The 144,179-nt window shown below is 46.3% G+C and overlaps 1 protein-coding gene across 1 annotated transcript; it reads right to left on the bottom strand.

The window, feature by feature from the left end:
• Nucleotides 1–79,096: 79,096 nt before the first annotated feature.
• On the bottom strand, nt 79,097–79,880 carry LOC123106414 (zinc finger protein 2). Its single transcript, XM_044528589.1, has one exon. The coding sequence runs from the start codon at nt 79,742–79,744 to the stop codon at nt 79,256–79,258; it is 489 nt and encodes a 162-aa protein (XP_044384524.1). The 5' UTR covers nt 79,745–79,880; the 3' UTR covers nt 79,097–79,255.
• Between the last annotated feature and the right edge of the window lie 64,299 nt (nt 79,881–144,179).

Genomic DNA, 144,179 nt, shown 5'->3' with positions numbered 1-144,179 from the left:
AGGAATCCTCCGGCGCACCTCCTCGTAGGGCCGGCCGCACCCCCCTTGCTCCTTTATATACGGGGGTAGGGGGGCACCTCTAGAAACACAAGTTGATCCTCGTGATCGTTTTCTTAGCCGTGTGCGGTGCCCCCTTCCACCATACTCCTTGATAATATTGTCGCGGTGCTTAGGCGAAGCCCTGTGATGGTAGAACATCAAGATCGTCACCACGCCGTTGTGCTGACGAAACTCTTCCCCGACACTTTGCTGGATCGGAGTCCGGGGATCATCATCGAGCTGAACTTGTGCTAGAACTCGGAGGTGCCGTAGTTTCGGTGCTTGATCGGTCGGGCCATGAAGACGTACGACTACATCAACCGCGTTGTCATAACGCTTCCGCTGTCGGTCTACGAGGGTACATAGGCTACACTCTCCCCTCTCGTTGCTATGCATCACCATGATCTTGCGTGTGCGTAGGATTTTTTTTGAAATTACTACGTTCCCCAACAGTGGCATCCGAGCCTAGGTTTTATGTGTTGATGTTATATGCACGAGTAGAACACAAGTGAGTTGTGGGCGATATAAGTCATACTGCTTACCAGCATGTCATACTTTGGTTCGGCGGTATTGTTGGATGAAACGGCCCGGAACGACATTACGCGTACGCTTACGCGAGATTGGTTCTACCGACGTGCTTTGCACACAGGTGGCTGGTGGGTGTCAGTTTCTCCAACTTTAGTTGAACCGAGTGTTGCTACGCCCGGTCCTTGCGAAGGTTAAAATAGCACCAACTTGACAAACTATCGTTGTTGTTTTGATGCGTAGGTAAGATTGGTTCTTGCTTAAGCCCGTAGCAGCCACGTAAAACTTGCAACAACCAAGTAGAGGATGTCTAACTTGTTTTTGCAGGGCATGTTGTGATGTGATATGGTCAAGACATGATGCTAAATTTTATTGTGTGAGATGATCATGTTTTGTAACCGAGTTATCGGCAACTGGCAGGAGCCATATGGTTGTCGCTTTATTGTATGCAATGCAATTGCGCTGTAATGCTTTGCTTTATCACTAAGCGATAGCGATAGTCGTAGAAGCATAAGATTGGCGAGACGACAACGATGCTATGATGGTGATCAAGGTGTCGCGCCGGTGACGACGGTGATCATGACGGTGCTTCGAAGATGAAGATCACAAGCACAAGATGATGATGGCCATATCATATCACTTATATCTCTCACTAATTATCAAGAAGTGTTCTCCCTGAGTATGCACCGTTGCGAAAGTTCTTCGTGCTGAGACACCACGTGATGATCGGGTGTGATAGGCTCTACGTTCAAATACAATGGGTGCAAAACAGTTGCACACGCAGAATACTCAGGTTATACTTGACGTGCCAAGCATATACAGATATGGCCTCGGAACACGGAGACCGAAAGGTCGAGCGTGAATCATATAGTAGATATGATCAACATAGTGATGTTCACCAATGAAACTAATCCATCTCATGTGATGATCGGACATGGTTTAGTTGATATGGATCACGTGATCACTTAGAGGATTAGAGGGATGTCTATCTAAGTGGGAGTTCTTTAGTAATATGATTAATTGAACTTAAATTTATCATGAACTTAGTACCTAATAGTATCTTGCTTGTTTATGTTTGATTGTAGATAGATGGCCCGTGCTGTTGTTCCGTTGAATTTTAATGCGTTCCTTGAGAAAGCAAAGTTGAAAGATGATGGTAGCAACTACACGGACTGGGTCCGTAACTTGAGGATTATCCTCATTGCTGCACAGAAGAATTACGTCCTAGAAGCACCGCTGGGTGCCAGGCCTGCTGCTGGAGCAACACCAGATGTTATGAACGTCTGGCAGAGCAAAGCTGATGACTACTCGATAGTTCAGTGTGCCATGCTTTACGGCTTAGAATCGGGACTTCAACGACATTTTGAACGTCATGGAGCATATGAGATGTTCCAGGAGTTGAAGTTAATATTTCAAGCAAATGCCCGGATTGAGAGATATGAAGTCTCCAATAAGTTCTATAGCTGCAAGATGGAGGAGAACAGTTCTGTCAGTGAGCATATACTCAAAATGTCTGGGTATAGTAATCACTTGATTCAATTGGGAGTTAATCTTCCGGATGATTCCGTCATTGACAGAATTCTCCAATCACTTCCACCTAGCTACAAAAGCTTCGGGATGAACTATAATATGCAAGGGATGGTTAAGACAATTCTCAAGCTCTTCGCAATGCTGAAAGCTGCGGAGGTAGAAATCAAGAAGGAGCATCAAGTGTTGATGGTCAACAAGACCACTAGTTTCAAGAAAAAGGGCAAAGGGAAGAAGTAGGGGAACTTCAAAAAAACAAGCAAGCAAGTTGCCGCTCAGGAGAAGAAACCCAAATCCGGACCCAAGCCTGAAACTGAGTGCTTCTACTGCAGGCAGACTGGTCATTGGAAGCGGAACTGCCCCAAGTATTTGGCAGATAAGAAGGATTGCAAGGCGAACAAAGGTATATATGATATACATGTTATTGATGTGTACCTTACTAATGCTCGCAGTAGCACCTGGGTATTTGATACTGGTTCTGTTGCTAATATTTGCAACTCGAAACAGGGACTACGGATTAAGCGAAGATTGGCTAAGGACGAGGTGACGATGCGCGTGGGAAATGGTTCCAAAGTCGATGTGATCGCGGTGGTCACGCTACCTCTACATCTACCTTCATGATTAGTATTAGACCTAAATAATTGTTATTTGGTGCCAGCATTGAGCATGAACATTATATCTGGATCTTGTTTGATGCGAGACGGTTATTCATTTAAATCAGAGAATAATGGTTGTTCTATTTATATGAGTAATATCTTTTATGGTCATGCACCCTTGAAGAGTGGTCTATTCTTATTAAATCTCGATAGTAGTGACACACATATTCATAATGTTGAAACCATAAGATGCAGAGTTGATAATGATAGTGCAACTTATTTGTGGCACTGCCGTTTAGGTCATATCGGTGTAAAGCGCATGAAGAAACTCCATACTGATGGACTTTTGGAACCACTTGATTATGAATCACTTGGTACTTGCGAACCGTGCCTTATGGGAAAGATGACCAAAACACCGTTCTCCGGTACTATGGAGAGAGCAACAGATTTGTTGGAAATCATACATACAGATGTATGTGGTCCGATAAATGTTGAGGCTCGTGGCGGATATCATTATTTTCTCACCTTCATAGATGACTTAAGCAGATATGGGTATATTTACTTAATGAAACATAAGGCTGAAACATTTGAAAAGTTCAAAGAATTTCAGAGTGAAGTTGAAAATCATCGTAACAAGAAAATGAAATTCCTACGATCTGATCGTGGAGGAGAATATTTGAGTTACGAGTTTGGTGTACATTTGAAACAATGCGGAATACTTTCGCAACTCATGCCTCCCGGAACACCACAACGTAATGGTGTGTCCGAACATCGTAATCGTACTTTACTAGATATGGTGCGATCTATGATGTCTCTTACTATTTACCGCTATCATTTTGGGGTTATGCTTTAGAGACGGCCGCATTCACATTAAATAGGGCACCATCAAAATCTGTTGAGACGACGCCTTATGAACTGTGGTTTGGCAAGAAACCAAAGTTGTCATTTCTGAAAGTTTGGGTTTGCGATGCTTATGTGAAAAAGCTTCAACCTGATAAGCTCGAACCCAAATCGGAGAAATGTGTCTTCATAGGATATCCAAAGGAAACTATTGGATACACCTTCTATTACAGATCCGAAGGCAAGACTTTTGTTGCTAAATTCAGAAACTTACTAGAGAAGGAGTTTCTCTCGAAAGAAGTGAGTGGGAGGAAAGTAGAACTTGATGAGGTAATTTTACCTGCTCCCTTATTGGAAAGTAGTACATCACAGAAACTAGTTTCTGTGACACCTACACCAGTTAGTGAGGAAGCTAATGATGATGATCATGAAACTTCAGAACAAGATACTACTAAACCTCATAGATCAACCAGAGTAAGATCCGCAGCAGAGTGGTATGGTAATCCTATTCTGGAAGTCATGCTACTAGATCATGATGAACCTACGAACTATGGAGAAGCGATGGTGAGCCCAGATTCCGCAAAATGGCTTGAAGCCATGAAATCTGAGATGGGATCCATGTATGAGAACAAAGTGTGGACTTTGGTTGACTTGCCCAAAGATCGGCAAGTAATTGAGAATAAATGGATCTTCAAGAAGAAGACTGACGCTGACGGTAATGTTACTGTCTACAAAGCTCGACTCAAAAGGTTTTCGACAAGTTCAAGGGATTGACTACGATGAGACCTTCTCACCTGTAGCGATGCTTAAGTCTGTCCGAATCATGTTAGCAATTGCCGCATTTTATGATTATGAAATTTGGCAGATGGATGTCAAAACTGCATTCCTGAATGGATTTCTGGAAGAAGAGTTGTATATGATGCAACCAGAAGGTTTTGTTGATCCAAAGGAAGCTAACAAAGTGTGCAAGCTCCAGCGATCCATCTATGGACTGGTGCAAGCCTCTCGGAGTTGGAATAAACATTTTGATAATGTGATCAAAGCATTTGGTTTTGTACAGACTTTTGGAGAAGCCTGTATTTACAAGAAAGTGAGTGGGAGCTCTATAGCATTTCTGATATTATATGTAGATGACATATTACTAATCGGAAATGATATAGAATTTCTGGATAGCATAAAGGGATACTTGAATAAGAGTTTTTCAATGAAAGACCTCGGTGAAGCTGCTTACATATTGGGCATTAAGATCTATAGAGATATATCAAGACGCTTAATTGGACTTTCACAAAGCACATACCTTGACAAAAATTTGAAGAAGTTCAAAATGGATCAAGCAAAGAAAGGATTCTTGCATGTGTTACAAGGTGTGAAATTGAGTAAGACTCAATGCCCGACCACTGCAGAAGATAGAGAGAAAATGAAAGATGTTCCCTATGCTTTAGCCATAGGCTCTATCATGTATGCAATGCTGTGTACCAGACCTAATGTGTGTCTTGCTATAAGTCTAGCAGGGAGGTACCAAAGTAATCCAGGAGTGGATCACTGGACAGCGGTCAAGAACATCCCGAAATACCTAAAAAGGACTAAAGATATGTTTCTCGTATATGGAGGTGACAAAGAGCTCATCGTAAATGGTTACGTTGATGCAAGCTTTGACACTGATCCGGACAATTCTAAATCGCAAACCGGATACGTGTTTACATTAAACGGTGGAGCTGTCAGTTGGTGCAGTTCTAAACAAAGCGTTGTGGCGGGATCTACATGTGAAGCGGAGTACATAGCTGCTGCGGAAGCAGCAAACGAAGGAGTCTGGATGAAGGAGTTCATATCCGATCTAGGTGTCATACCTAGTGCATCGGGTCCAATGAAAATATTTTGTGACAATACTGGTGCAATTGCCTTGGCAAAGGAATCCAGATTTCACAAGAGAACCAAGCACATCAAGAGATGCTTCAATTCCATCCGGGATCTAGTCCAGGTGGGAGACATAGAGATTTGCAAGATACATACAGATCTGAATGTAGCAAACCCATTAACTAAGCCTCTTCCACGAGCAAAACATGATCAGCACCAAAGCTCCATGGGTATTAGAATCATTACTGTGTAATCTAGATTATTGACTCTAGTGCAAGTGGGAGACTGAAGGAAATATGCCCTAGAGGCAATAATAAAGTTATTATTTATTTCCTTATATCATGATAAATGTTTATTATTCATGCTAGAATTGTATTATCCGGAAACATAATACTTGTGTGAATACATAGACAAACTAAACGTCACTAGTATGCCTCTACTTGACTAACTCTTTAATCGAAGATGGTTACGTTTCCTTACCATAGACATGTGTTGTCATTTGATTAACAGGATCACATCATTAGGACAATGATGTGATTGACATGACCCAATCCATTAGCTTAGCACCTGATCGTTTAGTATGTTGCTATTGCTTTCTTCATGACTTATACATGTTCCTATGACTATGAGATTATGCAACTCCCGTTTGCTGGAGGAACACTTTGTGTGCTACCAAACGTCACAACGTAACTGGGTGATTATAAAGGAGCTCTACAGGTGTCTCCAAAGGTACATGTTGGGTTGGCGTATTTCGAGATTAGGATTTGTCACTCCGATTGTCGGAGAGGTATCTTTGGCCCCTCTCGGTAATGCACATCACATAAGCCTTGCAAGCATTGCAACTAATGAGTTAGTTTCTAGATGATGTATTACGAAACGAGTAAAGAGACTTGCCGGTAACGAGATTGAACTAGGTATTGAGATACCGATGATCGAATCTCGGGCAAGTAACATACCGATGATAAAGGGAACAAAGTATATTGTTATGCGGTCTGACCGATAAAGATCTTCGTAGAATATGTAGGAGCCAATATGAGCATCCAGGTTCCGCTATTGGTTATTGACCGGAGACGTGTCTCGGTCATGTCTACATTGTTCTCGAACCCGTAGGGTCCGCACGCTTAACGTTACGATGACATTTTCATTATGAGTTTATATATTTTGATGTACCGAAGTTTGTTCGGAGTCCCGGATGTGATCACGGACATGACGAGGAGTCTCGAAATGGTTGAGACATAAAGATTGATATATTGGAAGCCTATGTTTGGACATCGGAAGTGTTCGGGTGAAATCGGCATTTTACCGGAGTACCGGGAGGTTACCGGAACCCCCCGATAACCTAATGGGCCTTAATGGGCCTAGTGGAGGAAGAGGAGAGGAGGCCTAGGGGCTGCCGCGCCCCACCCCCCCAAGTCCGAATTGGACAAGGAGGGGGGGCGGCGCCCCCTTTCCTTTCTTCCCTCTCCTCCTTCCCCCAAGTCCTAATCCAACTAGGGAAAGGGGGGAGTCCTACTCCCGGTAGGAGTAGGACTCCTCCGGCGCGCCTCCTCCTAGGGCCGGCCGCACCCCCCTTGCTCCTTTATATACGGGGGCAGGGGGAACCTCTAGACACACAAGTTGATCCTCGTGATCGTTTTCTTAGCCGTGTGCGGTGCCCCCTTCCACCATACTCCTCGATAATATTGTAGCGGTGCTTAGGCGAAGCCCTGCGACGGTAGAATATCAAGATCGTCACCATGCCGTCGTGCTGATGGAACTATTCCCCGACACTTTGCTGGATCGGAGTCTGGGGATCGTCATCGAGCTAAATGTGTGCTAGAACTCGGAGGTGCCGTAGCTTCGGTGCTTGATCGGTCGGGCCGTGAAGACGTACGACTACATCAACCACGTTGTCATAACGCTTCCGCTGTCGGTCTACAAGGGTATGTAGACTACACTCTCCCCTCTCGTTGCTATGCATCACCATGATCTTGCGTGTGCGTAGGAATTTTTTTGAAATTACTACGTTCCCCAACACAGGGATCCCACGCAAGCTGGCCGAACATAGCCTCAATATATTAAAGGGGTTTAAACCAGTTAAGCAAGCACTACAGCGCTTTTCCGAACCCAAGCGACAAGTCATGGGGGAGGAACTAGCCAAACTCATCGAGGCCGGATTCAATAGAGAAATCAAACATCCGGATTGGTTGGCAAACCTGGTGATGGTACCAAAGAAGGACAAATCCTGGTGCCTGTGCGCCGATTTCAAAGACCTCAACAAAGCCTGCTCTAAGGATCCCTTCCCCCTTCCCCGCATTGATCAAATCATTGACGCCACCACAGGACACGATTCACTGTGTTTCCTCGATGCATACTCCAGATACCATCAAATCAAAATGAAGGAATACGATCAAGCTGCAATAGCATTTATCACCCCATATGGGCCATTCTGCTTCAATACCATGCCCTTCGGGCTCAAGAACGCCGGCGCCACATATCAACGCATGATTCAAACATGCCTGGAGCAACAGATCGGCAAAACAGTAGAAGCTTAAGTTGATGACGTCATCATCCAAACCAGGCACGCGGAAACACTAATAAACGACTTACGTCTTACATTCGACAACCTCAGGGTGTATGACATCAAGCTCAACCCAGAAAAGTGTGTCTTCAGCATCCCTGCCGGAAAACTGCTGGGCTTCATCATTTCCAATAGAGGAATCGAAGCAAACCCAGCCCAAATCCGAGCTTTCTCACAATTGGCTAAGCCAACAGACCTTAAACAAGTCCAAAAACTTGTAGGTTGCGTGGCAGCTCTAAGCCGCTTTATCTCCAGATTAGGAGAAAAGACACTGCCACTCTATCGCCTTTTACGGCGAACCGACCACTTCGAGTGGACGGACGCGGCAACAGCCGGACCGGAAGAAATAAAAACCCTTCTTGCGGGTAATCCAATCCTGGCCGCACCAAACGTCGGAGAACCGATGTTATTATACATATCGACAACACATCAGGTGGTGAGTGCCATACTCATCGTTGAACGAGAGCAGGACGGACATAAATTCCCGCTTCAGAAGCCAGCATACTACATCTCTACGGTCCTTACACCATGCAAATCCCGGTACCCTCATTATCAAAAAATAGCATATGCAGTTTTCATGGCATCCCAGAAGCTCTGTCACTACTTCCAGGAGTGTTCGGTCACGGTGGCCTCCGAAGTGCCACTCAACAACATCATAAATAACCGCGATGCTACGGGCCAGATTGCCAAACGGGCCATTGAGCTCCTGCCATTTGACATTACATACAAACCACACCGAGCTATCAAATCCCAAGTACTGGCAGACTTCATCGCCGAATGGACAGAGGCGGAACTCCCTAAAGAGTACGGCACATACTCCAATTGGGTCATGCACTTCGATGGCTCCAAAATGCTGGTAGGGTTAGGAGCGGGTGTCGCCTTAACGTCCCCTACCGGAGACATTGTCCAGTACATTCTCCAAATACTATACATAGACTCCAATAATGCAGCCAAATACGAGGCCTTATTGCATGGTCTCCGGATGGCTGTCTCCATGGGCATACAACGCCTAGAAATGTGCGGGGACTCGAACCTCGCAATATCTCAAATAAATGGAGATTTCGATGCCAAAGATCCGAAGATGGCAGCATATCGTAATGCAGTCATAAAAATGTCGGCCCGGTTCGAGGGGCTCGAGTTCCATCATGTGGCTCGAGAAAGTAATCAAGCAGCAGATGTTCTTGCTCGTATTGGCGCTAAGCGCAACCCCGTCCCACCTAATATCTTCCTGGAAAGGCTCTTTAAGCCATCCGTGGTATGGGAGGGGGAAAACGACAACGCTAGTCCGGACAAAAACATAACCCCGGATCCCAGAAACATGGACATAACACCATCGGCGCATCTCATCATGGCAGTCATTGCCCCGGCCTACCTTAATAGGAAGGAGCTTCCTGAGGATCAGAATGAGGCTCGCAGCATTGTCTGGCGCTCAAAGGGCTACAAGGTTCACGATGGAGAGCTCTACAAGAAAAGCGCCACCAGAGTCCTTTAACGATGTATATCTGAGGAAGAAGGGCAGCAGCTCTTGGCTGAAATTCATGCCGGAATCAGCGGGCACCACGCAGCAGCTCGGGCCCTTGTTAGCAAGGCTTTCCGTACAGGGTTTTATTGGCCGACGGCCCGAGCAGATGCATAGGACCTTGTCCAACATTGCGTTGGATGCCAACTCTTTGCCAATCAAAGCCATATGCCCCCCACTGCCCTACAAACAATCCCCATCACTTGGCCTTTCACGGTCTGGGGACTCGACATGGTCGGACCCCTTAAAGGGGGAAGCCATAAGAAAAAATATCTGCTAGTTATGGTGGACAAATTCACTAAGTGGATAGAGGCTAAACCGGTCAAATCGGCTGAGTCCGGCCCGGTGATAGACTTCATATCCGATGTTGTGCACCATTATGGTGTCCCACACAACATCATCACTGACAATGGCTCCAATTTCACAGCCGACGAGGTAAAAGCCTGGTGTACTAATCTGGGTATTAAACTAGATTACGCCTCCGTCTACCACCCACAAACCAACGGTCAAGTAGAACGGGCCAACGGTTTTATTATGAGTGGCGTCAAGACCAGACTAGTGCGGTCTTTAAAAGAATCAGACAAGAACTGGTTTGAGGAGCTCGACTCCATACTTTGGGGGTTGCAGACCACGCCCAATCGTACTACCGGGTACACACCCTTCTTCATGGTGTATGGTGCAGAGGCCGTATTGCCCTGCGATATTATTCACGACTCACCTAGAGTGCGTATGTACGAAGAGAGAGAAGTCGAGCTCGATCGGCAGGACAGCCTAGATGCCCTGGAGGAGGAACGCGATGTCGCAAAAGCCCGTTCAGCAGTTTACCAACAGTAGGCTCGAAGATATCAAAGCAGAGAAGTATGGGCCAATACTTACAACGTTGGAAAACTCCTTCTACGGCTCCCGAAGAATAAAAAGGACAAACTCAAGCCCAAATGGGAGGGTCCCTTCATAATTGATGGAGTTCTCACCGGAGGAGCGTACCGTCTTCGCAATGCATCAGACAATCACCTCGAGCCGAACCCGTGGAACGCGGCCAGACTCCGAAGATTCTACGCCTAGGGTACACCCCTTGTTCGTCTCCTCCTCCCCCGTAGTTCCCATTATTTTCCCTCTATTTTCCGATTACTTTCTACTTTTTTCTGCTTTAAAGCTTTGATGCGGCTAGACCGCACACCATTGGCACATACATCTTTCAACATGTACGCCACTTGTACCTGGGGGCTTCTCGGACAGAAGTTCTTTTCATTCCTTGAGCATCAAGCTCCTCACATATGAGTTTTTTTCCATATGTACCTTTTCTTTGCCATTATATGCATCGATATGACTTAAATTTTGGCCAAGCTGGGTTGCCTGGTTCCTGTGCTTATGCCCTACGTTCCCGTTAGTTCGGCTAGAGCATAAAGGGAGCACCTCTGCGATTGTTACCGTCGGGTCATCCCGATGTGTACCTCAGACTGGGTGAAGCCGAAAGCTAGCGTTCTTAAGGGAATATTCGGTCGGTGAATTAAAGATATTTTTTACACTCACTCCATTGTGCACCCCCAGAATTTATACAAACCGTGGTGCTCAGACCACATTTCGGACATGCGCATTAAACGCATACACACCCAGGGAAAGGAACCCTTAACAGAACTATTCTCTCTGGAAGATGTTTCTTATGATATCAATGTAATATAACATAGCTAGCCGGATACAACTTGTCTGTTCAAGCAACTATGACCCCTACGCCTAGTTTTCCAGGCATACCCCGGCCAATTCGGCTGCGATGGTTTTCGGAAACACTCCGCACCTTCGGGACCGGAGGTTGAAGCGAAAAGGTCTGCCATGACAAATGATATATAATTCGGCTAGATGAGGAAAGTACATAGTCACTTGGACTCGAACACCTCCTCTTCTATACCTTCCAACAGGCAATCTAACTTACAATCCAGTTGGGAGTATTTGGCGGCCACCCCTACTTGGTTATACACTAAACTTATGGGAATTTCTTCCCCATTTAACCCTACTGGTCCGACCCTAGCCACGTGATTAGGATCCAGCTTGGTATATCACGTCTTCACCATGGCCCAGGCCTCTCGCGCACCCTCGCGGCATGCTGATATCTTCCACAGCCGGATATGCCACCGTGCTCCCTTGAATAGCACTACCAGCTACTCCATGCTTCCTAGAGGGGAGTCGGAGGGCCATAAAGCCTTGGCTACACTCTGCATCACCTGTCGAGCTTGCTTGTGCAACTGCGACAGCCCTTGCAGAAGATCACTCGATGATCCGGACACCTCCTCTTCGGGGCGGTTCGTCAAAACACCTGCAATTACAGCTATATCAGCTACTGCTACCTCCAAAGTTGTTATAAAACAACAGTGGACACATATTGAATATGCCGCCTCGCAGCTTCTTGTTCTCCTTCATGGAGTCAGCTAGCCGAGCTCACACATCTTTCAGTTCCCCGCCCAGTTTGGCGTTTGAGTCCTGGAGTTTCTTTTTCTCTTGGACGACTGTTGTTAATACACGCTCGTCCGCCGCTAGTTGCCTTTTGGCTCCGTGTTCTTCGCTTCGACTGGCGTCCAGCTGCTCTTGTACTTGGTCTAACAGCCGAACACAAAGATTAACACCCGGATCCGCACTGTCAGCATATCATTCTGAATTTTCGATAGAAGGAAACATTACCGGGAGATGCCTTGATTTCTCCAGTTTGGCATTGGTAGCAAGCAGCCAGCGCTGACACTTTTCCAGCTCCTGAGCTAGCTGGGTGTTCTTCTCTGTAAGCACCTGGTAACACATTGATCCTTAAATCAGTTGGTTTAACTCCTTTAAGTCTCGGGGGCTACTGGTTATCATAGTCAGACAAAATAAATTTTGCTCTTTCAAATGTTGCTTTGTGGCCCTGTTAATCCCATCTCTAGCAGCTCGGATATACGCATCGGCCGAGTTGAAGGCATTAAACTTCTCCTCTAAAAAGCCAGGATCCTGTAAAATGGCCCGGTGGCGCCGATGATTCATTGCACTTTCCACTTCCGAGTTGGTAACGGATAATTATCCGAGTCCTCAGCTGGAGGACAGTCCGGCTTCGCCTCCGTACCAGCCCTCGTCTTCATGGTAGGATTTGAATCCTGGCTGCGGGAAGTACGGCTGCTCGAACCTCTAGATACAGTCTGACCCATCTTTCTCCTGACACATGGATAATAGGAAGGTCATGGTTGGGCATGACTGTTTAGGTGCAGGTTGGCGGATTCATACCTCTTTGATGAAGGCATGACCGTATTTTCATTTTCCTTCCTCTTGGAAGGCTCGCCCGGCATGGGGGGGCACACTCTTCGAAGGTACCCTGGGAGTAGTACGGCGCGCCGAACCCTTCCCCTTTGGAGCACGAGACGGTGCGGTGGGTAAGAAGGAAGGAGAAATCTCTTTTTGAATAAGGTGTGTTCAAATCCCTTACGTGTGAAGCTGGAAGAAGACCGGGGTAGTCGGCGATGATGGCCACCTCTGTGCCATCGTAGCTCGTGTGGTAAAACACCCCCTCCGGAAGCACCACAAATATCTCTGGATCCTCTTCGAACCCGGGATCAAGCTCTCGGTTGTGATCCTCCGGCTGTGGGGCGGGACTACAAAATCCCTCGGTGACTTTTTGCCAGTGCTGTCATAGGCAGACCAAGTTAAAAAGTTTATCAAAGGCAATCCGGAGATGGAAGGAGTAAAAACAGAGGGGTCGGGCCTTACCCAGCTGGGAGGGTTGTACATAGAATACCCATCTCTGAATTTGATGCGGAGAAATTCCTTTTCCTCCCCTTTGAACAATTCGGCTAATGTTTTAGCCTAAGCGGAAGGGGTATCCGGACCTTTCCGGCCGCAGCGAGAGGCGTCATCCTCCCCATTGAAGTGCCACATTGTGAGCCCTCTGTATTGGAGTGGCTGAATCCCTCGTGTTATGGAAATCGCCATAACCTCAATTATTGTGAGTCCGGACTGAGTGAGCTCTTTCATCCTCCTCATCAGCCGACGAACCTCCGCGCCATCTACCTCTTTGAGACTCCGGGGACGCCAACTGTGGTGTTTCTTCAGTGGGACGCGCGCAAATTCAGGAAGCCCCTTTCGAACCGGGTCGGGAAGCACAATGTCCTCTATATAAAGCCATTCAGAGGGCCAGTCATCATGTGTCTTCCTTGGTGTACCGGATGGGTATCCGATATCGGCGACGCGCCATACTTCAGCACTGCCCACTTCAAATATTGACCCTTCGTGATTACCCGGGACAAGACAAAACAACTTCCTCCACAACTCGAAATGAGCCTCGATGCCTAGTAAAAGTTCGCATAAAGCAACGTAACCCGCAATGTGCAGAATAGAGGCCGGAGTGAAGTTGTGCAGCTGGAGGCCGTAGTACTCCAGGAGCCCTCAGAGGAACGGATGGATAGGAAATCCAATGCCTCTTAACATGTAGTGGACTAAACAATGCCTCTTAACTCCAGGAGTCCTCTGCCTGAGTCCCCTAATTGAAGGAAGCTAGCCCCGCTCGAACAGGGACTAGATCTGCGTGGGGAAGGCATCCCTGCGTTTGCAACTTTGTCAAACGGCTATAAGACACGGAACACTTCTCCCACCCGCCTTTCTCTGGGCTGGGACGAGCGGAGGAGCTGGGGACACTAGCCATGTTGGAATGGTTTTTCCTATGTAGTATCTGGGGATTTCTTCTGCGCGGCGCTGAATGGATCTAGGATCCAATCTTGTTAAATAGGCGCTCTTCCTCGCATGCATGAGGTGTTATTCGCAAAAAACACCCTGACTTTCCACATTCCCTCGACACGTGGAAGATGAAGATTATTCAACGCACAAAAGCCAAGGAGGCGACATTAGGGTCAATGGCCGAATACATTACTTGGAGATCATTGAAGGGGGAACCCGCCTTGCAATGTCGAAGACAACATGTGTGCCGAGCACTTCGCTATTGAAGACTGGTTTGGGGGCTACTAAGGGAGTCCTGGACTAAGGGGTCCTCGGGCGTCCGGCCTGTTATCTATGTGCCGGACTGATGGGCTGTGAAGACATGAAGACCGAAGACTGCACCATGTCCGGATTGGACTCTACTTGGCGTGGAAGGCAAGTTTGGCGACCGAAGATTCCTTCTTATGTAACCGACTCCATGTAAACCCTAGATCCCCTCGGTGTCTATATAAACCATAGGGGATAGTCCGGAAGGGACAACACATATACTCATTACCATATTCATAGGCTAGACTTCTAGGATTTAGCCATTACGATTTCGTGGTAGATCAACTCTTGTAACACTCATATTCATCAAGATCAATCAAGCAGGAAGTAGGGTATTACCTCCATAGAGAGGGCCTGAACCTGGGTGAACATCGTGTCCCCTATCTCCTGTTACCATCGATCCTAGACACACAGTTCGGGACCCCCTACCCTAGATCTGCCGGCTTTGACACCGACACACATCACTATAAGCCTTCCAAGCAATGTGACTAATGAGTTAGTTACTTGATGTAGCATTACAAAACGAGTAAAGGGACTTGCCGGTAACGAGATTGAACTAGGTATGATGATACCAACGATCGAATCTCGGGCAAGTAACATACCGATGACAAAGGGAACAACGTATGTTTTTATGCGGTTTGACCTATAAAGATCTTCGTAGAATATGTAGGAACCAATATGAGCATCCAGGTTCTGCTATTGGTTATTGACCGGAGATGAGTCTCAGTCATGTCTACATAGTTCTCGAACCCGTAGGGTCCGTACTCTTAACGTTCGGTGATGATCGGTATTATGAGTTTAAGTGTTTTGATGTACCAAAGGTTGTTCGAAGTCTCGGATGTGATCACGGGCATGAAGAGGAGTCTCGAAATGGTCGAGACGTAAAGATGGATATATTGGATGACTATGTTTGGACATCGGAATGGTTCTGGGTGAGTTCGGGCATTTACCGAAGTACTGGGAGGTTACCGGAATCCCCGGGAGGTGTATGGGCCTTATTGGGCCATAGTGGGAGAGAGGAGAAGGAAGCCTAGGAGGGGGTGCGCCACCCCAAGCCCAATCCAAATTGGGTGGGGGGCCGGCCGCCCTTTCCTTCCTCCTTCCTTCCCCTTCCTTCCTCTCCTAGTCCAACTAGGGAAAGCGGGGAATCCTACTCCTGATGGGAGTAGGACTCCTCTAGAGCACGCCATAGAGGGCCGGCCCTCCCTCCTCCTCCACTCCTTTATATACGGGGAGGGGGAGCCCCACATACACACAAGTTGACAATTGTCTTAGCCATGTGAGGTGCCCCTCTCCACCATAATCCACCTCGGTCATATCGTAGTGGTGCTTAGGCGAAGCCCTATTTCAGTAGCTTCATCATCACTATCATCACGCCATCGTGCCGACGAAGCTCTCCCCCGACACTCAATTGGATCTAGAGTTCATGGGACGTCACCAAGCTGAACGTGTGCAGATCACGGAGGTGCCGTACCTTTGGTGCTGGGATTGGTCGGATCATGAAAACACATGACTACATCAACTATGTTGTCATAATGCTTCCGCTTACGGTCTACGAGGGTACGTGGACAAAACACTCCCCTCTCATTGCTATGCATCACCTAGATGGATCTTGCGTGTGCGTAGGATATTTTTTGAAATTACTGCGTTCCCCAACACATACATGATTGCCTCTAGGGCATATCTCCAACAGTCTCCCACTTGCACTAGAGTCAATCAAATAGACATCGAATGCCCATAGCTCTCTAACGTGCCCCTCATGCTTGGATTGTGGAAGCGGATTAGTCAATGGATCTGCAACATTTGCATCCATGTGAATTTTGCATAATTCAACATCACCATTATTTACGATATTTCGTACAAGGTGATATTTCCGATCTATGTGTCTTGTCTTGTGGTGATCCTTCGGCTCCTTGGCTTGTGCGATGGCACCAGAATTATCACAATAAAGGTCCAATGGTTTTACCGAGATCATCCAGAAAGTTCTGGATCCAAACACCTTCCTTTGCAGCTTCACAAGCCGCAATGTATTCGTCTTCTGTGGTAGAATCGGCCACCGTCTCTTGCTTCGAACTCATCCAGCTCATTGCTCCTCCGTTCATGACATGCACGAATCCGGACTGTGATCAACAATCATCTCTGTCGGTTTGGAAACTAGCATCGACGTAACCCCTTATGACGAGCTTTTCCTCACCTCCATAAACTAGTAACATCTCTTTAGTCCTTTTCAGGTACTTCAAAATAGTCTTTACCGCTGCCCAGTGACTCTCACCTGGGTTGGCCTGGTATCTACTTGTTAGGCTTATTGCAAAAGCAACATCAGGTCGTGTACATATCATGGCATACATGATGGATCCAATTGCCGAGGCATACAGAATCCGACTCATCCTGCTTCGCTCATCAGATGTCGAAGGACTCTGAGTCTCGCTTAGCCTTATACCATGTGAGATAGGAAAGAACCCTTTCTTGGCCTCACTCATGTTGAACCGCTTCAACACTTTATCTATGTACATGCTTTGGCTTAAGCCGAGCAGCCTCCTTGATCTATCTCTATAGATCTTGATGCCTATAATGTAAACTGCCTCACCAAGGTCCTTCAATGAAAACTAGGCATTCAATGATTCCTTGACCGAGTTCATCATCGAAACATCATTTTCAATCAGTAGTATGTCATCCACATACAAGATCAAAAACACAATCGAGCTCCCACTTAATTGCTTGTATAAAAAAGCGTCCTCATCGCTTTTGATGAAACCAAGACCAGTGACGACCTCATCAAAATGAATGTTCCAACTCCGAGATGCTTGCCTCAACCCATAAATGGATCTCTTGAGCTTGCATACTTTACTAGTGCTAGTCGGATTGACAAAACCCTGGGCTGTATCATATACACGTCCTCGGTTAAATTTCCATGAAGGAAAGCTGTTTTAACATCCATCTGCCATATCTCGTAATCGAAATATGCAGCTATAGCTAGTACGATCCTCACCGGCTTCAGCTTCACTACCGGTGAGTAAGTCTCGTCGTAGTCAATTCCTTAAACTTGTCCATAACCTTTAACAACAAGTCGAGCTTTGTGGATCTGAAAATTTCCATCAACATCGGTTTTCTTCTTAAAGACCCATTTGCAGCCAATGGCCTTTACGCCAGGCGGCGGATCAACCAAGTCCTAGACTTGATTTTCATTCATGGACTTTAACTCAGATCTCATGGCCTCTAGCCATGCCTCGGGATCCGGGCTCACCATCGCTTCCGCATACGTGGCCGACTCATCGCTTTCTAGCAACAATACATCACACACTCTACGCAATACTTCCGACCTCTGTGGACCCGGTGCCGCTTCCACTACGGGTTCCCCGACTGACTCCGGTATGATCTCATCACCCGCTGAGCCGTCCCCGAGTGGTAAACCCCGTTCTGTGCAACAAACACTTTGTTCTCTTCCCGATTGTAGAAGCTATATCCCAAGGTCTCCCTCGGATATCCCACGAATATGCATTTATCTGACTTGGGTGTAAGCTTCTCTGACATGAGTCGCTTGACAAATGCTTCACAACCCCAAATCTTTAGAAAAGACAAACTGGGACTCTTCCCGGTCCACATCTCATGTGGTGTCTTATCTACGAATTTTGATGGTACCCTGTTAAGTGTGAAAGCTGCAGTTTCTAGAGCGTATCCCCAGAATGACAAGGGTAAATCCGATTTGCTCATCATTTTTTTTGACACAAAGACGGTAAGGGAACCCCCTACAGTATAATTGGTGCAAGAAACCCAAATTACGAGTACCATGCCTTGAACCTGGGTGGGTGGGAAGGCATCAGCCCCTGACCATGTCCAACAAGGTCCTAGTACTCCGTTCTGACATGTCGTTTCTCTGTGGCGTACCCGGAGGTGTGAGCTGAGGTACTATACCTCGGCTTTTCAGATGATCATCGAACTCCTGGCTCATGCACTCACCTCCACGATCCGATCGTAGAAGTTTATAGTCTTGCCGAGCTGATTCTCAACCTCATTCTGAAACTCTTTGAACTTTTCAAAAGTTTTCTACTTTTGCCTCATCAAATAGATATATCCATATCTACTCAAGTCGTCGGTAAAAGTCACGAAGTACTGATAGCCGCCTCTAGCCGTTGTGCTCATTGGACCACATACATCACTGTGTATAAGCTCCAATAGCTCGGACACCCTCTCGCAACTCTTTGCAAAAGGAGACTTAGTCATCTTGCCGAGCAAGCATGATTCGCATGTCTCGAATGACCCAAAGTCGGTCCAAATTAGGAGTCCATCATCATGGAGCTTCTTCATGCGTTTCAGACTAATGTGTCCAAGCCGGCAATGCCAGAAGTATGTCGGATTTATCTCATTAGGCTTATGCCTCTTGACATTCACGTTATAGACCGGTTCCTGTTCTAGATTCAATATAAATAACCCATCAACAATGGGTGCATAGCCGTGGAACATACCATTCAAATAAACCGAACAACCATTGTCCTTTAAATTGAATCCATAACCCTGACTCATCAAGCATGAGGCAGAAATAATGTTCCGACTAAGTGCAGGAATGTAATAACAATTATTCAATTCCAAAATAAATCCAGAAGGAAGCTGGAGCTGCATCGTGCTGACTTCCAATGCAACAACTCTTGCTTTGTTGCCGACCCTGATTTCAATCTCCCCTTGTGCCACACGCCTAGTTCTTACCAGCCCCTACATCGAGTTGCAAATATGAACAATCGATCCGGTATCAAATACCCAAGAGCTACAAGGTATGTCAGCAAGGTAAATGTCTATAACATATGCAACAAGTGTACCTTTGCCTGAAGCAGCATTCCCGACCTTCTTGCCATGCTCTGCAAGCCACTTGCTATAGTTCCTCTTCCAGTGACCGGTTTCCTTGCAATGATATCAAATGGTCTTCGAGTTCGGTCCAGACTTTGGCACAGCGGCAGAGGTTACCGTCTCCGTGCCCTTTGCCTTAGCCTTTTTCTTGGACCAACTCTTCTTGAACTTAGCCGTTTTCTGCACCATCAACACTTGATGTGTGCCTTTCTTAATATCCTGCTCTGCCACTTTGAGCATCCCATGCAATTCAGTGAGCTTCTTATCCATGCCATGCATATGATAGTTCGAGATGAACGTCCCATAGCTGGGCGGAAGAGAACCCAAAACTGCATCAGTAGCCAGCTCATCCAAGAGCAGGAAGCCCAAACGATCCAAAGCTTACACATATCCGATCATCTTGATCACATGTGGGCTCAGTGGATCACCTTCCTTCAGCTTGCAATCCATCAAGGATCGCCAAACGTTGAACCTTTCGGTCCTAGTCTGTGTCTGAAACATTCTCTTAAGACTCTCGATCATATTACAAGCCTCAACATTTTTGAAATGCTGTTGCAAATCAGGCTCCATACAAGCTAGCATCAAACAACTGATCTCCGTTGATTCATCAATGAGTTTCTGGTAGGAATTCTTAGCTGTGGCACTAGCATTATCGGCAGGTTCCTCTGGAAATGGATCCTCTAGAACTTGTTCCTTTTTATCATGCTTGAGAACAATTCTCAGATTTCTATACCAGATGGTAAAGTTTATTCCATTCAGTTTATCCTTTTCTAGAATTGATTTCAATGCAAGGTTGGGTTGAGCAGGTGGTGCCATTGATCTACAACACAAAATATGCAATCACTAAGCAATGTGTTTATGTAGAGTAATTCAAGCCTTAAATATAAATACTCCCACTGAAGTCGGCATCCCTCCGCAAACTCTCAGTGATTCAGGATCCGACTAGCACATGTGACTAGTGAGCTTTAGCATCACTGCTAGACAACATGCCTATCCGGTAAGCAACTCCTTGATAATCGTATCTCTATATGACTCCTGCCGGTCGAGAAGGTATATCATACCCCGACCCCCAACCTTCTTTGCCACAAGGCCCAAAACCGTTTTGATAGCATTGTCAAGTTAACCTGATGTAGTGCATGTCTGTGTCCAACACGAACCCTTTAGTTCAAGGTTACCTAGCAGTACCCCAATTTTATGAGCCCACTACTAGAAGTACTTGACGTGCGAAGGTGCAACATCGGGAATGGGAATTTACTTGATATTCATGAGGGATCTTTCTACCATTCAATATGCATAGAAAGTAAGAAGCATAACAATCACAAATAAACATATATTGTGAAATAGTATGGATCCTTCATGGCAATTCTTCCAGGTCGGCTCCAACTCCGATGACCATCTAGGAACTCCATCTTGTTTGTCATGCCGGGACGCCAAGCTACCAACCTGATCTCTATAATCCAACTACTACAACTAGTAATGAATTTTACATGGAGTCACAAGTCGACACGCAGGTCGTTATACATTATAATGACAACACTTTGGCTCCTACCGGCTGACAAATAGGACACACAGGCCATGTATAATTTACACACATGCATCACATACACATGAGCCATACTATTCACATCAAACCTGCAAAACAAAGTTACACATAGAATCGCATTCTACTGGTTTGACTGATCGTTGATACGTCTCCAACGTATCTACTTTTCCAAACACTTTTGCCCTTGTTTTGGACTCTAACTTGCATGATTGAATGGAACTAACCCGGACTGACGTTGTTTTCAGCAGAATTACCATGGTGTTATTTATGTGCAGGAGCAAACGTTCTCGGAATGACCTGAAACTTCACGGAGACTCTTTTCAGAAAATAAGGAAAATACCTGCCAAAGATGAAGGCCAGGGGGGCCACCACCTTGCCACGAGGGTGGGGGGCGCGCCTGCCCCCCTAGGGTGCACCCCCTACCTCGTGGGACCCCTGTTGCCTCTCCGACTCCAACTCCACCTCCATATATTGAGTTTCAGGGAGAGAAAAATGAGAGAGAAGAAATCATCGTGTTTTACGATACGTAGCCATCGCCAAGCCCTAAAACCTCTCGGGAGGGTTGATCTGGAGTCCGTTCGGGGCTCCGGAAAGGGGAATCTGTCGCCATCATCATCATCAACCATCCTCCGTCACCAATTTCATGATGCTCACCGCCGTGCGTGAGTAATTCCATCGTAGGCTTGCTGGACGGTGATGGGTTGGATGAGATCTACCATGTAATCGAGTTAGTTTTGTTAGGGTTTGATCCCTAGTGTCCACTATGTTCTGAGATTGATGTTGCTATGACTTTTCTATGCTTAATGCTTGTCACTAGGGCCCGAGTGCCATGATTTCAGATCTGGACCTATTATGTTTTCATCAATATATGAGTGTTCTTGATCCTATCTTGCAAGTCTATAGTCACCTATTATGTGTTATGATCCGTTAACCCCGAAGTGACAATAATCGGGATACTTACCGGTGATGACCATAGTTTGAGGAGTTCATGTATTCACTATGTGTTAATGCTTTGTTCCGGTTCTCTATTAAAAGGAGGCCTTAATATCTCTTAGTTTCCGTAAGGACCCCGCTGCCACGGGAGGGTAGGACAAAAGATGTTATACAAGTTCTTTTCCATAAGCACGTATGACTATATTCGGAATACATGCCTACATTACATTGACGAACTGGAGCTAGTTCTGTGTCACCCTAGGTTATGACTGTTACATGATGAACCGCATCCGGCATAATTCTCCATCACCGATCCATTGCCTACAAGCTTTTCATATATTGTTCTTCGCTTATTTACTTTTCCGTTGCTATTGCTATCATCACTACAAAATACCAAAAACATTACTTTTACTATTGTTACCTTTTGCTACCATTATCACCACTATCATATTACTTTGCTAGTAAACACTTTGCTGCAGATATTAAGTTTCCAGGTGTGGTTGAATTGACAACTCAGCTGCTAATACTTGAGAATATTCTTTGGCTCCCCTTGTGTCCAATCAATAAATTTGGTTTGAATACTCTACCCTCGAAAACTGTTGCGATCCCCTATACTTGTGGGTTTTCAAGACTATTTTCTGGCGCCGTTGCCGGGGAGCATAGCTCTATTCTTTGAGTCACTTGGGATATATATCTGCTTATCATTATGAAGAACTTGAGAGATCCAAAAACCAAGATCTATCCCTCAACTACGAGGGGAGGTAAGGAACTACCATCTAGCTCTGCACTTGATTCACCTTCTGTTTTGAGTAAGCTTGCGACACCTACACCTGCTTCTACTATTCGTTCTGATATGTCACATGTTATTGATGATGCCACTTCTGCTATGCATGATACTTATGATAAAACTACCTCTATGCCTGATACTACTATGCCACTTAGTGCTTTTCTTGATGAACAACTTGCTAGGGCTAGAGTAATTGAATATATTGAATCTGATGATATTGATGAAAGGGATGATGAAGAACCACTTGCCATTCCTAAGGGTTATGTTTTTGATCAAGATGCTTCTTTAGCTATTTTAGTTTGCACAAATAGATCTGAACTTAAAAGATTATTAGCTAAATGGACTAAGCAATCTCTAAATGCTAGAATGAAACCTGACCCTGCTTTTGCTACTTCACCTATCTTTTTTACTGATAAGGATTATGAATTCTCTGTTGATCTTGATATAATTACTTTGGTTGAATCTGATCCTTTTCATGGTTATGAATCTAAAACTGTTGTGGCACATCTTACTAAATTGAATGATATAGCCACCCTGTTCACTAAAGATGAGAGAACTCATTACTTTTATATCCTTAAAATATTTCTGTTCTCATTAAAAGGTGATGCTAAAATATGGTTTAATTCTCTTGATCCTGGTTGTGTGCGTAGTCCCCAAGATGTGATTTATTACTTCTCTGCTAAATATTTCCCTGCTCATAAGAAACAAGCTGCTTTAAGGGATATATATAATTTTGTGCAAATTGAAGAAGAGAGTCTCCCACAAGCTTGGGGGAGGCTTCTCCAATTACTTAATGCTTTTCCTGATCATTCTCTTAAGATAAATGAAACACTTGATATCTTTTATAATGGACTAACCGATGCCTCCAGAGATTACCTGGATAGTTGTGCTGGTTCTGTTTTCAGGGAAAGAACACCGAATGAAGCTGAAATTCTATTGAATAATATGTTGACAAATGAAATTAATTGGACACATCCGGAGCCAATTCCTGAGCCTATTCCTAAACCAACTCCGAAGAAGAGGGGTATTCTATTTCTCAGTCCTGAAGATATGCAAGAGGCAAAGAAATCTATGAAAGAAAAGGGTATTAAAGCTGAAGATGTTAAGAATTTACCTCCTATTGAAGAAATACACGGTCTTAATTTACCGCCTATTGAAGAAGCATATGATCTTAATCCTTTACCTATTGAAGAAACTCATGGTCTTGATAACCCGACATAGGTAGTAAAGGTAAATTCTCTCTATAGATATGATAAAGCTGAAATCCCATTTACTAAATTTGCTAGCCCATGCTTAGATGAGTTTGATAAATTTATGGCTAAGCAAGAAGATTTTAATGCTTATTTTGGTAGACAATTGAAGTACAATTCAAATATGCTTGAACACTTGGGTGATTATATGGCTAATGTTAAAGGTGAACTTAAACTTATTAGTAAACATGCCTCTATGGTTACCACTCAAGTATAACAAGTACTTAAAGCTCAGAATGATTTGCTCAATGAATTGAATAGTAAAGATAATGATAATGCTGTTAGAGTGGCTACTAGAACTGGTAGAATGACTCAGGAACCTTTGTATCCTGAAGGCCACCCTAAGAGAATTGAGCAAGATTCCCAGAGAAATAATATAGATGCACCTAGTCCTTCTAAAAGGAAGAAAAAGAAAAATGATAGGACTTTGCATGCTTCTAGTGATCCTATTGTTGAAACACCTGAGAATCCAAATGATATTTCTATTTCTGATGCTGAAACACAACCTGGTAATGAAACTGAAACTAGTGATAATGTTAATAATAATGTTCATGATGATGCTCCACCTAGTAATGATAATTATATAGAAATTGAACCTGGTGTTGATCTTGATAACCCACAATCAAAGAATCAACGTTATGATAAGAAAGACTTCGTTGCTAGGAAACATGGTAAAGAAAGAGAGCCTTGGGTTCAGAAACCCATGCCCTTTCCTCCCAAACCATCCAAGAAAAAGGATGATGAGGATTTTGAGCGCTTTGCTGAAATGATTAGAACTATCTTTTTGCGTATGCGATTAACTGATATGCTCAAAACCAATCCTTACGTTAAGTACATGAAAGATATTATTACAAATAAAAGAAAGATACTAGAAGATGAAATTTCCACCATGCTTGCTAATTATACTTTTAAGGGTGGAATACCAAAGAAACTTGGAGATGCAGGAGTACCCACTATACCATGCTCCATTAAAAAACTATGTTAAAACTGCTTTATGTGATCTTGGAGCCGGTGTTAGTGTTATGCCTCTCTCTTTATATCGTAGACTTGATTTGAATAAGTTGACACCTACTGAAATATCTTTGCAAATGGCTGATAAATCAACTGCTATACCTATCGGTATTTGTGAGGATGTGCCTATTGTAGTTGCAAATGTTACTATTTTAACGGACTTTGTTATTCTTGATATTCCCGAGGACGATAGTATGTCTATTATTCTTGGAAGACCATTTTTGAATACTGCAGGGGCTGTTATTGATTGCACTAAAGGCAATGTCACTTTTCATGTTAATGGTAATGAGCACACGGTACACTTTCCGAGGAAACAACCTTAGGTTCATAGTATCAACTCTATTGGAAAAATTCCATCGATTATATTTGGAGGTTTTGAATTTCCTCTTCCTACTGTCAAGAAGAAATATGATATTCTTATTATTGGGGATGTGCATATCCCCGTTGAGGTAACATAGTGCTATTCAAAATTTCTCCGGTTCCATGTTATTCGGAATGAGTTCGTTAACAAGACTTGATCAACCTTGTTAGTGGATTCCTTTTGATGATCTTGAGATGGATGAAACTAGAAGGCACAACCTTCTGTACCCCACTTTTACTCTCTGTTATTTATATTAAATAAAATAAAAATAAATATTTGTCTGTCTGTTATCTGATTATCCGTGCAATATAAAAATACCTCGAAAATAAAAGTTCTCCAAATGCCCTGAAAATTAAATATGATTTTTTCTAGAATATTTGAGGATTTATGGAACTGAGAACACACCAAGGGGTCAACCACCTGCCCACGAGGTTGGAGGGCGTGCCTACCCCCCTAGGGCACGCCCCCTGCCTCGTGGACCCACGGTGGCCCTCCTCCACTTATCCTTTCACCCATACACCCCTTCTTCCTCCCCCAAACACGAATAACCAGCTCAAAGCTGAGTCCAAGCTCGTTTTGCTGCCATTTTCGATCTCCTTGCTCAAAGCACCTCTCACAAAACTGCTTGGGGAGATTGTTCCTTGGTATGTGACTCCTCGATTGGTCCAATTAGTTCTTGTTCTAGTGCTTTATTCATTGCAAATTTTTGCTTCTTAGGTGACCCTGTTCTTGAGCTTGCATGTCAAATTTATATGGTCAAAAGTAGTTTTGATGCATGATATAGGCCCTAGGCACTTGTAGGAGTAGTTGCTATCAATATTATTGAGTTTGGTTTACTTTTATTTTGAAGTTACTAAAAAATTTTGGAATTTTTCAGAGGAAGAAAAATGCTTAGGAAAATGTTCCAAGGTGGTTCTTCAAGGAAGCAAGGACCCAGACTTGCAATGCATGATGCTGATGAAGAGCCACCAAGAGACGCTCCAGTGCGTCCTTGTGAGTGGCCTTCTGAAAATTTTATGGATCGAGCGAGAATAAAAGAAGAATTCAACGCATATTTGCGTAACGCTGATCTCATGAGCTTCGAGGAAGAGAAGTGCAGCCAGTATCATAATCTCACTAGTTCCTTTGTGAGGAGGTTTGAATTTTCAACTTCAAGAAATTCTCCAACTGTCCTGTTTGATCTTTATGGTAAATCTTATACCATGGACTTAGAGGATTTTACCACTGCTTGCAAACTTCCACAATGGGGTAGTATAAGGGATCCTTGCAAATCTGAATTTAGAGATTTTCTTGCTAATATAACTGTGGGAGAATCTAGAGATATTACACAAGCTACCATAGGGAGCATTCACTTTCCTTCTATACATTATTTTGCTCTCTTCATAGGTAGATGCATAAATGGTAAAGATGAGGCATGTCACATGTGTGTCCCTGACCTCAGTATTCTTAGGAGTGATGTGATAGGAGACAAATCTTATAATTTGGGAGCCATTGTTGCACATAGGTTGCATCTTAATAGATTTGATGGAGATTTCTTTGGTGGAATTTATGCAACCCACGTAGCTAATTTTCTTGGTATAGATGTACGCGAAGATGATATTGAATTACCCCCTACCTATCTAGATTTTAATGCTATGGTTCACCACCAATTTGTCGAGAGAACGAATCACCTCTCCAGTATCGACTAATCTTTGACAGACGCCGTGCTGTCTGTATTACTCTCCCTGCTCCTGCTTTCTTTGATTATCAGGCAAGAGGAGAATATACTATTACCAGAGAGGAGGCAGATGAGTACGAGAGGAGAGACCAGGCCGCTCGTTGCCACGCTGCAGCTCAGCAGGCGATAGCTGCTGCATCACAGTATGACCCCAACTATTATTATGGATATCTGCCAGGCCAGCCATGGCCATAGACCAACTTAGGCCAAAAGCCTAAGCTTGGGGGAGTACGTATTTCTCACCGACATTACATTTATGCTCACACACTCATTCCTAGATGTCGGTGCTCATACTTTTTCATTGTATCATCCATGCTAGTTTATTTTTCCTTTTTATGCTTTCTTCTTGTGTGTTTAATAAACCTTAGGAAAAACAAAAAAAAATTAGTTATAGCTTTTAATTAGTTTACTTTCCATGCTTGTAGTAGTAATTAAAAAGAAAACCCAAAAAGATTTCCTGTTCTTCTTTTGCTTGTTCGGAGCTTTCCCGTGTAAATAGTTTTATTTCTTTTCTTTTCTTTGGGGGTCGATAGGAGAAGACCATAATTAAATTGTTGAAGTGGCTCTTATATGCATTATTGTTGATCTGACAAAGGAGCCCATATTGCCTTGTCTTCTCCTATTTATTGAATGCCTGCAGATTCCAGCTTAGTCCAATGCACATGCACTATTATTATTATTCACATCGTTCGGTCGTGCAAGTGAAGGGCAATTATGATGATATATGATGGACTGGCTGAGATGAGAAAAGCTAGTATGAACTCGACCTCTTTTGTTTTTGTAAATATGATTAGTTCATCGTTCCTGATTCAACCTATTATGAATAAACATGTTTGCAATGACAATTAGAGATCATAGTTTCTTGTGCCATGCTTGATTAGCTATGAGTTATAATGGTTTACCTTGCATGCCAACATGCTATTAAATGGTTATGATGTGGTATGATAGGGTGGTATCCTCCTCTGAATGATTTAAGTGACTTGACTTGGCACATGTTCACGCATGTAGTTGAAACAAAATCAACATAGCATTTACGATATTTATGTTCATGGTGGATTATATCCTACTCATGCTTGCATTCGATGTTGATTAATTTTAATGCATGTTCATGACTGTTGTCGCTCTCTAGCTGGTCGCTTCCTAGTCTTTTGCTAGCCTTCACCTGTACTAAGTGGGAATACTGCTTGTGCATCCAAATCCCTTAAACCCCAAAGTTATTCCACATGAGTCCACTATACCTACCTATATACGGTATCTGCCTGCCGTTCCAAGTAAATTTGTATGTGCCAAACTCTAAACCTTCAAATAAATATCATGTTTTGTATGCTCGAATAGCTCATGTATCAACTAGGGCTTTCTGTATCTTCCATGTTAGGCGGGTTATTCTCAAGAGGAGTGGACTCCGCTCCTCACTCACGAGATAAATGGTTGGTCACCGGGATGCCCAGTCCCATGCTTTATGCAAACTAGATCAAAATAATTGCAAACAAAACTCCCCCCGGGACTCTTGTTAGTTGGAGGCACTCGTTGTTTCGACCAAGCCATGGATTGATGCTTGTGGTGGAAGGGGGGTATAAACTTTACCATTCTGTTTGGGAACTGCCTATAATGTGTGTAGCATGGAAGATATCGCCATCTCTTGGTTGTTATGTTGACAATGAAAGTATACCGCTCAAAATATTATTCACCTCTGTTTCGAAACCGAGCTCTGGCACCACTACAAATCCCTGCTTCCCTTTGTGAAGAGCCTATCTATTTACTTTTATGCTGAGTCATCATCTTCTTATTAAAAAGCACCAGTTGGAGAGCACCGCTGTCATTTGCATTCATTATTGTTAGTTTACATTGAGTATGACTTGACTGGATCTCTTTTACCATGAATTACAATGTCTAGTCAGTCCTTGATCTTTAAAGGTGCTCTGCATTTATGTTTTGCGGTCTCAGAAAGGGCTAGCGAGATACCATCCTGTTATATCATATTATGATTGTTTTGAGAAAGTGTTGTCATCCGAGATTTATTATTATGCCTCGCTAGTTGATTATGCCATTGATATGAGTAATTCTGAGACCTATGCATTATTGCAAATATGGTTAGTTATAATCTTGGCTGAAAACTTGAATGTTGGCTTTACATATTTACAACAACAAGAGCAAACAGAGTTTGTAAAAGTTTTTCTTTATCACTTTCAGTTTGTCAACTGAATTGCTTGAGGACAAGCAAAGGTTTAAGCTTGGAGGAGTTGATACGTCTCCAATGTATCTACTTTTCCAAACACTTTTGCCCTTGTTTTGGACTCTAACTTGCATGATTTGAATGGAACTAACCCGGACTGACGCTGTTTTCAGCAGAATTACCATGGTGTTATTTATGTGCAGGAGCAAACGTTTTGGGATGACCTGAAACTTCACGGAGACACTTTTCATAAAATAAGAAAAATACCTGCCAAAGATGAAGGCCAGGGGGCCACCTCCTTTCCACCAGGGTGGGGGGCGCGCCCCCTACCTCGTGGGCTCCCTGTTGCCTCTCCGACTCCAACTCCACCTCCATATATTGAGTTTCGGGGAGAAAAAAATGAGAGAGAAGAAATCATCGCGTTTTACGATACGGAGCCGCCGCCAAGCCCTAAAACCTCTCGGGAGGGCTGATATGGAGTCCGTTTGGGGCTCCGGAGAGGGGAATCCATCGCCATCGTCATCATCAACCATCCTCCATCACCAATTTCATGATGCTCACCGCCGTGTGTGAGTAATTCCATCATAGGCTTGCTGGACGGTGATGGGTTGGATGAGATCTATCATGTAATCGAGTTAGTTATGTTAGGGTTTGATCCCTAGTGTCCACTATGTTCTGAGATTGATGTTGCTATGACTTTATTATGCTTAATGCTTGTCACTAGGGCTCGAGTGCCATGATTTCAGATCTGAACCTATTATGTTTTCATCAATATATGAGTGTTCTTGATCCTATCTTGCAAGTCTATAGTCACATATTATGTGTTATGTTCCGTTAACCCCGAAGTGACAATAATCGGGATACTTACCGGTGATGACCGTAGTTTGAGGAGTTCATGTATTCACTATGTGTTAATGCTTTGTTCCGGTTCTCTATTAAAAGGAGGCCTTAATATCCCTTAGTTTCGGTAAGGACCCCACTGCCACGGGAGTGTAGGACAAAAGATGTTATACAAGTTCTTTTCCATAAGCACGTATCATTATATTCGGAATACATGCCAACATTACATTGACGAACTGGAGCTAGTTCTATGTCACCCTAGGTTATGACTGTTAAATGATGAACCACATCCGGCATAATTCTCCATCACCGATCCATTGCCTACGAGCTTTTCATATATTGTTCTTCGCTTATTTACTTTTCCGTTGCTATTGCTATCATCACTACAAAATACCAAAAACATTACTTTTACTACTGTTACCTTTTGCTACCGTTATCACCACTATCATATTACTTTGCTAGTAAACACTTTGCTACAGAAATTAAGTTTCCAGGTGTGGTTGAATTGACAACTCAGCTGCTAATACTTGAGAATATTCTTTGGCTCCCCTTGTGTCGAATCAATAAATTTGGGTTGAATACTCTACCCTCAAAAACTATTGCGATCCCCTATACTTGTGGGTTATCAATCATGTACATTTTTGGAAATCACAGATCACATCTGAACTCCGATCACGCCAAATTTTCTGATCTGTCCAATCTCATCGATCATCACGGGTTCGATTCGGATTTATGTTTCACTGTTAACCCCGATGGCGGATACCGACCGGTAGGGGTAGGTTGTGTCACGACTTCATCGACTCCGATAATCAGAAAACATAGCCACATTGATCCCCATGTAAAGTTGGTCTCATCAACCATGCACACAACCGATCTCATCAATGACAACATATCTCATCTATCGCCTCCACATATCTAATATGCATACGATCTGAATTCAATTCCTATAGCAGAGGCTCTGATACCACTGTTGGGATCTACCGTAGAGTGCGTTGACTGCAAATTAAATTTTCCTACACGCAGAACAACAGGAACATGCTATGGAAGATGGATCACAGATCGTTACCACTACACGCGCAGTGCCATGCAGCGAAAGAAGAGTCGGGGCAGCGTGTTCGCGTGGATCGTCTCTTCCTCGTCGGATCTCCCTCGAACAGTCGATCGTCGGTTCCCACGTACAGGTTCGCAGGAGCGGTGCAAGTCCACTGCCTCTAACGGTATTCGCGCGTGCAGGAGGAACATCATGCAGCGGACTGCTAGGTCCGATCACACAAACGGCGGCGAGTGGAGGTGTCTATTCGCAACACATGCAAACCCTAGTAACAAAGCTGAAGCGATCAATCACATGAGTGTGCGGCACCTCCACTTTATATAGGCATCCTTCGTGGGCTCAACACTTGGGCCTCACACGGACCCTAAAGCCCATAAGTCTACTTAGCCAGAATCCGAATACAGCTTGGATCACATCCGACCAATGTCCCCGGATCCGACCTCGTAGGTTCCTTCCCTTAAGCGCGTGACCCCTTAGGTTCAAGCCGGCTTGGTCGTAGTTTGGATCATCTCCGAACTGCACGGTTGGTAGCGGCCCCTAGCAAGGCATGCCGAACACCAAGTAGACTATGAAGCTAGTTAGGCGAACCTGTACATCATACTCCCATTCCTTTTGCCTCACGATATATGTTGTCGGGCTCAAGGCGAGTTTGTCATCCTTGTGCTAGCCCAACCTCTTTCTCGTTCCAGTGATGCCGACCATAAACCAGATTATCTCATAATCCTTGTCGCATGGTCATGCTTATCCTGGTCGGATCACACGAGGGGCCCAGAGTATATCTCTCCTGATCGGATGGGCAAATCCCATCTTGCTTGACCATGTCTCGCATCATGGGTCTGGACAAGCCCGAAATCTACCTTTGTAACTACCCAGTCACGGAGTAGCATCTGGTTGGCCCAAAGCAAGTCTGTCACCATCCCGAGTACATGCGCCAGCTCAGGTCTTAGGGCATAGAACGTATGTTGTACTAGAGACTTACAGATGACATATCGCTGCGTCTCATAGTTGGGTCTGTTCGACTCAGACCTTATCTCAACTCGGATCCGACTACATCTAAACCGACCAGATCCTTCCAAGTCCATATATCCGGTTAGCATCCAATGCTCCATGGCTAGTGAGACCAAGCCATCGACTGTGTCATATACTAGTCTAGTCAGTTGTGCGTCCACACCACCCTTTTGACTAGGGACCTTTTAGGACAGTCATCATACAATGCATAGTCCCACAAACAAGTCACGTACTTGCTGATACACATCATTGATAATGTCCAAGGACTATCTTTATTCATAATCACATAGGAAATATAATCATACATGATTGGCTCTAGGGCATATCTCCAACACGCTAGCCGCCTCCCCCCTGCGGCCGGTGCCTTCTCCGGCGCCCTCTCCGACATCGTCGCCGGTTCGGTGGCCAGAGTGGCATGCGGCTCCACCACCAACGGCGCCTCGCTCGTCGACGCCTGGGGTATCCCCTCCGGTGCGGTCCGCGCCGCCTCCTCCAAGACGGCGTCGCCGCCGCCTTCACCGGCCCCCGCCCGCTCGACCACGTCGACCGTGGCGGGGTGTCGTCCTCAGCCGCCACGACCTCCTAGTCGAGGACCATCACATCCACACGGCCGTCTCGGCCGCGCTCTTCCCCTGATACTGGGACAAAGAGCGTCGCCGCCGCCATCGTCCATGCTGGCATCTCTAGCCACCCCGGCTCTTTGCCAGTGCATGCCCACGTCGACGCGGTGTTGACCCAGGCCTAGGTCGACGTCGCCTCCAGCTCTGCCATGGCCCTGTTCTAGTCCTGCCAGGCCTGGCCTTCGGCGTCGGCCGGTTCCAGGCCCAGGTCCGGATCCACTGCCTCGTCCTCCTCGTCCCGATCGACGGTGCCGGGCCAGCTCAGTCGAAATGCAGCGCCTTCGGCGGACGCAGGGTCCACCGCCGCCAGCTAAATCGGCGACCTGAAATCCAAGACAGAGCCGCTCGGCCACTCGGATTCAGGCAAAGATAGAACTCACCCCGGAACCACTGTAATGGCGGGCCTCGCCGCCCTCTCCTGCGGAGCGCCACACCTCCTCTTGGCGGGCGGCTTTGCGCCCCTGGCAGGGTTCGCCGCGCGCTTCACGGCCGGGGCTCGCGGCGCGGCGTTGTCCTTCCCGTGCGGCCGGGTCGCCCCCGGCGCCCCCGGGACGATCCGGCTCCGGCCGCATCGCCATTTCCTCTGCCCGCACCACTGCTTCAATGGCCCACGTCAACATCACCAAAACCACCACTGGCCCGGCAACTCAAGAAGTGAAGACAAACTTACCCGCTCGGCGCCCTGCGCCCGTGTCAGCGGTCGCCTCCTCCCCTCCTCCGTGGGCGTCAGGCTCCTCCAAGGCAGTGCACGCCACCTGCTTCCGCGCCCGATCGTAAGGATGCCGGATGGCGTTCAAAAGCACCTCCCGCATCGCGTCGGGGCGAATAAGAAGATGAGCAGCAGCAAAGTATGGAGACCAGGGACTCACCACGGGCGTCGGGTTCGCCTGGCTTTACGGAGACTTCCCGAACTCCCGGTCATTCCGTAGGTTGGCCTTGGAGATATCGTTGACCCGGCGGGCGACCTGGTCTACCCCCAACCACAAGTTCGACATGCGGTTGGGGTCCTGAAGCCCGATCATCTCGCCAATGAGGTGGCTGCGCTGCTGTAGTGGCAACACTCGGCGCCTGATGAAGGCGGTGATGAGGTCAGTGCCGGTGAGCCCTTCCCGCTCCTTCATCACCGACACCCGCTCGCACAAGTTGAGCACCTCCTGCGAAGGATGCTTGGGGAGGTAACCCTAGTACTTTTTCTCCCTCGACAACGAATCAACGAAGGGCGGCAAGTTGATGCGGTCTGCGTCGAGGTTGCGGACATAGAAGAAAGAATTCTACCACTTCTTGGCAGAATCCTCCAGCGGCATCTTGGGGCAGTCAGCGCTAGACCGCTTGGAGATGACGGCGGCCCCGCACTCGGACATCTCCCCTGCCCTCGACCGCTGCTGCTTCAAGGAGAAGAAGCGCACCCAGAGGTCAATCGAAGGCTCGACCCCCAAGTACCCCTTGCAGAGGGTGACGAAGCCAGAAAGCTGCACGATGGCATCTTCACCAAGATGATGGGGCTGGAGCCCGAAGAACTCCAGGAAGCCGCAGAAGAAAGCGCTCACCGGGACACCGAACCCGCGCTTGAAATGCGGGAAGAAGACCACATGCTCAGTGCCCTCAGGCCGCGGCTCCCGCTCCCCCCGCGGCAGGTGCATGACGACCTCCGTATCCCCCGACAAGCGCCTGATGGTGCGGAGGTAGGAGATGTCATCTAAAGTGATGGTCGAGCCCATCCACGAGCCCGAGAGAAGCGCCATCGATGAAGAAAGGAAAGAAGGAAGAACGGTGGTAAAACTCTGCACAAAGCGGCGGGCGTCACAGCGCGCAAAGGTCACTAAGGGCAGAGGAAGGATGAGGAGGCAGGGGAGTGCGAGCGAGAGTGACTTACTCCGCCCCCTCTCCCAATTTAAAACTCATGATTCGAAACGTGGGGAAGTGGGATCATTTGCGCTCGCCCCTCCCACTTCACCATAAAAACCGCGCACGTACGCACGTAGTAACTGCATCAAGAATGGCAACTGGCTCGCGAATGCCGCAACAAATCCGCGTGAGTGAGCCAAGGGCGCGTGGCGGCGGGCCCCCTGCACGTCGCCCGGTCCTATCACCCGCATGGCCTGTCAGGCCCCTCCGGCTCCCGGGCGCCCGCGTGAAGCCCAAAAGATTGCCTCAAGATTTGATGGGCTCTTCGGTTTCTCGCCCCTGCAGGGATGCCGCGATTCGGCTTCCAGAAGCCGGACACAGTGGGTGTTGCCGGACCCGGCGGTCACAAAATTCGCCTCCTCAGGGGGGACTACGAAGGCCCTCCTGCTCGAAGATGGCGGACCTTCACAGTTTCGGGGACTACTGTCTTGGGGGGATGAACCCTAGGCAGGCAATAGAACCCGGATCCTTTTCAAAAACAACGGGGCCCAGCAGCAACCCTCAAGTTGGCTCACGCTTGGCCTGCTCGCCCGGCCCGGCTAAGGCCCCTCGACACGGCCGAGTCCCTCGACCCGGCCCCAATGGCCGGCGTAAGGCATCCGAACCCAGCGCACCAAGACATCTTCAACAAGCCAACTTCCCGTTAGCGTGTTCTCCAACCCAGCCATGGGTCAGCTCCCATCCCATCCAGGCTATATGATGGGACGAGTCCTCAATCAAGAGATGAGCAAGGCAACAGTGCCCCTCCCATGCCTTTGGTCAGCAGAGGCGTGGCAACAGTGCCTCGCCTACCCGCTGACCAGGGCCGGTGTGACTACAGTGAGCCAGTCGTCACTGCTGACGCCAGCAAGCGGCGACCTGACGGGGCACCGCTGTGGTGGACTCGACCCGGCCACTCCCTGACGATCGATAGGACGCAAACAGTGCCCCTACACCCGACGGGTCCCATGCCCGGAGAGTGCTACCTCTTTTAGCACTGCGCTGGTTTTCCCCGAAGAGGAAGGGATGATGCAGCAAAGTAGCATAAGTATTTCCCTCAGTTTTTGAGAACCAAGGTATCGATCGAGTAGGAGGCTACACGTGAGTCCCTTGTACCTGCACACAAAATAAATAAATCCTCGCAACCAACGCAAATAGGGGTTGTCAATCCATATAGGGCCACTTACGAGAGTGAGATCTGATAGATATGATAAGATAATATTTTTCGTATTTTCATGATAAAGATGCAAAGTAAAATAAAGGCAAAGTAAATAACTAAGTAGTAGGAGATTGATATGATAAAGATAGACCTAGGGGCCATAGGTTTCACTAGTGGCTTCTCTCGAGAGCATAAGTATTCTACGGTGGGTGAACAAATTACTGTTGAGCAATTGACAGAATTGAGCATAGTTATGAGAATATCTAGGTATGATCATGTATATAGGCATCACGTCCGAGACAAGTAGACTGACTGCTACCTGCATCTACTACTATTACTCCACTCATCGACCGCTATCCAGCATGCATCTAGAGTATTAAGTTAAAAACAGAGTAAGGCCTTAAGCAAGATGACATGATGTAGAGGGATAGACTCGTGCAATATGAAGAAAATCCCATCTTGTTATCCTCGATGGCAACAATACAATACGTGCCTTCCTACCCTTACTTTCACCGGGAAAGGACACCGCAAGATTGAACCCAAAGCTAAGAACTTCTCCCATTGCAAGAAAGATCAATCTAGTAGGCCAAACCAAACTGATAATTCGAAGAGACTTGCAAAGATAACCAATCATACATAAAAGAATTCAGAGAAGATTCAAATATTATTCATAGATAGACTTGATCATAAACCCACAATTCATCGATCTCAACAAACACACCACAAAAAGAAGATTACATCGAATAGATCTCCACAAGAGAGGCGGAGGACATTGTATTGAGATCCAAAAAGAGAGAAGAAGCCATCTAGCTACTAACTATGGACCCATAGGTCTGAGGTAAACTACTCACACTTCATCGGAGAGGCTATGGTGTTGATGTAGAAGCCCTCTATGATCGATGCCCCCTCCAGTGGAGCTTTGAAACAGGCCCCAAGATGGGATCTCATGGATACAGAAAGTTACGGCGGTGGAATTAGGGTTTTCGCTCCGTATCTGATCGTTTGGGGGTACGTGGGTATATATAGGAGGAAGAAGTACGTCGGTGGAGCAACAGGGGGCCCACGATGGTGGAGGGCGTGCCTGGGGGGAGGCGCGCCCCCTACCTTGTGGCCTCCTGTTACGTGTCTTGACATAGGGTCCAAGTCTCCTGAGTTGTATTCGATGAGAAAATCACATTCCCGAAGGTTTCATTCCGTTTGGACTCCGTTTGATATTCCTTTTCTTCGAAACCCTAAAACAGGCAAAAAACAGCAATTCTGGGTTGGGGCTCCAGTTAATAGGTTAGTCCCAAAAATAATATAAAACTGGATAAAAAAGCCCAACAATGTCCAAAACAGTAGATAATATAGCATGGAGCAATCAAAAATTATAGATACGTTGGAGACGTATCAAGCATCCCCAAGCTTAATTCCTGCTCGTCCTCGAGTATGTAAATGATAAAAAGAGAATTTTTGATGCGGAGTGCTACTTGGCATAATTTTAATGTAATTCTTCTTAATTGTGGTATGAATATTCAGATCCGAAAGATTCAAGACAAAAGTTCATATTGACATAGAAAATAATAATACTTCAAGCATACTAACAAAGCAATTATGTATTCTCAAAATAACATGGCTAAAGAAAGTTATCCCTACAAAATCATATAGTCTGGCTATGCTCTATCTTCACCACACAAAATATTTAAATCATGCACAACCACGATGACAAGCCAATCAATTGTTTCATACTTTTGACATTCTCAAAACTTTTTCCATCTTCACGCAATACATGAGCGTGAGCCATGGATATAGCACTATAGGTGGAATAGAGTGGTGGTTGTGGAGAAGACAAAAAAGGAGAAGATAGTCTCACATCAACTAGGCATATCAACGGGCTATGGAGATGCCCATCAATAGATATCAATGTGAGTGAGTAGGGATTGCCATGCAACGGATGCACTAGAGCTATAAGTATATGAAAGCTCAAAAAGAAACTAAGTGGGTGTGCATCCAACTTGCTTGCTCATGAAGACCTAGGGCAATTTGAGGAAGCCCATCATTGGAATATACAAGCCAAGTTCTATAATGAAAGATTCCCACTAGTATATGAAGGTGATAACATGAGAGACTCTCTACTATGAAGATCATGGTGCTACTTTGAAGCACAAGTGTGGTAAAAGGATAGTAACATTGTCCCTTCTCTCTTTTTCTCTCATTTTTATTTTTTTATTTGGGCCTTTTCTCTTTTTTATGGCCTCTTTTCTTCCTACTTTTTTTATTTGGGCTTCTTTGGCCTCTTTTATTTATTTTTTGTCCGGAGTCTCATCCCGACTTGTGGGGGAATCATAGTCTCCATCATCCTTTCCTCACTTGGGACAATGCTCTAATAATGATGATCATCACACTTTTATTTTTCTTACAACTCAGCAATTACAACTCGATACTTAGAACAAAATATGACTCTATGAATGCCTCCGGCGGTGTACCGGGATATGCAATGATGCATGAGTGACATGTATGAAAGAATTATGAATGGTGGCTTTGCCACAAATACTATGTCAACTACATGATCATGCTAAGCAATATGACAATGATGGAGTGTGTCATAAACGGAACAGTGGAAAGTTGCATGGCAATATATCTCGGAATGGCTAAGGAAATGCCATAATAGGTAGGTATGGTGGCTGTTTTGAGGAAGGTATATGGTGGGTGTATGATACTGGCGAAAGGTGCGCGGTATTAGAGAGGCCAGCAAAGGTGGAAGGGTGAGAGTGCGTATAATCCATGGAGTCAACATTAGTCATAAAGAACTCATATGCTTATTGCAAAAATCTACAAGTTATCAAAGCAAAGTATTACGCGCATGCTCCTAGGGGGATAGATTGGTAGGAAAAGACCATCGCTCATCCCTGACCGCCACTCATAAGGAAGACAATCAATAAATAAATCATGCTCTGACTTCATCACATAACGGTTCACCATACGTGCATGCTACGGGAATCACAAGCTTCAACACAAGTATTTCTCAAATTCACAACTACTCAACTAGCATGACTTTAATATTACCATCTCCATATCTCAAAACAATTATCAAGTACCAAACTTATCATAGTATTCAACACACTCATAAGAAAGTTTTATTATTAATCTTGTATACCAAGCATATTAAGACTTTAAGCAAATTACCATGCTATTAAGACTCTCAAAATAATCTAAGTGAAGCATGAGAGATCAATAGTTTCTATAAAACAAATCCACCACTATGCTCTAAAAGATATAAGTGAGGCACTAGAGCAAAATTATAAAACTCAAAAGATATAAGTGAAGCACATAGAGTATTCTAACAAATTCCAAATCATGTATGGCTCTCTCAAAAGGTGTTTAAAGAAAGGATGATTGTGGTAAACTAACAAGCAAAGACTCAAATCATACAAGACGCTCCAAGCAAAACACATATCATGTGGTAAATAAAAATATAGCTCCAAGTAAAGTTACCGATAGAAGTAGATGAAAGAGGGGATGCCTTCCGGGGCATCCCCAAGCTTTGGCTTTTAGGTATCCTTGGATTATCATGGGGGTTCCATGGGCATCCCCAAGCTTAGGCTCTTGCCACTCCTTGTTCCATAATCCATCAAATCTTTACCCAAAACTTGAAAAACTTCACAACACAAAACTTAAAGTAGAAAAACTCGTGAGCTCCGTTAGCGAAAGAAAACAAAAGACCACTTCAAGGTACTGTAATGAACTAATTATTTATTTATATGGGTGTTATACCTACTGTATTCCAACTTCTCTATGGTTCATAAACTATTTTAATAGACATAGATTCATCAAAATAAGCAAACAACATACGAAAAGCAGAATCGATCAAAAACAGAACAGTCTGTAGTAATCTGTATCTAGCGCAAGATCTGGAACCCCAAAAATTCTAAAATAAATTTCTGGACGTGAGGAATTTATCTATTAATCATATGCAAAAACAATTAACTAAATAGCACTTTCCAAATAAAAATGACAGCAGTTCTCGTGAGCGCTAAAGTTTCTGTTTCTTACAGAAAGTTCAACAAGACTTTCCCCAAGTCTTCCCAACGGTTCTACTTGGCACAAACACTAATTAAACACAAAAACACAACCAAAACAGAGGCTAGATAATTTATTTATTACTAAACAGGAGCAAAAATCAAGGAATAAAAATAAAATTGGGTTGCCTCCCAACAAGCGCTATCGTTTAACGCCCTTAGCTAGGCATAACAAGCAAGAATAGATCTAGGTATTGCCATAATAGTAAGATAGATTATTAAAACTCATTTCATATTCTCTACGTTCAGCAGCAAGTTTTCTTGAGGCAAGCAAAAGTAATCAAAATGGATAAATTTATTGGGACAAAAGTCTCCAAGATCAACCTTGGGAGGTATAGGTTCCTGCTTCGGTCCTTCATATTGCACAGCCAATTCATCATTATAAGCATTCTTTTGACAGAATTTTGTGAGCCCATATTCAAGAGAATATCCCAATTCATTATTTCGAATAGCCAAATCATCAGTAAGTTCAGAAATTCTATCAACTAAAACATTGGTAGGCACCCTTTTTCTAAGATTTTCATTGAAAGCAATATAGTCTAGAGATTGAAAACGCATTATTTCTTCTTGATCAAAGAGGATGGCCTCTATGGGAGGACGGCAAGCGTCCACTCTAGACTGCACAAAGATTTCTTTGGCCTCTTTTATTATGAATCGAAACTCATGAGCCAAAAATATAGTAACGGCACGCTTAACAGAAGAATGCTCAATATTAGAAAATTCTAGGAAAATCCTTTGTATAGAAGGATGCATGTGCACAAATTGCCTTTCAAGTTCAACTATAAGCATGGCAATAGCGTCCACAAGACTACTAGTTCTATGAAGGATAGAACTACCCATAGAGGGTAAAGCACCGGCACAAGTAAAGAAATCTTGAATAACTCCTTTTCCAATAATATTACCACTACCAACACGAAATCTTTTTGTATGTGAGATAGTGGGTTCTTTAGTAGGAGGATCAAAATTATTATCGACAATAGTATCCCCAATTTCAGACATAGAGGCAGAACGTAAAGAACTAGCCATAACGACAAGCAAACAAACTAACACACAAGCAAACAAAAAACAAGCGGGCAAAAAGAGGCAAATAGAGAGGGAGGATAGAGAGAGAGGGCAAATAAAACGGCAATGGTGAAGTTGGGGGGAGAGGAAAACGAGAGGCAAATGGCAAATAATGTAATGTGGGAGATAAGGGTATGTGATGGGTACTTGGTATGTTGACTTTTGTGTAGACCTCCCCGGCAGTGGCGCCAGAAATCCTTCTTGCTACCTCTTTTAGCACTGCGTTGGTTTTCCCCGAAGAGGAAGGGATGATGCTGAAAAGTAGTGTAAGTATTTCCCTCAGTTTTTGAGAACCAAGGTATCAATCCAGTAGGAGGCTACGCGTGAGTCCCTCGTACCTGCACAAAACAAAGAAAATCCTCACAACCAATGCAAATAGGGGTTGTCAATCCCTATAGGGCCACTTACGAGAGTGAGATCTGAAAGATATGATAAGATAAGATTTTTGGTATTTTTATGATAAAGATGCAAAGTAAAATAAAGGCAAACTAAATAGCAAAGTAAATAACTAAGTAGTAGGAGATTGATATGATAAAGATAGACCCGGGGGCCATAGGTTTCACTAGTGGCTTCTCTCGAGAGCATAAGTATTCTATGGTGGGTGAACAAATTACTATTAAGCAATTGACATAATTGAGCATAGTTATGAGAATATCTAGGTATGATCATGTATATAGGCATCACGTCCGAGACAAGTAGACCGACTCTTGCCTGCATCTACTACTATTACTCCACTCATCGACCGCTATCCAGCATGCATCTAGAGTATTAAGTTAAAAACAGAGTAACACCTTAAGCACGATGACATGATGTAGAGGGATAGACTCATGCAATATGAAGAAAACCCCATCTTGTTACACTAGTAGAATAAGGGCCTTTAGTCCTAGTTCATAAGGGCCTTTAGTCCCGGTTCCTGAACCGGGACTAAAGGGTCGTTACTAAAGCCTCCCCCTTTAGTCCCGGCTCTTACACCGACCGGGACTAAAGGCCCTCCACGTGGCCACTGCCTGGAGGTCCACCTTTAGTCCCGGTTGGTTTTATGAAATTTTTCTGGAAAAAAAATTGAATTTTTTTTGAAATTTTTTTCTCGATTTTCAAATTTATGACCTCAAAATAGCAAAGTAAATAACTAAGTAGTAGGAGATTGATATGATAAATATAGACCCGGGGGCCATAGGTTTCACTAGTGGCTTCTCTCAAGAGCATAAGTATTCTACGGTGGGTGAACAAATTACTGTTAAGCAATTGACATAATTGAGCATAGTTATGAGAATATCTAGGTATGATCATGCATATAGGCATCACGTCTGAGACAAGTAGACCGACTCCTGCCTGCATCTACTACTATTACTCCACTCATCGACCGCTATCCAGCATGCATCTAGAGTATTAAGTTAAAAACAGAGTAACGCCTTAAGCAAGATGACATGATGTAGTGGGAGAGACTCATGCAATATGAAGAAAATCCCATCTTGTTACACTAGTAGAATAAGGGCCTTTAGTCCCAGTTCATAAGGGCCTTTAGTCCCGGTTCCTGAACCGGGACTAAAGGGTCTTTACTAAAGCCTCCCCCCTTTAGTCCCGGTTCTTACACCAACCGGGACTAAAGGCCCTCCACGTGGCCGCTGCCTGGAGGTCCACCTTTAGTCCCGGTTGGTTTTATGAAATTTTTCTGGAAATTTTTTTGAATTTTTTTCTCGATTTTCAAATTTCTGAATTATTTTAACCTCTAATCTCTAATCACCCTCATCACTGCTCAATTTAACCTCTAATCTCTAATCACCCCTCATCATTCCAAATCATCTTACTTCTTGGACGGCCTGAGCACACTTAACTTCCGGGTTCTATTCCCCCTCGTTTCCAAGTCTGCACTTGTTGTTTTCCTGACAATAGTAAGATGTAGATTGTATTAACCCTCAGGAGTTTAGCTTGAGCATGAAGTCACATGTTTCACTGTTTGAGTTTGAAACTATTATTCTAAAAAACAATAATTATTTAGTAACACTAATATTTCTTGAATAAGTAGTTTGACCATAGTTTGACCATAGTTTGACCACAGTTTGACCAGATTTGACCAAAATTCAGAAAAATGAAATAATTATTTAGTAACGCTAATATTCTTGAAAAATTATTTAGTAACACTAATGTTTCTTGAATAAGTAGTTTGACCATAGTTTGACCACAGTTTGACCAGATTTGACCAAAATTCAAAAAAAATGAAATAATTATTTAGTAACACTAATATTCTTGAACAATTATTTAGTAACACTAATATTTCTTGAATTAGTTTGACCATAGTTTGACCACAGTTTGACCAGATTTGACCAAAATTCAAAAAATTGAAATAATTATTTAGTAACACTAATATTCTTGAATAATTATTTAGTAACACTAATATTTCTTGAATAAGTACTTCGACCATAGTTTGACCCGTGTTGGCCCCAAGTTTGACCAGATTTGACCAAAATTCAAAAAAATGAAATAATTATTTAGTAACACTAATATTCTTGAATAATTATTTAGTAACACTAATATTTCTTGAATAAGTAGTTCGACCATAGTTTGACCCCTGTTGGCCCACAGTTTGACCAGATTTGACCAAAATTCAAAAAATTGAAATAACTATTTAGTAACACTAATATTCTTGAATAATTATTTAGTAACACTAATAATTTTTGAATAAGTAGTTTGATCATAGTTTGTCCAGATTTAACTAAAATTTAAAAAAACTAAAATTTGAGCATATCTTTTTTCCTTTTGGAATTTGGGGATTCTAAAAATTTGCAAACAGGCCATATATGTCCCTACACTTTTTGCAAAACATGTCCAAATTTATGTTTTTAAATTGTCCTAACTAGTAGATGTAGTAACATAACTACATCTCGAAGGATTTTAATTTTTGAAGTTTTTATCATTTTGTTTTGGTTTTTACAAAACTGAAAAGGCGATCCACAGTGGGGGGTAGAGTTTGAAAATGGGACCTTTAGTACCGGTTTGAGACATGAACCGGTACTAAAGGGCATTGCACCCTTTAGTACCGATTCGTGTCCCAAACCGAGACTAAAGGTCTAATCTTTAGTCCCGGTTTGAGATACGAACCGGGACTAAAGGGCATCACACCTTTTAGTCCCGGTTCGTGTCTCAAACCGGGACTAAAGGGCTCATTTGAACCGGGACTAATGCCTTTAGCGCACGAACTGGGACCATTGCTCACATTAGTCCCGGTTCCTGAATGAACCGGGACTAATGGGCTTATCTGGTCCGAATGAAAGCCCTGTTTTCTACTAGTGTTATCCTCGATGGCAACAATACAATATGTGCCTTGCTGCCCTTACTGTCACCGGGAAAGGACACCGCAAGATTGAACGCAAAGCTAAGCACTTCTCCCATTGCAAGAAAGATCAATCTAGTAGGCCAAACCAAACTGATAATTCGAAGAGATTTGCAAAGATAACTAATCATACATAAAAGAATCCAGAGAAGATTTAAATATTATTCATAGATAGACTTGATCATAAACCCACAATTCATCAGTCTCAACAAACACACCGCAAAAAGAAGATTACATCGAATAGATTTCCACAAGAGAGGGGGAGAACATTGTATTGAGATCCAAAAAGAGAGAAGAAGCCATCTAGCTACTAACTATGGACCCGTAGGTCTGAGGTAAACTACTCACACTTCATCGGAGAGGCTATGGTGTTGATGTAGAAGCCCTCCGTGATCGATGCCCCCTCCGGCGGAGCTCCGAAACAGGCCCCAAGATGGCATCTCGTGGATACAGAAAGTTACGGTGGCGGAATTTGGGTTTTGGCTCCGTATCTGATTGTTTGGGGGTACGTGGGTATATATAGGAGGAAGAAGTACGTCGATGGAGCAACAGGGGGCCCACGAGGGTGGAGGGCGCGCCTGGGGGGGGGGGGGGTAGGCCCGCCCCCTACCTCGTGGCCTCCTGTTACGTGTCTTGACGTAGGGTCCAAGTCTCCTGAGTTGTATTCGATGATAAAATCACGTTCCCGAAGGTTTCATTCCGTTTGGACTCCGTTTGATATTCCTTTTCTTCAAAACCCTAAAACAGGCAAAAAACAGCAATTCTGGGCTGGGCCTCCGGTTAATAGGTTAGTCCCCAAAATAATATATAAGTGGATAATAAATCCCAATAATGTCCAAAACAGTAGATAATATAGCATGGAGCAATCAAAAATTATAGATACATTGGAGACGTATCAGAGAGCCTGGCGAGCCCTGTCACCCGGCGGGTCCCCGCGCTGGCTTCCCGGACGATGACAACTCGGCCCCATGACCTTGTAACGTTACCATTGTACCCCTAGGGGGTTGACCTATAAAACCCCCCAGGAAGCCTCCATGCACAGGCGAACACAAATGACGAAGAGATCCGATCAGTAGAACGCACACACACACATGGAGAGGGAGCAGCCTAAGCCTTGGCCTGCCTTCCTTCCTCCCCGATACAGCTCAATGAGCAACTCTGTACTATGACACATAAACCACACTTGACAGGACTAGGGGTATTATCTCTTCGGAGAGCCCCAAACCTGGGTCTGTCTGATAATCCCCAAGTGCAGGGAATCATCGTAGCAATTCCCAAAGGTGGAAGTGATAAATATGGAGTGTCGAACCCACAAGGAGCTAAAGGAAAGATCAATATTCTCTCAATTCCTATCTGCCACTGATACGACTCTACGTACACCGAATGTTTGCTTCCAACTAGAAATGAGAAATAAAACAACGTTGTGGCTGTGAAGAGGATAACTTTGCATGGTATCCGAGAGATAAAATATAAAAGTAGGTGTTGTTATCATAAAGTTAGAATATATTACTAAATATTATAAATAGCGAGTGTGGAATAATGATGGATCGGTGTGCGGAATTGTCTTAGGCAATTGTTAACAAGACTGGTAGTCGTCATTGCAATTTCATACGAGGGAGAGGCATATAAGCTAACATACTTTCTCTTCTTGGATCATACGAGGGAGAGGCATATAAGTCTGACAGTAAAGTAGGGGGTAAGAATGTAGATGCAAGATCCTAGCTACGGTGAGATTGTGCATGCAGGATGTACGAGTTCAGGCCCTTCGCGGAGGAAGTAACATCCCTACGTCTCGGTGCCCGGAGGCTTTGGTCGATTGGAATATGCGTGAAGTTACAGGGGGTGCGAACCCTTGTGCCAGAGGAGGGGGTGGCTTATATAGAGTGCACCGGACTCCTCCCGTCCTCAATTACACAGGGTTTAAGGTACATAAAGATGGACGTTACTGATAACTTCAGCAATAAAGACACATGAATGACTTTTAAGTCTATAAGGTAACTGTCGGTGTCAAAACCGGCGGATCTCGGGTAGGGGGTCCCGAACTATGCGTCTAAGGCGGATGGTAACAGGAGGCAGGGGAAACGATGTTTTACCCAGGTACGGGCCCTCTTGATAGAGGTAAAACCCTACGTCCTGCTTGATTTATTCTTGATGATATGAGTATTACAAGAGTTGATCTACCATGAGATGGGAGAGGCTAAACCCTATAAGCTAGCCTATGGTATGATTGTCTGTTGTCCTACGGACTAAAACCCTCCGGATTATATAGACACCGGAGGGGGATAGGGTTACACAAGGTCGGTTACAAAGGAGGAGATATACATATTCGTATTGCCTAGCTTGCCGTCCATGCCAAGTAGAGTCCCATCCGGACACGGGACGAAGTCTTTAATCTTGTATTTTCATAGTCCAATAGTCCGGCCAAAGGATATAGTCTGGCTGTCCGGAGACCCCCTAATCCAGGACTCCCTCAGTAGCCCCCGAACCAGGCTTCAATGATGATGAGTCCGGCGCGCAGTGTTGTCTTCGGCATTGCAAGGCGGGTTCTTCTCCATATTTCGAATGTTTGTAAAGCAGTGTCCGGTCCCATAAATGTTTGGACCTCTTGGCTTCTGTTCCCAATAAGGACTATCTCCCACGCATCAAATGAATACGAGGCGCCAGGTATGGGGATTCTCAGATCCGATCCATACCATCCTCCCCCAGCGAGAATCCATCAGAGCGTGCCTCGGAATAATCCATTCCAGCATGGCCGACCTCCGCAGATCCTCCTCCCGCCCCCGCAGCCCTAAGCCCGGTGATTGGGAGAGGTGTTCAGTCCCACCCAGTCGATTAGTCGAACTGCAGACTAAGGGATTTCTCCCTCCAGCATACATGGTGCCCGTTCGAGCCGGGCTCGCCACCTATAATGGCGGGGAGCAGGAGGAGAGCTTCCCCAGCCCCTCTACGGGGGAGCGGGTATGCCTTGTCCCTTATTTATTGAGGGGACTCGGATTTCCGATTCATCCATTCCAACACGGGCTCCTGGAGTTCTACGGCCTCCAATTACATAATTTCACCCCTGCCTCCATTTTACACATCGCCGGCTATGTTGCTCTCTGCGAGTTGTTCCTGGGCTGCGAGGCTCATTTCGAGCTGTGGAAAAGGTTATTTTGCCTCGTCCCTCGCACACAGAGGGGGTCACTTTATCAAGTGGGCGGAGCCGAAGTATGGCGCATCGCCGGAACTGGATACTTGTCCGGTACCCCGAAGAAGACATCCGAAGACTAGCCTTCGGAATGGTTTTATATGGAGGACGTTCCCCTTCCAGACCCTATTCGGCGGGGTCTTCCTAAGTTCAGTAATGCTCCTCTGAAGAAACACCGAAATTGGCGCCCATGGAGCCCCCAGGAGGAAGACAACGGAGAAGTCCTTTACCTGATGAACTGGATTAAAGCACTGGCTCAATCAGGACAGACAGTGATCGAAGTCATGTCAATATGCATAATGCGGGGAGTGCAACCACTTCAATATCGAGGGCACCCCCTGTTGTGTTTTAACGGGGCGGATGACGCCACCCGTTGCGGGCGTAAGGGTCCGGACAACGCTGCCGCATTAGCAAAAAATTTGTCTGAACTGTTCAAAGGAGAGGAAGAGGAGTTCATTCGCATCAAGCCATGGGATGGGTTCTCCATGTACAACCCTCCAAGCTGGGTGGGTTATATCTCCTTATTTCCATTCTTCCCGTATTCTTTGTCGTAGATACTCACCTTGACATTTTGCGGCAGGAACTGCGGAGAGCCATAAGGGAGGTTAGTAGCCCATCTCCACAACTAGAGGACCCTGACCGGGCCTTTGGTCCCGGACTCAAAGAAGATCCGGACATATTCGTGGAGCTGATAGACCGACAGTTCTATCAATTAAGCTGTGATGATGCCATGGTGGCCATTACGGCCGATTATCCCGGACTACTTCCTGCTTCACATGTAAGAAAAACCAAAAATCCCAACTCCAAAAACTAGGATCCCCTTTTAGACACTTCACCTACCATATACACATGGTGTTTAACAGGGAAGGCATACAGGACGCCATGCCGAATCCGCAGCAACTTGCCCACAAGAGGCACCGAGGCCGGGCCGGCCAAAAAGGAAGGCGGTCAGGACGGAGACGCCGGCGCAGAGGTATGACAGAAACCCTGCTCCATGGTTGTCGTCTTTCTTGAAATATAACGATGTCCATATTTCTTTAACAGAAAAAATGCTCGCCGGAATATGTCCAGTGAGGCTACCGATCATGCTTCCACCAGTCGGGCCCCAGGGCCGGACATACAGGCGGAAGCCGACATGGGGAGGACACCGGATAATCCCCCTACAGAGGATGTGGATAGATTATCCGCTACAAATTCAGAAGTGGAGAGCGCCATGAATCATAGGCGTCGCCGAGCCGTACTCTGTGATGCTTGCTTCTCACCAGAGGCATTTGATGCCTTCAATTCTGGAGAGGCATACCTCCATGCTGCTCAAGATGGTCTAGCCAGAGCCATGAATCAGTATGTAAAGGTTGTACGGGTAAGTAAATCTGACGATTATATGTATCAGTAGCCCCTGAGACTTGAAGCAGTTAGAAGAACTAATTTAAGGATCATATTATTGTGCAGGTTCGTACAGAGAAGAATAGTCGACTGTCACAGGAGCTGGAGGAATGCAAGACCCAACTTCGGGCCGCCGTCGCCACATTGAAGGAACCGAAAAAGTCCCCGGCTGGTAACATTCCTTTCAAAGAATGATAGGTACCATATAGCATGCGGCATGGTTGTAGATCTAACAATAGATGTTTGTAGATGAATCCGGAGGAGCATCACGCCGTACGATAGCTAAAGGCTGGTGAACGTGTGCTGACTAAGGTCAGGCGGGAGAAAAACAATCTGCAAGACGCCAATACCAAGCTGAGCGTGGAACTGAAAGATGTTCGTGCCCAGCTTGCGGACTCCGAGAAGGAGAACAAGCGGCTTCGACGCGGCATATTCAGTAAGTGCTTGAACGAACCCTTTAGAAGGAGTTCGGTGAAGAAGCCGGCTAACAACGTTATGTCTGCAGGTATGCTGACGGGTCGTCCCGCGGAGGAAATGCCCGGGTCTGCGGGTGATCTTCTATCCGAGCTCTCACAACTGCACGAACAAGTTAGGCAGGTGATGCAAGGTGTTGCCCAGGATTTATGGCCATCCGGCTCCCTGCCATAAGGCATTGCACAGCTTACGGAGAAGCTGAAGGGAGCACGACGGCGCTTCCGACTATGGAAGATATCGGCCTGTCGTCAAGGTGCCAGGGAAGCCTGGGCCATGGTGAAGACGCGGTATACCAAGGCTGACTCAAATCGCATGGCCGAGGTCGGACCTGTGGGGCCCGACGGAAAGGAGATCCACGTTAGCTTAGTTTATGGGCAAGTAGAATTAGCCGCAAAGTATTCCCAACAGGATTGTAGGCTAGACCGCCTGTTGGATGGTATAGAAGAGGAATTTAGTCAGTCTGTATGACTATGTAATTGAAGAGACATGTATGATGCCTTCTAGCTGGATTGTAGATCATTTGTCATGGCGGACCTTTTCGCTTCAACCTCGGGACCCGATAGTCCGGAGTGTGTCCAAATACTCGCTCAATTATATAAAAACCGGGGTACACGTGGAGACCAGGCGTAGGGGTCATTAGTTCTTGAATAGACAAGTGCCCAACTAGTTATGTTATATTACATGGGTAGTAAGAAACATCTTCCAGGGAGAATAGTTTCGTTAAGGGTTCCTTTCCCTGGGTACGCATGCCCTAAAGTGCATGTCCGGACTGCGATAGAAGTGCAGGAAAAAAACATCTAGGGGCACATATGCAAAATAAATAAAAATCATCTTTTGTTCACCGACCGAATATTCCCTTAAGGATGCTAGCTTTCGGCTTCACCCAGTCTAAGGTACACATCCGGCTGACCCGGCAGTAACAATCGCAGAGGTGCTCCCCTTATGCCTAGCCGAATTAATGGGAACGTAGGGCATAAATACAAGAGCCAAGCAACCCAGCTTGGCATCATATCGATGCATACAATGGCGAAGAAAAGGTACACGCGGAAGAATAACACATGTGTGGGGCATGAAGCCTAGATAAACAATTAAGCTTCTATGTAAGAAGCCCCTAGGTATGATGAGCGCGGCTAGCGCGCCAATAGTGTGCAAGCGAGGCACAAGTTGGCCTTTAGAGGCCTAGAGAAAGAATAAAAGAAACAAAGAGAAAAAACACAGATAAATATATATGTAAAAAATGGACAGAGGAAGGAAACGAATGTAGAGTCCGGCGCTAGGCGTAGAATCTTCGGAGCCTGGATGCGTTCCATGGGTTCGGCTCAAGTCGATTATTCGATGCATCCCGCAGACGGTACGCTCCACCGGTCAGAACTTGGTCAATAATGAAGGGTCCTTCCCATTTGGGCTCGAGCTTGGACTTTTTCTTCTCCGGCAGGCGTAGAACTAACTCGCCAACGTTATAAGTTTTGGCCCGTACTTCTCTGCTTTGGTATCTGCGAGCCTGTTGCTGATAAAATGCGGAACGGGCTTTAGCCACATCACGCTCCCCCTCCAAGGTGTCCAGACTGTCCTCCCGATCGAGCTCGGCTTCTCTTTCTTCGTACATGTGCACTCTAGGTGAGTCATGAATTATGTCACAAGGCAGGACTGCCTCTGCGCCGTACACCATAAAGAAGGGTGTATATCCGGTACTACGATTCGGCGTGGCCCGCAGCCCCCAGAGTACGGAGTCGAGCTCCTCTACCCAGTGCGTGTTAGACTCCGTTAAGGATTGCACCAATCTGGGTTTAATACCGGTCATGATAAGACCATTTGCTCGCTCAACTTGGCTGTTGGTTTGTGGGTGATAGACTGAAGCATAATCGAGCTTGACGCCCATGTTGCTGCACCAGAGTTTTACCTCGTCGGCCATGAAGTTCGTGCTGTTGTCAGTGATGATGTTGTGGGGGACGCCATAACGGTGTATGACCCCGGATATGAAGTCTATCATCGGTCCGGATTTGGCCGTTTTAACAGGTTTGGCCTCTATCCATTTGGTGAATTTATCGACCATGACCAGTAAGTATTTTTTCTTATGGGTTCCCCCTTTAAGGGGTCCAACCATGTCAAGCCCCCAGACCACGAAGGGCCACGTAATGGGGATTGTTTGGAGGGCGGTGGGTGGCATGTGGCTTTGATTTGCAAAAAGCTGGCAACCGGCGCAGTGTTGGACCAAGTCATGTGCGTCTGTCCGGGCCGTCTGCCAATAGAATCCTGTACAGAAGGCCTTGCTTACAAGTGCCCGGGCTGCGGTGTGGTGGCTGCCGAGTCCGGTGTGAATTTCTGCCAAAAGCTTCCGCCCCTCCTCTTCGGAGATACACCTTTGAAGGACTCCGGTAGTGCTTTTTTATACAATTCTCCCTCATGGAGTCTGTAGGCCTTAGATCGCCGCACTATGCAGCGTGCCTCATTTTGGTCCTCCGCAAGTTCCTGCCTATTTAGGTAGGCCAGGAATGGTTCTGTCCACGGGGCTATGATGGCCATTATTACGTGGGCCGAAGGTGTAATTTTGGTGGCAGAGCCTCCGATTATGTCAGAGTGTTCGGTATCGAGCATTGTGGCCGCGTCTGGACTAATATTGCCGGTGTCCCCTTCCCATACTATGGATGGCTTAAACAACCTCTCTAAAAAGATGTTGGGGGGACCGCATCGCATTTTGCGCTGATGCGGGCGAGGATATCCGCCGCCTGATTGTTTTCCCGAGCCACATGGTGAAATTCGAGCCCCTCGAACCGAGCTGACATTTTTAGGATGACGTTACGATAGGACACCATCTTCGGATCCTTGGCGTCAAAGTCTCCATTTATTTGGGATATTGCAAGGTTCGAATCCCCGTGCACCTCCAGGCGTTGAATGCCCATGGAAACTGCCATCCGAAGACCATGTAACAAGGCTTCGTATTCGGCTGCATTGTTGGAGTCTGTATACAGTATGTGCAATACGTATTGAACTGTATCTCCGTTTGGGGACATCAGAACGACGCTAGCCCCTAGTCCAGCCAGCATTTTGGAGCCATCGAAGTGCATGATCCAATTGGAGTATGCGTCGTACTCTTTAGGGAGTTCGACTTCCATCCATTCAGCGACAAAGTCGGCCAATACTTGCGATTTAATGGCTCGCCGAGGTTTGTATGTTATGTCGAACAGGAGGAGCTCAATGGCCCATTTGGCAATCCGGCCCGTGGCGTCGCGGTTGTTTATAATATCATTGAGTGGCACCTCTGAGGCTACTGTAATCGAACACTCTTGAAAGTAGTGTCACAGTTTCCGGGATGCCATGAATACCGCATAGGCTATCTTTTGATAATGTGGGTACCGTGATTTGCATGGAGTGAGGAAAGTGGATACATAATATACCGGCTTTTAAAGAGGGAATTATGTCCGTCTGCTTCTCGTTCGACGACGAGCACTGCTCTTACAACTTGATGAGTTGCCGCAATGTATAATAGCATGGGTTCGCCGATGTTTGGCGCAGCCAGGATTGGGTTGGTTGCCAGTATGGCTTTTATTTCTTCCAATCCGGTTGTGGCAGTGTCCGTCCACTTGAAGTGTTCGGTGCACCGAAGGAGGCGATAAACGGGTAATGCCTTTTCTCCTAAGCGGGAGATAAAGCGGCTGAGAGCCGCCACACATGCAGTTAATTTCTAGATTTGTTTGAGGTCTGTTGGGGTAGCCAACTGTGACAGAGCTCGAATTTTGGCCGGATTAGTTCCAATTCCTCTACTGGAAACAATGAATCCCAGGAGCTTTCCGGCTGGTACGCCAAAAACACATTTTTCCGGATTGAGCTTAATGTCGTATGTTCGGAGGTTGTCAAAGGTGAGCCTTAAGTCGTCTATCAAAGAGTCGACATGTTTGGTTTTGACGACCACATCATCTACGTATGCCTCTACTGTTTTGCCGATTTGTTTCTCCAGACATGTCTGAATCATGCGCTGATATGTTCCACCGGTGTTTTTCAGCCCAAAAGGCATTGTGTTGAAACAGAAGGGGTCGTATGGTGTGATAAATGCCGTTGCGGCTTGGTCGGACTCCGCCATCTTGATTTGGTGGTAACCGGAGTATGCGTCGAGGAAACACAATGATTCGTGTCCTGCGGTAGCATTGATAATTTGATCAATGCGGGGGAGGGGGAAGGGATCCTTTGGGCAGGCATTGTTGAGGTCCTTGAAATCGGCACATAGGCGCCAGGCTTTGTCCTTCTTTGGTACCATCACCAGGTTTGCTAGCCAGTCCGGGTGTTTTATTTCTCTGATGAATCCGACCTCCAATAACTTGGCTAGTTCCTCTCCCATGGCCTGTCTCTTAGGTTCGGAGAAACGCCGAAGAGCCTGCTTGACCGGCTTGAATCCCTTTAGGATATTGAGGCTGTGCTCGGCCAGCCTACGTGGGATTCCTGGCATGTCTGATGGATGCCAGGCGAATATGTCCCAATTCTCACGCAGGAACTCTCATAGTGCGGCGTCCATGGCAGGATTTAACTATGCCCCGATGGAGGCTGTTTTTGTAAGGTCCGTTGGGCGGACTTGGAATTTGACTATTTAATCCGCTAGTTTAAAAGAGGTGGACTTGGATCTCTTGTCGAGTATCACGTCATCCCTGTCCACTGTGGAGCGTAGCGTGGTTAATTCCTCGACCGAAAGGGCTTCGGATAATGCCTCGAGGGCCAATGCGGCAGTTTTGTTTTCGGCGCGGAGTGCTGTGTCCGGATCACTAGCGAGAGTGATGATTCCGTTGGGCCCGGGCATTTTGAGCTTCATGTACCCACAATGGGGTACAACTTGGAAGATCGTGAATGCCTCACGTCCTAAAAGGGCGTGGTATCCACTACTGAACGGGGCCACTTGAAATGTAATTTCTTCGGACCTATAGTTCTCCGGCGTACCGAATACCACATCTAGTGTGATTTTCCCAGCGTAGCGTGCTCCCCAACTGGGGATGATTCCTCTAAAGGTTGTGCTACTTTGCTCAATGCGGTTCCAGTCTATTTCCATTTTTTGAAGAGTTTCCTCGTAGATGAGGTTTAATCCGCTGCCGCCGTCCATGAGTACTTTGGTGAGTCGAAAGCCGTCCACAATTGGACTGAGGACCAGTGCGGCTGGTGCTCGGGCTGTTCGGAATTTAGGTTCATCACTGGCATTGAAGGTAATAGCTGTGTCGCTCCATGGATTTATTGCTGCTACGTGGCAGACTTCGGCAATGCCGTGGAGTGTTCGCTTGCGCCTATTATTTGATGTGAAGGTCTCAAAGACTGTTAATACCGTATTGTTATCCAGGGTATGGTGTTCTATGGTATTCGGGATAAGAAGATCCTCGCCACTTTTGGCCACCTGCCGGAGTGTCCAACATGCTCTAAGGCTGTGCGTTGGTATGGTATCCGTTGTGTTATGAATTTTGCAGGGCCCGTTAAGCCATCCCTCCAATACGGTTCCGTGCCCTGTAGAGGGTTTTTACTTCTTTGTAATTAACTCGGGTGTCTTATGATAGTGCACCCTTTTTCCTCGGACTGGGTGCATATTCGGGGCCGGATTATCCCAAAATTTCATTTCGGTTTTCCAGGCACTTTCCATCGCACAGTACTTTCGTACTATGGATGCCAAGTCGTCGAAGTGTGATATGTCACGACGACTTATGGCGTTAAGGATTTCCTTGTCCGTGCAGTTATTGCGGAAAAGTGAGACTGCGTCTTCCTCGCGACAGTCCTTAACCTTGTTCATCAGAAGGAGGAATCTGGCCCAATAACGATGTACTGTTTCATGGGGCTCTTGCCTGATGTGGGAAAGATCGTTTATGTCTGGGTGGGTGGGTGGATTTGAGTCCGAACCCCTACCCGATCTGAGGCCCGGGGGCCGAGGAGTTTCCGATCTTGGAAGTTTGGATTCCGGTATGTTGCCCGATGAGTCTGGCCCGCTGCCTGACTCTAGGTTCAGGGTTTGGGTGATGGCCTCCCGTAAACGGGTGTCCGGCTCAGAGAGCTCAGGAATTCGGACATAATTAGTCCTCAAGATAGAGGAAGAATCGCCGCATTGTTCCTCCACCACCGCAACATGATGGGTGACCGGTGGGGAGTTAATCTCCCTTTGATCGGGTTTAAGCCCAATCCGATCATAGTCCGTAGCGACTCTCAAGGCGGCAATGCGATCCAAGAGCTCGTTTAGGGAAGAGAGCTCCATTGGATCTATCTGCTCGGCGGATTCCGAGCCGACATGGAGGCTGTTTTCGATGACCTGAGAAGTCATCATCGGTGCAGTAGCCGAATAGGCGGTCATGACGAAACTGCCTAGCCGGAGAGTTTGGCCGACAGCCAGAGCTCCCCCGGCGGTAATGTTGTTTTTAACAACGAGATGAGGCATCCTTCCTTACGGCGACGTCACAGAGGAACTCTCAATGAAAGCACCAATGTCGGTGTCAAAACCGGCGGATCTCGGGTAGGGGGTCCCGAACTGTGCGTCTAAGGTGAATGGTAACAAAAGGCAAGGGACACGATGTTTTACCCAGGTTCGGGCCCTCTTGATGGAGGTAAAACCCTACGTCCTGCTTGATTTATTCTTGATGATATGAGTATTACAAGAGTTGATCTACCACGAGATCGGAGAGGCTAAACCCTAGAAGCTAGCCTATGGTATGATTGTTTGTTGTCCTACAGACTAAAACCCTCCAGTTTATATAGACACCGGAGGGGGCTAGGGTTACACAAGGTCCGTTACAAAGGAGGAGATATACATATCCGTATTGCCTAGCTTTCCGTCCACGCCAAGTAGAGTCCCATCCGGACACGGGACGAAGTCTTCAATCTTGTATCTTCATAGTCCAATAGTCCGACTGTCCGGAGACCCCTAATCCAGGACTCCCTCAGTAACGCCAGACCGTTGCCATTCAGAGTGACCTTAGATCTTCTAGCTATCGAGTGATTCTTGTCACGGTCGAGTGCTCACTCCTTTGTCGAGTGTACTTGAGTCTTCCGAGTGGAGTGTTTATGGTCGAGTGAATGATGGTATCCCTCGAATGCTGACGACTTTTATGCCAGTATCCTTGGGGAGGGTGTCTAGGTCAGGCCTATGACCCTACCCCAGGTGCATCTCTTCGTCATTATCCCCCGAATGGTTCAGGGTTCGAGTGGAAAAAGGAGTGGAAGTTGATCCTGACTCTGTTACATGTTGCGGAAGCATTTTCCTTAGACTGATGAGTTATGCGACATCTTTGACTTCATTTTCAGTCGCCTTGATCCATTCTAAAGTAGTCGAGTGAACTTATGCAGATAAGCTTCGAGTGTTGATGCGAAGGAAATCTTCAGTCTAAGAGGTTGCTCTGCGGTTCCCGGATCTTGCGGGATTTGAAATTTTGGGAAGCATGCGGGATGGAGGAAGCCACAGTAATCAGGATGGATTAGGCAGGAGCACCTCGATCACCGCACCACCTTTTTCGCCATGTATCGAGCGAGCGATAGTTGCGGGATTTGACATGATTGCCCGGGCCCAGCCGCCAGTCACTCGAAAATGACTCCATATAAGGCGTTGGGTTGGGGAATTTTGCACAGTGCGCCTCAATTGATCCTTCTTCCTCCTCTGCTTCTCCACCGTTTCCGCTTCCGCCCTCGACTCCGCCTACCGTCTGTGCGCCCATTGCTATGATGGCGAAGGACAAGACGGCGGCGCTGGAGCGCGCTAAGAATGGAGCGGTGAAGGGGAAGGGCAAGAAGACCGGCACGAGTGAGTCATCATCAAGATCTGGTTCACCTCGCGGTTGGGTTCAGGGCGACTGGATCCGATCCACAATCATGTTGGATGATTTGCAAGACCTTGCCAAGAGTGGGCTGATCGAGCTTGATTCCTGGAGGCTCCCGAGGGATTAAACTGAGCCGCAGCCTCAGGAGGGTGAGTGTGTCTTGCTCGCCACTCACGTCGACCGCGGTTTTTCTTTGCCCCCATATCCCTTTTTCCGTGCATTCCTGAACTTCTTCGGAGCTCAACTCCACCATTTCTCTCCCAACACAATCATGTACCTTGTGGCTTGTGTCTCCTTGTGTGAGAATTTCCTGGGTGACAAGAAAACCTAGGTGATCCAAATGTGTGGGGGCTTAGGTATCCAGATGAGGGGGAAGAGTGCTTTTCCTGCGACTCTCCTTGACTCGATTAGAGGGTGGCAGTCGACTTGGTTTTATTGCAAAGACAAGTTGACCCCTTGTTATTCGACGGGTCTCCCCCCTTTTCCTTGGCACGAGTCCAGAAACCTACTTCCTTGAGAGTGACTCCAGCAGAGAAGGTGGATGTGTCCATGTTGATGGAGCGAGTAGTTCAGCTGATCCATGAGGGAGTGAATGGCATGGATCTGCTCGAGGTATTCCTCAGTCGATGTATTCAACCCCTCCAGGATCGCGATCACTCCATGTGGATGTACTCGGGGATTGAAGATTCCACTCGGATCCATCCAGAGGACGTTGATGAGAAGACGATGGCACAGTGGGTGCAAAGCATGACAGGGGACAAGGATAATCCCAGGGGGTCCTGAAGAGTTTTACCATTCGACACCAACAACCAACCAGACAAGGTCTGTCTCTTATCTCCGAGTGTTTTTCATTCGGACTTGTAGTTGTTTACTGACTCGACTATCCTCTAGTCATCTCTTTTGCTTCGCAGGTTTATACGGAGACGTACTCGATGCCGAACGGGGAGCAAGAGCAGTACCAGGAAGGAGAAGAAAGTGGAGGCGAAAGCATGGATTGGAAGTCCGATGGAGGAGAAGAGGAGGAGGAAAGTGAGGACTCGAGCAGTGGTGAAGAAGTCGAGTCACCACCTCGCAATGAAAAGCGTTCCAAACATAAGCATGACCCAGCAAGTATTCGCGGCGAAGTAGCTAAGCCGACCGGACAGACTTCCAAGCACACTCAGACTTCTTCCCCTGTGTCGATTGAGAAGGCTTCAAAGCAGCCAAAAGTTGTAGAACCAAAGCCTCGGAAGACCCTGCCCAAGATCAAGATTGACGTCCCCGTCGCTTCTGTGTAAGTGTCTTGTCCCCACTTTTCGATCAAGGACTTATGTTGTCGACTCTCTTTCTCATTTGTCTGAGTGAATCTTGAAACTTGCAGAGCTGATACTTCTGGGACTTCTACTTACAGGGATGATGGCGAGGATGTGGAAGGCACGGTCACTTCTAACCCGGGTACGACTTCTGCAAACTTGTCTTTGCTTTCTCACCCATTTTGTTGATCGACTGAATTCTGACGATTAATTCTTTTCTTGCAGCTCCTCCCCATGTCATTAATCTTCCAGATGATGACGAGTATGTGCCGCTGAGGCCCAGGAGGAGTAAGAAGGCATGAAATGGCAAGGTTCCCCAGTCGACGCTAGCGACGGAGCCGGTGATCCAGGAGACCAGTGATGCCAACTGAATTTTTGTGACTTTTGCTGTACCATTGTTGAGTGCTCAGCCTTCGGCGTCGACTGGTCAGATCCCAGCCGATACACCTTCTGCAATCTTTACTACGTATCCCATCCCGGAGGACCAAGTGGGTGCTTCCAAGGAGGCCGTACGCCAAGCAGGCATCATGATAGAGTAGATGAAGGTGGTTCGAGGGGCCAGTCAAGCTGCTTATGATGCCAGCTCAGCTCTCCGGTGCAACGTCCAGGTTGGTTGACTTCCGACTGAACTGTTATCTTGTCGCTTGTTTTGTTAGGATATGCTAACCTAAAATTTTCCTTGTGCATCTCTTCGCAGTCTTCTTTTTGCATTTGTACACCCACTAGGTGTGTAATTTATTGCTGAATAGTACTGCTGAATAGTTTTTACTTCTTGAGTCGACTAGATTGTGTCGATTGAGTCTTTGAACCAGTGGGGGCATGCTGAGTGCACCCACTGGGTGTAGTCCCCGAGACTATAGTTCACTGTGGGCAGTCGACTATGGTCTGAGAATCATAACTTTCTCACTTGGTCTGAACGGATCATGTCGAGTGTAACTTGAACCGGTGGGGGCACGGTGTAGTCCCCGAGACTACTGTTGAATGTTTGATTCGGCAGTAGTCTGAGAATTCTTTTCACTCGAGAGTGAATAACCTTTAATTCTGTTCACTGATGTAACATTTATTGACTTCAAAAATCATGTGAGCTCATCTCCAAATTTTCTGAATTCGAGGAGAAGCAGAGACAACTCAATCTTGACTTGGAGCTGGCTTCATCTCCTTGTTCGTCTGTCTAACCCGAGTACATATCTTTCAGACAAAATGAAGCAGGCTCTGGCGAAAATGGACCTCGATCTTGCCGCTGTTCAAAAGGAGGCTCAGGAGAAGACTGCAATTGCTGACAAGAAACTGGCCTCAGTGGGCCCGCTGGAGGAAGAAAACACCAAGTTGAAGACATCCCTTAATGAGTCTAACCGCGAAGTGACTCGTCTGAAGAAAGACAAAGTGGCTTTGAACAAGAAGATTGAAGGAATTTCTCGTACGAGAAATGATCTGGAAGTTTATCTGGGGGCACTTGCCAAGAAGCTATTCCTTGTGCTCGAAGGTATTCTTTCCTTGTCTGACTGTTTAGCTATCGTCGATTCACCATGCAACCGTCGACTCATTATTTCTTTGCGTTTGTAGAATTCTGCCAAAACTTTGAAGAAGAAACTGGATGGATCGAGACAGGCCTGGACCCCATCCTTTCCCCTGTTGGTGATGAAGCTGCCATGAATGTGCTCCGACTAGAATCCCGTGTTGCCAGTGTTACGGCCTACCTTGCTCACCTGAAGGTTTCGGTGTCGCAGATTGACTCAACACTTTGGCCACGGGAGACACCCCAGAATGACCTCGAGTCTTTGATGACTCGACTCAATGAGATCCCTGGCCGAGTGCAAGAGTGGAAGAAGTCATCTGCTCGCTGCGGTGCTCATGTAGCTCTGTCGCTAGTTCGAGTCCATTGCAAGGAAGCCAAGGAGGAGAAGCTAGCAGCGATCAAGGTTGCCAATACCAGGAAACATGACTTCCAGTCCTTCATGGAAACCTTTATTGCCGCGGCCACTCGGATTGCAGATGGAATCGACTTGGATGAATTCGTCGAGCCTGCCAGTCCTCCCGCGGAGTGAACAAACTTTTTATGATCTGATTAAATTTGCCTCGGTATGCCGAGTGGTTTTTGTAACCGTTTAAACTTCTTCGAGCCTGATGCTCGAGTACCTTGCACTACGATCTAGAACCTTGTAGGATTTATCTGAACTTGCCTGCTTTTGGATCTTTTGACTCTTTGTGTACAACTTGTTTCTTCAGTTTGATTTGCTACTGACTTTGTGATGTAGCTCAGTCGAGAGTATCATGGGCAGAGGTACTTGGTGTTGCCCATGGTCTGCACCTCGTCGTCCTTACGGATCAGGATGGAGCGGATGTTGTATTTTTGTCGAAGCTCTGAGGACAGATCGTGGTCGACTTGCACCTCGTCATCCTTGCGGATAAGGATGGAGAGGACGTTGTATTTGTGTCGAACCTCCAAGGACAGATCATGGTCGACTTGCGCCTCTCCGTCCTTGCAGATAAGGATGGAACATGTTTTTAAACTTAGGCAAGTACTGGACTGCAGCTAAGCCCCCGAGTGGGAGGGTTGCTCACCACTCGGTAGGATTTTTTAAACTTAGGCGAGTACTGGACTGCAGGTAAGCCCCCGAGTGGGAAGGTTGCTCACCACTCGGTAGGATTTTTTATACTTAGGCGAGTACTGGACTGCAGCAAAGCCCCCGAGTGGGAGGGTTGCTCACCACTCAGTAGGATTTTTTAAACTTAGGTGAGTACTGGACTGTAGCTAAGCCCCCGAGTGGAAGGGTTGCTCACCACTCGGTAGGATTTTTTAAACTTAGGCGAGTACTGGACTGCAACTAAGCCCTCGAGTGGGAGGGTTGCTCACCACTCAGTAGGATTTTTTAAACTTAGGCGAGTACTGGACTGCAGCTAAGCCCCCGAGTGGGATGGTTGCTTGCTACTCGGTAGGATTTTTTAAACTTAGGCGAGTACTGGACTACAGCTAAGCCCCCAAGTGGGAGGGTTGCTTGCTACTCGGTAGGATTTTTTAAACTTAGGCGAGTACTGGACTGCAGCTAAGCCCCCGAGTGGGAGGGTTGCTCACCACTCGGTAGGATTTTTTAAACTTAGGTGAGTACTGGACTGCAGCTAAGCCCCCGAGTGGGAGGGTTGCTCACCACTCGGTAGGATTTTTTAAACTGAGGCGAGTACTGGACTGCAGCTAAGCCCCCGAGTGGGAGGGTTGCTCACCACTCGGTAGGATTTTTTAAACTTAGGCGAGTACTAGACTGCAGCTAAGCCCCCGAGTGGGAGGGTTGCTCACCACTCGGTAGGATTTTTTAAACTTAGGCGAGTACTGGACTGCATCTAAGCCCCCGAGTGGGAGGGTTTCTCACCACTCGGTAGGATTTTTTAAACTTAGGCGAATCAGGTTCACAGCTAAACCCCCGAATGGGAGACATGCTCTCCACTCGGTGGGGTTTTAATTTTTGGAACTTAGGCAAATCAGGTTCGCAGCTAAGCCACCCACCGGGGGATTTTGGACACATACATAAGAAACAAAATTATATAGGAGACTGCAAAAACCTTGTCTTCGATAAACAAACTCAAAGGTACTTCTTATTACATCTCGACAGTCCGAATGATTAACTGTTAAAGTGGCGGAGAAGCTCCGCATTCCAGGCGTGTGGCTCGTCTTTCTTGTGCTCCACATCGTACAGGTGATATGCACCATTGTGGAGCACTTTGGTGATGATGAAGGGGGCTTCCTAGGCAGGGGCGAGCTTGTGTGGACGTTGCTGGTCCACTCGGAGAACTAGGTCTCCTTCCTAAAATGCCCGACCCCTGACGTTTCTGGCATGAAAATGCCGCAGATCTTGTTGATAGATGGTCGACCGGATCAGCGCCATCTCTATTTCTTCTTCTAGAAGGTCAACAGCATCCTGACGGGCTTGTTCTACTTCAGCTTCTGAGAAGAGTTCTACTCGCGGGGCATTATGAAGCAAATCAGTCGGTAGTACGGCTTCGGCTCCATAGACCAGGAACAAGGGAGTCCGCCTAGTCGACCGATTCGGCGTTGTCCTTAGGCCCCACAGTACTGATGGCAACTCATCTACCCAAGCGCCAGCCGCATGCTTTAGATCTCGCATTAGCCTGGGCTTTAATCCTTGGAGGATCAAACAATTTGCTCTTTCTGCTTGTCCATTCGACTGCAGGTGAGCGACTGAAGCATAATCGACTCGAGTTCCTTGGGAAGCACAGAAAGCTCTGAATTCATCTGAATCAAAGTTTGATCCATTGTCTATGATGATGTTGTGCGGGACTCCAAACCTAAATGTTAGCTCTCTGACAAAGCTGATGGCAGTGCTCGAATCGAGGCTTTTGATGGGCTTGGCTTCAATCCATTTAGTAAACTTGTCGACTGCAACAAGCAAGTGAGTGAAACCACTTCTGCCAGTCCTCAAGGGTCCAACCATATCCAACCCCCAAACGACAAATGGCCAAACGAGTGGAATGGTCTTCAGGGCTGAGGTGGGTTTGTGAGACATGTTGGAGTAGAACTAGCAACGTTCACATTTGTCGACTATTTCCTTTGCCATTTCATTTGTTCGCGGACAGTAAAATCCTTCTCGGTATGCTTTGGCCACGATTTTCCGTGAGGACGCATGGTGACCACAGGTCCCTGAGTGGATATCATTGAGGATCATTCAACCTTCTTCTGGGGTAATGCATCGCTGAGCAACTCCAGTCACACTTTCTCTGTACAGTCGACCGCTTATCACGGTGAAGACTTTGGATCGACGGACGATCTATCGCGCTTCATCCTCGTCTTCTGGCAGCTCTTTTATGAGAATCTATGCAATGTATGGTACAGTCCAATCAGGAATGACGACCAAAACTTCCATGACTAGGTCGACCATAGCTGGGACTTCAACTTCAGTCGGATCAGTGGAACTCTTAGGTTGCGGGGGCTCTTCTGTGAAGGGATCTTCCTGAACTGATGGTGCGTGGAGATGCTCCAAGAACACATTGCTGGGAATGGACCCTCGCTTAGACCTATCTTAGCCAGATCATCTGTCGCCTGGTTCTTCAATCGGGGAATATGGTGGAGCTCTAAACCTTCAAACCTCTTTTCCAACTTTCTAACTTCATTGCAATAGCCAGTCATAGCCGGGCTTCTGACATCCCACTCTTTCACCACTTGATTAACCACCAAATCTTAGTCGCCGAAGACCATTAGGCGACGGACGCCGAGTGAAATGGCCATTCGCAACCCATACAAAAGAGCTTCGTACTCAGCCTCATTGTTGGAGGAATCAATGTGAATCTGAAGGACATAGCTAAGTTTGTCGCCTCGCCGGGATACCAGAACAACTCCAGCACCAAAACCGCTCAACATTTTGGACCCATCAAAGAACAAAAGCCAATGTTCCGACTAGACTTGAGTCGGTTATTGCTATTCAATCCACTTGATGAGGAAATCTGCTATTGCCTGGGATTTGATTGCTTTCTTTGCCTCAAACTTGATATCCAACGGAAGGAGTTCAATCGCCCACTTTGCCACTCGACCAGTTGCGTCTCTGTTGTTCAGAATTTCCAACAATGGAGCGTCGCTGACGACTATGATGGAGTGATCTGAGAAATAATGTGCCACCTTCTTCGCAATCAAGTAAATTCCATAGACCAACTTTTGGTAATGCGGATACCTCTTCTTGGATGGAGTTAAGACTTCATAAATATAGTACACTGGGCGCTGAACTTTATGGGTTTTACCTTCTTCTTCCCGCTCGGCCGTGAGTACTTTACTGACAACTTGTCTAGTGGCTGCAATATAAAGCAACAAAGGCTCCTTGCTAACAGGAGCAACGAGCACCGGCTGGGTGGAAAGAAAGGTTTTGAGTTTTGCAAACGATACGTCAGCTTCGGGAGTCCACTCGAACTTATCAGATTTCTTCATCAATCGGTAAAGAGGTAATGCCTTTTCACCGAGACGTGAGATGAACCGACTCAAGGCGGCCAAACAACCAGTAAGCTTCTGAACGTCGTGTATGCGCACGGGGTGCTTCATTCGGAGTATTGCGCCGACTTTCTCTGGGTTCACGTCGATTCCTCGTTCGAAAACAAGGAAACCGAGTAACTTGCCACCTGGAACTCCAAATGTACACTTTGACGGGTTAAGCTTGATATCATATCTTCTCAGATTGGCAAAGTTTTCAGCGAGGTCAGTCAGTAGGTCGGAACCTTTACGTGACTTAACCACGATCTCATCCATGTATGCCTCCACATTCCGACTGATTTGAGTGAGCAGGCACTTCTGTATCATGCGCATGAATGTGGCGCCGGCATTCTTGAGACCAAAGGGCATGGTAACATAGCAAAAGCAGCCGAATGGGGTGATGAAGGCTGTCTTTATTTCATCGGGCCCATACAGTCAGATCTGATGATACCTAGAATATGCGTCCAGAAAGGATAGTCGCTCACATCCTGCAGTCAGGTCGACTATTTGATCGATGCGGGGTAGAGGAAAATGATCCTTCAGGTAGGCCCGATTGATGTGCTTGAAGTCAACGCACATACATAGTGAATCATCTTTCTTGGGAACCATGACGACATTGGTGAGCCACTCGGAGTGGTAAATCTCTCGGATGAACTCGGCTGCCAGAAGCCGAGCCACTTCTTCGCCAATCACCTTTCGCTTTTCCACGGCGGACCGACGCAGATACTCTTTCACAGGTTTAACTTTTGGGTCGACTCGCAAACGGTGCTCAGCCAGATCCCTGGGTACACCTGGCATGTCAGAAGGTTTCCATGCAAATATGTCCCAGTTCTCACGGAGGAACTGGATGAGCGCTTCTTCCTATTTGTCATCGAGTGTTGTTGATATATGAGTCGGAGCAGCATTGGGATCAGTCGGGTGAATATGAACTGACTTTGTTTCACTAGTCGACTTAAATGTAGACTCTGAAGTAGGCTTTTTAGCTCTCAACAAATCACTCGGATCCGCCGTCTTCTTGTATTCCTCCATTTCAATTGCTGCCATCTGTTCATCAGCAATCTTTGAGCCCTTCTGGAAGCACTCTTCAGCTCGCTACCGATTACCAGTGACTGTAATCACGCCTCTAGGGCCAGGCATCTTGAGCTTGAGATACACATAACATGGTCGAGCCATGAAACGGGCATACGCAGTCCTACCCAAGATAGCATGATAGGCATTATTAAAATCCACGACATCAAATGTCAACTTTTCCTTCCGGTAATTCTTTGAATCGCCGAAAGCCACGTCAAGGGTGATCTGGCTTAGTGAATCTGCCTTCTTCCCTGGTATAACTCTGTGAAACAGCATGTTACTCTCACTGAGCTTGGACATCAGAATGCCCATCCCATGGAGGGTCTCAGCATACAAGATGTTCAATCCGCTGCCACCATCCATCAAAACTTTGGTCAATCAGGTACCTCCAACGACCGGGTCGACCACCAATGCTTGCCTCCCAGGGGCGGCAACGTGCGATGGGTGATCTGACTTGTCGAATGTAATGGAGGTCTTTGACCACTTTAGATACGTCGGTGTCGCCGGAGTGACCATGTTCACTTCTCTGTTGATGACTTTCAGTTGACTTTTGCTTTCAACATCAGCAAAAATTACCAAAGTGGAGTTTATATTGGGAAAACCATCATCATCCTCTTCTTTGTCCTCATCTTTATCAGACTATTTTTCCTTCTCACTGGGTTGCTTTTCTCTGAACTACTATATAAGGACTCGGCACTACCGAGTGGTATGCTTAGGATAGATGAGATTTCCCTCTTCATCCTTCTTGATGTGAATGTGACATGGTAAATCCAACACATCGCTATTGGTTGCATCTTTCACCTTCTTAGGAGTCCAGGGCCCTTTAGGCTTTCCTTTAGCCTTCCCTTGGGTTGCCACTGCAACTTCTCCAGGTGCTATAGGCTCTGCCTTGCGCTTCTGCTTCCGATTGGAATTTCCTCCTCTGCTATCCTGGCTGACCGGTTTACTCTTTCCAATGCGGAGTCGATCTTCTTCTTCGTCGTTGGCGTACCGAGTGGCTATCTCCATCATTCGAGTCAGAGACATGTCTCCTATCCGACCGAATTTCAGGTTGAGCTCCCGGTACCGAACGCCCTCCTTGAAGGCGCACACTGCTTGATGATGGGACACGTTCTCTATAGTGTGGTGTAAAGTGGTCCATCTCTAAATGTAATCTCTCAAAATTTCATTCGGCTTTTGCACGCAGTGCTGCAATTCAGTCAATCCTGTGGGCCGTTTGCACGTGCCCTCAAACGTTCTAACAAACACTCGGGCCAACTCTTCCAAGCTGAAAATACTTCTTGGAGCTAACTGAATCAACCAAGCTCTGGCTGACCCTTCAAGAATCAGGGGAAGATGCTTCATGGCAACATCATTTGCTCCACCGATCTGCACAGCCACTCGGTAATCCTCAAGCCAAGTGTCAGGCTTTGATTCTCTAGTGAACTTACTTACTCCAGTCGCCAACCTGAAGTTGGGAGGGATCTCTGCAGCTCTCATAGCTCTGCTAAAACTTTCGGGACCGGAAACGTGGACCCTGTTTACAGTTGGGCGATCTCTGTCCTGCCCTTCTCTCTGTGCTCGGTTCCTGTCGACTAGACCTTGCACCAATATTGACCTTGCGTCAAACCCTGGCTCCCTTGTGTCAACCGACCTTCTCCTCTCTTTGCTGTACGGGCACCTATCATCATTATGCCGGGGCACGTATGATTCGCCCCTCGGAGGGGGCGTAGGCACTCGACGGCGGTCATCGCGGTCGAGCCGACGATCTTGTTGCTCATTGTTCCGACCCAAATACTGCCCTTGACGATGCTCGCTTCCCTCACGCCACGGAGCCGATCTTGGGCTATGGGCCGACTGGGCGGTATCAGCCACCACAGATCTGCTATGGATTCTATTGCGCGACTGGGAAACCGATGTGTTCTGCTCTCTTGCTGCTCGGAGCAGCGCCCTGATCTGCATTAAACCTCTTCTAGCTTCCAACTGGGACGGCTGAATGGATTCTGAATCGGAGTGCGGTATACCTGCAGTTCTGGTGGAAATAATTGCCGCTATTGTCGACTGGACTCGGGGATTTGCCACTGAGCGTGCTCGTCGAGTGAACGCTGAAGATTCTCCAGTCGAGTGCGCTCAGCCAAAGTGGCTAAATGCACTGCCTCCAAGGCCCGAGCCTCAGAGGTCTCTCTAACAACGGGCGTGTGCAGGGCCTCCATATTGCGGTGGTGAAGTTCCTCCCTCTGCTGAGAAGAGAGAGTTTCAGGATGATACTCTTCATGAATACGCGACGGCTCGCCGCCGCCCTCATTGCCGCCGTTGCGACGCATGCCAGGCGGGCTACGGGGCATGTCGACCATCAGGACTTCTGCCGCGGGGTCGCTGCTGTCGCACTCGGATGTGATCTCGATGGAGCCAGTCGAACAGGCCGTAGAGAGATTCGTCGGGCTCAATTGCCACGACTTGGGGGGTGGCCGACTGATGTGCCACCGCGTGCTTCACCCACCGCTGAATCCGCGACCGACCGGATCGCTTGCCACGGCATACAGTGGGGAGCGAGGATACCGCGGGAGCCGACCAATACTGGGTCGACGGCTGTCGTAGCAGGACGCCGCGAACGCACGCACCAAAGTGCGTCGCTCCACGGACAGGGAGTGCCTCGACATCGAGAGGAGCTTCCTGAAGCCAGGCGGAGTCGTCGGCGATGAAGACGAGCGCGCTGAGACGGATCTTGCAGCCCTCAGCTAGACCTCCACCGGAAACCATGATGAAAATAGTCGGAGAAAATTGCAACCTCATCGGAAAGTCGCTAAGACGCCTGCCCCACGGCGGGCACCAACTGTCATGGTTCTAAGTATGACAGTAAAGTAGGGGGGTAAGAATGTAGAGGCAAGATCCTAGCTACGGTGAGATTGTGCACGCAAGATGTACGAGTTCAGGCCCTTTGCGGAGGAAATAACAACCCTACATCTCGGTGCCCAGAGGCTTTGGTCGATTGGAATATGTGTGAAGTTACAGGGGGTGCGAACCCTTGTGCCAGAGGAGGGGAGTGGCTTATATAGAGTGTGCCGGACCCCTCCCGTCCTCAATTACACAGGGTTTAAGGTACATAAAGATGGACATTACTGATAAGGTCAGCAATAAAGATACATGAATGGCTTTCAATTCTATAGGGTAACGCCGGACCGTTGCCATTCAGAGTGACCTTAGATCTTCTAGTTGTCAAGTGATTCTTGTCACGGTCGAGTGCTCACTCCTTTGTCGAGTGAACTTGAGTCTTCCAAGTGGAGTGTTTACGGCCGAGTAAATGATGGTATCCCTCGAATGCTTACGACTTTTATGCCAGTGTCCTTGGGGAGGGTGTCTAGGTCAGGCCTATGACCCTACCCCAGGTGCATGTCTTCATCAATATGCACTTATGATTGGAACTATAGCAAGCATCCACAACTAATAAAGATCATTAAGGTAAATCCCAACCATAGCATTAAAGCATCAAGTCCCCTTTATCCCATATGCAACAACCCCCTTACTCGGGTTTATGCTTCTGTCACTCAAGCAACCCACTATAAGCGAATCATGAACGTATTGCAACACCCTACAACGGGAATCCCTCATGCTTGCGCGACACGGAGGGCACAATAGGACAGCACCAAAATAAAACATACAATTCATACCAATCTAGATCATCAATCAACCCAAAGACAAAGGATATCTACTCGAAACATCATAGGATGGCAACACATCATTGGATCATAATATATGGCATAAAGCACCATGTTCAAGTAGGTATTACAGCGGGGTGCGGGAGAGTGGACCATGTAAAAGAGGTGAGGATGGTGATGTTGATGAAGACGATCACCGCGACGATGATTCCCCTCCCGATGGCACTCCGGTGCCACCGAGAGAGAGGAGGAGAGGTTCTCCCCCTTGTGCTTCCTCCTCCATGGCCTCCCCCCAGATGGGGAGAGGTTCTCCCTCTAGTCCTTGGCCTTCATGGTGATGATGGCTCCTCCGGGATCCTCCTCCATAACCTCCGGTGATGATGGCCCCCTCCGGCAGGGTGCCAGAGAGGGCCTAGATTGATTTCTCGTGGCTACAAAGGCTTGCGGCGGCGGAACTTTTGATCTAGGTTATTTTCTGGAGGTTTGGGCATTTATAGGAGAGGTTGGCGTCGAGAACAAGTCAGGGGGCCGCACGGGAAGTCCACGAGGCACAAGGGCGCGCCTAGGGGGGTGGGGGCGCCCCACCCTCGTCGGGCCCACGGGACTCCCCTCCGGTAGATTTTTGTTCCAGTATTTTTTATATTTTCCAGAAAAATTCTTCGTTGATTTTCATCGCATTCCGAGAAATTTTATTTCTGCACAAAAACAACACCACGGTAGTTCTGCTGAAAACAGCGTCAGTCCGGGTTAGTTCTAATAAAATCATACCAAAATCATATAAAACTATTGTAAACAAGGCATGAATACTTCATAAATTATAGATACGTTGGAGACGTATCAACATCCCCAAGCTTAATTCCCGCTCGTCCTCGAGTAGGTAAATGATAAAAGAAATAATTTATGAAGTGTGAATGCTAGCAAGTGCATAAATTTGATCAATGATAGTTCCAATCACTTTTTCTAGCATCATTATATATCATAATAGTAGCTCAACTCATAAAACTTCTCATGATCAAGTAACAAGCTATTCACATGTTAAAGTATAGATCATAAACTTTCTTGAGACCTAACAAACCGTGCTCTTAGTCATCAAACAATTGCAATTCATTTTATTTTCGGAAGAGTCCATGTAAGAGCTTTGTTTCAGCAAACTCCACATACTCAACTATCATTTAATCTTTCACAATTGCTAATACTCATGTGATATTAATGGGTTCAAAGTTTTAATCGGACACAAAGAAAGATAGGGGCTTATAGTTTCGCCTCCCAACCTTTTACCTAAAGGGTAATGTCAACAATAATAATTTATGAAAACCTACATCCAAGTGGATATATATATATATATCCGGATCGCTCCAACACAAAGTGTTGGCCAAAGGAAAAAGTGTAAAAATGAAAGGTGATGATCACCGTGACTCTTGTATTAAGGGTAGAAGGTAAAAGTAAAAGATAGGCCCTTCGCAGAGGGAAGCAGAGGTTGTCATGCGCTTTTATGGTTGAATGCACAAAATCTTAATGCAAAAGAACGTCACTTTATATTGCCTCTTGTGATAAAGACCTTTATTATGCAGTCCATCGCTTTTATTTCTCCCTTATCACAAGTTCGTATAAAGCTTATTTTCTTCACACTAAAGATCATACATATTTAGAGAGCAATTTTTATTGCATGCACCGATGTCAACTTACTTGAAGGATTTTACTCAATCCATAGGTGGGTATGGTGGACTCTCATGGCAAAACTGGTTTAAGGAATGTTTGGACGCACAAGTAGTATCTCTACTTGGTGCAAAGAATTTGGCTAGCATGAGAGGGAAAGGCAAGCTCAACATGTTGGATGATCCAAGACAATATAACATTTCGAATATAGGAAAACATAACCCATTAAGTTGTCTTCCTTGTCCAACATCAACTTTTTAGCATGTCATATTTTAATGAGTGCTCACAATTCCAAAAGATGTCCAAGATAGTATATTTATATGTGAAATCTCTCTTCCTTCAATATTCTTTCATGAATTGTTCAAGTGATCAATTCTGCATTTGCTAACTTCCAATAAGTTTACTACCTATACTTATTATGTGTGAAGTCATTACTCCCCATGTTGTAAGCATATGAAACGTATATAAATTCAGATTTATGATATTCGATTCATTCAACCATTTACTCATAGGATATATGTGAAACACGTGAGTAAATGACAAACTACTCCAAAAAGATATAAGTGAAGAACACTGAGTAGTCAAATAATTAACTAGCCATGGGAGGATTCTTTTTCATTCAAGATTTCAGATCCAATGATTTTATTCAAACAGCAAGGAAAATTTAAAATATGCTCCAAGCAAAACACATATCATGTGACAAATAAAAATATAGCTCCGAGTAAGGTATACCGATAGTTTTGAAGACGGGAGAGGGGATGCCTTCCGGGGCATCCCCAAGCTTAGACGCTTGAGTCTTCCTTGAATATTACCTTGGGTTGTCTTGGTCATCCCCAAGCTTAGGGTCTTTCCACTCCTTATTCTCCTCATATCGATATCTCACCCAAATCTTGAAAACTTCAATCACACAAAAACTTAACAGAACTTCGTGAGGTAGGTTAGTATGGTATAGAGTAAACCATTTACTTTGGTTCTATCAAAGACAAGATTCATAATTGTTCTCACAAAATGCCTACTGTACCATATCATTTATACAATTTATATTAAGAAATATAAGCCATAGAAAATAGAAAACAAGCAAACTATGCAATGAACACAGAATCTGTCAGAAACAAAACACTCTGTAATGATCTGAACAGCAACCATACTTCTGCTACTCCAAAAATTATGAAATAAATTGGTGCACGTGAGGAATTTGTCTATTAATCTTCTGAAAAAAGAATCAACTCAATCGCACTCTTCTGTAAAAAGTGACAGCTAATCTCGTGAGCGCAAAGTTTCAGTTTTTTACAGCAAGATCACATTAACTTTCACCCAAGTCTTTCCAAAGGTCTTACTTGGCACTTTATTGAAACAAAAGATATAATACATAATTACTACAGTAGCTTAATCATGAGAACACACAAAAACAGTAAGGGTAAATATTGGGTTGTCTCCCAACAAGCGCTTTTCTTTAATGCCTTTTAGCTAGGCATGACGATTTCAATGATGCTCACATAAAAGATAAGAATTGAAACATAAAGAGAGCATCATGAAGAATATGACTAGCACATTTAAACCTAACCTACTTCCTATGCCTAGGGATTTTGTGAGCACACAATTTATGGGAACAAGAATCAACTAGCATAGGAAAGCAAAACAAGTATAACTTCAAAACTTTAAGCACATAGAGAGGAAACTTGATATTATCGCAACTCCTACAAGCATGTATTCCTCCCTCATAATAATTTTCAGTAGCATTATGAATGAGTTCAAAAATATAACCAGCACATAAAGCATTTTGTTCATGATTTACAAGCATAGAAATTTTACTAGTCTTCACATAAGCAAAATTCTTCTCATTCGGAATAGTGGGAGCAAACTCAACAAAGTAACTGTCATGTGAGGCATAATATAGACTAACCAATATCTAAGCTCAAAATATATAAGTGAAGCACACGAAGCATTCTATAAAACCATACTCAAAAGATTTAAGTGAAGCACAAAGAGCAATTCTATAAGATCATACTTAAAAGATATAAGTGAAGCACATGAAGTATTCTATAGATCAATAAAGGGCTATCTCATACTAGCATGGTTCTTAAAGGAAAAACAAAAACACAAAGGACAAAAATTATGTGAACAAAACAAAAACCGAGGTATACCGATAATTGTTGAAGAAGAAAGATGGGACGCCAACCGGGGCATCCCCAAGCTTAGATTCTTGAGCATCCTTGAAATATTTACTTGGGGTGCCTTGGGCATCCCCAAGATTGAGCTCTTGCCTCTCTTTATTCTTCTCATATTGATAGCTCCTCAATCTTCGAACACTTCATCCACACAAAACTTTAACAAAAACTTTGTGAGATCTGTTAGTGTAATAAAGCAAATCACTACCTTTAGGTACTGTTGCAAACTTATTACAATTTCATATTAGAAATATATCTACTGTATTCCAACTTCACCATGGTTCATACCCCCCGATACTACCCATAGATTCATCAAAATAAGCGAACAACTCATAGAAAACAGAATCTGTCAAAAACAGGACAGTCTGTAGTAATCTGAAAGTTTAGTAAACTTCTGTAACTCCAAAAAATTCTAAACAAATATGAAAATTTAAACAATTTGTACAGAAGTAATGTGCAAAAAGTTTCAAACCCATTTAACTTTCCAGTAAAAAAATGTAAAATCACGCGCTACAGCCAAAGTTTCTGTTTTTGTACTGTATATAGTAAACAAGCAATCTAATCATCCTAAAACCGAAGCTTGGCACATTATTTTTATAATACAATGGATATATACAAGGGGATAATTATTTTCAGAGAAGCTTCCATGAATTTTTTTACATTGTTTCCATGAGCATGAACACAAGTGTTCAAGGCCGACCCTCACTTCTCCAATGCATAACCTTCCAATCACTTCTCTTATTGAAAAACTGTTTAGGTATGAGAGGCAAGTATTTTTATTGTATTTACATTCTTTTTTAAAAAAATGTATGTTTCACCCACAACTAAACATAAACAAAAGAGGGAAAACAAAATCTACTTAGTGAAGAAAGCAAACAAGCACACACGAGAATATCAACCCCACGCTATTGCTCCCCGGCAACGGCACCGGAAAAGAGCTTGATAATCCCCAAGTGCAGGGAATCATCGTAGCAATTCCCAAAGGTGGAAGTGATAAATATGGAGTGTCGAACCCACAAGGATATAAAGGTAAGATCAATATTCTCTCAAGTCCTATTTGCCACTGATACGACTCTATGTACACCGAACGTTTGCTTCCAACTAGAAACGAGAAATAAGACTACGTTGTGGGTATAAAGAGGATAACTTTGCATGGTATCGGAGAGATAAAATATAAAAGTAGGTGATGTTATCATAAAGATAGAATATATTACTAAATATTATAAATAGCGAGTGTGGAATAATGATGGATCGGTGTGCGGAATTGTCTTAGGCAATTGTTAACAAGACCGGTACTCGTCATTGCAATTTCATACGAGGGAGAGGCATAAGCTAACATACTTTCTCTTCTTGGATAATATGCACTTATGATTGGAACTCTAGAAAGCATCCGCAACTACTAAAGATCATTAAGGTAAAACCCAACCATAGCATTAAAGCATCAAGTCCCCTTTATCCCATACACAACAACCCCCTTACTCGGGTTTATGCTTCTGTCACTCAAGCAACCCACTATAAGCGAATCATGAACATATTGCAACACCCTACAACGGGAATCCCTCACGCTTCCGTGACACGGAGCGCACAATAAAACAACACCAAAATAAAACATACAACTCATACCAATCTACATCATCAATCAACCCAAAGACAAAGGATATCTACTCAAAACATCATAGGATGTCAACACATCATTGGAACATAATATGTGGCATAAAGCACCATGTTCAAGTAGGGATTACAGAGGGGTGCGGGAGAGTGGACCGCGTAAAAGAGGTGAGGATGGTGATGTTGATGAAGACGATCACCGCGGCGATGATTCCTCTCCCGATGGCACTCCGGTGCCACCGAGAGAGAGGAGGAGAGGTTCTCCCCCTTGTGCTTCCTCCTCCATGGCCTCCCCCCTGGATGGGGAGAGGTTCTCCCTCTAGTCCTTGGCCTTCATGGTGATGATGGCCCCTCCGGGATCCTCCTCCATATCCTCCGGTGATGATGCCCCCCTCCGGCAGGGTGCCATAGAGGGCCTAGATTGATTTATCATGGCTACAGAGGCTTGCAGCGGCGGAACTTCCAATCTAGGTTATTTTCTGGAGGTTTGGGAATTTATAGGAGAGGTTGGCATCGAGAACAAGTCAGGGGGGCCCACGGGAAGTCCACGAGGCACAGGGGCACGCCCAGGAGGGGAGGGGTGGGCGCGCGCCTCACCCTCGTGGGGCCCACGGGACTCCCTTCTGGTAGATTTTTGTTCCAGTATTTTTATATTTTCCAGAAAAATTCTTCGTTGATTTTCATTGCATTCCGAGAACTTTTATTTCTACACAAAAACAACACCACGATAGTTCTGCTGAAAACAGCGTCAGTCTGGGTTAGTTCTAATCAAATCATACCAAAATCATATAAAACTATTGTAAACATGGCATGAATACTTCATAAATTATAGATACGTTGGAGACATATAAATGTCTTGCGTCCCGCGCTCGCACATGCCGACCTCACCTCTGGAGCCCACAAGGGACCTCGAGCCTCCTCCTCTCTTTAGCCATCCCTTGGCATCTGCCATGCGCCCACCACGACAGCCTTGACAAGCCATTTGAGCATGTCCCTATGGTTGACAGGAAGAGGAAGAGGGGTGTCCTGATGAAGGAGGAGATCAGTGTCTTCACCAGTATGACTGAGGCCGTGAAGGAGGTGGCAACCGCCACTAGGGAGAGCAAGTCTGTCGACGTCCACCCTGACCTTTAAAACATAGTCATGGAGCAAGGTGGCTTCAATGATGAGGCTCTCGTGGCAGCTCTGAGCCACCTGCTGGACAACAAGGTCCAGGGTGTTGGATTTGTTGCCATGGCAGACGCACACATGGTGCTCTGGCTCAGGAGTTGACTGGGCAAGCACTACTACTAGAGCTTGATGTTGGTTACCGCGTGCATGATCCTCGATGGCGATGTCGATGGCGACAAGGATGACGATGACGATGACGACGCATATTTTGTGTAGCTAGGGATTGAAAACAATTTGATGGTCTGTATATTTTTGGTGAGGTGGTATATACTAACCACAGTGATCCTCAGGGTGATCACGAACTTGCGGTGGTAGGACGACACTCTCTTTTGGATGTGGTGGTGGTACGATGACACCATAGTAGTGCTAGGTTGAACTTGCTATGCCATATGCTCATGCATGCTTACCAGTTCTCTACTGCTACATTGCTTGTTGTTTGTGTGCTCCATTGCTTGCTGCTTGATTGCTCAATTGCTTGCTACTTCAACTGTTGCTCTTTGTGCACTGCCAGGACAAGTGTTATGTGGCGCCGGGAGGGCATCATGGGCTTACAGTTCATGGGAAGCTTGCAACCAACAAGTTTCAGAGTACAACGACAGCAACCATAGAGGGTTTAAGACTAGGCAGGCGGCTGAAGATGCTTACGCCAAGTTTGTGCGAAAGCAGGCATGCAAGGTTGAAGTTGGCAAGGCGGCGGCACAATTTGGGGTGAAGACTTTGATCATCATCACGTAGTTCATCGCCATTTGCAGTGTTGTGGTGTTGGTGTGATAGCTGTGATCATGTGTAAGGTAACCTCACCACATAGGATACAAGGTTAGCACACCTCGCACCCTGTGTGAAACCAAACTGCGTGCTTGTGTGTGAGATGAGACAATGCAGGCAACCAAACAACGTGCGCAAAGCTATCCCTTAATGCAGACAAGCAAGATGCAGGCAACCAAACAAGTGTTCGTTTTTAGTCTGTTTCTACTAAGTCATGCTTCATTGAGCCAGGCCTCATTAAGCTAGGCTGGGGTGGAATGGCAACCAAACATGCCTTATAATTCTGATCTAGGGCTTTGACCGGCTAGTTGAGCGGGTCAAGGTTAAGGCTGAGTCGTGGCACAATTCTGGAAATCTCCCCAGATAATTAATCATGATATCCGTGTGCGTACGTCCATTGGTGATGGAGATGGTACTCTCTTTTGTCTTGATCCATGGCGCATAAGGAACTCGTTTAGCATCGATTTTTCACATCTCTTCGCGCTTTGCTCCGATCCGCTGCTATTAGTAGCCTCGGTTGTTCGTGATGAGAATTGGAACATCTCATTTCGACTAACATTCGGACTCAAGGAAACTTTATCTTTGATTGAGTTGCGGCATGCCCTTTCATCTTTGCTGTCGGACGCCTGGACACCGTGTTTTCGCACCTTGCCCCTTGGGAGCTCGTCTCCGTCTGGTCAGGTTATTGTGCTCTGTGTCATGTGCCTACCCTTGTTTCGTCCCCACATCTACGAAAAGTGCCGATGCCATTGAAAATCAAGAACTTTGTTCGGCAATTGCTTCCTGGTTACCTCTCGTCGGGGATGAAGGTGGCAAAGCGACATCGACCTCAAAATGGTATTTGTCCTCTTTGCGGGATCCCCGAGCCAGGGACCTGTATCTGCTTCTCCTATCCCGCCGTACAGTTCTTGTGGAGTGTTGTCCGTGAGGCTCTAGGGCCTGAAAGTCATGCCTCGACGAACTTTGGCGAATTTTTATCTGCCGACACTCATCATACTGGTAGGAGGAGGCACCTCTTCTGGTTGGTGTTCGCAATGATGGCCTGGATCCTTTGGGCTATGCGTAACGAGCCGGCTATCAGGAGGGTTTTTTATGGTGTGTTTCTGACTCTATGTTCAAAATTTTGGCATTTTGCAAGTAGTGGCGGGAAAAGGGACTAGCTAGGAGTCATGTTGTACTCCTCCATTGATGCCTCTTGTATCGGTTTACTTTTAGCTTTTGGAAATGTCTTCTGTCATTGCCGTAACAGACCTATTTATTTCATTCTTTCGTACTTGGATCTTTGGTTGTATGGATGTGATGGTTCCTTTATATATATAAAGCAGGAAGAAATCATGTTCAAAAATAAAAAAATGAATAATATACACTCCGAATTAGCCATTTTCACCTTTGGAAATAGTCTTTTCCATTGCATCTTTTAAATATGCAAAATTTGCATGTATCAAATTAACCCAAGTTTCTTTTGTGGGTCTATATTTTCTTTTGAAACAATTTTTTGCCGGACTTTTTGCGAAACAAATTGAGGGTATATATCATGTAGTCAGCACTGGATGTGGTGTGCCTTTTTCTAGAAAAAGTTATTATGCTATAAGCATGTGAGACGAACACCATGACACCTATTATTGGTGCGCACCAAAAAGTAGCCCAACTAATTGATGGGATCCATTAGCGTCACGCACAAGATTAACGCCGCCGATCGATCTCCATCCACATAGACCCTACATGTCGATCTCGGATCTATATCTCGTGTAGCAATTAGATGGCAAGTCACTGTGCGTAGCACAGTGACTGGAAAAGTTAACGCAAGCAAGTGCTAGAAAAAAAAAGGAGTAAATTATTGCCGGTGTCCTAGCTAGTCGTTGCAATATTCTACAATTTACCCTGTTTAACAACAAAATCTTGTTGAAAAACAATCAACAAGATTTGTTGTACATTCTGAAAGCTTGGACCCACTTGTCAGATTCATGCTACAGTTGATTAGAACGCCTGATAATTCAAAGTAAATCATAAGAATTTTAGATATTGGGGGAGAAAAGTTCATGTCCACATATCTTAACTCACAATTGAGCAATGCATATTGCACAATTTTGATACTCCCTCTGATCCATATTAATTGTCGCTGATTTAGCACAACACTTTTATTAAAAAAAATGCTACCTTAAATTACATTTTTACTATAGATTCAAAACTCAAGCAAATAAGAAATTTACAGTATAATTTAGATCACCGTTGGAAAGAGCTCTCGAGCAATTGCCACTTAATTTGGAGTTAATTAAAATGTTTGACAATTATGTGTGGTAGCTGCTGATCAACTATGCATTAGGAAGAATGAACAAAACACAAATGCTTAGCTATAGCAATAGATGGGCTGTTGTTTCTCTTGCAAAATATAAATTGTACAATCATTTACACCACAACACCAAATGGCCTCGACAACGGACTTATGGCCATCGGTTCCTTTTTTTGTTTTTCGATTCTATAGAAAATTTGGGATTCTAGGGATGCTCAGGTCCTCCAGCACGACACTCACTCTTTGGCCTCTACCATTAGGAACATTGTTGCCGATTTCTCTCTTTGGACTTATAGACTAAAGAATCCAGGTCGTTGCCATGTCATGGTGGATTTAATACTACGTACCTCTTCTCACGCTCAAACATGCAACTGCCATCCATACATGGCCACCTTTGAGTATAGATCCTCTCCCCAGGTGATTATTAAAAAAACTATTTGAAGAAATTTTCAATATTATTTGCTGTAACATTGCACTACATTTGTTTGTTTTTTCATCTTTTTGGCACTCCCTTTTAAGGTTTTTTTTTTGTAGAACTTGGGAGAAACTGAAAACAACACTATATAGATGTCCGGCCGGCGCCTAGTCGGCAATGGAACAACTACTTGTTTATTATCATCAATTGCACGCTCGGTACAATCAGGTACACTCATTAACCAAGTACCCACCACTACTAAAAGGGGAGAAGAGAAAGAGAGGAAAATAATAACAATAATAACAATAATAACAAGGAAAAGGACAGAGCTAGGTAGCTAGAGCTTGAGGTTAAGGTCGACCTTCCTCGTCTGTTGCTGCTTCTTGTCGCCGTCCTGGTCGCGCCACCAGCTGCCCCCCGGCGAGCCGCCGTCGGCGACGTGGGGGTACCCCTGGTGCTGGCAGGAGTGGGAGACCTGGATGGGGTACATCGTCTGGTGGTTGCTGGGAGCGGCTGAGTTGGTGTTGATGGGGGTGGTGTAGAGGTGCGCGTTCCAGCCGATGTTCCTCTCCTTCTTGTGCGCGTTCTGGTGCCCGCCTAGCGCCTGCGACTTGAGGAACTTCTTGTTGCAGAAGAGGCAGGGGAACAGCCTCACGCCACCACGACCACCATTGCCACTGCGACTGCCATTGCCACCGCCGGATGAAGCAGCCGGAGGAGACGACGGTGACGCCGGCCACGGCGTGTGAGCGAGCGTCAGCGACAGGTCGACGGCGTCCATATCCTCGTCGTCGTCCGTGAAGGCGGGAGGTGGCGGAGCCGCCATTCTTTAGAGAACAAAGGAGATCGAATGCTTTTGATTCAGACTCTGGCTCTCTTGGTGCCAATTCTGTAAATCAAGCCTTTACTACTACTAAGTAGCTGCTGGTGAGGTGAGCTCTGCTTGGGTGTGTGTGTGTGTGTTTATAGGACGGGGCATAAAAGGGAAGCGGACCACGTCCTAAATCTGGGAGAGTTGCATTATTGCCGGGGTGGGTCACCATGGCTGTAGCTGCGGAGGAAGACGACATCCAAGTTGGGTGCCTACTACTGCTGCCCTCACCCTGAAGGAACTGAACCAACATAATTGCTACAGAGATCACATATATAGTTGGTACCTAGTACGTACTAGTGATCAATATCATATAGTCTATGTGTTCGTTGTTGTAGCTTTTGGAATATGACCATCCTTATCTATGAAAAAATGGGTTATGGTTTCATATTATTGACTACAAGGAATGCAACAGACAGAACAAAATGTTTTGGTAGGTCCTAGCATCGGCCATCGAGGCAGATACCCTAGAGCCACCCCCCCCCCCTCCCCGCCCCCTTTATTTTGTGGCATTGATGAAGGAAACGGTGAGGCCCTCGACACTCCACGGCTTGCAGGGAGGGCTTTGAAAACTGAAGCGGCGGAGAGGGAGGAGAGGGTCGTGTCCGATGGCGGGCGGTGTGTGCTAGTGTTGCGCTGATAGCAATAGGCGTGAGTCACAGCGTGCAAGGCCCCCCACTATTTTTCGGTGGCAGATCGATGCAGTCCCCGACCTAGACTTCTAGCCCCATCCTACACGTTATGAATTCTAGTGACTTCTTACTTACTAGCAGGGCTGGTCCTGACATTTTGGGGGTCCGGGGCGAAAGTAAAACCTGGGGCCTTTTATTATAAACCTAAAAAATGAGTTTTTTCCTCGGCTCTTGAATATCCGAAAAATATATGTATGTTTAGGTAAATTAACAAGCATAACTTGGATTCTCCTCTTAATTTGAACTCCAAAGCACTCATATACAAATTTCTAGGCTATAAATCTCGATCGACTTTACCAAATCAAGAAACCAAGCAAATCAGGATGTTCAACTGAAAGTTATCTACCTATTTCATGTTGTAATCAAAAGGTGGTTATGCCTGCAAATAGACTAGTTCTTGCGAAATAGAAATCTGCTAAAATTTGAAGAAAAAAATCTACTAAACTTTGAAAGTACTTGTACAACAACACTGTCCTAATGATACCTCAACAAACACTACCCGTTACGGATTCTAGTGACTTCTTACTTACTGACAGAGACAAAGCTAGAGAAAAAGTTTGATGAGGTCATATCAAGTGGGGTTGTCTTGTATAAATCAATAGTTATTAGTACTAAGTGAGTGAAGGATTTCCTAACTACATTGGGGTTAACTGACCCCCAATGCCAACAATGTAGCTCCGGGCCTGTTTGCTGGATCTGGATGTTGGTTCAGTGGGATAGGTTTCAGAACTTTCGACCGGGAGACTTCATTTGCGGGTCGCGGTGTACTCCTAGGGAAATGCCAAGTAGTAGCGCTAGTTTTTGGGCTAGCAGTAGCGCGGGGGACCACGCTACTGCTACGACGCTACAAGTAAAGGGTAGCAATACCATTGGTTCACCCGCGCTACTGCTATACCTACTTAGTAGTAGCGCTTTATTAAGACCGCGCTATTGGTAGTTACTAGCAGTGCTGCTCTACCCGTGCTACTACTATTATTACGTATTTTATTTCTTTTTTACTTTATGTCGTATTCATAGATCATTATACAAGTTTTCATACAGTAGCAATTTAGAGATTGTTATTACATCATAATAAGTTATTATGTCACTGGGTGAAAGAACCGTGGATTAGTTTCAAGTGGATGGATCCAAAGTGACCCAAGTCATGGATCCATTATGTCGAGACGCTCCGGGCAACGCCCCACCCCCCCCCCCCACACACACACACACATACACACATTCACACAAGGATGTGATGTTGAGGTCCATCTGTTACCCCCTCTCACTGTTCCTGGGTGAAAAATCCTAAATCCCTAGGATTGGGCGGCGGCGATGCTCCAACTTATTTACCTCTTTGGAGGCACCGCCGTGTGGGTAGTGATACATCCTAGATGTAGCAATAATTTTTGAAGTTCCCATGTTACTATCTTATCAAGCTATGCGAAGTTTTATATTCATTTGGACTAACGTACTAATAAAGTGCTAGAAAGGCCAATTGCATGCTTTAGGTTTATGATTTCAGAAAATATCCCGAACTCCGAAAATATATGCAAAAACACCATTACTTTGCCAGATCATGAAAACATGCATGGGGGGGGGGGGGGGTACTAGATGAGTTATACTGGATGGCCTACCCTGCTGGTGCACCCTAGGCTTAGGGTGGGCTGAGAGGACGTGTAGGCCCCATACAATTTTGTAAGGGTCGCCTTTCTAGCACAAGTTTGCATGTGAAGTTTTATAACCACCATACATTTTGTAGGTTTAGATTTTTCGGAGTTATGGATCTTTGGATAATTAAGATCTGATGACTGTAGACATATTTGAGCATCCAGAAAAGGCTCCCAGGAAAGTTATATATGATCATGAGAGAACATCTCGCCCTGTCCACGGTCGTATCCACAAAAACCAGAGGGGAACACTTCTCCGACTAGGGAGAGGCCAGGGAAGAAGGAGGAGGAGAGGGGGATCACTTTGCTTCCTCTTCTGGCAGCGCTGAAATGCTGATGGAACTGGTATCACGGCCATCATCGTCACCACAATATCCTTCGTCAAAATCTTCCTTTGTCCATTAGCTTCATCCTCTATAAACCTTTGTAATTCTTTGGCAAACATGATATCGTGTGCTATAAATTTTTCTCCATGATTTATTACAACCGTGTCAGTACCAGAAACTGGAATATCTCCATGTGCCCAAAACCCTAATATGAAGATTATGTCTATGCTTGAGTAGTAACTTCTTGTATGAAATTAGTAAAATAGTATGAAAATTTGTTGCACACACGATATGTTGATTTCTATGATATCCTTTGTGACTTTTGTATGAGCGCATACATATATTAGGGGGCACATAGGGTTTGCAATGTGTCATGGTGAAGGATGGAGGGGATGCAATAGTGATATAATACAAAATCCAAGTAATTCAGAGTTATATCATATGAGAGTATGGGGACCCTAGATCTTAGTTATGGTCGGGTTTTACCTTAACAACTTCAAATATTTGCATATTGCTTGTTGGGGGTTCAATCGTAAGAACATTTGAGTCAGTGGTTTTGCAACATGTAAGCTTAGCCTCTAATTAACCTAGAAATAAACATGAGCTTCACTTATGGTGGGAACAGACATAATGCCTTGCTTGTCCAGGTTGTGAGAGTATTTTGAGGTGAGATTGGGAAGAGATCACATAAGTAGAACATTGAGATGCATCTTTTACATTATCTTTAGACTTTGCCAAATATATAAAAGATACAACCACTTTAATTATCACAAAATAATCAATTCTAAGAACACTTGTTCCAATTGGATACCACTACTTCCTTCAAAACCACCACACACTCACTCTCTTTAATTTACTTGCATCATTTGCTTTTAACACCTAACTTTAGTTTGCTTGTCTTCACAAAACAACATGCATCTATCAATTTGACTTCAGTAAAGTAGAGGCTGAAATTGCATAGAAGGTTGTGTAACTAACATACATAACTTGATAGAATAAGAGGCCTACCTATTTGCTTCTGCGGGATTCAACACTCAATACTTTCACATCCGTAATAGGGAAGTGTTATAATTATCCCTTGCACTTGAGGATAATCTGGTAGTGGTGCCTTGTGACATGGGTCCATGGAGTGTCAGATCTTGCTCGGCTCATTGTGCTCTTCTTCCATAGGCGTTCCTTGTTCGGTGGGTTGACACCCTCGATTTTTGGCAAGAGGGGATAGAGTTCCGACAGAGACTGGACGATGATGTTGAGGGCCGGTGGTTTATGAGAGCTCCTACCCGTCACGATGGCAATGTTGTCATATATTTATGCCACGTTATTTTGGCTCTCTCGGCCTAAATATTGGATCTTGTTGGGTGGTTTGTGCCAAAGGTGGCGTCGGTGTATGTGGGTAGCTTGGTGACGTGATCATGCTCCAAATTCTCTCCATTGGCGACATGTTCATGCGTGCTCTCGGGTGAGCTGGGAGCTCGTGAAAGCTATTCTTTCTCCGGTGGCATGCCTCCCTATGAGACACAACTTCTTCTCTTGTATGATTGCGAGCGTGCATGAGGATCTCAACATTGAAGCTGCACTTAGTTTTATTTTTGCCATTTGCTTTCGTTGTTAGCTGAATTCTTCAACACTTTATATCTACCATTTGGGGCTTTATTAATTTGAAATCAGGCATTATGCATATGACTTAAAAGTAATGCAATGCAGTGCACACATCACTCTAGATCGTAAGAGCATTAGGAGAGATGACAGCATAACAGATTTTTGAGAGACCAGAAGAAGAACAGAACTTGAGTAATACACATTTGAGAGGCCAAAAGGAGAGTAAAACGTGATAGCCTATTGAAGTTTATATGGGAAAAAAAGCTAAACTGGGCCAATAGTCCAGGAGCAAAAGTCGGCCTATTCCAAAAAGGAGTAGAAGAAAAATAAAGTTCTTTGTGTGGATCCTATAAGTGAAAGCATGCTCAAGTATTCTTACTAGGGAGGTTTTCTCCCATCATGCTGTAGTATTCGAATAGGACCTTGTACGTCCTAGGCTACACCTTTTCATTTCTATATTGTTTGCCAGTAGTCTTTATTTTCTATTGCTGTATAATGTTGTATTTTAAAACCTTTTTGGGGTATTTGTTGGCAGTGTGCATTTTATTATGCAGAGGCTGGATATTCACTCATTTTGGTTTATCAAGTTGAACTCAATATAACGTGTGAATGAAAGTACCATTTATCCTCTAATTTTGTTAATCAAGAAATAGCTAGGAAGACAGATGATGCTGGGGGGAAACGAAAGGTGAAGGACGTATGCGATAAAGGGAGAACATAGTAGCTGGTTTGGCCCGGAAGAGTTACCTGCTTTCAAATCCATGTCCATGTCCATTGCCAGCCTTTGATTAGTCAAGGGAACAACAGAACATGTGCGACCGTGCAGACGTATGTCGGCACATAATAGGGAACCTGAACAGGAGCCTCTTCCCCCTCCTTCAGGTAAACACCAACAAATCCATGTTAAAGAACAGTACTTTTTTCGTAAAAAATATAAGAGTGTTTAGATCACTAAATTTCTTTACAGAGGGAGCATTTTTTTTCTAGATTTCTGCAGAAAGGGAATTGAGCTACCCTATTTGAAATTCTGCAAGATCGATCTTTCTCAGTGAAATTCTTCAACATCTCTCTCAATGAAATTCTGCATGATTTCTGTAAGTTGCTGAGTCCAAAAGACTAAAAAACAGAGCTTTGCGTTGAGGTTGAGTTGGTTTGGGTTACTGGGGCGTTGGGGGGTTTTGAGTGGGAGATAATCACATGGATAGGTGCGTCGTAGATGGATAGACGCGAGATGAAGATGATATGGATGAAGAGGCGGGCAGTAGTACATTTGAGGGTGCACTAGATGATTGAGGCAGAGAGAGGCAGTACAACAACACATGGATGACCTATACTTTGTCTGCTCGTCTCTATCTTAGTTTACTCCTCCCCTCACATGGGTCAACTGCGGCCGCTGCTGCTGTCACAAACTTTTCAGTGCAGTGTGATGCGTGATGCTAACAAGCAGTGGCAGAAAAGAATGAGAGATGCTCATGGCTTCTCTCTTTTCCTTCAAAAGAGGAAAAGTGGAGGAGAGCTTTCAATATTTCAACAACTCGCTTCATGGTATGACCTAACAACTCTTTATGTAGAGACAGTCGGACGCCCTATATCCGTCTCATATGTCCGGGTAAGCCATCCGGTCACTGCCCGGTCACAAAATACTGACCCATCAGAGCTCTCAAACGGGTCTCAAATGACCGGACTGATCGACATCCTTCATATCAGTCCTAAATGTAGGGTTGATATGAGGATATCCGGGCAAGCCTAGCCCACCACCGATCCCACAGATGTCTCAAAAAAAAAACCCCGTCGGGCTTATCGCTCCGAGATAATAGCTCACTCACTCTCCTCTCTCGCTCCGTCCTCTCCTCTCCCCGCACTGATTCCAATCGAATCCAGCGCAATGTCGAGCTCCGGCAGCCGCTCCGACGACAAGTTGGATCCAGAGTATGAGCTTGACCTCTGCATCGCCTTGGAGCGGTCCAATATGAAGATGGCGGGGGGGGGGGGGGGGGGGCAGCTCTGGATCTGCAGTCTCGCCGCAGCCGCAGCTTCCCCGTTGGCGCAGGCCCTTCCCGGCCCGAGGGCAGCTCCGACAGGGGCCTGCGCAACCCGTGCCTCCCCTATGCCGTCCCCTGGCCCCGCCGGCTGCTCCTCATGGGCAGCGGTGGGTGCTTGTGCCCGCCCTGCCGGCCCGAACGCGCACGCTGGAGTCGGAGGCGTGCGCCGCCTGCCGCGAGAGGCAGCGGGCAAGGGAGAGGGACGCTGCAAAGAGCTCTGTCCGCCGCCGCCGGGTACCATCTGAGCCCGACGAGGACGCGCGGATCCTCTCGTGGGTCTACCGTCGGTCGCTTACGACGGCGGAGACGGACGCTCGGCGGCTCCGCCGGAAAAACATGAAGGCTCTCCGGCTTGCCATCGAGCAGTCCGAGCGGGAGACGAAGGAGAAGGCGACGGAGGCGGCTCGGCTGGCCAAGCTCAGGCACCAGCAGGACCGAGCCGTCTATTCACGCTGAGTGTCCGTCTTTGTCGAATTTGTCAAGTCCGGTTGTAGATGCTCTAACCCTGGCTTAGTATATCTCAAGAAAACGAATATCAGCTTGGGCTCAAACTGTCGCAGACATGGACATCAGATCAAGTTGAGAAGGGTTGATAGATTGCCCAACTCACTAAAGAGGGGGATATACTCTCTTTCTTTTTAACCCTCCCTGATCAATCATGTCGTCAGTCGTCTATTCGCGCTGATCCAGCCAAGATCCTGTCTCAGAGCAAGCCAAGCCGCACGTCACTTCATGCCGCTTACAGTTACAGTCGCCGCCCTACACTCTTCAGTCTTGCTCAGGGATCCAATTCCCGGACAGTTTCGTTGCCTGGCGCCGGCCGGCCGGGGTCCGTCACCGGAAACGGTGTCTCGATCTGCATACACTGGTCCTGAACAACAATGCATGCATGAACACCGACTAATCTTTGGCGTAAGCGAGGACCGTATCACTGTCCATCGAACAGAAGTTGTGTACACACTGCTGTGGTTCCATCACTGCAAGGGCCATCCTCCACCAGCAGCTAATAATAAAGGAGGCGATCGATCGACCCCCATGCACGAATGATTTTGACGAGCTTTCAAGTGACTACGCAGGACAGACCTAGCTAACTCAGGTCCAGTTATGATGATTAACTCCGGAGGGCCATTCTTGTGGATCCACAGCAGACTGCACATGTGCTCTACTGCTCAACATCTCTTGCAGGCAGAGGTCGCAGGAGATTTCTGTAGCGAAGACACAAACACACAGATAAATAAATGACAGGGTATATGTAACAAGTACTCCTATATGGGTACTACCACTAAGCAGTAATCGTTTTCTACACCACCAATGTGGGTTAATTTTAGTCATATTTTTTGTATGACAAACTTTTGCACTAGATATATAGGCCTTCGATCAGCATCTGTGCACATGTGAGAACTTTTGGTGAACAACCGTGTGTGCTATGCACGTCAAAAACTGAATTCACCGTTGGCTGCTTGTTTGCACTCATGCAGATGATCAAATATCTACAGCAAAACGGAAAATACCTAAAAAACATATATCATCATATGGGGAGGATGAGGTAAATCATATATCATCAAAACTAATAAGATTGCATATCTATCTGCTCGTACCCTTTTGATGTTTTTCTTTCTCTCTGGTCGTCTGACTCTGGACTTGACTGGATCTGGGTCCTTTTGGACTCCTCTCTATGCAGAGACCTTTATATTTTTTTTACACTTTATTTACAAGTAGTAGGGGGCCCTCGCGTACTGTCCAAGAAAAAAAAATTCCTCCCAAGGTGTTTATCAATGTTAAAAGGTTGATTTGTATATATGACAATGATGTTCTTTTTTTTCTAAAAGCGTACGACAATGATGTGAAAACTTTGTTGTGATTTACTTTGACTCGACTAAGCAAACTACATGAAAGAATAAACCCTTTTATAAGGCTGGAAAAGCTTGGATCCTAGAACATTTTATTAAAACCAACCCCTCCAAGGCAACAAAACTAGTGAAGTTATAAAGGAAAACAAACACTGCTCTATGCTGATCTGTGCTCCTGCAGTACCCTCTCACAGTCGCCGGTACACAAGTAGTTGGGAGCAATGAACTTGGGACACTGGCTCTATGCTGGTCTGTGCTCCTGCAGGATAAGTCATCAATTCGGTGGACCAAACGATAGACATGCCATCTTAAACATGGTAAACATCAGTATGCACCATGACAAATGTCTGACTCAAGACGACGATTAAAAAATACTTTTCAAAAACAAACAAAAGGTCGTACAAGTTATATGAAATAAAATTCAACCAAAATGAGACTTACTCATTATTTCCGGCAATCAGTAATCTTCATTAATTCAGGTTTCTGGCTCGCAATAATAATAATAATAATAATAATAATAATAATAATAATAATAATAATAATTTAGGTTTCTTCAAAAAAGATAGAAAGGAAACAACAAAGATGATTTTAAGTTGATATATGTAGTGTGTTGTCAAGTTTTAAAAAGTTTAATTGTGTTAAGTGATTTTTGTTGTTTAACTGCAGCAATGTAATGAAGAAAGAAGGTTAACTAACATTCATCAACTAAGCACAATATCCCGGAACAAGGATTCATTTAGGCAATCTCAGAACAAAGATACACTACTAGGAAAATGCTTATACACAGTAGCTCAGTAGTAGCGCTGTAAAATAGTAAACGCTGCTGCTAATTAGCAGTAGCGCTTTTCCTGGCAGGCGCTACTAGTAACTCTATAGTAGTAGCGCTGGAAAACAAAAAGACGCTACTACTATGTGGGACCAGACGAGGCCATCGACGGTAGCTGGAGTTGTAGCGTTGTACATATACAAGCGCTACTACTAACAATTTAGTAGTAGCGCTTTATTTTACTGTGCCGCTATTGCTAATGGGCTCCACTTAGTAGTAGCGATTTTCCTGTAGAGCGCTACTACTAAGTCCCATAGCAGCAGCCGTTTTGCTAAGCAGCGCTACTACTAGTTGCGGCTGGTGCCACCTTTTCATTCCCTCCCCTCCTCTCCCCCACTTTGCCCTCTCTCCCCCTCCTTTCCCCTCTCCACTCTCCATCATTGTTGCTCTTCTTCTCTCTTCCTCCTACCTCTCTTCTCATTAATGACATCCCTCCTCCATAAATGGCCTCTCTCACACATTTCTCTGTTTCTCCTACACCTCTCTTCTCTACCCATTAATGCCACCCTCCACCATAACTCCCTCTCCATTAGTTAGCTAGCTAGATTCACCTCTCCTCCCCAACAACTAGATCTAGCTAGCTATTTAGCCATCCACATGCTCTCTAGATCGGTCTCTCTCATCATCTAATTAACCGTGTGCTCTCAATCGGTCTCTCTCGGGAGATATATAGGTGAGTAAAAAGTTATTCATTTCAAGAGTGAGAATATGTGTGTTTGGGATATATATGGAGAGATTTGTGCGAGTGACATGCCCTCGAGTTGCTTATGTTTTGCCGAAATGTCGATTTATTTCTGTTTCGGTGAATTTCGAGCAAACTAAATATCTCCTATTTTTAGGCAAGGTCATGCCAAAATTTTATATGACTTTGAAGCATGCATTATTTATTTTATAACCCTTTTACTTCTTATACCGTGCAGTCGGTCATGAAGGTGAGTGGATGGAACGTGGAGCGGTACATGCAATCCGCGGTGATGGACATGTATGCAAATAATCAGACTAAGATTAGATGTCCGTGTGCAAGATGCAAACAAGGAGTCCTTTTGGACCCTTTTGATCGTGGCACTTTGAAGGCGCACCTGCTGATGAATGGTTTCATGGATGTCTATACTCGGTGGGTAAGTGAAGAAGATGATGATGAGGAGGATGTCCACATGGCAAGGAATAATGACATGGCGGAGGGGCTAGACGAAGAGATGACCGATCGACACGAAGACGATGGCGCCGGACATGGCGGCGGGAAAGAGTCAGGAAATGACAGCTGTGGAGAAGATTCCGGACATGGTGAAGAAGAGTCCGGACATGGCAGAGAAGAGGCAGCAGTCAAGCCACAGTCTTCGACGCTACTAAGTGCAGTCATGCAGGACCCTCATGTTCGAGACCTCCTTCACAAGAGTACGACTAGCGAGAGAGCTACTTCTAGAGAGGAGACCAAGCTGGCGCAACTTGAAGTAGACTCGAAGACTCCATTGTATAACGGTTGCGATCCCGAGGTGACCCGATTGAGTTTCACGCTCGAACTTCTAAAGACGAAGGACAAAAACAAATGGACAGACAAAAGCCTCGATGAGCATTCGAAGTATCTACATAATAAAGTTCTACCCGTGGGGAACCTGTGTCCTACTAGTGTCGAGGAGGCCAAGAAAATCGTTTGCCCTTTTGATTTGCTGCACATTAGGTACCACACATGCATCAACGATTGCATCATTTATCGAGGGGAGCATCCAAAAAAACGAGCTGTCTAGTGTGCAATGCTTCTCGATACAAGAAGGCAGGAAAGGAATCTCCTCAGAAAGTTGTATGGTACTTTCCGATCATTCCCCGTCTACAGCGGTATTTCGTAGATCCTAACACTACAAAAAAATACACTTCTGTGATGATACGTGTTTGTCACAGTAGGTCACGTTTTCTGTCATGCATGTACATCCATAACAAATTTATGACATAATCAAGATAGTCATACCTGTGCTGTCGTAGAAGTGTTCCCTGACATTACCAAAATTATCATCACGGAAGTGTCCACTTCCATGACGATAAATCGCGCGTCACGGAAGTGCTTTCATCAAGGGTGGCCGACACGTGACATCCACCGTAACGAAACGCTGTTAAGCTATCGGATCCGGTTTTGGATCCGATAACCCGTTAACAGCTCTGACCAATGGGGATTTTCCACGTGTAAAATCATGATTGGCTGGAGGAAACACATGTCGGCTCACCGTTGGGACAGATGTCATCCACTCATTAGACCCAAAGCGTCTATGATACATCGACACGTGGCACGGCCCAACAGAGGCCCATTCCTGTGAAAAGGCCGGCTTGTTTGACTTGGTCAAAAGGTGGCGGGCTGGCCCACGGCAAGCCTGTTAACGGCCTGTTCGCATATAGCCCATTTATAGCCCGCTAACCCAGGGCCCGTTACGGCCTATCCGAATTAGGCCCAGTAGCGTCATCTGGGCCATCCAATATAATTGCCTCCCGTTTTAACTTCTGGCCCATGTATGGCCCATGACGTCTTTTAGCCCATATGAGGCCCTTAGTAACCCTCGGCCCATTAACGGCCCGTGGTAAAACTGGCTCGTAATGAATAGTGTATCACTTTATACCCATTAATGGCCCATTATTCCGTTGGGCCGTTTCCAGCCCATGTTATCTTTCAGCCTTCTCGGGGTCCATTTATTCTTGGGCTCATTTCCATATTCGTTTACTTACGGCCTGTTACTGTCATTTTCTACTTGTGGGCCAAATTCAGCCCGTGGTTACAGTCGACCCGTTAATACGTTGGGCCGTTTTCATAGCGTCATCAAAATACGGCCGATTAACGACGGCCCGTTATGGTCGGCCCATAAACGGACGATTTCAACTCTAGCACATTTACGGCCATAATGTGGTCTATTATTGGCCCATGTTTGGCCGACCGATCATAAGCCTGTAGAAGGCCCATTGATGATACGGTCCATAGAAGGCCCATTGTGTCTACGGCCTGTATAAGGCCCATTGTTTCTACGCCACGTAGAAGGCCCATTGTTTCTACGACCCTCAGAAGGCCCATTGTTTCTACGGCCCATAGGGGGCCCATGTTAACTACAGCCGGTGGGCATCAAAGTTCGCCACCAGTGAAAATATAGGGAACACCCTACACTATAAAAAATGGCTTGTTGTTTTCTTCGGCCGGTGGCTGCACGTTAAGAACAAAATTTTTATCGCACCAAAACAAATTACAACTATAAAACAAAATGAAGGTTGGCATAAAAGTTAACAGTCTAGCAGATAAATGCACCACCAGAAGTTCAGAAGCTCAGTTCATTTGACCTAACTGTTACGTTTTCATGCTGTATTGTCCAATAGAGCACCATAACCTTCGCCTTCAGTTCTCCTAGGCTCCTGAACAACATAGCAAATGTCGGATAGTCTGGTTTCCAAACCATGCATATCTTGACAACATTGAACAATGTCCCTCCTTGTTTCACAAAGGGTCTCTGTTAGGGAATGGACTTGTGTCTGGAGCGCAGATACAACATTGTTTTGAGCTTGCATATCTTGATCATGAGGCAGTTTGGATGAGATTGCCTTAACAACCAAGCCAGTATTACGCAGGAACGTGCTTTTGGCACTGTTAGTGGACATGTACTGACCCACTGCAGCAAGAGCTGACATTGCGGTTATAGTTTCCTCGCCACCTTCAGAAGGTGGCGGTTCCACCATTTTTTCCATAGCTCGCTGAAAAGTTGTGGTTTTACATTAGTAGTACCAGAATAGAAGATATTAAGGAGGCAACAAAACCAAAAAATAGCTTTGGTCTATATACAGAACTTATTCTGGCGAACCCATGTAAAATAATAGTTGTATTTTAGTGCAAAGTACATAATAAAACCAGGTTCCAAACATATGACCATGTACCATCGCTAATGTATTGTCTATTTCTTCACATTGTATTGAGGGCTAAGGATAAAGAGATGAAGTTTATAATATAGTAAGCATAGTATGACATCATTCATACCACAAAACAACTAAGAACAGACAAACAAGCAATTGTAACGTTGTGTGGGCAAGTCCAGCACAGAACTAGATTACAGGTCAAGATCAAAGGAACATCACTCCTCTCTTTTAAACCTTGTAAGGTGCAATGATACACTAAGACAATTGTGTATAAAATTGAAAAGAGTAATAGACATTGGCTGCAAACCATGCAGTTCAAGGCACAAGTCAGAGTAAGTAGTAGTTAAAAGGCATGAGGATTAAGGACTTACAACAGCGGCTTTGACTGGTGTAGTCATGCCCTTCTTCTTGCTGGTGTGACAATCCTTGAAGATTTCGACAATATTTGGTTCAGGTACTTTTTGGTCCTTGCGGGCTTTCCTCTGCATTTGGAACAAGTCAATATAGATCTGATAATATGGTACAACGAAAAGAGTAAAATGACAGCTAATTACAAGAGCCTCGCAGTGTGCAATATAGCTACGAGATCCTGTCGTCTGTTGGAATTTCACTTTCGTACAGTTGGCCTTGTTCTTAGAACAGTTCACCTACAAGAAGATAGATTTGTGTGGCACATGCGTAAATAGGACTTCAACATGTGATCTGATCACATATATATAATGTACCTGATACTTGGAATCGGACCAGTGTTTAACGAGGCCTCTCCAGTCTTCATCAGATATATTTTCCACTAGAGATGTTTGGGCAAGTTCACTGTTAGCCTTGCCTTCAAAGTGAGTTTTCCTCAAGTTATACAGATACTGTCGCAGAGTAGACTTGAAAACATGGGTGCAAGATTGTCTGGTTGCATCATCTTGGCTATCCAACTTGAACCTCATCTGTTGAAAATTATGGAAGTCTCATTATCAGCAACCTAGAAAGTATTGGACACAGCAAGACGATATTACTAGTTTACATACATAACCATACTTACAGATAAATGGTCGAGGAAGGTGTTGAACTGGGTATCGTCTTTGTCATTCCTGTACTGAATCCATGCTGGGAGGATACGTACATGACACCTAACAGCAACCACTGCCTCTGATACTAACTTGGCTAACTCTGTAGCATCACGTGGCCTTTTTAAACCTATCTCAAAATGAATCTCCATTCTTCCTCCTCTAGATTTAGTTAACCTATCGAGCATTATCCTGATGTTTGTTTGTGCGCCTAGGTGCTAGTCCAACAACAAACATAGGAAGTGTTAGTGTACATCAAACTGTGAGACTACATGTAAAGAAGCATGCAACTGTAACTTGACTCCAGCAACTATCTTCTTACTGTTGAAGCTCACAAAGTTCATCTGATCTTGCCAACTCATCTTGTGTCAAGAGTGCTTCGGAAGTAGTGTCAGGTGGCAAGGGAGCTTAGGAACGTGCTGCTAGCTGAGTTGACGAATGAGTAAATCGTGCAGCTGGTGGTACTGTGGAAGGTGTTGCAATAATTAGGGTTGTCTCTGCTTGTTTGGTGGCAGCTATTTGTTTCTGTTTGGCTTGTTCTGCAGCTCGTGTAGCATGGGATACCCTGTCTGTACAATTTTCCGCTGGACTTTGACCTTCTGTTGTTCATACTTTGATATATATATGTGAGTAAGAAGTTGTTCATTTCAAGAATAGGAATATGTGTGTGAATGAGAATATGTGTATTTGGGATATATATCAAAGCCAATTTTAATTAACAATAATTTGTGATTTAGTAGTGAGCACAAAATAATATATATCATGCAACAACGAAGTCTAACTCTCTTCCTATGCATCGGCATGTCATAAAAGAACAATTCATGCACACATAGTAAAGGCCAATGCATAGTATAAACAATTTCTTGCAATTTTATCACATTGGAAATATGGAGAGGCGGAGATGTAGTTCCTCTCCCATAATAATTACAAGTAGGAGCAGCAAGTACATGCATATTATATCTATCAAAATCATCATCTGTAGTAGTGAAACGCAACCCATCAATATAATCCTTAAAGAGGGCAAACTTCTCCGATATAGTGTAGTCGGGAGAATTCAAAAAGATAATAGGACTATCATGCGTGGGTGCAATAGCAACAATTTCATGTTTAATATAAGGAACTAAAGCAAGTTCATCTCCATAAGCATAATTCATATTGGCACCTTGGCCACAACCATAGCAAGCATCATCAAAAAGGGATATTTCAAAAGAATCAACGGGATCATAACCATCATCCTTTGATAAGCACGAAGGGAAATTAAACAATGTATGAGTTAAAGAGTTACTCTCATTAGACGGTGGGCACGGGTAGCTAATCCGCTCTTCCTCCTTTTCTTCTTCGCTCTCCTCATCATCTTTTTCATCCAATGAGCCTACAGTTTCATCAATTCCTTCTTCCATAGACTCCTGCAAAATATTAGTCTCTTCTTGACAGCGGAGGAGTCCTCAATATATGGTCTCTACAAAATATTAGTCTCTTCTTGTACAGCGGAGGTGACATTGGAGTATCTAGGTGACATTAGGGCTTTGGTTGATTTGCATCTTAAGGTGTTATTTTACTACGAACTCTAGGATAGATCGAACGGAAAGAATAGCTTCATGTTATTTTACTACGGACTCTTGAATAGATCGATCAGAAAGAATAACTTTGAGGTGGTTTCGTACCCTACAATAATCTCTTCGTTTGTTCTCCGCTATTAGTGACTTTGGAGTGACTCTTTGTTGCATATTGAGGGATAGTTATATGATCCAATCATGTTATTATTGTTGAGAGGACTTGCACTAGTGAAAGTATGAACCCTAGGCCTTGTTTTAACACATTGCAATACCGTTTGTGCTCACTTTTATCATTAGTTACCTTGCTGTTTTTATATTTTCAGATTACAAAAACCATTATCTACTATCCATATTGCACTTGTACCACCATCTCTTCGCCGAACTAGTGCACCTATACAATTTACCATTGTATTGGGTGTGTTGGGGACACATGAGACTCTTTGTTATTTGGTTGCAGGGTTGCTTGAGAGAAACCATCTTCATCCTACGCCTCCCACGGATTGATAAACCTTAGGTCATCCACTTGAGGGAATTTGCTACTGTCCTACAAACCTCTGCACTTGGAGGCCCAACAACGTCTACAAGGAGAAGGTTGTGTAGTAGACATCAACCACACATGCATCAATGATTGCATCATTTATCGGGGGAGCACGCGGAAAAAACCAGGTGTCCAGTGTGCAATGCTTCTCGATACAAGAAGGTAGGAAAGAAAGCTCATCAAAAAGTTGTATGGTACTTTCCGATCACTCCCTGTCTGCAGCGGTATTTCGTAGATCCTAAGGAATTAAAGCTCATGCACTGGCACGCGGAGAGGAAGAAGCCCGAGGATGGAGATGATCCGAAGCTGAGACACCTCGTAGATGGTAGCCAGTGGAGAGCATTCAACGCCGTATATGGATTTGCTGCAGAAGATCCAAGGAACATCATGCTTGGTGCGAGTACCAATGGCATGAATCCGTTTGGAAACCAGAACACCAACCACAAAACATGGCCCGTGTTTGTATGGATGTACAACCTTCCCCCATGGAAGTGTATGAAGACAAAGTACATACACATGAGCATGCTGATTCAAGGGCCGAAACAACCGGGAAATAGTATTAACCTGTATATGGGGCTTCTGCAAGAGGATCTAGACACGTTATGGAAAACACCGGCATGGACATGGGACACCAGCAAAGGAGAGTATTTCCATATGAGAGCCGCGCTAATGATGACGGTGCACGACTATCTCGGTTATGGGTACACCTTAGGCCAGGTGTGCCACGGATACTGTGGATGCACGAGGTGCATGGATGATACAATGTCTCAGCAGCATACGTCAACGAAAGATGACGGTCCGGGAAAATCGTGTATATGGGGCATCGTGGATGGCTCGAGAAGGATGACCCGTGGAGAAAGCATGGAGATCCATTCAATGCGTTGGCTGAGCATCGAGGACCTCCACGTAAGAGGGCCGGCGCCGAAATCGATGAGTTGTTGAGAAAATGGAAACAATGCCCCACGTCTGGAAAGATCAAAAAGGAGCCGGAGCCGCTGCTGAAGGTATGGAAAACGAGGTCTGTTTTCTGGGACTTGGAGTATTGGCCCAATCACGACACACCTCATTGCCTTGATCAAATGCATATCACGACGAATGTCCTTGAGAGCTTGCTTGGAACACTGATAAACATGCCGGAGAAGACCAAGGATGGGCAGAAGGCAAGGAAAGACTTGGAAGATTTGAAGATCAGGAAATATCTCCATCGTCATTTATGTTTACTATTGGTTGCTTGTATTTTGCTAATTATGCCTCTTTGTTTTCTTAAGTACACTATGTTGCATATTATCATTCAATTCATCAACTCACGATGCAGGTACATAGATCGGAGATGGCAAAGGACTACTACGCCGTGTACGTTGGGACGGTTCCAGGAGTCTACGACCACTGGCCAGCCGCTCAGGCCCAGGTGCACAGGTACCCGAGTGCTAGCCATAGAGGGTTTGGCAGCAAAGCCGATGGAAGCGGAAAGTGGTTACTTGAGGTGGACACTCCAGCATGAGCAGGGGCGGGACCGCCGGTACTACATAGTCGCACTCTTGCTCATACTGATCGCTCTTCTCTTCTACACCATGGTTTAGATAGAAATGATGAAACTTGTGTGTGTGCCATGACCATGCAGTTACACTTGTTCGAGACATGACATGATCGCACTTGTGTATTGCTATTTTCAAGATGTGATGATATTTGTGTTGAATGATGATGATGATGATGATGATGGTATGACGAGACTTGTATGTTTATGATATGATGAGAATAGTGTATGTTTAGTATGACCTGACTATATAGAGCCTGTATAAATACATCACAAATACGTAGAGGGGGTGCAAATCTGTGAAAGCAGGAACATTAACAGTAGCGCTCGAAAGCACCTAGCAGTAGCGCTGGCTTAGCTGTAGCGCTTCATATGAACAAGCGCTACAGATAGTTATCAGTAGCGCTGGTCCTGGAAGCGCTACTACTAACCATACTTACCAGTAGCGCTGCCCATAACTGCGCTACTGCTACAACTTAGCAGTAGCGCTGGATCCAGCGCTACTACTATACATATTTCAAGCGCTACTACTAGGATTTTCTCATGTATTCAAAAAAAAAATCAACGTCTACTAAAATAATGGTCAGCGCATAATTGAAAACATTGAACATGAATTTTTAAAATTATTCAACAAGTATTTGGAAACGATGTTCATCATCTATTTTAAAAATGTTCAACGTGTATAAAAAATTGTTAGCATGGGTAAAAAAATTAAAACATGTTTTAAATTTTTTTACATGTATTCTAAAGAAGGGTAAACAAAAATAAAAAAAGAAAACGTAAAAAACTGATAAAAACTAAAAAGAAGTGGCCCAATTGAAAATCGGAGTTTGATTGGATCTAGTGCCTGAGGCAAGGCTGCGAGACTGCGGACCATACTTTACTATTTCTAGGGTTACCTAAAAAAAACTATTTTTAGGGAAGCAACTCATTCTTTACTTTGGGTCTTCTTTCCTCATGAGAGCCAAAGGTCGGTAATCTTTGTTTGACGCAACAGTCGTTGTTTGGCACAGGCGAACGGCTGAGCGACTAAGATGGGCCTTCCCATTTAGTAGCTACGTGATTTACAAAATGTTCAGATTTTAGAATTTTAGAATGTTTTACAAAAATCCCGGTTTTAGCAACTTTCCAGATGGTTTTATCCCATTTTTTTTACCTATTTTGGGATCTTCTAGATGGTTCGAGTCCGTTTTTTTTCTGGTTTTTTAGCGTTTCCCTTTTTATTTTCTTTGAAAAATGTTTGAAACAATAAAAAAATAGAATTTCAAAAAATGCTTGGGTTTCTAAGAGACCTTCAAAAGAATGTGTTGATGATATTAAAAAAATGTATTTTTCAAAAATATTAATGTTTTTTCTTTTCTTAGAAATTTTCAAAATTTTACAAAATGTTCAGATTTTTAGAAAACATTCTAAAATTTCAAAAAACCTCTGATTTTTATAAGTATTTGTTTCCTTATAAACCTAATAAAAAACAAACAAAAAGGGTCGCTACGGTGAACCGACTCGCTGCCATGCGTGGGTTCGCTATAGTATGCCGCTCGCGTTTTTGAAAACAATAGACATTACGCTTTTAAAAAAACCGGGCCAAAATGTTGTTGGGAGTATTTCAATGTCTTAAAAAAATACATCATGTGTTTTTTAAAATGTTTATTATCCTGTACTATAAAAATATTCATCGTGTATTTGTTTATATTTTTATACATAAATGGAAAATGGAAAATGAGGGCTCATGAGGAAACATTGGCCAGGTTGTACGTAATTAGCGATAACACAGGCGCTTAGGTGAGCCACCTAATGTTCGCAGATGATTGAGTACTGTTCTGTAAGTTCCCTAAAAAGTGTATTGTTCTGTTAGGCTGCAGAGGACGAAGCCCATATTTTTGCAGGTGCTACACAAATATTACCAAGCATCTGAGCAACGAATTAATAACGCACAGTCTTCATTTCATTTTGGGCGAGGGGTGTCCCGGAGACAGTGAGGAATGCGGTAAAGGGAATTTTGGCAATTCGAAATGAAGCTTTGGGGCTGCCATGTGATGTTGGTCGTTCTATAAATGGCACATTCTGGTATCTTAAGGATAGAATCTGTAAAAACCTGCAAGGATGGATGGAAAAATGTTTATCTAGCAGCGGCAAGGAAATTCTAATCAAGTCAGTGGTGTAAACTATTTCCTTCCCTAAAATGTCTGACGCCTTCATCAACATGACAACACCTCCCGCAAAAAAAAAGAAAAACACGACAACACTCGTTGTAAATAGTACATAAAACCCAACTCTGTGTATCTTACCACGACCCTGCTTCGCATACAACAATGAACATGACAAAATAGGGCAGACAATGGCTTGGCGAGGGCTCAGCCATGACAACCATTTACCAGTGTAATGCCCCAAGAGAATGGAACCCATCCTCTTAAAAGACCCTAGGATCGCCATGTGTGTCATCGCAGGACTCTCAAGCTTGCCTTTGTCCTCGACAGCATAGGTCAGCTTGAAGTTGATGGGCAGCTAAAAATCCAGCTGCAGAGTTGCACACTAGAATTTCCTTTTGAGGGCATCAAACACTGCAGGCGTAGGAGGAACCGGTTTGCAAGTGAAGGTTTGGTGGATGCATTTCAGGACCACGACAGCTGCCTGAGAAGCATTAAGACTACTACTATTTACATGTAATTTACTTGAGACATAGGTATACGTGTACTATCAAGAGGGGATCGATTAAGATTGAGGGAGTTAATGATTCTTGCAGCGGAGGAAGCAAAGCAGATCACTGTCTACCAAGCAACTCAAGGTGTGGTGATTGTAGAACACACAGGGAGTCCCAGACCCGAGGAGAGAAATCAACATGAGCCGCAGACAAAAAAAGGTGAAGGTAAAAAATCAAACAGAAATCAGAGAACAGCAAGATCTGATGCTTCTCATAAACTGAAATCTTATGGTTATCTTGTTATTGTTTAGGCATATTATCTGAACCTTGCTGTTTTTTGGTTGTTCTTGTCCTAATACTGAACTGAACCTCGTCTCTTCGGGGACAATTTTGTAATCTCGTTATCTTAATAAGGAAATATGGCAAAATAACGGTTGGAATAAGAAGTCCAGAATGGTCCAGAGAATTTCACGCTGAAAGGGAAATGTTTGAGTGAAGTCAAATCCTCACTCTGGGTGGGCTAGGCAGAACGGGGGTAGAAGGGCTTTGGTTAAACCCATTCTAAGCCAGATGGAGCATTTGTACAATTTCACTGTTTTTACAACGCTCTTATGTTGTTTGGCAATAGTAATCAACAAAGGTACATATTGGTAACAAAGCCACGGGTACTTCGATCAACAAGATCAATACTAGTACTTGCATGCAAATATTATGAAAAAGAACAGCACATTGTGAATCCAAGGAGATGGTATGTACATATCCAATTGCCTCGTCAATGCTTTATAATTGGTAACAAAGCCAGAGATATTCTTATCCACAAGACAAAGACTGGCACTTATGACACAAAGAGTATTGACAAAGGGAACCACATACTGGATCCAGGAATATATATGACACAAAATACAAATGCATAGTCAACACTGATACCTGTATTTCTGGATGCCAAATAATTGGGCCTCTACTAAGCCCATTTGTAGACATCCAAATCTTCACCATGAAGTTGTTGATGCTGGTGTTGAAGCCCGGGCAGCCACAAGGAAGATATCTGCCGCATATCATCGCTCAGCCACAGCTGCTGCAGACTGTCCAACTTCCGAACACACCTCAAGTTTGGACAAGCATGTCAACGTAGCTCTCTCACTCCAGAAAGATTTGAGACTCTCACTAGGCCTTCACATCCCGTGATTACAAGATTCTCAAAGAGGAATCCTAGGTTCTCCACCACCCCTAAGCCGCTCATGCTTCTTAATTGGAGTCGTTTCAAGGAGGTGGCCTCCTCTCCAAGATGTCCGGGGAGAGCTCTCAGCTTTGGCAGCTAACAAGTTCCAATTGGGCACATTCTTAATGACCGGCGATTCAAGTTTGGGGAAAAAAAACCGTTGATCTTGGATCACCCTCTCTGCAGCCAACAAATTCCAACCTGATCTTGGTTACTGTAGTTGCTCCATCAATTTTTAGATATTTCAAGTTGGGTAGCTGCCCAATTGGTGGAAGATGCTGAAGGAAATATGCCCTAGAGGCAATAATAAAGTTATTATTTATTTCCTTATATCATGATAAATGTTTATTATTCATGCTAGAATTGTATTAACCGGAAACATGATACATGTGTGAATACATAGACAAAGAGAGTGTCACTAGTATGCCTCTACTTGACTAGCTCGTTGATCAAAGATGGTTATGTTTCCTAGCCATAGATAAAGAGTTGTCATTTGGTTAATGGGATCATGTCATTAGGAGAATGATGTGATTGACTTGACCCATTCTGTTAGAATAGCACTTGATCGTTTAATTTATTGTTATTGTTTTCTTCATGACTTATACATGTTCCTATGACTATGAGATTATGCAACTCCCGTTTACCGGAGGAACACTTTGTGTGCTACCAAACGTCACAATGTAACTGGGTGATTATAAAGGTGCTCTACAGGTGTCTCCGAAGGTACTTGTTGGGTTGGCGTATTTCGAGATTAGGATTTGTCACTCCGATTGTCGGAGAGGTATCTCTGGGCCCACTCGGTAATGCACATCACTATAAGCCTTGCAAGCATTGCAACTAATGAGTTAGTTGCGGGATGATGTATTACGGAACGAGTAAAGAGACTTGCCGGTAACGAGATTGAACTAGGTATTGAGATACCGACGATCCAATCTCGGGCAAGTAACATATCGATGACAAAGGGAACAACATATGTTGTTATGCGGTTTGACCGATAAAGATCTTCGTACATATATGTAGGAGCCAATATGAGCATCCAGGTTCCGCTATTGGTTATTGACCGGAGACGTGTCTCGGTCATGTCTACATAGTTCTTGAACCCGTAGGGTCCGCACGCTTAAAGTTCGATGACGGTTATATTATGAGTTTATGTGTTTTGATGTACCGAAGGAATTCGAAGTCCCAGATGAGATCGGGGACATGAAGAGGAGTCTCGAAATGGTCAAGACGTAAAGATCGATATATTGGACGACTATATTCGGACATCGGAAAGGATCCGAGTGATTCGGGTATTTTCAGGAGTACCGGGGAGTTACGAGAATTCGTATTGGGCTTTAATGGGCCATGCGGGAAAGGAGAGAAAGGCCTCAAAGGGTGGCCGCACCCTTCCCCATGGGCTGGTCCGAATTGGACTAGGGAGGGGGGCGCCTCCATCCTTCCTTCTCCTCTTCCCTTCCCTTTCCTTCCCTCCTACTCCTACCACTTGGAAGGGCTCCTAGTTCTACTAGGAAAGGGGGAATCCTACTCCCAGTGGGAGTAGGACTCCCCTAGGGCGCGCCATAGAGAGGGCCGGCCCTCCCCCTCCTCCACTCCTTTATATACGGGGGCAGGGGGCACCCCAAAGACACAACAATTGATCTCTTGATCTCTTAGCCGTGTGCGGTGCCCCCCTCCACCATAATCCACCTTGGTCATATTGTAGCGGTGCTTAGGCGAAGCCCTGCGTCGGTAGAACATCATCATTGTCACCACGCCGTCGTGCTGACGGAACTCTCCCTCAAAGCTCGGCTGGATCAGAGTTTGAGGGATGTCATCGATTTGAACGTGTGCAGAACTCGGAGGTGCCGTGCGTTCGGTACTTGATCGGTCGGATCGTGAAGACGTACGACTACATCAACTGCGTTGTGCTAACGCTTCCGGTCTACGAGGGTACGTAGACAACACTCTCCCCTCTTGTTGCTATGCATCACCATGATCTTGCGTGTGCGTAGGAATTTTTTTGAAATTACTATGTTCCCCAACAGTGGCATCCGAGCCAGGTTTTATGCGTTGATGTAATATGCACGAGTAGAACACAGGTGAGTTGTGGGCGATATAAATCATACCGCTTACCAGCATGTCACACTTTGGTTCGGCGGTATTGTTGGATGAAGCGGCCCGGACCAACATTATGCTTATGCTTACGCGAGACTGGTTTTACAGTCGTGCTATGCACACAGGTGACTAGCGGGTGTCAGTTTCTCCAACTTTAGTTGAACCGAGTGTGGCTACGCCCGGTCCTTGCGAAGGTTAAAACAGCACCAACTTGACAAACTATCGTTGTGGTTTTGATGCGTAGGTAAGAGCGTTTCTTGCTAAAGCCCGTAGCAGCCACGTAAAACTTGCAACAACAAAGTAGAGGACGTCTAACTTGTTTTTGCAGGGCATGTTGTGATGTGATATGGTCAAGACGTGATGAGATATAAGTTGTTGTATAAGATGATCATGTTTTGTTGAAGTTATCGGCAACTGGCAAAAGCCTTATGGTTGTCTCTTTATTTCATAAGATGCAAGCGCCAAATAATTGCTTTACTTTATCGCTATGCAATAGCAATAGTTGCAAGAGCAATAGTTGGCGAGACGACCATGTGACGACACATTGATATAGATCAAGATGATGGGGATCATGGTGTCATGCCGGTGACGATGGAAATCATGACGATGCTTTGGAGATGGAGATCAAAGGCACAAGATGATGATGGCCATATCATGTCACATATTTTGATTGCATGTGATGTTTATCTTTTATACATCTTATTTTGCTTAGTTCGACGGTAGCTTTATAAGATGATCTCTCACTAATTATCAAGGTACAAGTGTTCTCCCTGAGTATGCACCATTGCGAAAGTTCTTCGTGCTGAGACACCACGTGATGATCGGGTGTGATAGGCTCTACGTTCAAATATAACGGGTGCAAAACAGTTGCACACGCGGAATACTCAGGTTAAACTTGACGAGCCTAGCATATAACAGATATGGCCTCGGAATACGGAGACCGAAAGGTCGAGCGTGAATCATATAGTAGATATGATCAACATAGTGATGTTCACCGTTAAAACTACTCCATCTCACGTGATGATCGGACATGGTTTAGTTGATATGGATCATGCGATCACTTAGAGGATTAGAGGGATGTCTATCTAAGTGGGAGTTCTTAAGTAATATGATTAATTGAACTTAAATTTATCATGAACTTAGTCCTGGTAGTATTAGCATATCTATGTTGTAGATCAATTGCTCACGATATTGCTCCCCATTTAATTTTTTATATAATCCTAGAGAAAATTAAGTTGAAAGATGTTAGTAGCAATGATGCGGATTGGATCCGTGATCTGAGGATTATCCTCATTGCTGCACAGAAGAATTATGTCCGTAATGCACCGCTAGGTGACAGACCTATTGCAGGAGCAGATGCAGACGTTATGAACATTTGGCTAGCTCAATATGATGACTACTTGATAGTTTAGTGCACCATGCTTAAACGGCTTAGAATCGGGACTTCAAAGACGTTTTGAACGTCATGGACCATACACTACTAGGGAAAAGGCTAGCAGCAGCGCGGGTTTTAGGCCTATCAGCAGCGCGGGTGCCCGCGCTACCAATAAGGCACTACAGCTAACTCTTAGTAGTAGCGCTGCCTGTACCCGCGCTACCACTATTGACTATAGCAGCAGCGCTTTTCAGGAACGTGCTGCTATTACTTAGCTATAGAGATTTCCCGGTCCAGCGCTACTGTTATATCTTTCACCATTTCCCATTCCAGCTTCGATAAACTGCAATTTCCAGATACTAGGTACTACTAGGTACTACTAGATATCAATTTCATAAAGCATTATAGGTACTAGGTAGTACTCCCTCGGTTCGAAATTACTCGTCGTGGTTTTAGTTCAAATTTGAACTCAAACCACGACGAGTAATTTGGAACCGAGGGAGTACTAGATAACAATTTCATATATACTCAACATGGATCCTCAAGCAGTACAAGGTGACATCGACGACAATCATCATATTTAGTTCTAGATGATATCGACGACAATCATCATATGTAGTTCTACATGATATCGACGATGATCATCATATGTAGTTCTAGATGATATAGCCACACACACACATATGCAGTTCTAGATGATATCAATGACGATCATCATCCTCAAGCCTGGGCGGTGGGTGTTCCTGATAGTAATTAGGATGGCCTGTCCAGCACGAAGATTCTTGCCAACGAGGAATCTCTTCCACCCAACCGAGTTCAAGTGTGTGCGACCATCTGTGCCCATGCGGTAAGTACATGTGGTGACGGAGCCCCTTGCGGCAAGGCGTAGTGCAACTGAGCCTTTTTCATCAGGCTCGATACCACAACTCACAGATAGGTTCTTTGGCAATCTCTAAATAAGAAAAACATATCAATTAATAAATAGCCTCACACATACTCTTGCAAATATATTTCTATTAAGTCTAGATTTCTACACTATCAAAAGACATAGTACTACGCATTTGTACTAATTAATCATGAATTCTACTAATAAGTATATATATGGATTATCTACACTATTAATAGTTCCTTGGATTCTACACTAATAAGCATGTGATCAGACTCTACACTAAAGTATATCATCGACTAGATTCCACAAAGCATATCATTGGACTCTACACTAAGCATATCATCGGATTCACTAAGCATATAATCGGATAATTTGCATTTGTAAGTATAAAAATAAAGCATATATATATATCATCAAATTACTACATGCAGTACGTATAACATACCATTTCATGCCGATCGACCATTGTACTTGTCAGGCGGGTTACGAATGGCACCCCGACAAAGTCATCACGTGGTGGAATTATGTCCCATAGGTTGCACACCTTCTCCTCGCCCAGCCTCATTCTTTGAGCTATGATGGCTTCATAAAGTGGGTTCTCATCATCTTCATTGAGTGGGTCCTCATTATCTTCATCATCTTCGTCATCTTCATCATCTTCCACCAGGTTGATATAAATGACAACCAGCTTGGGTCTTTCTGCTCTGAAGGAGAATCTGATCAACTCACCACCAGTAAGACGCATGCGAGCGAGGAAACGGGCCCATCCATCTCCTCCAATCTGCGACATATTGCGTCCTTTCTCGACCTGCATAGTGTACGGCCCCCCAGGAGCCTCAAATGTCACAGTGTCTCTTGTCAGCTTGTTGAATTTCAACCTCACATTGCATGGGACGATCTGTGTAAGAAAAGCAAAATGACACAATGCAGTAATGCCAACACTAAAAATAAAATAGTTGTTACATTTCATCTAATTTCTTACCGCCACATGACGAAAACTCAGATGGAAGTAGATGCCAAACAGCTTGCCAGTTGCAAGGCTGTTGGCGCACCTTGACTTGCACAGTCGACATAGTGGTGCTAGTGGTGGCGCCATTTTCCTAAAGCAATATGAGCAAAGGATTATCGATTCACTTCACAGGAAACAAGTGGCAAATTTAACTAAATTGGCACCTACATTTTGCCAAAAAATAACTTATTACAAAAAACTAAATCGAGCATACTAAATCAACTAGCATACTAAATCCACTAGCATACTAAATCCACTAGCATACTAAATCAACTAAATCAAAATGTTCTAAATCAACTAGCCTACTAAATCAACTAAATCAACTAGCCTACTAAATAAACTAAATCAAAATGTTCTAAATCAACTAAATCAACTAGCCTACTAAATCAACTGAATCATATCAACTAAATCAAAATGTTACATATGAAAGCCTACTAAATCAAAATGTATCAGGGAGGAGGGACAAGGAGGGGCGACTCGAGGAGGGAGAAGATAGTAGGACGGAGGAGGAAGGCGGAGCGAGGAGGGGCCGGCCGGCGGCGAGTGGAGGAAGGACGGATCGAGGAGGAAGGCGGAGCGAGGAGGGGGCGGCCAGCGGCGAGTGGAGGGAGGACGGAGGAGGAGGCCGGTACCGAGTCCAGCGAGGAGGATGAGGCGACATCGGCGCAGATCGGGGGAGGGGCGACGGGGGAGGACCGGCGGCGCGGGGGTGAGGAGGAGACCGTGAGTGTGTGTGAGTGTGATCTGTGGATGAGGCTAGTGAGTGGGGGGAGATGGAATGGAATAGCAGTAGCGCGCTATAGGTAAACGCACTACTGCTAAACTACCTATCAGTAGCGCCTTTCGGCCTGAACGCGCTGCTGCTATGTGTCAGTATGTAAAAATAGACATAGACATAAAAAATACGCTGCTGCTACATTACGCTGAATGCTCATTGATTTTTGTTGTTAATTTAGCAGTAGTGATTATTGCCTGAATGCGCTGCTGCTACGTTATGTAGCAGTAGCGCTGTTTATTTTAACACGCTGCTGCTATAACTGGCCTCGCGGCGGCGTCGTGGGAATTTTAGCAGTAGCGCTTCTTCGAGTGCACGCACTACTGATAAACTTGTTTCAGCAGCGAGTTTCCATGGTCCGCGCTCCTGCTACTTAGCAGCAGCGCCTGATTTTAAAGCGCGCTGCTGGTAAGATTCTGTGTATAGGCTTTTCCCTAGTAGTGATATGAGATGTTCCAGGAGTTGAAGTTAATATTTTAAGCAAGTACCCGAGTTTAGAGATATGAAGTCTCCAACAAGTTCTATAGATAAAAGATGGAGGAGAATAGCTCAAGCAGTGAGCATGTGCTCAGATTGTCTGGGTACTACGATCGCTTGAATCAAGTGGGAGTTAATCTTCCAGATAAGATAGTGATTGACAGAATTCTCTAGTCACCATCACCAAGTTAGTAGAACTTCGTGATGAACTATGATATGCAAGGAATAACAGAAATGATTCCCAAGCTCTTCGTAATGCTGAACTCAACGAAGGTAGAAATCAAGAAAAATATCAAGTGTTGATGGTAGACAAGACCACTAGTTTCAAGAAAAGGGCAAAGGGGAGAAGGGGAACTTCAAGAAGAACGGCAAGCAAGTTGCTGCTCAAGTGAAGAAGCCCAAGTCTGGTCCTAAGCCTGAGACTAAGTGCTTCTACTACAAAGGGACTGGTCATTGGAAGCGGAACTGCCCAAAGTATTTCGCGAATAAGAAGGATGGCAAAGTGAACAAAGGTATATTTGATATACGGATTATTGATGTGTATTTTACTAGTGTTCGTAGCAACCCCCCGGTATTTGATACTGGTTTAGTTTCTAAGAGTAGTAACTCGAAACGGGAGTTGCAGAATGAATAGAGACTAGTTAAGGGTGAAGTGATGATGTGTGTTGGAAGTGGTTCCAAGATTGATATGATCATCATCGCACACTCCCTATACTTTCAGGATTAGTGTTAAACCTAAATAAGTGTTATTTGGTGTTTGAATTGAGCATGAATATGATTTGATCATGTTTATTGCAATACGGTTATTCATTTAAGTAAGAGAATAAATTGTTGTTCTGTTTACATACATGGTTACACACCCAATGAAAATGGTTCGTTGGATCTCGATCGTAGTGATACACATATTCATAATATTGAAACCAAAAGATGCAAAGTTAATAATGATAGTGCAACTTATTTGTGGCACTGCCGTTTAGGTCATATTGGTGTAAAGCGCATGAAGAAACTCCATGCTGATGGACTTTTGGAATCACTTGATTATGAATCAGTTGATGCTTGCGAACCATGCCTCATGGGCAAGATGACTAAGACTCTGTTCTCCGGAACAATGCAGCAAGAAAAAGATTTGTTGGAAATCATGCATACTGATGTATGTGGTCCAATGAATATTGAAGCTCGCGGAAGGTATCATTATTTTCTGATCTTCACAGATGATTTGAGCAGATATGAGTATATCTACTTGATGAAACACAAGTCTGAAACATTTGAAAAGTTCAAAGAATTTCAGGGTGAAGTGGAGAATCATCGTAACAAAATAAAAGTTTTTACGATATGATCGCAGAAGTAAAATATTTGAGTTACGAGTTTGTCCTTCAGTTAAAACAATGTGAAATAGTTTCACTACTCACGCCACCTGGAACACCATAGTGTAATAGTGTGTCCGAACGTTGTAACCGTGCTTTATTAGATATGGTGCGATCTATGACGTCTCTTACTGATTTACCGCTATCATTTTGGGGTTATGCATTAGAGACAACTACATTCACGTTAAATAGGGCACCACTAAATCCGTTGAGACGACACCGTATGAACTATGGTTTAGCAAGAAACCTAAGCTGTAGTTTCTTAAAGTTTGAGGTTGCAATGCTTATGTGAAAAAGTTTCAACCTGATAAGCTCAAACCCAAATCGGAGAAGTGCGTCTTCATAGGATACCCTAAAGGAAATGTTGGGTACACCTTCTATCACAGATCCAAAGGCAAGATTTTCGTTGCTGAGAATGGATCCTTTCTAGATAAGGAGTTTCTCTCGAAAGAAGTGAGTGGGAGGAAAGTAGAACTTGATGAGGTAACAGTACCTGCTCCCTTATTGGAAAGTAGTTCATCATAGAAATATGTTCCTGTGACTACTACACCAATTAGTGAGGAAGCTAATGATGATGATCATGTAACTTCAGATCAAGTTGCTCCCGAACCTCATAGGTAAACCAGAGTGAGATCTGCACAGACTGGTACGGTAATCCTGTTCTAGAGGTCATGTTACTTGACCATGACGAGCCTACGAACTATGAGGAAGCGATGATGAGCCCAGATTCCACGAAATGGCTTGAGGCCATGAAATATGAGATGGGATTCATGTATGAGAACAAATTATGGACTTTGATTGACTTGCCCATTGATCGGTGAGCCATTGAGATTAAATGGATCTTCAAGAGGAAGACGGACGCTGATAGTAGTGTTACTATCTACAAAGCTAGAATTGTCGCAAAAAGGTTTTCGACAAGTTCAAGGTGTTGACTACGATGAGAGTTATTTCTCACTCGTATCTATGCTTAAGTCTGTCCGAATCATGTTAGCAATTGCCGCATTTCATGAAATCTGGCAAATGGATAAACAAAACTGCATTCCTTAATGGATTTATTAAAGAAGAATTGTATATGATGCAACCAGAAGGTTTTGTCGATCCAAAGGGAGCTAACAATGTGTGCAAGCTCCAGCGATCCATTTATGGACTGGTGCAAGCCTCTCAGAGTTGGAATAAGCGCTTTAATAGTGTGATCAAAGCATTTGGTTTTGTACAGACTTTTGGAGAAGCCTGTATTTACTAGAAAGTGAGTGGGAGCTCTATGGCATTTCTGATATTATATGTGGATGACATATTATTGATTGGAAATGATATAGAATTTCTGGATAGCATAAAGGGATACTTGAATAAGAGTTTTTCAATGAAAGACCTCGGTGAAGCTGCTTACATATTGAGCATCAAGATCTATAGAGATAGATCAAGACGCTTGATAAGTTTTTTCAATGAGTAGTTTTTTCAATGAGTACATACCTTGACAAGATTTTGAAGTAATTCAAAATGGAACAGTCAAAGAAAGAGTTCTTGCCTGTGTTACAAGGTGTGAAGTTGAGTAAGACTCAAAACCCGACCACGGCAGAAGATAGAGAGAGAATGAAAGTCATTCCCTATGCCTTGGCCATAGGTTCTATAAAATATGTCATGCTGTGTACCAGATCTATTGTATACCCTACACTATTTTTGGCAAGGGAGTACAATAGTGATCTAGGAGTAGATCACTGGACAACAGTCAAATTATCCTTAGTGGAATAAGGATATGTTTCTCGATTATGGAGGTGACAAAAAGGTTCGTCGTAAAGGGTTACGTCGATGCAAATTTTGACACTGGTCCAGATGACTCTAAATCTCAATCTGGATACATATTGAAAGTGGGAGCTATTAGCTAGAATAGCTCCGTGCAGAGCATTGTTGACATAGAAATTTGCAAAATACTTACGGATCTGAATGTGGCAGACCCGTTGACTAAACTTCTCTCACAAGCAAAACATGATCACACCTTAGTACTCTCTGGGTGTTAATCACATAGCGATGTGAACTAGATTATTGACTCTAGTAAACCCTTTGGGTGTTGGTCACATGACGATGTGAACTATGGGTGTTAATCACATGGTGATGTGAACTATTGGTGTTAAATCACATGGCGATGTGAACTAGATTATTGACTCTAGTGCAAGTGGGAGACTGAAGGAAATATGCCCTAGAGGCAATAATAAAGTTATTATTTATTTCCTTATATCATGATAAATGTTTATTATTCATGCTAGAATTTTATTAACCGGAAACATGATACATGTGTGAATACATAGACAAACAGTGTGTCACTAGTATGCCTCTACTTGACTAGCTCGTTGATCAAAGATGGTTATGTTTCCTAGCCATAGACAAAGAGTTGTCATTTGATTAACGGGATCACATCATTAGGAGAATGATGTGATTGACTTGACCCATTCCGTTAGCATAGCACTTGATCATTTAGTTTATTGCTATTGCTTTCTTCATGACTTATACATGTTCCTGTGACTATGAGATTATGCAACTCCCGTTTACTGGAGGAACACTTTGTGTGCTACCAAACATCACAACGTAACTGGGTGATTATAAAGGAGCTCTACAGGTGTCTCCAAAGGTAAATGTTGGGTTGGCGTATTTCGAGATTAGGATTTGTCACTCCGATTGTCGGAGAGGTATCTCTGGGCCCTCTCGGTAATGCACATCACATAGGCCTTGCAAGCATTGCAACTAATGAGTTAGTTGCGAGATGATGTATTACGAAACGAGTAAAGAGACTTGCCGGTAACAAGATTGAACTAGGTATTGAGATACCGACGATCGAATCTCGGGCAAGTAACATACCAATGACAAAGGGAACAAAGTATGTTGTTATGCGGTCTGACCAATAAAGATCTTTGTAGAATATGTAGGAGCCAATATGAGCATCCAGGTTCCGCTATTGGTTATTGACCGGAGACGTGTCTCGGTCATGTCTACATAGTTCTCGAACCCGTAGGGTCCGCATGCTTAAAGTTCGATGACGGTTATATTATGAGTTTATGTGTTTTCATGTATCGAAGGAGTTCAGAGTCCCGGGTGAGATCGGGGACATGACGAGGAGTCTCGAAATGGTCGAGACGTAAAGATCGATATATTGGACGACTATATTCGGACATCAGAAAGGTTCCTAATGATTCGGGTATTTTCGAGAGTACCCGGGAATTACGAGAATTCGTATTGGGCCTTAATGGGCCATACGGGAAAGGAGAGAAAGGCCTCAAAGGGTGGCCGCACCCCTCCATGGGCTGGTCCGAATTGGACTAGGGAGGGGGGGGGGGCGCCCCCTTCCTTCCTTCTCTTTTTCCCTTATCTTTCCTTCCCTCCTACGCCTACTACTTGAAAGGGCTCCTAGTTCTACTAGGAAAGGGGGAATCCTACTCCCGGTGGTAGTAGGACTCCCCTAGGGCGCGCCATAGAGAGGGCCGGCCCTCCCCCTCCTCCACTCCTTTATTTACGGGGGCAGGGGGCACCCCAAAGACACAACAATTGATCTCTTGATCTCTTAGCCGTGTGCGGTGCCCCCCTCCACCATAATCCACCTCGGTCATATCGTAGCGGTGCTTAGGCGAAGCCCTGCGTTGGTAGACCATCATCATCGTCACCTCGCCGTCGTGCTGACGGAACTCTCCCTCAAAACTCGTCTGGATCGGAGTTCGAGGGACGTCATCGAGTTGAACGTCTACAGAACTCGGAGGTGTCGTGCGTTCGGTACTTGATCGGTCGGATCATGAAGATGTACGACTACATCAACCGCGTTGTCCTAACGCTTCCGCTTCCGGTCTACGAGAGTACATAGACAACACTCTCCCCTCTCGTTGCTATGCATCACCATGATCTTACGTGTGCGTAGGAAGTTTTTTGAAATTACTATGTTCCCCAACCGATGCACCAAGAATTCACAATCGACGAGCCTCAAATGTTTCAACGAAGACAAATAATTAGTACCAAGCCAGGTAGGATACCTCCGACCAAAAAACATCAATACCTAGATCTTCCAAGTTCTGTGTTGGGATTAGCTGCTCAAAGGTCTTCTCAATATTACAAATATCTTCTTCTGGATATGATTCACCAATACACTCGGTACACCTTAGACTAAAAAATTTGAGATATTTCTTATCTCTTCGCCACCATGAATCTGTACTAGGAGGAGCTCCTCTTTCCATTTTAATCATATAAAGCCGCCTTAGCTGTGAAAGATATCTCAACTCTTCCAACTCCCATCCATCTTGTACTGTAGCATTATCATTTCCACCACCAATTGGGAAATCTTCTAAATCACTGAGCTACACCAATCTGCCTATTCCTTTTGGAACCTGATTGATTGATGTATCTTCAAGATCGAGACGCCTTAAACTGCACAACTGAGTGACAGCCAAAGGAAGATGATGCAGAGCACTATATCTTTGCAAATTCAATATTTGAAGATTTTTCAGGGAGCCAATGGACTCAGGAAGGCAAGATATGCTAGTACCATCGAGGTCAAGTAGACGTATATGTAGCAAATTACCTATGTAATCTGGAATGCTTTGTACAAGTGAGTCGCTCAGTTCCAAAACATGAAGATACGGAAATCTCTTCAAAATTGTCTCCTCTACTATCCGTGCCTTCTGAGCAGTTTGGAAAGTCCTCACCAGAAGTTTCCCCTTACCCATGCCAGGTAACACTCATATATCCTTCTTAGTGACAACAGTAACACATCTCAATTTTGACATGTCTGTACCTTCTAATGATTCCGAATCACCAATAAAGCATTCTTCTCTTGATAAATAACAAGAAAGCTACCTTAAAAGGGCATGCATTTTGCATTCAGTATGATCAAAATATGATGTTGGAAAATGTAGCATGCAATTTCAAAAAAAACCTACGCTCACGCAAGATCTATCTAGGACTAGAGTGTGTCCACGTAACCTTGTAGACCAAAAGCGGAAGCATTTGACAACGCAGTTGATGTAGTCGAATTTCTTCTGGTTCCGACCGATCAAGCACCGAACGTATGGCACCTCCGAATTCTGCACACGTTCAGCTCGATGACATCCCTCAAACTCTTGATCCAGCAAAGTGTCGAGGGAGAGTTCCATCAGCATTACAGTGTGGTGACGATGATGGTGAAGTGATCCGCGCAGGGCTTCTCCTGAGCACTACGTGAATATGACCAGAGGCGTAAACTGTGGAGGGGGCGCCGCACACGGCTAACAACAGTTGATCTGTGTTCTAGTGGTGCCCCCCCACATATATATAGGTTGGAGGGGAGGAGAGGCAGCCAAGGGGGCGCTCCAAGTAGGAGGAATCCTACTTGGGTGCCTCCCAATTCGGCCTCCCCCTTCCATATTCATCTGGGGGAAGGAAGGAGGAGGGAGGAGAGAAGGAAGGGGGGGGGCGAATTGCTCCCCTTCCTTTGTCTCTTCCCCTATTTCCTTCCCCTTATTTCGGCCTACATGGGGTGCACCAGCCCCCTATGGGCTGGTCTGTCCCTTCTTGGCCCATTAGGCACATGTAGTTGCCGGGGGATGCCCGGAACCCCTTCCGGTGACCCGATATGTACCCGGTACCCCCGGAACACTTCCAGTGTTCGAATATCATCGTTATATATATGAATCTTTACCTCTCGACCATTTCGAGACTCCTCGTCATGTCCGTGATCTCATCCAGGACTCCGAACAACATTCAGTCACCAAATCACATAACTCATATAATACAAAATCGTCATCGAACATTAAGCGTGCGGACCCTACGGGTTCGAGAACTATGTAGACATGACCGAGACAGCTCTCCAGTCAATAACCAACAACGGAACCTGGATGCTCATATTGGTTCCCACATATTTTATGAAGATCTTTATCGGTCGTACCGTAATGACAACATACGTTATTCCCTTTGTCATCGGTATGTTACTTACCCGAGATTCGACCATCGGTATCTTCATACCTAGTTCAATATGTTACCGGCAAGTCTCTTCACTGGTACAGCGGCGTGCTATAAAAACGGTTTTAACCCCTTTCCACGACCGTATTTGGAACCGTCGCCAAGTGAGTGTGGGCGATAGGGGGGGGGGGGTCCTTCCCACACAACCCAGAAACCGTCGGGGATAGGACACAGGCTGGGGCCAAATGAGCTCGTGTGCGATCGGGCGAGGCATCGAAACCCAATCATTTCCGTTCGTATGTACATCCCACATGGTGAATCCCAGAAAATCATTTCCGTTAGTATGTATATCACACACAGTTCTTTGTGTGGAAATGTTTGTGCAAGGTGGCCTAACGCAAATAGTTTGCTGTCGGTTGATTGAACACGCCTACTTTCTAAAAACCGTGCGGGTTGTTTGAGTTCATCGCCCATGGTGCTGTCTGAGTAACCGTCTGCAATAGAAAACCCCAGTAAGCAGGGTAATTAGCCTATTATTGATAATCCATGTACTAATCAAATTGATATTTATTATAAAACACACCAGATATTTCATATCCGTATAATAGCAACCAGGATTTCACCTCCTATGAGACCTGTGTTGCCGGACACTCGGATTCGTCCCCGGCCACAGACTCCGAACCGCTCGCGTCCGTGCCCATCTAATCTGATTGGGCACCGATCATGGAGTTCACCTCCGCAGATATCTTTCAGCACTCGCCCCTAGGCGACGTGCTTAACTCATTACGGTCTCTCTCCTTGTCAGGAGACCCTTGGCCGAACTATGTCCGGCTCGAGTGGGAAGCGGACGGTGAAGAAATTCATTCCCCACCCACCACCCATTTAATAGCTACTGTCGATGACCTAACCGACATGCTTGACTTCGACTCCGAAGACATCGATGGTATGGACGACGATGTGGGACACGAACAGGAACCACCGCCCACAGGGCGCTGGACGGCTACCTCATCGTATGATATATACATGGTGGACACCCCCAAAGAAAGCGATGGCAACAAGGCAACAGAGGATAATTCCCCGAGAAGCAATCCAAGAACCAGCGTCATCGGTGCCGCTCTAAGCCCCGCCATAGCAAAAACAGCGATACCGGGACAGGAGATAATAATGCCGCAAATAGTGCCGAAGACAAAGACAAACCCCTCCAGCCAGGCTTTGAGCAAGAGGATGGGCAAGCCAGCCTCAAGGAACATGCAGTAGACAGAGAATCAGAGGATGAAAATTACATGCCTCTCTCCGAAGACGAGGTGAGCCTCGGCGACGAAGAATTTATTGTGCCCGAGGATCCCGTCGAACAGGAGCGCTTCAAGCGTCGGCTTATTGCCACAGCAAAAAGCCTGAAGAAAAGGCAACAATAGCTTCAAGCTGAGCAAGATCTGCTAGCGGATAGATGGACTGAGGTCCTAGCAGCCGAGGAACACGAACTTGAGCGCCCAATCAAAAGTTTCCCAAAGCGTAGGTTGCTACCCCAGATTGAAGAGGAAGCATTAGGGCTTGCGCTTCCAGCGTATGATGCGGAAGACCGGCCACCTCGTGGCCACGACAAAGTGGCATATAAGCCCGAAGTCCAGCCCGCACCCCGTCGCCAGTCAAACAAAAATAGCAAGGCCCGGGGTAACATGCAAGACCTGGAGACATATTGGAAAACAAAGCATGACACAAAAGATCGATCTTCGGATCACGAGGGTGTGCCCCAACACATGACGACGACCGTCATGCCGGATATACCAAAAACAAACCCGGCCGGGCTGAACACAGTAGACGAGACTCGTATGAACTGCGTCATGACATAGCCCGGCATAGAGGCGCCGCACACCCCCTATGCTTCACCGATGAGGTAATGGATCATGAATTCCTAGAAGGGTTCAAACCCGTGAATATTGAATCATACGATGGTACTACTGACCCCGCGGTATGGATAGAGGATTTCTTCTTCCACATTCACATGGCCCGCGGGGATGATCTACACGCCATCAAGTACCTCCCGTTAAAATGCAAAGGACCGGCTCGACATTGGCTAAATAGCTTGCCAGAAAACTCCATCGAAAGTTGGGAGAACCTGGCAGACGCATTCCTGGACAACTTACAGGGCAATTATGTGCGACCACCGGATGCTGATAATTTAAGTCACATAACACAACAGCCCAGAGAGTCAGCCAGGAAATTTTGGACTCGGTTCCTAACCAAAAAGAACCAAATTGTGGATTGTATGGATGCCGAAGCCCTAGCGGCCTTTAAACATAACATCCGTGACGAGTGGCTCGCCAGACATCTCGGCCAAGAGAAGCCAAAGTCCATGGTAGCCCTCACAACACCCATGACCAGCTTCTGTGCGGGCAAGGATAGCTAGTTGGCACGTAGCAACAACACAGCAAGCAACCCTGGCACATCGGAGGCCAGAGACAGCAACGGCAAGCCATGTCGCAACAGATACAAGCGCCGCAACAATGGCGATAACGCCGAAGACACAGCAGTCAATGCCGGATTCAGCGGCTCTAAATCTAGTCAGCGCAAAAAGCCGTTCAAAAGAAACAATCTGGGTTCGTCTAGTTTGGACCGCATACTCGACCGCTCATGTCAAATTCACGGCACCCCCGATAAGCCAGCCAACCACACCAACAGAGAATGCTAGGTGTTCAAACAGGCCGGCAAGTTGAATGTCGAAAGCAAGGAAAAGGGGCTGCATAGCGACGACGAGGAGGAGCCCCGGCCGCCGAACACAGGAGGACAGAAGAAATTTCCTCCCCAAGTGAAAATGGTAAACATGTTATACGCAACCCATATCCCCAAGCAGGAACGAAAGCGTGCACTCAGGGACGTCAACGCGATGGAGCCAGTCGCCCCAAAGTTCAATCCATGGTCTTCTTGTCCGGTCACTTTTGATCGCAGGGACCACCCCACTAGTATCCGTCATGGCGGTTCTGCCGCATTGGTCCTCGATCCTATCATTGACAGATTCCACCTCACTCGAGTCCTTATGGACGGTGGCAGCAGCCTGAAGCCCCTAGCGTACTGACCGTATCAGGATATGGTGCGCAAAATGGGTATCGACCCCTTGAGGATCAAACCCACAAAAACCACCTTCAAAGGTGTCATACCAGGTGTAGAGCCCTGTTGCACGGGCTCAATCACACTGGAAGTGGTCTTCGGATCTCCGGATAACTTCCGAAGCGAAGAGTTAATCTTTGATATCGTCCCCTACCGCAGTGGCTATCACGCACTACTCGGACGAACCACATTCGCTAGATTCAATGCGGTACCGCATTATGCATACCTCAACCACAAAATGCCAGGACCTCGCAGGGTTATAACAGTTAATGGAAACACAGAACGCTCGCTCTGCATAGAGGAGCACAATACGGCCCTTGCAGCAGAAATGCAAAGCAGTTTTGAGGCAAACAGCCAGTTTGGCGACAAGGTCCATAGACACATTCAAGCTAGTCCGGAATAACCTGCAACAGAATCCCCAGGCGCGTTCAGAGCTCGCCTAGCAATTCGGCCTCCGTCCTAGTCCCAGTCAAGCAATGAAATTTATGCCGCGCATACATAACTACGCACTAAAGATACCATGGGTATAGGCGGAGGCACGGCTATGGCACGTCCCACAATGCTGTTCAACCGCCTCAGGACCAGTATATCTTTATCATTCTCTTCCTTTCAGAACCCTATTCTCTGGAGGCCCTCTCCGATAGCTAGATCATCGGACCCATTATGGGAGGGAAACACCAAGGGAGCAAGAAGCTTTGACGTACAAGGGAATACCCAGGTGGTTTCTCATACCGATCGTTATACTTGTTTTACTTACCCGCACGCAACTCGCCCTCGGATCGTACATGTCAGATAGTCCTATTTTTGCTTATTGTTCTACTTATACACATACGCTTTGACGTATCCTATAAATAACAATGCACAGCGTCAGCTTACTATTACATTTCTTCACCTTCTTATTTTTTATTTCTTTTATTTGTTTGTCTATTCACGACAAGTTGCTCCCGTACATTCTGGTACGGTCAGTACGCCAGGGGCTTCAGTGTACCCCATAACACGGCAAGAAAAGTTCAAACACTTTCGACAGTGTGGCACCCCGAACTTATAGCATTATATGCATCAGCTCCGAATCATGTCTTGGGTCAATAGTTGGGTTTGCCCGGCTCTCATGTTTTGGTGCCTTACGTTCCGCTATATCAGCTAAGGTAGCACTGGGAGAGCTACTGTGATTGTGTCCCGGTTCTTCCAGACGAGCACCTCAGTAGAGAAAGCCGAAAACTGACTGTCATGATGCGGCGAAAGCTGGTCGCTGTTCGAGAGGTCCCAAATCCCTAAAGATTTTTTTCCGCATCAGGCGAGGAGTCGGCCTTGTCCGATTTAGGCGTTCATAGCGCCCCAAGTTCGGCCTTCCAAATACTGGGGGCTTCGCCAAAATTTAAAATTGTAGACTTCTACGGCTATGTGAGAGCGATAAAGCCTTATAGTCCGATTGCCTGGTTCGTTGTGCTGAGCACCTCCTTCGAAGCACCTAAAACTGGGATAAAGAGTGATCAGATTTATCCCGAACACCTCAGTACTAGCTACATGGGGCAGAAGCCGACGACTGGCCAACTCTCAGATTTTATAAATGCCCGCACAGAAGGTAATATTTTAAATCAACAAGCGTTATATAGCGCAGATGAACTCGTTTTCATATTACAGGACCACATGAGTACGTTCATTCAAATATTACATCCTTAGAACATTCCTCCGCCACAAGGCGGGCACCCTTCAGGACGCTGTCATAATAATTCTGAGGGCGGCGATGCTCCTTGCCCTCCGGCGGCCCCTCCTTCACCAGCTTCTCGGCGTCTATCTTTGCCCAGTGCACTTTCGCTCGGGCAAAAGCCATGTGCGCACCCTCAATGCAGATGGACCGCTTTATGACTTCAAGACATGGGCAAGCATTCACAAGCCGCCTCACCAGGCCGAAGTAGCTGCTAGGTAGGGGCTCGCCAGGCCACATCCAGACTACGAGGCCCTTAATGGCATGTTCGGCCGCCTTGTGGAGCTCAACCAATTGCTTCAACTGGTCGCTCAAGGGCATCGGATGTTCAGTCCCAGTATACTGAGACCAGAACAACTTCTTTGTAGAGCTCCCTTCTTCGGCCCGGTAAAATTCCGTGGCATCGGATACACTGCGGGGAAGATCTGCGAATGCTCCTGGAGAGCTCCGAACTCGGGTAAGTAAAAGGAAAGTTTCCTTCACATGCTTGCTTTGCATAATGAATTCCTTACCTGCCGCTATCTTCTGGACCGCCTGAATCTCCTGGAGGGCCTTGTGGGCTTTGGCCTTGGCATTTTTTGCGCTCTCAAGGGCCTTCGCAAGCTCAGACCCTTGTTTCTTAGAGTCACGCTCCAAGGACTCGTATTTTTTGATGAGATCCTGGAGCTCTTGCTGCACCTCGCCGACTCAAGCCTCTTGCTTCTCGCGCTCGGTGCGCTCCTTGGCCGCTTTATCTTCGGCCTCGGACATCACCTCCTTCAGTGCCGCCACTTCGGTCGTGGTCCCTAGCAAAATTCATGATGATCTTGTGACTTAACAACCACATTACTTTTTATTCCTTATCAATATACGGACGGGTATTACTTACCTTTGTTCTCTTCGAGATGCCTCTTGGTAAGGCCGAGCTCTTTTTCGGACCGCTCAAGGTCCCGCTTCAGTGCGGAGACCTCCGCAGTGCGAGCGGCAGTGGCCAGCAGCGAAGCCTGCTTATTCACATAAGACACATTCTGATTAGACTCCTGTGATTATTATTTGATCCTCTGTTCGGCCTTTCTTTGCGAACGCCAAACAGAGCATCAGGGGCTACTGTCTATGCTATAGCATTTTCTTATAAATTGATTACTTACCTCAAAGCCTGTTAAGAGGCTGGCACAGGCTTTAGTCAGTCTGCTTTTAGCGGACTGAACCTTCTCTACCACCGCACTCATGACAGTGCGGTGCTCTTCATTAATGGAAGCTCCATGAAGCGCTTCCAGCAAGTTGTCCGGTGCCTCTGGATGGACAGAGGCCATCAGCATAGACGGCTCGCCCCCCTTTGTGAGGGGTCGCCCGACAGAGTCCGGAACCACGGGAGGTTCCGGCGCAGTATTCGGCCGGGGGCCGGACTTGCTGCCCCCATCCTTTGGGCCCACGGGAGCCTTGCCTCCCATGCGCCCGGCGTCTGGGAGGTCGCCTTGGGGCACCCCCAGAACTACCTTCCCTTGGCTTGGTGCCCTTCGAGACAACACCTCGGCGTCGTCCGTAGGGCAGGGGAGGAGGCGGTCGGGAGAGAATCACTGTTCATCTCCGACAAGCCCAGAGACCCATCCGAAGAGGATATGTCGAGACGATCCTTGGGTAGGCTGCATGATCATGTTCGGCATGATAAGAAACAATGAAACGAAATAAACAAGAAATGTTATGGTACACGAATACTTACGACTTCGCCAGGGGCTTTTCCCTGGGCAACCACTCCTCGTTGTTGAACGCGGCCGTGGTGGAATGGTCTGGAAGGAGGGCTCTTCCCTTCTTGGACCCTTCGGCCTCCCCGGATGGGGCGACTTTCCTTTTCTTATCCCCCTGGCTGGATGGGGAGAATTTTCCTCTTCCTCCTTGAGGGAGTCCTGGATTAGGGGTTCTCCGGACAGCCGGACTATTAGACTATGAAAGATTGAAGACTTCGTCTCGTGTCCGGATGAGACTCTACTTGGCGTGGAAGGCAAGCTAGGCAATACGGATATGGATATCTCCTCCTTTGTAACCAACCTTGTGTAACCCTAACCCTCTCCGGTGTCTATATAAACCGAAGGGTTTTAGTCCGTAGGACAATAACCTCAACATACAATCATACCATAGGCTAGCTTCTAGGGTTTAGCCTCTTTGATCTCGTGGTAGATCTACTCTTGTACTACCCATATCATCAATATAATTCAAGCAGGACGTAGGGTTTTACCTCCATCAAGAGGGCCCGAACCTGGGTAAAACATTGTGTCCCCTGCCTCCTGTTACCCTCCGGCCTAGACGCACAGTTCGGGACCCCCTACCCGAGATCCGCCGGTTTTGACACCGACATTGGTGCTTTCATTGACAGTTCCTCTGTGTCATCGCCGTTAAGGCTTGATGGCTCCTACTATCATCGATAGCGATGCGGTCCAGGGAGAGACTTTTCTCCCCAGACAGATCTTTGTATTCGTCGGCTTTGCACTGCGGGCTAATTCGCTTGGCCATCTGGAGCAGATTGAAATCTACGCCCCTGGCCGTCAGGTCAGATTTAGAAGTTTGAACTACACGGCCGACATCCGTGGAGACTTGATCTTTGACGGATTCGAGCCACAGCCGGGCGCGCCGCACTGTCACGACGGGTATGACCTAGCTCTGCCGCCGATAAGTACCCCAGAGGCCGCGCCCACATCAGCTCCGACCCTTAGCTCGGAGCCAACTATGCAATTCGAGGACAGGTGGCTAGACAGCGCCTCAGGGGCTGCAGTCTCAACGGCGATCGAGCCGAACACCAGCCTAATCCTCTGCGAAGCCCGTGACTCCAAGGTGCCGGTCTCTTTTCTGGACTTCGAACCGTCCGCGCCCCTGCCAATCGAATCTGATTGGGCGCCGATCATGGAATTCACCGCCGCGGATATCTTTCAGCACTCGCCCTTCGGCGACATTCTGAATTCACTAAGGTCTCTCTCTTTGTCAGGAGAGCCCTGGCCGGACTATGGCCAACAGGATTGGGATGCGGACGACGGAGAAATTCGACGCCCACCCACCACCCACTTCGTAGCCACTGTCGATGATTTAACCGACATGCTTGACTTCGACTCCGAAGACATCGACGGTATGGACAACGATGCGGGAGGCGAAGAGGAACCACCGCCCACAGGGCGCTGGACGTCCACCTCATCATATGACGTATACATGGTGGACACACCAAAAGAAGACAACGACGAGGAACGGAAGGATGCAATGAAGGCTTGTCCCCTCGAGAAGTAGTCAAAGCGGTGGCGTAAGCGCCGCCCCAAATCCCGCCTCGGCAGAAATAACGATCATACAGACCCAGTGTTGGAGCAGGGCTAACTACTGCCGGACCACGACAATACGGAAAATCAAACCGAACAAACCAATTTTGTCAAGATAAAAGTCCGGATGACATAACGCCGGACAGGCACCTGGAGCAGCAGAATGCCCGTCAAAGGCTTGTTGCCACCACGAGGAGTCTGAAAAAGTAGAAGCAAAGGCTCAAGGCTGCGCAGGACACACTCCAAATTAGATGGAGTAAAGTACTCAACACAACAGCAAAGTATGGTGGTAATCGCCCCACCAAGAGCTACGCGAAGCGGAAGTTGCTACCCGAACTCGATGAGGAGGCCCTAGATCCCCCACAACCAAAAATCAAAATGGCCACCTGGCCGGATAGACGACCTCACAGCCAACATGGAGCGGCAAACAACTCCACTCACAAGCCAATAAGCGATCCACACGAGGGCTCGCACCAAAAGGACGGCGCAACCAGATCCATCTATGGACCACGCAAGCGCTCCCCAACATATGATGTAACACAACAAACATCAGAACAACGCGGTACACCCAACTACAGGGGTGCCGCACACCCCCTATGTTTCACCGATGAGGTGTTGGACCATGAATTCCCAGAGGGATTCAAACCCGTAAACATAGAGTCATACGACGGAACAATAGGCCCTGGGGTCTGGATTGAGGACTATATCCTTCACATCCATATGGCTCGAGGAGACGATCTCCACGTCATCAAGTACTTACCCCTCAAGCTCAAAGGGCCAGCTCGGCACTGGCTTAAAAGCCTCCCCGAAAACTCAATTGGAAGCTGGGAAGAGCTCGAAAACGCTTTTCGGGCAAATTTTCAAGGGACTTATGTCCGACCCCCGGATGCGGACGCTTTGAGCCATATAACTCAACAGCCCGGAGAGTCAGCCCGAAAGCTTTGGAACAGGTTCCTAACTAAGAAGAACCAAATAGTCGACTGCTCGGACGCCGAAGCCTTGGCAGCTTTTAAGCATAGCGTTCGCGACGAATGGCTTGCCAGACACCTCAGCCAAGAAAAGCCGAGAACAATGGCAGCATTAACAAGCCTCATGACCCGCTTTTGCGCGGGTGAGGACAACTGGCTAGCCAGATGCAGCACCAGCGACCCAAGAACATCCGAAGTTAGAGATGAAAACGGGAAATCACGACACAGCAAAAATAATAAACGTCGGAATAAAGAAGACAGCCCGAAGAGCACGGCGGTACATGCCGGATTCCGAAGCTCTCGGCCAGGTCAGCAAAAGCTGCCCTCGAAAGGCGCCAGAGATGAACTGGCCAGCCTAAACAAAATTCTGGACCAAGTATGTCAGATCCATAGCACCCCTGGTAAACCCGCTAATCATACCCATAGAGAATGTTGGGTCTTCAAGCAGTCCGGCAAGCTCAACGCCGTACATAAGGGGGAGGATACACCAAGCGAAGATGAGGATGAGCCTCTCAAGCAAGACGCTGGGGAACAAAAGAAGTTTCCATCAGAAGTCAAAATAGTCAACGTATTACATGTGATCAAGTGAAGCAAAGCGGCCCTCCCAGATAAATATGCCCAAGGGCCTATCACCGCAAAACCCTGCCACTAACCAGTCACTTTCGACCATCGTGATTACTCAGCAAGTATCCGGCGGGCAGGATGGGCTCCCCTGGTATTAGACCCAATAATTGACGGATACCACTTTGCATGAGTCCTGATGGACAGTGGCAGCAGTTTAAACCTAATATACCAGGATACAATCCGCGAAATGGGGATATACCCAACGAAAATTTGCCATAGCAACACTGCCTTTAAAGGAGTAATGCCAGGCCCAAGGGCTCACTGCACGGGCTCCCTGCTACTAAAGGTTATATTCGGCTTCCCCGCTAACTCCCGTAGCAAACATTTAACCTTCAATGCTCCGTTCCAATGCGGTTATCAAGCACTACTTGGACGCGAAGCTTTTGCTCGCTTTAATGCAATACCACATTACGCTTCCCTGACGCTCAAGATGCCCGGTCCACGCCGCATCATTACAGTGAACGGAAGTATTAAGCGATCCTTGCGCGCTGAAGAGAATGCGACTGCCTTGGCAGCCGCACACTAAAAACGGCCTCACTAACTAAAGTATTTGATAGGTCGTCAAGACCACGGACACGGTTAGACGAGTCTGGCACTGCTATATGTAATTTATACCGGAGTGATGGCCACACCCCTATTACAAATACAAGGGGCTCAATGCGCAGACAAGTGGCAATTTCTACTCATTTCTAGTTATACATGGTCTCTTTAAAAACCACCTTTTTGCACGACAACTTCTTTACCTAAGTTCCTCTCTTTTACAGATGACCATCGTGCTACACCCGTCCAGGATACGGCATAATGGAGACACAGGCGCAGACGTGCAGCAGGGACCCGCTCCAAGGATTCTTTTTAGATTAAGACCCTGCGTAAATCTTTTTTACTGTCTCTTGTTGATACACATCCACCGAATTCTCAGCACAATTGAGAAGGATGCTGACGTCTTGGCATGTGGCCACGTCATAATAATGCACATACCTGGACACAAGGGGCTTCTTACAAAGGGCACTATTTAGGCCCGGTTTATACCATAAAGACCGAATACCTTAGGGAGTGTTTGGCGTCGCCAGTTTGGCCTTATATCATCAGCTCCGAATCATTGGCTTTGGTCAAATGTTGGGTTTGCCCGGCTCCTGTGTTTTGGTGCCTTACATTCCGCTTTATCGGCTAAGGCAGCACCAGGAGAACTACTGCGATTGTGCCCTGGTTCATCCGGACAAGCACCTCAGTAGAGAAAGCCGAAAATTGACTGTCATGATATAGCGTGAGATTGGTCAACCACTCGATGACCTATCAGAATGTTAGAATTCCTCCGCCTTAACGAAGGGCCGTTTTCCGGCCAGGCATGTATGCACCCCGAGATCAGGAGAGTGCAGAGCCACCAGGGGCTATCTAGTTGTCGGGGGTTTGGTGCGACATATGCCAACGGATGGCTTATCATGGTGGGGGCAAGTAGAACGTCACCGGTGCCTGAAAACGGGATGAGGCGAAGACATGCACGCCGGCGAATCTTACCCAGCTTCGGGGCTCTCCGGGGAGATAATACCCCTACTGCTGCTCTGCGAGGGTCTCCGCATGATCACTATGGTCAAGTGTTTACACGGTTGCTCCTTGAGCAGTGTCTGGTGGTAGGAGAGGGCAAGGCTAGCTCTCCCCTTCTATCTGGTATGGTATAAAACTACTGGGGTCCAACCCTTTGCATGGGTGCCCTGGGGGCTTTATATAGGCCTACCCTCAAGGGGTACAGTGGTAATTTGACTAGGCGTGGGCCCAGCCGTCAGTGCCTCTGACCTCCGACTTCTCCGCTGACTGCTGGGGCCCGCCGACTGGTGGGCCCCGCCGACTGGTCTGGTACGGAGCCGACATGCCGCGTCCGTCGCGGGCGGGTCTTGCCGGCTGCTGATTACTATAGCCGTGCTCCTGATGACGCAAGCTTGGTCATGGGGTCGTGGCAACAGCCCCGCCGCCTGGCGGGCGATCACTGTGGCCACTCCCCATCTCTTCTTGATTAATGGCGCGTGGGTCCCGGGGGAGGGCTCGGCTGACTCCCCTGGGCCGACTCCCGACGGGTCCGACTGGCGGTCCTCCCGTCGTCTCCCGAGGTCTCGCTGACTGGTGGCCCCCGCTGCCTCCAGGCCGTACAGACAAGTCGTCATGGGCGCAGGACCCGGTACAGTGGTGCTGATGTCAGGGTCGGCCGGGCAACAGTGCCACGCCGCAGGGAGATCTTCCCAAGTACGGCGTGCTGTAGCCATGCCTGCCCTTGGTAAGGGGCGGGGAGTGGGCTTCATTGTAGCCACGCCCCTGCCCCGTCCCCTTCGATGAGGTCACGGTTTGTTGGACTCGCCGGCCGACTCCCCAAAGCCGGCTTCTCTGGAAGTCGCCCCTGGGACTCGGCCGTGAGCGGGCAGTCGGCCGCCTTGCCGTAGACTCCCCAGGAGGCGGCTCTTCGCCCTGTGGTTTTGAGGGGCGCAGCCTGCCCCGATGTCTTGAAAGGTTATGGGGCTCGGGTTGGCCTACCCGTGGCCCATTACTCCGACAGTAGTCCTCGAAGCTGGTGAGGCACTGCGGACGATCGGCCGAGAAGCCTCAGCAGTTTCTCTTTCCGGGTGCTCAACACATGGTCTTTATTGACTTCTGCCAGGCTGACTAGAAGGAGTCGGACTCGCCCAACTCGGACTCACTCAATTCCGACTTGCTCAGTAGTTCGAACGTCGCGGCGGGATTTCATGTGGCGTGCTAGCTAAGCTTCCAGGACGCCGCCTGTTCTAGGCCTGTCATGCGAGGGCATGTGGCCAGGCCATCCTGCCAGCCCACGCGCGCGATGGGACAGGCCCGTCGGCGGGGCACGCCACTACCGCGCCTCGGCGCCCGAGCGGATCCGCTGCGGCCCCGGTGGATGGTTGGGATTCCCGTGAAGTTACTGCGCACAGTAACTTTACGTGGATCGTGGGGGTCGTGGGGTTGCGGGCGCAGTAAATCCCCACGTCCGCCCCCTCAGCTTCGCAGCCCACGGGGCTATAAGTAGGGGGAAGAGGGGGGCACGCGCGCCCCTCCTTCCCACTACCCCTTGCTTTCTTCCTCCTCGCAGCTCCTCGCTCTCCTGCTTCCTTTTCTCTTCTTCGCTCCGCTGCACGCCCAAGCTTCGGCGAACGCTGCGGTGACAGCTCACGATGAGTTCTTCCTCCGCTGCTGCGCCTCCCCCAGTGCGCTCCGGCACCTGGGACGGCTCCGAAGTCCACGGAGACCATATCGAGTTCCTCCGCTGGACCCGTCGGCTTCCCGGTGAAGATCGCGTGCAGGTGCGTCTTGCACCGGCGGGGGAGATTTCCCCTGCCCCGCAGGAGGGCGAGCGGGTCATCTTCCGCTCGCACTGCCTGCGTGGGCTGGGGTTGCCGGCGAGCAGCTTTTTCCGGTCGTTCATGGAGTTCTACGGTCTCCAGCCGCACCACCTCACCCCCAACACAGTGGTGCTGTTGTCCGCCTTCGTGGCTCTGTGCGAAGGCTTCCTTGGAGTCCTCCCCACCCTCGAGCTCTGGGGGGAGTTCTTCTTCTCCAAGCTCGGCACCCAAGCCGCGGGCATGCCGGCTCAGTGCGGCGCCTTCATCGCCGTGCAAAAGACAGGAGCCGACAACCACTTCCCCTCCATCTCGCTGTTGAAGTCGGTGAAGATGTGGTAGAGGTCCTACTTCTTCGTCAGGAACGTCGGCACGAGGGGCGACTGGGTCAATCTGCCGGCTTTCAAAGCCGGCCCGCCGGCTGGCAGACTGCCCAACTGGTCCTACCGGGCCAGGTCGCTGACGCCTGTGGGAGCCGGCGCCATCACGCGACTCCGAGTGCTGACGCAGTCGGAGGGTCTGACTGGTCCGGACCTGCTGGCCGCCTTCGTCTCACGCCGAGTTCTCCCACTCCAATGCCGCCCTCACATGATATGCTAGATGAGTGGGGGCCGCGACCCGAGTCGGATGTGCACCAAGGACATGCCTCACGAAGAGGTGGCCCTTATGGTGAACTACCTCTCGGACAGCAGGCTCCCGGAGGACTGGTGATTCAGCAAGGAGCCATACTCCCGTGCCAACCCCCGGCCCGTGGTGAGTCGCCTTTCTTTTCTTTCTTTGGATTGTCTTCTTCTTGCCGAGTTTTGTTCTGATCAGTCGGCTTTGGTTAGAATCCCCTTCTTCACCCACCAGTCGGCACCTCGGGGCCGACCCGTGAATTCGTCGCCGACCGGGCGGAGAGCAACGTCGACGACCCCGATCTAGGGGCGGCGGCTCTGGAAGACGACACCGAGGGAGGAGGAGGAACGACGGGCGACTTCAGGCCCTCGGCTACCTTCGCCGACTGGCCTGAAGACGACGCCGAGGGAGGAGTCGCCCCTCGCCATCGGCCAGGAGCCAGCCAGCCGGGCGCGGGCTCTTCTGCCTCGTCGGGCGCTCCAGGCGGCGGGAAGAAGCGCCGGGCTGTGCTGACCTTGTTCGGCAGCCGACCGAAGAAGCCCAAGGGCTCGGCTGCGGCGACCCGGCGGGACGAGGCAGCCGCGAAGGCCATCCGCTTCCGTAAGGAAGTGAAGAAGCCACCGTTGGTCTCTGCGTAAGTATTCTGTCTTCAAAGTTTATTCTTTCTTAGTGTTTTGTCTGAGTCTCTGCTCGCCCCTCTTTCTTCAGGGCTCCCCTCTCTCTTGAGTGGGTTGCCGCCGCCTCCGTCATGGGGTCAGCGGAGACGCCCGCCACCACTCAGCGGATAGACCCCGCTGCCGACCTCCGGGAGGCGACGGAGTGGAATGTGCAGGAGAAGCGCAAAGAAGAAGAAGCCCTCCGCCTGGAGAAGGCGGAGGCCGACAGGGCGGAGGCCTCCGCTAAGAAAAAACTAGCGGAGGCCGAAGCCGCCGCCGCGGCGAAGCAGCAGGCTGAGGAAGCCGCACGCCGCCAGTCGGCCTTGCTTGTTACCCCATTGAACTCTGCGCTGCCGCCCCCGAAGTTCACGGGGCAGACTGGAGAAGCCGGCGGGGAGAACCTCGTCGAGGAGAGGGAAGGCAGCGAGCCCTCTACTCCGGGCGCGAACGTTCCGCCGCCGCCTCCACCACCGTCTGAAGGTATGCAAGGCGAGCAGCTAGCGGACCCTCCGGTGCTGCCGACCGAAGACGAGGCCGTGGCGAGGCTACTCCTCCAGGTCGGCTCGCCAGCGCGCCGTCGTCTGGAGAAGGCGACTTTGGCACCCCGCCCCATGGAAGCCGGCACCGCCAGCTCGGCGGCTCCAGACGCTGAAGCGACGAGCGCCGCACCTGTTGGGTGGGTGCGAGGAGGCGGCACAGGGCCACTGAACCGAGCGCTCCTGGACGTCCAGGCGAAGCTCCGTGCTGAGGGCGACGCCCTCCAGAGTTGCACCAAGGCATTCCTAGCGTCGTGGGAAACCGTCCGGGTATGTTTTTTCTTGTTCCTCTCTGTGGGGGCGCGCCAGCGCACACATTGGGTGTAGTCCCCGAGTTTCGGGCCGGCTACTCAGCAGGCGGCCCGGAACTCCAATTGATGAACTTCTGGGTACTAACTTTGTCTGAAATGCTTGTTGCAGGATTACCACAACTTCCGTGTCACTGCCTTCAACCGTAATGTTGAAGAGTTGGGCAAGCGGACCGCCAACTTGGCGGAGAGCCGGTGTAAGTCCTTCCCTCTTTTTTCTTTTCCGGGAGGGCGCGCTAGCGCACCCGCGGGCTGCATCCCCGAGATTCGGGCCGACTGCTGAGCAGTCGGGCCGGATCTCCCCAGTGACCTACTTTATTGACGACTGTTGTCTTTCTTCCTTTCCTTCAGGGGCCAACGCTGCTCTTCAACAGCAGCTGAGCGAAGCCAACTCCGCCCTTCTCACCAAAGGGGAGGAGTGCAGCAGGCTCGCCACAGAGCGCGATCTGCTGGCCACTCAGTTGGCAGAGCAGAAGGAGCTGCTTGCGAAGTCGCAGAGGGAGGCGGAGGAGACGGAAACCGCCCTCTTGGCCGAGTTCGCAAGCGAGCGCTCCTCCTGGTCTGACAAGGAGGCGCTGCTGTCCTCCGGCTTCCACGAGATTGAAGACATCGTTGATGGTGAGTCTCTTTATTTTCTTTCTTCGAGCTGCCGACTTAGATCGTGCCGACTCCTGGTTTTTGACTTGCTTTTTCGTTTCTTCGTGTCTTTTGCAGACTTCTTCCCTGGGCAGTCGCATGCCGCTATCCAAGCCATCGAGGCCGATCGTGAAAGTCGGAGGGCAGAGGGCATGGAGATTGCCGCTGATGCCCCCCGAAATCTTGATGAGCACATCTTGAGCATCGAGGCTCGCCTCCGGCCGGCTCACCGGATGCTGCACCGGCTTCAACGCGTCGATTTCCACCCTTTGGCCGGATATGCAGGCTCCGCGCACCCCAGCCTGACGGCCAACTGGTTGGAGGTCGCGGCTGGTCGCCTCGAGGCCTGGAAGGGCTCTTCGGCCCGGGCTGGAGCGCGCCGGGCCTTGGAGTTCGTCAAGGCGTGGTACCCGAGGCCGGATCTAGACTGGTTGGCCACGCTTTGGTCGGAGGCCCAACCGAAGCTGGTGGCTGCGGAAGACGCCCTCGTCAAGCGTGCTGTGGCGATCGTCGAGTACACCGACACGAGCCTCTTCGTCCCCGAGCGGTCTGAAGACGGTGAGGAGGTACTGCCAGAGTGGTTTGGGATGAACCCAGACTATGGCGAAGACTCGGCAGAGGTGATTGGCTCTAGCGTCGAGGAGGAGGACGAGGCGGAGGATGACGGCGAGGCAGAGGCACCAGAAGACAGAGCAGACGGCCAGCCTCATCCCGACCGCGCCTCCAGCAACGAACCATGCTATGTCTCGAGCTAGCGTTGGTTTTCCCCGAAGAGGAGGGGGTGATGCAGCACAGTAGCGTAAGTATTTCCCTCAGTTTTTGAGAACCAAGGTATCAATCCAGTAGGAGGTCACGTGCAAGTCCCTCGTACCTGCACAAACGGTAGCAACTCGCAACCAACGCTTAGGGGTTGTCAATCCCTTCACGGTCACTTACGAGAGTGAGATCTGATAGAGATAATATTTTTGGTATTTTTGGTATAAAGATGCAAAGTGAAAAGTAAAAGCAAAACAATTAAAATAAAGTAATGGAGATTGATATGATGAGAATAGACCCGGGGGCCATAGGTTTCACTAGTGGCTTCTCTCAAGAGCATAGATATTCTACGGTGGGTGAACAAATTACTGTTGAGCAATTGATAGAATTGAGCATAGTTATGAGGTTATCTAGGTATGATCATGTATATAGGCATCACGTTCGTGACAAGTAGATCGACTCCTGCCTGCATCTACTACTATTACTCCACTCATCGACCGTTATCCAGCATGCGTCTAGAGTATTAAGTTAAAAACAGAGTAACGCCTTAAGCAAGATGACATGATGTAGAGGCATAAATTCATGCAATATGATAAATACCCCATCTTGTTATCCTCGATGGCAACAATACAATACGTGCCTTGCAACTCTTTCTGTCACTGAGTAAGGATACCGCAAGATTGAACCCAAAGCTAAGCACTTCTCCCATTGCAAGAACTACCAATCTAGTTGGCCAAACCAAACGGATAATTCGAAGAGACTTGCAAAGATAACTCAATCATACATAAAAGAATTCAGAGAAGATTCAAATATTATTCCTAGATAAGTTGGATCATAAACCCACAATTCATCGGTCTCAACAAACACACCACAAAAAGAAGATTACATCGAATAGATCTCCACGAGAGAGGGGGAGAACATTGTATTGAGATCCAAAAAGAGAGAAGAAGCCATCTAGCTACTAGCTATGGACCCGAAGGCCTGAAGTAAACTACTCACACTTCATCGAAAGGGCTATGGTGTTGATGTAGAAGCCCTCCGTGATGGATGCCCTCTCCGGCGGAGCTCCGGAACAGGCCCCAAGATGGGATCTCGTGGATACAGGAAGTTGCGGCGGTGGAATTAGGTTTTTGGCTCCGTCTTTGGTATAATGGGGGTACGTAGGTATATATAGGAGGAAGGAGCACGTCGGTGGAGCTCCGAGGGGCCCACGAGACAGGGGGCGCGCCGAGGGGGCGCCCTCCACCCTCCTGACCTCCCCGGAAACTTCTTGGAGTAGGGTCCAAGTCTCCTGGATCATGTTCGGTGAGAAGATCACGTTCCCGAAGGTTTCATTCCGTTTGGACTCCGTTTGATATTCTGTTTCCTCGAAATACTGAAATAGGCAAAAAAACAACAATTCTGGGCTGGGCCTCCGGTTAATAGGTTAGTCCCAAAAATAATATAAAAGTGGAAAATAAAGCCCAATATAGTCCAAAACAGTAGATAAAGTAGCATGGAGCAATCAAAAATTATAAATACGTTGGAGATGTATCAGGCATCCCCAAGATTAATTCCTGCTCGTCCTCGAGTAGGTAAATGATAAAAAGAGAATTTTTGATGCGGAGTGATACTTTGGCATAATTTCAATGTAAATCTTCTTAATCATGGTATGAATATTCAGATCCGAAAGGTTCAAGATAAAAGTTCATATTAACATAAAAATGATAATACTTCAAGCATACTAATTAAACAATTATGTCATCTCAAAATAACATGGCCAAAGGAAGTTCATCCCTACAAAATCATATAGTTAGGCTATGCTTCATTTTCGTCACACAAAGATGTTCCCAACTTCTATACCCCCGATGACAAGCCAAGCAATTGTTTCATACTCAAATAATATCAAACTTTTTCAACCTTCACGCAATACATGAGCGCGAGCCATGGACATAGCACTATGGGTGGTATAGAATATGATGATGGGGATTGTGTGGAGAAGACAAAAAAGGAGAAAGTCTCACATTAACGAGGCTAATCAATGAGCTATGGAGATGCCCATCAATTGATGTTAATGCAAGGAGTAGGGATTTCCATGCAACGGATGCACTAGAGCTAAGAATGCTCAACAAAAGAAAACTAGTGGGTGTGCATCCAACTTGCTTGCTCATGAAGACCTAGGGCATTTTGAGGAAGCCCATCGTTGGAATATACAAGCCAAGTTCTATAATGAAAAACTCCCACTAGTATGAAAAAGACAACTTATGAGACTCACTATATGAAAATCATGGTGCTACTTTGAAGCACAATATATGAGACTCACTACATGAAGAACAAGGTGCTACTTTGAAGCACAAGTGTGGAAAAAGAGATAGTAGCATTGCCCTTTTATTTTTCTCTTTTTTTGGGCCTTTCTTTTTTTCTTTTTGTCCTTTCTCTCTCTCTTTTTTTTGATTGGGCAATGCTCTAATAATGATGATCATCACACTTCTATTGATTACAACATAATGATTACAACTCGATACTAGAACAAGATATGACTCTATATGAATGCCTCCGGCGGTGTACCGGGATGGTGCAATGAATCAAGAGTGACATGTATGAAAAATAATGCATGGTGGCTTTGCCACAAATACGATGTCAACTACAAGATCATGCAATGGCAATATGACAAAAGTAAGGCATGTCATGATGATGATGATGATGGAAGTTGCATGGCAATATATCTCGGAATGGCTATGGAAATGCCATCATAGGTAGGTATGGTGGCTGTTTTGAGGAAGATATAGGGAGGTTTATGTGTGAAAGAGCGTATCATATGACGGGGTTTGGATGCACCGGCGAAGTTTGCACCAACTCTCAATGTGAGAAAGGGCAATGCACGGTACCGAAGAGGCTAGCAAATGGCGGAAAGGTAAAAGTGCGTATAATCCATGGACCCAACATTAGTCAAAAGAACTCATATACTTATTGCAAAAATTTAGAAGTCATCAAAAATCAAGTACTACGCGCATGCTCCTAGGGGGATATATTGGTAGGAAAAGACCATCGCTCGTCCCCGACCACCACTCATAAGGATGCACAAGCCAGGTACACTTCATGTTTCGAATTTGTTACACAACTTTAACCATACGTGCATGCTACGAGACTTGCTAACTTCAACACAAGTATTTGTCAAATTCACAACTACTCAACTAGCACGACTATGATATTATCACCTCCATATCTCAAAACAGTTATCAAGCATCAAACTTATCTTAGTATTCAACCCACTAAAAAGAAAGTTTCACATATCTTGAATACCAAGTATATTAACATTAAGCAAATTACCATGCTATTAACGACTCTCAAAATAATCTAAGTGAAGCATGAGAGATCAAGTTTCTTTAAAACAATCCACCACCGTGCTCTAAAAGATCTAAGTGAAGCACTAGAGCAAAAATTATCACGCTAAAAAAGATATAAGTGAAGCACATAGAGTATTCTATCAAGCTCAAAAGATATAAGTGAAGCACATAGAGTATTCTAACAAATTTCAATTCATGCATGGCTCTCTCAAAAGGTGTGTACAGCAAGGATGATCGTGGTAGACTAACAAGCAAAGACACAAATAATACAAAACTCTCCAACAAAACACATATCATGTGGTGAATAAAAATATAGCTCCAAGTAAATTACCGATGGAAGTGGACGAAAGAAGGGATGCCTTCCGGGGCATCCCCAAGCTTTGAATTTTTGGTGTCCTTGGATTATCTTGGGGGTTCCATGGGCATCACCAAGCTTAGGCTCTTGCCACTCCTTGTTCCATAATCCATCAAAAGAATTCACCCAAAACTTGAAAACTTCACAACACAAAACTCAATAGAAATCTCGTGAGCTCCGTTAGAGAAAGAAAACAAAAGACTACTTTAAGGTACTGTAGTGAACTTGTTATTTATTTTTATTGGTGTTAAACCTACTGTATTCCAACTTCTCTATGGTTTATAAACTATTTTACTAGCCATAGATTCATCAAAATAAACAAACAACACACGCAAAACAGAATCTGTCAAAAACAGAACAGTCTGTAGTAATCTGTTACTAACGCAAACTTCTGGAACCCAAAAAATTCTACCAAGATTAGAAGACCTGGGCAATTTGTTTGTTGATCAGAAGCAATTGGAATCACTATTTTATCACGTTCTGGTGATTTTTGACAATTCGGGCACTGAGCGCAAAGATTCTGGAAATTACAGCAAGATCAAATAACTATCTTCCAAGAAGATCTAATAGGTTTAACTTGGCACAAACACTAATTAAAAGATAAAACCACATCTAAACAGAATCTAGATGGATTATTTATTCCTAAACAGAACCAAAAAACACAAAATAAAATTGGGTTGCCTCCCAACAAGCGCTATCGTTTAACGCCCCTAGCTAGGCATAAAAGCAAGGATAGATCTAGGTATTGCCATCTTTAATTTTCAACTTTTTAGCGGAGTCATGCTCGAATCCGGGGGGTTCTTCCCTCTTCCCTTCATACTCAGAAATTTTTATATCTAAAGAATCCAACAGTTTATTGCAAAGAGTAATCAACATATTCATACGGTTAAGATTTCCGCTAATATTTTTAAGAGGCTCAAGAGACTTTTGTAAAATCTTTGTTACTTCGCAAATCTTCTCAAACACTTGGGTTTCTTCCTGGGTAGGATGAGATCCTCCCTTTTGGGGTGGTGTTCCCACTATTCCCTCTATAATCTCATGCGCAATACCGGGATCAATATTAATGAAATTTCCCTTGGCCATGCAATCCAAGAGTTGTCTATGCGTCATGTTTAACCCAACATAAAAATTGCGAAGAAGAATTCTAAAGTTCACCTCTAGGGTGCACTTACGATAGGATTCCATCATCCTATACCAAGAATCTTTTAAGTTTTCTCCTTGCCATTGCTTGAAGTGAAGAACTTCAAACTCGGGAGACATAGGAGCGGATAAGGAATTCGACATAGCGACAGGTAAGCAAACTAACACACGAGCAAACAAAAGGCAAAGGGAAAAAGAGGAGGAGATTGGGAAAGAGAGGGCGAATAAAATGGCAAGGGTGAAGTGGGGGAGAGGAAAACGAGAGGCAAATGGCAAATAATGTAATGCGAGAGATAGAGATTGTGATGGGTACTTGGTATGTTGACTTTTGCGTAGGCTTCCCCGGCAACGGCGCCAGAAATGCCTCGTTGACGGGAGAGTAAATCTTGACTTGACTTGGCGTAGGCCTCCCCGGCAACGGCGCCAGAAATCCTTCTTGCTACGTCTCGAGCTAGCGTTGGTTTTCCCCGAAGAGGAGGGGGTGATGCAGCACAGTAGCGTAAGTATTTCCCTCAGTTTTTGAGAACGAAGGTATCAATCCAGCAGGAGGTCACGCGCAAGTCCCTCGTACCTGCACAAAACAGTAGCAACTCGCAACCAACGCTTAGGGGTTGTCAATCCCTTCACGGTCACTTACGAGAGTGAGATCTGATAGAGATAATATTTTGGTATTTTTGGTATAAAGATGCAAAGTGAAAAGTAAAAGCAAAACAAGTAAAATAAAGTAATGGAGATTGATATGATGAGAATAGACCCGGGGGCCATAGGTTTCACTAGTGGCTTCTCTCAAGAGCATAGATATTCTACGGTGGGTGAACAAATTACTGTTGAGCAATTGATAGAATTGAGCATAGTTATGAGGTTATCTAGGTATGATCATGTATATAGGCATCACGTTCGTGACAAGTAGATCGACTCCTGCCTGCATCTACTACTATTACTCCACTCATCGACCGTTATCCAGCATGCGTCTAGAGTATTAAGTTAAAAACAGAGTAACGCCTTAAGCAAGATGACATGATGTAGAGGCATAAATTCATGCAATATGATAAATACCCCATCTTGTTATCCTCGATGGCAACAATACAATACGTGCCTTGCAACTCTTTCTGTCACTGAGTAAGGATACCGCAAGATTGAACCCAAAGCTAAGCACTTCTCCCATTGCAAGAACTACCAATCTAGTTGGCCAAACCAAACGGATAATTCGAAGAGACTTGCAAAGATAACTCAATCATACATAAAAGAATTCAGAGAAGATTCAAATATTATTCATAGATAAGTTGGATCATAAACCCACAATTCATCGGTCTCAACAAACACACCGCAAAAAGAAGATTACATCGAATAGATCTCCACGAGAGAGGGGGAGAACATTGTATTGAGATCCAAAAAGAGAGAAGAAGCCATCTAGCTACTAGCTATGGACCCGAAGGTCTGAAGTAAACTACTCACACTTCATCGGAAGGGCTATGGTGTTGATGTAGAAGCCCTCCGTGATGGATGCCCTCTCCGGTGGAGCTCCGGAACAGGCCCCAAGATGGGATCTCATGGATACAGGAAGTTGCGGCGGTGAAATTAGGTTTTTGGCTCCGTCTTTGGTATAATGGGGGTACGTAGGTATATATAGGAGGAAGGAGCACGTCGGTGGAGCTCCGAGGGGCCCACGAGGCAGGGGGACGCGCCCAGGGGGGCGCGCCCTCCACCCTCGTGACCTCCCCGGAAACTTCTTGGAGTAGGGTCCAAGTCTCCTGGATCACGTTCGGTGAGAAGATCACGTTCCCGAAGGTTTCATTCCGTTTGGACTCCGTTTGATATTCTGTTTCCTCAAAATACTGAATAGGCAAAAAACAGCAATTCTGGGCTGGGCCTCCGGTTAATAGGTTAGTCCCAAAAATAATATAAAAGTGGAAAATAAAGCCCAATATAGTCCAAAACAGTAGATAAAGTAGCATGGAGCAATCAAAAATTATAGATACGTTGGAGACGTATCAAGCCGCGTGCGACCGACCCGACTGCTGCTGGAGGCGATCAAGCTGAGACTAGCCGGCCGACCACCCCGACGCCTGACGCTGGCGCCTCCTCCGACCCCCCGAATCCGTCTGCCGCCTCCTAAGCTGCTGCTGTGTCTTTTGTTTTATCTGCTTCAGTAGTCTTTTGAAGAACTTGTTAATTCACACAATTCCACCCGCGGGGTGTATTTTGAACCTCTACTCGACAATTCGGCCAAGGGCCTATGTTATATATATATATATATATATATATATATATATATATATATATCTTTTCTTGCTCATTGTTCTTTTGGCTGTTTTCCTTTGCAGCTTTCTCTTAGTTGCCTGCCTTGCCAATCGGACAGCCGCTCTGTGGACTGTTGCTGGATCAAGTGCTAGGCTACTTTGGGAAAGCAAGTACTTAGCCGATTTCAAGATTGTTTGAGCAAGTTGGATAGAAAATGACAATCCGACTATCCGAGAGTCGGTTTGCGAGAAAGGCTGGAAGCCGTCTTGAGCTATGTTTTACGCTTTGAGTCCTTAGCCATTTTTCATGCGAGCACCCATTCTACCTTACATCTTCCCACCGTACAGTCGCTCTGCGAGCTGCGGCTTCTGACATAAGACGGCTTAGGTGTTACACACTACTTGTCCGGTTGCAGGAAGCATTTCATAGTGCAAGGTAGTAAGTCCCCGGGCCGACTTGTCGAGCCCGGTGCCAAGCGGCATGACAAAGAGTAACATACTTGTAGGCATAATTTTTATCATACAGACAAAAGAGGGCAGTCCCCGAGATCGTCTTGGGGGGCCCGACGTCTTGGTACTTTAATACAAAAGGTAGCGTGGTACATACTGCATCAACTGTAAAATCTTCAGAGAAGATTTGCATTCCATGGCCGCTCTGTATCCTTGCCGGAGTCGTCCCTCTTGCGTGCTCGGGGCTTCTGAGCGTCGATCAGGTAGTAGGAATCGTTGCCTAGTACTTTGCTGATAATGAAAGGGCCTTCCCAAGGCGGCGACAGCTTGTGCTGGCCGGTTGTTCGCTGGATCAGCCGGAGCACAAGGTCGCCTTCTTGGAAAGATCTTGGCCTGACCTTCCTATTGTGGTATCGGCGCAGGCTCTGGTGGTAGATGCTGGACCGGCTGAGTGCCAACAGCCGGCCCTCTTCCAGCAAATCGATGCCGTCTTGTCGTGCTTCTTCTGCTTCCTCCTCGGTGTACATGGTGACTCGTGGGGAGTCAAACTCTATGTCTGTTGGGATGACGGCTTCGGCACCGTAGACGAGGAAGAAGGGCGTGAAGCCGATTGACTTGTTTGGAGTCGTGCGCAGACTCCAGAGGATGGCTGGCAGCTCGTCGAGCCAGCAGCCAGCCGAGCGCTCCAGAGGCTCGATCAACCGAGGCTTGATGCCGGACAGGATGAGGCCGTTTGCTCGCTCCACTTGGCTGTTTGACTGCGGGTGGGCGACGGATGCTAGGTCCAGTCGGATACCCTGTGTTGCGCAGAAACGGGCCAAGGCGCCTTTGGCAAAATTTGTGACGTTGTCGGTGATGATGCTGTGTGGTATGCCGTACCGAATTGTGATATCGGTGATGAAGGTCACGGCAGTCGGACCGTTCAGTTTCTTAATTGGATTCACTTCCACCCACTTGGTGAACTTGTCCACTGCGACAAGTAGGTGAGTTAGACCACCTCGTGCTGTCTTGAATGGTCCCACCATGTCTAGACCCCAAACTGCGAAAGGCCAAGCAATGGGGATATGTCTTGAGCGCAGAAGCCGGCTGGTGCGGCTTGGAGCTGAACTTCTGGCACCCTTTGCATTTTTGGACCAACTCCTTGGCCTCTTCCAAGGCAGTCGGCCAAAAGAAACTATGTCGAAAAGCTTTGGCGACAAGTGCTCTTGAAGCCGCATGGTGGCCGCATTCGCCTTGATGGATGTCTTTGAGGATCGCCTGGCCTTGCTTTGTCTCTACACAGTGCTGGTAGACACCAGTGATGCTGCGCCTGACCAGCTCTCTGTTGATTATGGTATAGGCTGCCGCCCAGCGTTGTACTTGCTGAGCTGAGGTCTCATCAGTTGGTAGCTCTTTGTTCACCAGGAATTTGAGGATGGGCTGGGCCCATGAGGGTGCTGTTATTTCTTTGAATACCAGAACTGCGACTTGGACGAGGGCGGCTGGGCTGGGAGGCGGCGGGCTGGAGTCAATAGCCGCTTACTGGGCTGATGAAGTCCCCAGGCCGACTGGCGCGGTCCTTGGGCCAAGTTCTGCAATCTTTGAGTCTGTCACCGCAGTCCCCGGGCCGGGCTCGACCGTGGCAGCTTTGGAGTCGCCCGCCAAAGTCCCCGTTCCGACTGCCGGAGCTCTGGAGTCGGATCCGCCGTCTTCGGGAGGAGCCGGCACAAAAATGGAGTCTGATTCTGGTGAAGGCTTGACAGATGGCTTGAGGAGGCGTTGAAGGGCGACGCTAGATGGTATTGCTTGGCGGGTAGAGCGGATTCGTGCTAAGGCGTCTGCTTGGTCGTTGTCGTTTCTTGGCACATGGAGGAACTCGCACCCTTCGAAATACCCGCTGAGTTGCTGCACGAGGAAACGGTAGCTCGCCATGTTTGCGTCTTTCGCATCCCAGTCGCCAGATGACTGCTGGACCACTAAGTCTGAGTCGCCATAACACAAGATCCGGCGGATGCCAAGTTCTTTGGCAAGTCGGAGCCCGTGAATGAGCGCCTCGTACTCGGCCACGTTGTTGGAGGCGGCAAAATGGATTTTTAGTGCATATTTGAGCTTGTCGCCTTTGGGAGAGGTGAGGACGACGCCGGCTCCCAAGCCGGTGCGCATCTTGGAGCCGTCGAAGTGCATCCGCCAATGGGTGGAGTCAGGCGCTGGAGGCAGGTACTGGGTCTTGGCCCAGTTGATGAGGAAGTCAGCCAGTGCTTGTGATTTGATAGCGGTGCAGTGCTGGTAGTAGATGGTGTAAGGAGCCAGCTCTATGGCCCACTTGGCCACTCGACCAGAGGCATCTCGGCTACCGATGATCTCGGCAAGTGGAGCCGTGCAGACCACTGTGATTGGATGCTCTTGAAAGTAAGGCTTCAATTTCTTGGCAGCAAAGTGCACGCCATAGCATATCTTCTGGTAGTGGGAGTAGTTCTGCTTGGAGGTCGACAGTACCTCGCTCAGGTAATATACTGGTCTCTGGACAGGTAGCGCCTTGCCTTCCTCCTTGCGCTCTACTACAATGACTGTGCTGACTACTCAGCTGGTGGCGGCGATGTACAGGAGCATAGGTTCCTTGGGAGTCGGAGCCGTCGGGACGGGTGGAGTAGTCAGCATCTTCTTCAACTGGTGGAAAGCTTCGTCCGCCTTATGGTTCCACTCGAAAAAAGCGGTCTTCTTCATGAGTTGGTATAAGGGGAGAGCTTTCTCGCCCAGCCGACTAATGAATCGGCTGATGGACGCCAAGCAGCCGGTGAACTTCTGCACATCCAGCAGTCGGCTGGGTACCTCCATTCTCTCGATGGCCTTGATTTTTACTGGGTTGCATTCTATGCCGCGTTCAGAGACCAGGAAACCTAGCAGCTGGCCGGCTGGTACTCCGAAGACACACTTCTCGGGGTTGAACTTGATCTGGAACTGGCGCAGGTTCTCAAAGGTCTCCTTGAGGTCTTCCAGTAGTGTTCCTCGCTTTTCCGTCTTCACCACCACGTCGTCCACGTAAACATGGGCGTTCCTGCCGAGCTGCTTGAGGAGGCACTTCTGCATGCAACGCTGAAAGGTGGCGCCAACATTCCTTAAGCCGAACGTCATGGTGAGGTAGGAGAATGCTCCAAATGGCGTGATGAAGGCGGTCTTCAATCTGTCAGCCGGATTCAGCTTGATCTGGTGATATCCTGAGTATGCATCCAAGAAGCTCAACAACTCGCATCCGGCTGTGGAGTCTATCACCTGGTCAATTCTTGGTAGAGCAAATGGGTCCTTGGGGCAGGCCTTGTTGAGGCTCGTGTAGTCAATACACATTCGCCATTGCTTGTTCTTCTTTAGCACCAGGACCGGATTTGCCAGCCACTCCAGGAAGAAAACTTCCATAATGAAGTTGGCTGCTAGGAGTCGGGCTATCTCTTCTCTGACAACACTTCTCCTCTCTTCTGATAAGCGGCGCAGGGGCTGCCTGACCGTCTTTGCATCAGATCGGACGTGTAACTTGTGCTCGGCAAAATCCGTCGGTACACCTGGCATGTCCTTGGGAGACCATGCGAAGATGTCCCGATTCTCACGGAGGAAATCGACGAGCTCGCCTTCCTATTTGCTGTCGAGGTTTGCACCTATGACGGCGTACCTCTCTGGGCGCTCTGGATCCAAGGGTATCTTCTTTGTCTCTTTGGCCAGCTTGAACGAACCTTCGGCCTCCGACTCCTTCGGGTCGGGCGATATCTCCGGCTGCTTGCCGGCCATCGCCACAACCCGCTCAAGGAGTCGCTTCTCGGCTGGAATCACCAGGGACTCAGCCAGCCGACTGCTCTCGGTTGCGCAAGCGGACGACTTCCGGTAGTCGCCGGCCACAGTCAGAATTCCCCTGGAACTGGGCATCTTCATCTTGAGGTAGGCGTAGTGGGGGACCGCCATGAACTTGGCCAAGGCGGGCCAGCCAAGTAGCGCATGGTATGGGCTCTCAAGGTCCACTACCTCAAACCAAACAGACTCTCTTCGGAAGTGATCTTTGTCCCCAAAGAGGACGTCAATCAGGATCTTGCCGATTGGTGAGCAGGAAAGCCCAGGAACAATGCCGTGCAACATATTCCGGCTGTTCTGAAGCTGTCTCTGCTTGATTTCTAACTTCTCCATGGTGTCCTTGTACAGGATATTGATGTTGCTGCCCCCATCTATCAGAACTCGCAAGAAACGGCGGCCCGTTTGTCCGTGGCAAAGGTGGCGTCCAGGACCAAGGCATAGGAGCCCGGACTCGGCATCACTTCTGGGTAGTCAGCCCTGCTCCAGCTGATGGGCCTCTCAGACCAGTGCATGAACTCTGGCGTCTCTGAGGCTACTACGTTCACCTCTTGTCGCTGCAGCCGCCTGCTGCGTCGATCATCAGCCACACTGGTGAACACCACGTAGGCTCCATGCTCTTCAGGGTATTCGTCTTGTACTGCGCCGACTGGCCTGACTGCCGGCTGCTGGGGCGGAGGCGGAGGCGGCTGCCCAGCAGGCGGGGTGGTAGGAGGCCGTCTCCCTTGGCGATCCTGGTGAGCCAGTGGCACTTCCGGGTGGTGTGATTTGACGGCTTCGCGCCGCTGTGGAACTTGCAAGGTCTATCCAAGGTCTGCTCGTAGGAGAAGGCCGGCAACCAGTTTGGCTTGCCGCCTTTCTGTCGCTTGGGCGGAGGCTGCTGGGCTTCAACGGTCGCGACCTGCCGGCTGCTGGAAGCCGGCTGCGGGGCCTTGAGCTTGTTGTCGTCCTGCTGTTGTCGCTGGCCGGTGTCTGCCGCCGGAGTTCTTGGAGCCCGAGGAGCTACTTTGCCAGTCGTGCTGATTTGAATTTCCGTCTTCATGGAGGAGTCGGCCGTAGCGTACTTGTCCGCTATGATCAGTAGCTCGTCGAGGGTTTCTGGCTCGTCACAGAGGAGCTTGTGCTTGAGGAGGGTGCCTTCTCGACACCCGGCTGTGAAGTACTCGATGGCCTGCACCTCGTGCACGCCCTCGCAGGAGTTCCAGAGCTCAGCCCAACGCGTGAGGTAGTCGCGAGTTGACTCGTCAG

This window comes from Triticum aestivum, chromosome 5A (genome assembly GCF_018294505.1).
Source record: "Triticum aestivum cultivar Chinese Spring chromosome 5A, IWGSC CS RefSeq v2.1, whole genome shotgun sequence".
Lineage (NCBI taxonomy): Eukaryota > Viridiplantae > Streptophyta > Magnoliopsida > Poales > Poaceae > Triticum > Triticum aestivum.
Note: the sequence above shows the minus strand (reverse complement) of the source record. Positions and strands in the feature narration are given on the sequence as shown.

What these genes read in the sequence shown, in the direction of transcription:
- LOC123106414 (XM_044528589.1), bottom strand. Translation starts at nt 79,744, where the DNA reads ATGGCGGCTCCGCCACCTCCCGCCTTCACGGACGACGACGAGGATATG.